Source organism: Rhipicephalus sanguineus, chromosome 5 (genome assembly GCF_013339695.2).
Source record: "Rhipicephalus sanguineus isolate Rsan-2018 chromosome 5, BIME_Rsan_1.4, whole genome shotgun sequence".
In the NCBI taxonomy this organism is placed as follows: Eukaryota; Metazoa; Arthropoda; class Arachnida; order Ixodida; family Ixodidae; genus Rhipicephalus; species Rhipicephalus sanguineus.
Genome location: NC_051180.1, coordinates 51,295,078 through 51,439,256, shown reverse-complemented (window position 1 = coordinate 51,439,256; position 144,179 = coordinate 51,295,078). Strand labels below are relative to the sequence as shown.

Below are 144,179 nucleotides of genomic sequence, written 5' to 3'. Positions count from 1 at the left end.
AAAGAAAAAAAGCTTGAGTTCTTCCTCAGAGAAAAACAAGACATGCCGTTCCTTCTCTTTGATCTGCAAGCTCAATTGCTACCACTGTACCGGTTCAAATAAGTCAGTTAACAATCAATTAAATGTGAGAAAGCTGGAGCATTGAAGGCTACGTTGTGAACCTCTGATAGATGATAATTAAGGCATGTCTTATATGCAGTATTGTATTTTTATTTAGTGTATATCACCTTCCAATAACTCTGAGAACATTGCTGCCCCGTATGGTTAGACCACCAATATGGTTAAATGAGAACAAAAATGTTCTCGTCTCGTCGTAACTTCGTGCAATCAGTTTTCACCACTACTAGCCAGGTTCCACAGACATTCAGTCCGCACCTGAGCCCTGCAGAATCGTTAATGACAGTGACGAGCAAGCTTGTTCTTTGTTCTTGGTGTCATCACCGCAATATAAATAGTGGACAAAACGCTGACAACTCAAACGTGAGCATGAACGTTTCTTTTTTTTTTTTAAGACGAAAGCCTTAGATGCCTCATCAAACGCGAAAATTGACCATCGGCGTCGACGTGGACATGAGTGATGAAAAAAGTCATAATTGGGTGATGACGCTACCATAAGACATCGTCCTGACGTCACATAACAAGCGACATGATGACGTCATTACATGACACCGTTTCTTGGTCAAAGATGGTCCGACCACGGAGGCGTTGCAAAACCAGGGGAGGGGCAGAAAGCTTTCAATGCCTCCGATCCTGGAGGCATTGCAAAGCCGCGTCAGGCGCTGGGCGCTTTCGCAGGGGGCCGGTTGAGGGTCAATAAATACATCGACTGAGGAGAAAAAGAAGACGAAGATGACTTTCGCCTTCGAGTAGTCTTGGGAGAATGCATAAGGGACCCTATGAGTTTCTGTTACACTTTGTCTTTGTCTTTGTTGCACATACGCGAACGAAGTATGTGGGCAGAAACGAATCCTGTGTTTCGTTAAGCTCATGAAGACTAAATTTTTAAGTGGGAGAGCAGTCTTAGTGACACCAGCAGTAGCTGCAAGCTTTTCTATACAACAGCTCGACAGTCTCGCACCTGACATATGTCTCTCAGATAATAATAATAATAATAATAATAACTGTTGAAGTTTTACGTCCCAAAACCCCGATATGATTATGAGGGACACCGTAGTGGAGGGCTCCGGAAATTTCGACCACATCGGATTATTTAACCTGCATCTAAGCACGCGGGCCTCAAGCACTTTCGCCTCTACTGAAAATGCTGCCGGCGTGGCCAGGATTCAATCCCGCGACGTTCGGGTGAGCAGTCGAGTACCATAACCACTAGACCACCGTGGCGGGTAATGTGTCTCTCAGAATCTGAAATTTTAACACGAAAGTGTTTTATGCCGGGATCCACCACGGCTCCACTGACGTATTTCCGTCACTCATATGACGTTGTAAAATATAAGGACTAAGAGATGGCAAAGAAAGAAAACTAGAAGAGAGAGTTCCGTCAACGGGAGTCGAACTTACGACCCCTCGCTCCGCAGCGTGCGGCGCGAAGCGATTAGGCCGCTTCGCATGCTAACGGCGAGCTATTTATATACACCATTTTCGGGTGGCGGTACTCAGAGATAGGTGGTACATCAGGGTGTCTTAGTTATCACTAGCGAGGGGGCGTGAAGGGCTCGAATAGCGCGCTTTAAAAATCGACGCCCCACGCGTCGCGATGAGTGCGCGCCTCTACAGGGCGTGGTCGCTCGTGCGCACGCTTATCTCTTGATGGCGGTGGTTTGTACGTGTTGTGCTTTCACCGCAAATTTGCGTTGTGAGCACGAAGGTCACTTCGCTCACTGCAGCGACTGCTTTTGCAAAAAGAGCGCTCTGCTCATACAAAAATAAGTTACAACTGTGACAGTTCGCGCTCATCCTGTGTATGTTCATTCCGTGCGTCCTTTCTGCTTAAGCAGCGCGTTGCATGTTTCAAGCCGCTTGCCGTTCTTCGCGTGATATTACAATTTGTTGCTATAACAGTCGTTCCTTTGCCGTTGGGGTGAAAGAATGCCGAACAAACGCTCAACTATGTCTGTGAAGACACGTTTCACTATCGTGTTATACCGATTCCTATGACAGAGGTAACAGCCATGTTTTTTTAAAGATTACGCACACTATCGACCATAGGATTATATTTTATGTTCATTAACCCTTTACATTGCGGCAGTTTCGCTTGCGACTGAGCGCTAAAAGTCCAGTAAGGCCATCCCTTTCCATTAAAAGAAATCTCCGCCAGGGATACTGTGATTGGCAGATAAAGTTTTAATATTGCAGCTAAAAAAATACTTTATGATGTTTTTTTTAATAAAGGAAGAATACTGTGCAGGTTACTACATCGTAGCACATGAGAAAGGAAACATAGTGGTGAATCGAACAAAATGTCTCCTATGTTGCCATTTCATATTGAAAGCCGGAAACTGCAGTGTAAGCTACTGCAATATATTGCAGGAGAGCCAAGCTATAGTTTGCGAGTTGGACAGTGGTTTTTTTTTCCATCACTTACTTTCGTGACTATTACTTAGCTCCAAGCGCGGTGCAACAGTAGAAGAGGATATAAACGAAACAATGTCTAAATCACGAAACTTCAAAGTGATTCATTTCGGTTTCTCCTGCATGATGCATCGCTTTAATTTTAGGTCCACATTTTACGCGCCACTGCCTTTCAGCATTGACGTTGGTATCGTCAAACTGCTGGCGCAGTATATATTTTTCTCGCTGAAACGGCAAACGCAGCCGCATTGCGGCTATGAAGGAATATTTTATCATTGACTTCATAATAATGAATTCTGTTCCTTTTCTACCAAGCCAATTTTTCTGAGTCAGCAACGTGCGAGATATACCGTAGTGCGTCCCTGTTGCCAAAGTTAAAAGAAATGAAAAGTAGAAGCAAGGAAGAGCGAAATTTCCTCGAACCCTTAAGACGCTGGAAAGTTTGATCCGTTCCACCACTTCTTTTCGATTTTCCGGTGCAGGGTTTCGCGAATACCCAAGCCTACTCTTTGCAAAGGCAATGCATAACCATTGATGCTTGCGAAGAGTGCGAGTCTTATAAGTTTCAGTCATGCCTGTGTAAAGTATTAAAGGAGTAAAGTTGAGGCGCCTAGATTGCAATAACTAGATAACATAAAATATTACGGGGTTGAGTGGTCTATCGGTGTTGAGCATTTTTCACTCGCAAACATTGAAATAATACGTTGCTAGTAGATTTTTTTATAAACTACTTTATATTTTCCGACATTGAAACATTTGAATGGGTCATATAAAGAAAGACCTAATCCATCCCGCAGTGAAAATCTGCCTTACGTAGCAGCTTTCAGGCGCGAAATTAAAGGCGCTCTGTGCTTTGTACGCGTGCCTACTTTGGAAAATCGCGGGAAGTTCAATATTTGAGGGCATGTCAATAACTTAGGTGACGGCGGCTTCGCAGGAGAAGAACACGTAGCCTAAGCAATAATGCAAGTGGGTGGGAATTGTCCTTTCTGTAAGACAGTATAATGAATGGCAGATTGTAACCGTTGGTAATATGGCGGTGCATTTGGTTGCGACGACATGCTTCGTCTTCAAGTATCTGCAACATTAAATAGCTGGACGATGTCCTGTAGATCTGTTTCAATACAGTAGAAAAAAAAGCATGAAAAAAAAGCACCTAAACTAAAACACCAGGTTAGAGGCATGCAAATTACTTCATGACGCTCGCAGCGGACGCCCCAAGTTCGACATCTCCAATGCGCTGTTTGCTATAAGAAATTTACCTTACATGAATCTCGCTCAGTGAAATGAGTGGGCTGGATAAGCAAAAATTGGAGGACCCTTAAGCTTCACCTTTAAGAGTTGAACGCGATAGCGAAATCCAGCCCCTAGTGCGCACTTCAACCACTAAGTGCATACTTATTAATCTGTATTGTTACACACACACGCACACAGATACACATGTGCGCGCGCGCGCAAATGGTAGAGGTTTTCGATCTAAAACAAGAATCGCATGGCCTCCAAGATGCACGCCGCGCGCTTGCCATCTCGGAGGCCATAAAGAGTCGAGACATATTTCTCACAATGCCTCACAGATGGCAGTACATTATCTAGCGTTTGCTGTTTGCTTGATCAACGCCTCCTCTGAAAGCCAGCGTTGGCTTGATATCTTTTCCGCTAGATGGACATAGTTGTCCATTTTTAGAGCTGTTTGAAAGTTCGTGTGTGTTTTTAGCGGCGATGGCTGCACTATCCCGGCCTTTTTCGACGTACTTTGATGGTCTCGCCAATGCGCCTACAAATCGCCGAGTGGGCTCGTTTTTGTCGTGACACCTGCCGAACAAAATGCGTAAGGAGACACCTTCACTACATGACATTTATGTAGTGTTTTTTTCTGAAGCAGCTGCAAGTAACATCGTGGCTTTGTGGTGGACACCTGCTTGCCACGCGAACGGCCCGGGTTCGATCCTCAATGGGACCGAAGATTTTATTCTTTCTTTTATTTGCTTTCTCGATTTTTCGCTCACGGACGATTTTTCGCTCACAACCAACGGTGCCGACACCGACACCGGAATTTCTGCGACACGAGCTCTCTAACGCTATCGCGTTAAAATCATTTGCGGCATGCGAATTTGTTACTAGTGAGTGTGATTGTATAGCCGCATTTACATTCCCAAATATTGTGTTACACTCTAAGAAAACAAGGTGCCATTTCACTCTTCTTTTATACATGTGAGAGTCACATGTGCAGCACTTTCTTTAGAGAGGCACGTTGGCCCTTTTTAGGAGAGTCGTGTGATGTATTACTCTCTTTAGAGAGTCACATTGACTCTCTTTACGAGAGTCGGGGGACGAACAACTTTCCAAAAGAGAGTCGAAGGACAATTTTTTTCTTAAAGTGTACCATTACGCTGTGTTACAAGTCAAGTTATCGCTCTTCGTGAATAGTTAATATTTTAATGAAAATATTTAAAGGGCACACGGATATCAGCTTGCGCAACCTTTGCTTACTAAGTTATGTCATTCTATTAGCGGCGTTTGTTTCGATGAAGACTGCCATGCTAGGGGAGAGACGTAGCCGTGGCCGCACCTGTATATGTGTCAGTCTCTCCTAGGAACACATTTTCTGTATAAAATGTAAGTGCCCAAATACTTCGATTAGGCCTTCGCCTGTGTTACCTAACTACACTCTCAGGGCGGTACATTACCAGGTACAAAATGGGGCGCGGTAGCCCAATAACTGTGGAGCTACTCTAGCTATGCTGCATTTTTTGGCTTTGCGCCAAGCGTTACGAGGTGGATCGAAGTGGTTTTGTAAGCGTAGTAGTGTGCACATCTTGGCTGTACCAGGCCCGTCAACTACACTGGCGTTTAAAGGTAGCTTATGGTCTGACGTAACATGAGCACTCACTTTAGAGCACAGCTAGATGTCAGTATTATCGAAACAAAGGTCACATTACGGCGCGATTACGTGAATAGCATACGTAACTTTCGTTAGCCTATTCCTCCGGGGTCAAGTAACGCTTGACTAAAGTAACTAATGCGTGCTGAATCATAGGAATACAAAGGTAATGTTTATTTGACTTCTATGAAAGCGAAGCCAACACTGGAAACACAATTGACGTGAACCCGTCATGACACCTGTATCATAAGAATATATAAGTAATTTTATTGCTTTGTTATAAAATAAAATAACCAGCACTGCAACCACAAGTGACATTGCACCGACATTACACCTGCATAGAGTCTTTTTCCAAAGCAGTTTCAAGACGTGGCGTGGCTCTGTGGTAGAATACCTGACTGCCACGCAAAATGCTTGGATTCGATTCCTTCTGGGATCCTGATTTTTAAATGCGAAGCACTTCTTAGCAAACCTTTGGCACTTCGAGAGTTTTTATCTACGTATCTATCTATCTAGCCGCCTACGTCTGGGTGCTCTCGTGATCACCTCCTTAACCTAATGTAGACCGAAAATGGCATGGGAGGGGAGGAGTTTTGACGAATATGACTGTCGAGTCATGACATGAATAACGTGAAAGTTCTGTCGTGTAAAAACCCATTCCTCTAGACATGTGTGGCACATACCCGTTTACCACGGCCCGTGGTGTACGGTATGCACTACAAGTTATTGACAGTTTATATCTATCCAGGAACGGTGAGCCCAGACACTGGTAATTTAAGTGCGAGAACGTTAAGAGAAACCGACATTGGCAGCGTTGACCCGACGAGTTCAAAGAAAAAAAAAAAACTAGGATCCCAGCAGGAATCGATTCCAGCAGGAATCAAGGCAGCTATGCTACCACAGAGCCACGCCAGGTCTAGAAACTGCTTTGGAAAAACAGCCTATGCAGGCGCAATGTCAGTGCGAAGTCAATTTTGGTTGTGGCGCTGGCTATCTAATTTTATAAGGAAACAATAAGCACTACATATGTACTCCTACAATGTAGGCGTCATATCAGCTTAACGTCTGTGGTTCCAGTGTTGGATCCGCTTTTACAGCAGTGTAAGAAACATTAGATTTGCATTCTTATGATTCAGCAAGTTATATTGAAGCAGTGCTCGACACCGGAAGCATGAATTAACGAAGGTTACTTATGATATTCACATTATTTCACTATAAAGTGCGCTTAGTTTCGATAATACTGACGTATGTACTCTACCGTGAGGGCTGACGTTACTTCAAACGATGAGCTACCCTTTAAACGCCAGTGATGTCGACGTGCGTGGTAAGCCCACGTTGTGCACACAACTACTACAATTACACAATACACGTCGGTCCACATCGTAATGCTTGGCTCAAAGCCATAAAATACAGCATAAAAGTACTTGCTGTGCCCCGCCACGGTGGTCTAGTGGTTATGGCGCTCGACTGCTGACCTGAAGATCACGGGATCGAATCACGGCCGCGGCGGCTGCATTTTCGATGGAGGCGAAAATATTTCAGGCCCTTGTACTTAGATTTAGGTGCACCTGAAAGAACCCCAGGTGGTCGAAATTTCCGGAGCCCTCCACTACGACGTCTCCCATAATCATATCGTGAATTTAGAGCGTTAAACCCAGATACTATTATATTAAAAGTACTTGCTGTCTGCTTCGCATGAAGCCGATCCCCACAAGGCGTAGGATCTGCCTAAATTTTATTCTTTGTAGTCGTCGGGTGAGCGCTGCCGATGTCGGTTTTGCTTTACGCTCTCGCATTTAAATTACCACTATCTGTTCTCGCCGTTCCTGGGAAGATATGAAATGTCAATCACATGTGGCGTGCGCCCGCTCACCGTGGCCCGTGGTTTACTGGTATTTGCTACATCTGTCTGGAGGAAAGGGTTTGACGACGTACGCGACAGGACTTTCACGCTATTCATGTCGTGACCAGGTAGTCATATTCTTCAAACCCTCTTACCCTCTGATGCCACTTTTGGTCTACAACATGCTAAAGAGGCGATTACCAGAGCACCTAGACGCTGGCGGCGAGATAGATAGATAGATAGATAGATAGATAGATAGATAGATAGATAGATAGATAGATAGATAGATAGATAGATAGATAGATAGATAGATAGATAGATAGATAGATAGATAGATAGATAGATAGATAGATAGATAGAAAGAAACGCTCAAAGTGCCTTGCATTTGCTAAGCATTTAGTAAATAAATAAATAAATAAATAAATAAATTAATAAATAAATAAATAAATAAATAAACATGGTTGACCCTTCCGTCATAGGAATCGGTATAACACTATTGTGAAACGTGGCTTTACAAAAGTAGGTCAATGGCCGTTGTGCGTTGATATATGAGAGCCTTCGCAATGTCTGTTGGTGTTTGGTGGCTATAGCACCGTTGGTTGTGGACGCATCTACGTTGATCCTAGCGGCACATTTCCATCCCGATGACAAACGTCAATGATTATGACTAAACCTTTGTGGTAGCTGGAGTAGTTAACGTAAACCCATACACAGCGTATATTGAATCCCGCGCAGAAATAACATCAACAAGCCCATCGTCACTCGTACTTTATATGCGGTCATTAAAACTGTCGTCATTTGAGGAGAGAAACGGCATCGTGTGCGCTCTCCAGCAACTGGGTGACCTACACTTCTGCTCACGCACACACTACCACACAGCGCTTCAGGAACGTGAGAGGCAGAGCTCGTAGCTTGAGCTATGAACGAGCTAAGGCGTTCCGCTGCCCGCTGGCGTGCCCGCCCTCACTGCAACAAAGCACCCACGCAAGCTGTACTGAAACGAAATGGAGTGGAAATCGGGGAGCCAGCCTGAAACTACCGAAGCGCGTCCTGTCGGCGCACGTTAGTGCCATGATACAGTACTTCCCTTCACCTCTCTAAGACGCCGCCACACGTCAACCAAGGTCACTGTGGAAGCGAGATGTGCAAGGATATAAGGCGCGTTTTTAGAGGGTCATGCATAAGCGCCTGTAGTGCAGTGGGTAAAGCGACCGGCTCCTATTGTCTTGGACAGAGTGTTCGTGTGTTTGACTCCTAGGTCATCGAAATGAACGAAACTTTTTCTTCTTGTTTTTCTTTCTCATCTGTTCGTGTGCATTTTACTGACGGCACATCCGAGATGGAAATGATGCCAGTGAAGTCTTGGTGGACCCCGGCGCAAAACACTTTCGTGTTAAAACTCACAGGTTCCTTACACATTCGCCCAAGATGACTCGAAGGTTAAAGCAGTCTTCTGCCTTTTCTTCTCAGTCGATATATTGATCATCCGCCTCCCTCCTCCGAAAACTTTCTGCGCTAACGTGGTTTTGCACTGCCTCCAGGATTGGAGCCACGTGCCGCCTGTCTTTTAAAAATGCACGTCGAACGCCACCAATGACTGGTGTATGCTTTCAGAAAACATCCAGTATGCTATCTTCTTTTTGTAAATAGGAACCAGGATGTTCAGTTTTCGTCTGCTCTAATGGCGTCAACACCAACAGTAGGACATGCTGTTATTTGAAGCACCGAAAAAAAATTCATATTCTAGAGACCTCCGATAAAAATGTACATACAAGAAAGACACTTCTGATATGCATTTCCAGGGAAACTCTGCCGAGGGCGTGTAGCACAGCAAACATCGGGATTGCATGTTTGTGTCTACATCTTGCGTATGAAAAGCGGTTTCGATCAGGCTGTAGCAATTTGCCATTACGCAGCACATTGTGTGGCCATATAATCCTGTCCTTGCGAAAGCGCAGCTGTCACTGTTCTGCACGTGGTAAACAAAGTTCGCGATGCGGGCGGTCTGTTGTAGACATCGGCGCAAAATTATAAAAAGCTCAAATAACGCCGACCCAGTGCTGGCTCGTAATCCGTCGCAGATTGCTCATGCTTCCCACGGCAGCCGTGGGTGTGTGTCTGTGTGTAAGTGCGCGCGCGTGTGTGTGCGTGTGTGCGTGTGTGTGTGTGTGTGTGTGTGTGTGTGTGTGCGTGCGTGCGTGCGTGCGTGCGTGCGTGCGTGCGTGCGCGAGAAAGAGGCAAGCTAAATACGAAGGGAACGAATCATGATGCGATTGCCGCCGTGCAATAGAAAAAAAAAAGTTTCGAAGGGGAGATAAAGTACGAAGGAGTGGCGAAAGATTGAAAAAAAAAATGGTTGATCCCTCCGTCATAGGAATCGGAATGACACGAAAGTAAAGCGTGCCCTTGCAAAAATAACTGAATTGATATAAAGAGAGTTTGCACAATGTATATTGATGTCTGTCAGCTATGCCACCGTTTAATGTGGATGCACCCACTTTGATGATTGGTGGTACATCTCCATGCCGACGACTAACGTCCACGTTAAATGAATAAACGAACCCTTGTGGTAGCTGTAGTAGTTTACGGTGAAAGCGTAATCAGAGAACTAGGTGTGATAGCCAGAAGAGCGTCGCATATTGGACGCAGAACTTGGTCACCATACCGCGGCTTGTGAAGATGTGATGAACACCATGGCCGGACTAAAGGGAAACGCAAAGCGCGTCGTGCCGCCCCGGTAGGCCGTCCGCGATTTTCCTCGGGGCGAGCGCGTGAGCGGGGAACGCGGCGTTACAGCCAGGTGAGGCAGGCGCACGTCGCAGAGCTATTTTTGGTTTGGATTAGCGTGACGCTATGAGCGAGGCCGACGCTTTTACGATGCTTTAGGGAGCCTACATGACCGTACTACGCTTGCGCTAAGGTCGCCACCTCACGGTGTGTTAAGGCACTGACAAAATTGAACTATTGAAAACGCGCCCAATGGGACGGACATGTAACGCGTTGCAGGTGCTTTTCGCGGAGGCCACAGTAATGACGAATTTTTTTTTTTTATTGAAATAGAAAATAAATGAAGGAGTTGTTGTCACCATTGCTTGGTGACGGCTACCCCTTTCCACATAGTTGTTAAGATAACAGAATAAATGAATATATATATATATATATATATATATATATATATATATATATATATATATATATATATATATATATATATATATATACAGTCGTACAAGTTCAAGAACTCAGTAGCCATCGCAAATATTAGTGTCTTCAAAATAACGCTGGAGCACTTTCATTGCTTTACGGTTTATCCTAGTCGGCCATGGGCCTAGTATTTTCGCTAAGGAAAACGTTCGCTCAGAGTCCAGCGTATGAAGTTCTTGTTCGAGTCGCTGTCTATGCGTGTCGTACTTCGGACAGTCGAGCAACAGATGATGCACATCCTCGTCGTCGTGGCCGCATGAACATGTTGACGATGATGCACGATGAATCCGAAATAAGAAGTGCTTTGTGTAAGCGGTTCCGAGTCTTAGGCGATGAAAGAGTGTGTCGATACGTCTTGGGAGCTGGGGGTCTAATTGGCACTCAAGGTTAGGGTCAACAGCGTACAGAATCGATTCCTTTGTGCTGTCTGGGAACCAGGTGGATAAACATAATTCACGTTTTGTTCTTCGTAAAATTCGGTTTATATCACATTGGGATGCAGGAATGAGGTGGGTTTGTGTGTAATTATGAGCGGCTTTTGCCAACTCATCTGCCATTTCATTTCCCTTGATTCCGCAGTGACTGGGAACCCACTGAAATGCCACGTGATGACCTGACTCCGTAGCTTCTGAAAGCTCTTTCAAGATCGCGTATACTATACGTATATCTATTTTTCCTGAAGTGGCATTTTCCACACACGCAAGAGCCGCCAGGGAATCCGTGATTACGACCCACCTTCTGGGCCTCGTTGACAGTTTAATAAAGCCGATGGCTAGCAAAATAGCTACAAGCTCCGATGTTGTTGAAGAGGAAAGGTGACTCAGCCGACATGCATGTTCCTCATGTAACTCCGGAATGATGAATGCTGATGTCGCAGTCTCTTTGTTGACGGAGCCATCAGTGTACACGTGAGTGTAGCCTTGGTATCTGTCAAACAGGTGATGTGAGGCCAACTGTACAGCGGCAATGGCTGGTACGTCATGTTTACTACGCAGTCCTTCTATTGACGTTTCAATAGTTGGTAGCTCTAGCAACCAGGGCGGATAGTTCAAGTCCGGCGGCCAATGTGTCGACGCAGGAAGCCGTGAAATGTACTGTTGGTACACACGGTGTATTTGCGTGCCGGGACGGTTCTCAATTTGTGATATGAGTGGATGTGAAGGGTGTTGTGTGACTGGGCGAAAGAGGTGCCTACAGGTCTCCACATTTCGAATCACTATAAAGTTGGGTTCCCGTGCCTCTGCTAATGTCAAAGAACTTGATGTTGCCTGTGGAACCCCCAGACATACGCGCAGGCTTCGTGCTTGTAGCAGTTGAAGTCGCTGTAGAGACGTCTGGGATATGTTGTGGAGAATTGGCGCGGAGTAGGCAATCTTCTGTCGGATAAGAGCGCAATGGACGTGGAGTAGTGACGCCGATGTTCCGCCCCATTTTGTCCCCGCAATGCGACGAAGAACATTTATGGTGCCGTTCACTTGGTTTTCGAGATCTGCTATATGTTGACTCCATCTGAGTTGGCTGTCTAAAGTAACACCAAGGAATCGATGCTTTCGTGCGATTTCGATTCTCTGGCCGTCCACAAAAAGTTTCAAGTTCTTCACTTTCTTTCTCGTGAACGGTAGAACTACTGATTTGGCGTGAGAAATCTGCATGCCTCGCTCCTTGAGGTAATCGCTTGTTAGATTCAGTGCTTGTTGAAGTCGATGCTGGATGATTTCCAGGGATTTGTGAGACGTCCATATGCATATGTCGTCTGCGTACATGGATATGTTCAAGGCTTCTGGCAGCACTTTTGGAAGACCTAATGACGAATTACTTTACCCCTCCCAGAGAGCAACGCCACCCCGCCGACCGGGAGCGTGGTAGATATAAAAGGCGCGTTTGTAAAGGCTCCAGAGTTTGTGACCGTGGCGCAGTGGATAGCGTGCCCCGCATGTGTTCTTGCGGACCGAGCGGTCGTGGGTTCGACGCCCGTTGGCGGAACTTTTTTTCTTTGTCAACTGATCGTGTAAATTTTACGATGCCACTTCCGTGACGGAAATACGTCACTGAAGTCTTAGTGGACCCCGGCATAAAACACTCTCGTGTTAAAAAAAAAAAAAACAAGCAGTGGACTACCGACAGGATTAAATGGTCACGAAGATCCAAACATATACACAAGCTGACAGAGTTGTGAAACATTATCGTAGATGCTAGTGAAGGAGTAGGTGAATAAATCGGCAGTTAATTACAAGAATTGATGTATTGCAAGATATTTTTACCTATAGGTAAAAGCCAGGCAAGATTAGGATTGGAAGCGCTCTTGTTTCGGCTTATTTTCCTTATCCTTCGTAATCACGTTCTTTTTCTTCCGCACTTTAGTGTGTTGCGCTGCAGAAGTCGCACCATGAACTGAGACCAAGTTGCCCACACCACTATTCGTATAAATGCATAGTGGTTATCCAAGGACATCCCTGATTATCTATCTTACACTTGTGAAGGGGAAATGGGAAATTAATATATATAAAATCAGTAAGTAAAAAGCGCGAGTAATGTATCAAAATGGCCGTGAAAAAAAACATATAAAACTCCCGCTAGGACTTTGCAAGTGTTTGTTTAATCTAGCCAACATGAACAAACACAAAAGAGATTTTTCGGCCCTGTGCATCTAGGGACGCGCAAGCCTTAGGAACAGCGATTTCGCGTTGACTCCAGGTTCTGAGTAACACAATTTGCTCTCCTGCATTCAGAGTCTATAGTGAATACCCCTTTTGTTCGATCGCGTTCCGATGTGGGGTACAAACAACTGACTGTTAGTGGCGCACTGCGGCCAAACTGCCTTTTGTTCTGTTTATGACGCGAGACCTCGCTACTAATTGGACCCACACAGGGCCGACCGTATGATCGAGAACCCGAGAGTTCCCGGTAGTAAGCGATCAATCCTTTCGCATCACTCACTGTTGTCTCTGTTCCTCTCAGAATCGGGTGAAAGAAATCTTGGAAGTGATATGGAAACCACGACAGGTTTGGCGTGAAAGTTGTGCGTATTTGGGCACCTTTGTAGGATCTTGCCTCTTCGTGTTTATTTCAAGTATCATTTTCTAATTTTATTTCGCATACTTGATCTTTTGTGAGAGTAGTGAAACTTGGGTTAGTTCTGTTCCGAAATAACATGACATAAGGACCAGCTGTTGCGACAGCTTCACAGCATTGTCATCGGACGTCTTTCATTTTAACGCAATAGCGTTAAAGAGCTCGTTTCGCAGAAATTCCAGTGTCGGCGTCTTTGGCTTTGAGCGGAAGATCATCATCCTGCCCGTGACCGAAAAATCGAGATAGATGAAAATAAAATAAATAATAAAAAACTTCGGGTTCAAGTGAGTAACGAACCGAGTCCGTCTTTATTCCGGGTAAAGGTACATGAGAAGCATCGTGCGGGCACGTTAGTCTTTCATCGCGTCTGTAGTGTCGTAATCTTGGAGTCGTCTGGTCGTACTCACGAATACATCGCTCTAAGCACACTTGTAATAATGAAGATAAATGGTTAAAATGGTTAAGATGAAGTAAGAGAATGCCGACGATGCAGCCGCATGTGCAGACGTGGTGCAGTCTTTCTGGAGGCATAGTCAAAAGCTCGGTGTGGCGAAGGCGGATACCCAGGCGGATACTTCCGCAAATGTGTCATGGTTTTAAATATAATTACGGAGCGTATTTATATTCATAGTAGACGGAGATAGCCGGCAGCCAAGCGACGCTGTCGCTGATTCTTCTTCTCAGTCGCCGACATTCTCTTCTTTCCTTGACAACAATATTATTTCCCTTCTATATTACATTCTCCTCAACATTACATTTATCTCTCTCTCTCTCCCTCTCTCCCTTCTATATACAAACACGGCCATTCCCGTAAACATATAAAAATATGGCCAGTAGTATCTTAGAGAATCAGCCGCTTACTCTAAGAAATGAATATATCGAATATGAAAACATTAGGAGCACTTCATGTTCGCATGCAAAGCTTTGATTCCTAAGAACGGCTCATGTGTCTTAGAAAAATACCTAAGTAAAAAGAGATACATGACAGCCATTTCATCAGTATAAACACACTGCTAACCTCTCAAGTTTCGCTCGAGTTTCGGAGATTACACCTTTGGGGAACTACGTAGAGGCGCCTTGAAATTATGACTATCTTTATTGAATCCTTGACACTAACTTAACGTTGATGGCCCCTGACACACCAAATCAGTAACTGCTCAGTTAACCACCTTGCCTTTTACTTTCCGTTTATTATTTTTTTTTCAGGTTCTCTCTCTGGACACAGTGCTCTTAACTTTGCTTGTCATAAGTGTTTCGTGGAAGACCATATTATTTCTTGCTCTATTGAAGTGGTTACCGACAACGTTCAAGTGGCGTACAAAACTTTTTCAACTTCAGTTCAAAATTGCTTGTGTACGATATGCACAAGCCACTTTCCTTCGTAGTATCGGAGAAGATAGATAGATAGATAGATAGATAGATAGATAGATAGATAGATAGATAGATAGATAGATAGATAGATAGATAGATAGATAGATAGATAGATAGATAGATAGATAGATAGATAGATAGATAGATAGATAGATAGATAGATAGATAGATAGATAGATAGATAGATAGATAGATAGATAGATAGATAGATAGATAGATAGATAGATAGATAGATAGATAGATAGATAGATAGAAACGCTCCAAGTGCCTTAAGTTTGCTAAGAAATGCTTTGCATTTAAAAAAAAAGTTGTCAGTATACTTGCAGCTGAGAATTGATTATGCGGCAATCTGTCGCACTCAGTATTTAACCAATGATAAAGCTGCTTATTGGGTGTTGTCACACGCGACATATGCTGCAGAAGAGATCGCATGCACATCCCACATCCCACACAGAAACTACACGATAGGTGACATAAATTGCGTAAATAATGCTTGTAATCGCTGGCAAAGGTAAACGACAGCTTCTAAGGCGTAAAGAGAACAAAGTGGCTGGCACATGGTCAGCAATATGACTGCGTTAGTTAACGTATTAATCAACAGCTATTCGTATGATTACTCTTGCACATGATCTCCCATACGAGATATCTACACCATACTAGAAATGTATTTAAGGAATCATACTATGTCGAAGTTTTAAGCATTGTTTGAAAGGTTAGGTCCATCTAATGATTCGGGTGCTTTTGACTCCGGTTGTGTGTTTGTTCAGTGTAGAGCGTTTTGACGAAGCAACATGGAATTGTGTATTACCATTAGTCATTCTTGAAGTTTTCATTTTGTCACGCTCACTGTAGCATTTGTTCTGGCGGATACGTGCTCTGCAGGCAACGTGAAAGTAACACAGATAGCTTTAGCAATCATTAATTGGTAGTTATTACTTTCCTAACTATATTGGTAGTTAGAAATTCAACCACCGCGAGGTAATCCGGTTACTATCGTTACAAGCGCACCATAAATTAACCAAACTTAGGATCATGCTATTTTCAGAACAAGCCGCAGTGAATATAGTTATCGCGATAACCTAATGTGCTAAGCAATTTATTACCGGGCTGGTACAAAGAACGTAGTATATGCAGATAAGGCGACGAGTTGAAAGCCCTTCAATGTAAGGATATTAGACTGGTAAATATCGTTCGCATAAGAAAAGAGAGATTAAATAAATATGCTACCCATCACGCCGAGGAGCTTGGGTGCAGGCATAGAAGCCCAATTAGGCACCTCGAATAGTTAATTTGATTATGGTGGGGCCTATCTCTTTAACGATTGAGAATTGCGGAGGCAAGGAATTTATGGGATCCCGCAAGTGTAATTTCTTATTACGAAGCTGGCCTGTTGAACAGCCAATACGTTGTCGCGCCTCGAAAGACCACGAAATGCAAAGCTCGTTCCCAATCGCCTTGCCAGTTCCTCGGGGGAAATTTGCGAAAGCCGAGGCTTAATGACGTGCACACCACACCGCGGATCGTCGACAACCCACGGATGCTGCTCACGCTAGATTTATTGCTTGTATCTATGCAATGCTTTTCTTTTTCATATGTGGGGGATTTTCGTGATCTCATTGTTACCTCGAGCAATTCTCGAATGGGAAAGACAGCCACACCTCATTGCGTTTTTCCTGCTATGCAAGGTTATCAACGCCACGCCGAAAGTTTAGATAAAACAGTTCTAATGTATATAGAAACGATCTCTTTATTGATGTTACAGCCATTCAGCGTGCCTTCGACAAGATACCTGAAACACTCATGATGCGTCACCTACATGACCTGCAGAATCCTTCCAACAGAAGCATTTTCAATCGTTCAGTTTCTTTCACATGGCAACGACGCGTTTGTAATGCTGTTACTCAAGGCCTCTCACATATATATGTTTGTTTTGTTATGATTATTTATGCATACGGTAAAAGTGAAACGATCAGACAATGAAAGCCCAAACAATGCATAGGAAAAAGAAATTCTTACTCATTTGAATAAGGAGAATATAAGGAAAGACAAATCAAAGTCTGCCAAAAAAAAAACAAAACAACTGGGCATAGATAAAATCGAACACACTTTTTTTACAAACATGCATTACATAGAATATAAGCAACACGCGAGGGTTCATTGGGCAGTCGCTTGAACAAAAGAATTTCACCCACTACTTGACGCATGCAGTAGACAATTAGGATTTACCGCATTCGTCGCTGCGGCCGTGTGTGGTGGCGCTGGATAACACTCCCGTTGTAAGCTCTAGCACGAATGAGTACCCAGGAAATGTCTCTGGAAAAGGGCGCCACGGTAGCTCAAGGGTAAGAGCATCGCGCATGAAATGCAGTGAGGTGGGTCTGTCTACCACCTGTGGCCAGTTAACGAGATTATTTTCAAATCCAAACACGGCAATAACAATACAACCTGAAGCCTAGGCGTGCATTTGGTATTTAAAGAATGGCTATACGTCAGTTCTTTCCATCGCTCTCTGTTTCTGTATAGCTCTTTAAATTGCCCCGTCCCTTTGCCAGTGCATGGCAGCACACCAGTTAGTATTGACTGGTTAACATACCTGCCTGTCCTCTCTCCCTCTCTCCTGTTCCTTCCTCCTTTCTATGCTGCAAAGACAAAAAAAATACAGCATATTCACGGGTGAATGATGAAGAACTTGGGCGAAGCTCCTGAAGCAATCATTGTTACACCGTGAAATGTTCAGTGGTTTCGCCCAGCAGTAATCAAAGCGATGCGCCGCTTTCATTACTGCACGCCATCTAGCGTGCAGGGTGCCGCTGCTTTTCTTTTTTCTTTTTTTACTTTCTTTCTTTTTTGCACACATATTGCACACATCTCTACGGGACAGCGCCATCCAGTATATCGCCACCCAACTGCAGTTTGCATGCATCTCTATGGGACAGCGCCATCTATTGAATGATACGGGAGACGCGACGGCGGGGACACACCCCATGGAGCGACGACCGACCAGGTGATGCTATAAGGAGCTTCGCCTCTAAAAGAACAACCACTGTTTCTCTTGCTACGTCGCACATTATAACGGCCTGAGTATTATGGTGCTAATAAGAATGAAATATTTCGCTCTCTCCTTCAACAAGGTCCCCCGCCACGGTGGTCTTGTGGTTATGGCGCTCGACTGCTGACCCGAAGGTCGCGGGATCGAATCCCGGCCGCGGCGGCTGCATTTTCGATGGAGGCGAGAATGTTTGAGGCCCGTGTACTTAGATTTAGGTGCACGTTAAAGAACCCCAGGTGGTCGAAATTTCCGGAGCCCTCCACTACGGCGTCTCTCATAATCACATCGTGGTTTTGGGACGTTAAACCCCAGATAATATTATTCAACAAGGCCACGTTACACACCTGCAAGATCTGTAACCAGCTGGAGCAGCGAGCGTGCAATGGCGTGGATATTAATCTTGACGCTTGTATACATGCTTATTCCTGTGTCACGAACATCTGCTACAACGTAGGTAAAATTTGATCCTTCCGACCTCGCTGTTCTTGTCAGTCGCTCTGTAGTCCTTTCAAATATTCCTTTGTTTACAGAGCCGTTGGCAGCAAAAGCGAAACAAAGAAGTGCACGCAATCTTGCCGAGCGCAGAGAAGAATGAAACGACAAACAAAAGAAATAAAAAGAAACAAAAACAAGGAATACAATGTTGTTGTTTTTTCGTTTCAGAGTGCGGGAAAGATGTTTCCTCGTAGCATCAGCATAAAGAGAACGCCCACGGGGGTTTAGAATGAAAAAAGCAGCAGCATATAGAAGGTACAAGCGGCCTGCTAAGATTGCCCACGCACGTTTTTCTGCAGCACTGCAGTAAGAGGCACATCGGCGTGTCAAGCATGGTACTTCGTTGGTGTGTCACCAAGAGGAAGAACCAAGGATATTGATTGAGCCCGATTTCTTTCTTTCTTTCTTTCTTTCTTTCTTTCTTTCTTTCTTTCTTTCTTTCTTTCTTTCTTTCTTTCTTTCTTTCTTTCTTTCTTTCTTTCTTTCTTTCTTTCTTTCTTTCTTTCTTTCTTTCTTCTGATGATGATGATGATGATAACTTTCTAATCCCGGCAAGGTTGCATGACGTTTAAAAGAAGTCTTCTTTCTTTCTTAATTGGGTGAGTTGTCTGATTTCGAGCGCTTGAAACACTTGTCGACGATGTGTCGCGTTCTTAAAGCATAAATACGTGGTGACGACTGTTCGGATATAGATTTAGCAGTCGGTGTTTACATGGCAGGCAAGACCACACATACGGCGCCATGGAATTGCACGCATGATGACACCATATTAAGCACTAGACTCGATTGCAGCAAGTTATTTCACCAAATATATAGGACAATATATTTCTATCGCTCGGCTACAGTGAGGATTCCCAATCGTTTGTCAGCTTATTATCGAAGCGGAGAATAAATTCTGCTTACATTTCACCGTACGAGTGCTTTAGTGCCATTGAAGGCGTGACCATTGCTTGAGCTGCTATTGTGTATGCACAAGAAGTATGCGTTTCTTTGCAAATTGCAATGCACCTCAAGAAAGTAGTAACTGCATATAAGATTTTATTGTTCTGCTAAGCTTTCTGGCTTAACTAATGTGTGACAAGTAATCCTTTTTTTTTCGGCTGTTCTAGCTACTCAACATCTTTTACAATAATTAAAGCTTGGGCGCAACAAACCACAAGAGATCTCATGCTTATAAATTACTTTGCAAGGTAACGACCCATTCTTTTTGTCTGATTGCTTGCGCTGTAGAGGGAGCTCTAAATGGCCTTGTGTACCGCTGTCCAAGTTACAACGGAAAACAGCCGCCGATAATGTACTGAGCTGTTGTGAGCTGTGAACACCAGGCGGCCACAAATGGGCTAGGTGTCCTTGACTACAAAAGCCATTTGTCCCGTGGGGCCACTAATCAGGAGGCAGCCATTTGTCTCATCAGATCGGTTTTGTTGACTGCATAGGTGCGAGTCGCTATCGATTGCAGTTGCTTGTTTTTGTCATAAAAATCACAGTTTTCCCACAAGGGCAAATCGGTGAATACGATAGCAACAAACTGGAACGTGATACGAAATAAGGCTCGTAGCTAACTTTTTTTATCCGATCTCGCGTACACCCTTCCTGCGACGTGAACCCTTGCTTCATGCACTCTTCCTGCGACGAAGACGACCGGCTCGCTTCATCTCTGCTTCAGCCGCGTTCGTCCGCAGAGCTTGCAGGCTTTTGTTGGCACGTAACATACGATGCGCGTGGCGATGTTATCGATTTGGACTTTATAGGGAGCATGACGGCGACGTCGACACACGACCACACCGATATTGACCATATAATTGCTATAGCAATTGTAAAATATGGCTTCATAAGAGCAAAATGACTTTTTTTAACGAGGACAACAGGAGTGAAGAGCCGCCTGAATTTATCAATGTTCGCAGTCTCCAGAAGAATTCATTGTCAATGGCACTGACTTCACGGAAAAGAATGCGACGGAGAACTACTCCATCGATTTTTACTTGCTGCTTGTACCCTCGGATATCATAAGGTCACACAGGAAGAAAAAAAAATGATTAGTGTGGGATCCGTCACTCTACACAAAGAAATTCCACAAATTTTTAATGCGCCCTCCATGGGCAATGTGCGGCTTAGCGATACCCGTCTTCACTGCCCCAGGTTGAGGTCTGTAGAGTGGGCGTCAGCAGAGAGATCGAATATGTTCAACGCACCGGAAGGTTAACGCTGAATTTTCTATTTGCATTTTTGTAAAACGTGTGGTGTGGACGGAAATGTGGTAAAAGGGCTACAGTGAGAACAGTTTCTTCTGGTGCATTGTCTATCTATCTATCTATCTATCTATCTATCTATCTATCTATCTATCTATCTATCTATCTATCTATCTATCTATCTATCTATCTATCTATCTATCTATCTATCTATCTATCTATCTATCTATCTATCTATCTATCTATCTATCTATCTATCTATCTATCTATCTATCTATCTATCTATCTATCTATCTATCTATCTATCTATATGGCCGCCTACGTTTGGGTGATCACGTGATCGCCTCCTTAATTTGGTGTGGACCAAAATTGGTATGGGAGGGTAAAAGGGTTTCACGAATATGACTACCTGGTCATGACATGAATGAAGTGAAAATAACCTGTCGTGTATGTCGTCAAACCTTTTCCTCCAGACACGTGTGGCACATACCCGTATTCTACAGGCCGCGGCATGCGGGTATGCGCCACAGGTGATTGACAGTTTATAACTATTTATTATTTATTTGGTTTGATTACATAGAAAACACGAAGACACAGAGGGAATAGGGAGGGAACAGGCTGACAACTGACACCTAAAGGGGCACAACGCCTACCTGCTCATTCGGGAACGAGAGAGAGATAAACGTTTTAATGACGCTGGAGATTTGGGAAAGGGGAACATACAGGAAAGGAAAATAGGGGGAAAGGAAAAAAAAGAGGAAAGAAAATAGGAAAAAAATAAATAACACAGACGTAAACACGAATAGGTGGTCACATGGAAAAATGACTATAAGCGCCAGGCCAAATCGGTATTTTTTAAGAAAGTAAGTAGGGCTCGATGGATCTGGTCACGCCGAGCAGCACAACTTCCCGGGAACAGGCAATCATTAAGGTTCGTACACTTAAGACCAATAAGTCCATATTCCTTGATGAGCAGTGCTCGCTGCATAACGAATGCGGGACACTAAAACATTATGTGTTCTAGTGTCTCACAAGAGCCACACGACGTGCATGACGGACTGTCTACACGACGGTGACAGTATAAGCGCTCACGCACTAATACAAGCCAACTCTTAGCTGTTATAAGAGTGCTCTGTCACGATGAGCCAGTCCACGACCATGAATACGGGGAGGGAACAATACCCTTGCTACACGCTGGTCAGGGTGCTGCTTTAAAAGATACCGGTGGATAAACAGACAAGCGTTGTCAAACAGGCATGAAATTTCTTGGCAGTCACACTCGTTCTGCGCACAACTTGAAACTAGATGATCAATCTCTTCATTCCCAGCAATACCCACCTGCGAAGGTATCCACTGGCAAATGAGACCCCACGAGAAATAATGTTTGTGGCAGATTTTACAATACTTCTTGTAATTGGACCGTCGTAGTCTTTTCTCAACAGTCTGCTAAGGGCAGCACAAGAGTCTGTGAGTATGACCACCTTTGGTGTTCCTAGTTCTTGAACGTATTTCAGAGAAACATCAATCGCTGATACACTCTAAATAAGGTCCCGGATAAAGTGCTAGCTATAGACAGGAAACTAGATGAAAAAGGTCTATAGTTTTCGGGCACTTCACCCAGGACATAATTAAGAGTGTAGTTGAAGATGGATGCGGTACACAAAACACCCGTTTGATGTTAGTCAAAGGGCAACAGAAAGCTGCAGAGCCACCTTGGCCGTCGCTGCGTACAGATGCGTCTGTAAATACATGAAGATAATCGTCAAATTGTTCGAATAGGCGTGACTGGGCCAACTGAAATAATGCCGAAACAGGCTGGTCAGACTTTTTTATGTATTCCGGGAATGGAAATATAAATGGGGAAGGTGCACGAGTTGTGCTCTTTCGGGATTGTGAAGCAAGTGGAATCTGCTGAACTGCCGTCAGTCGTAGTAAACAATGCTGTCATTTTCCCCATGCGAGATCTCGGGTGTTGAGTGAGACGATTAATAAGTGCTTTACCGTCTGTTGCTCGGTGCAAAAGCTCGATATGGTGCAGCGCTCTCTGGTCTGCCTGTAGCCTCAGGGGCAACTGTTGCGCTTCCGTGAGTACAGTTGCGCCTCGTGTGGAAAACCAAGTATGATTCGCAGGGCAACACGGTGGTCCCGTTCCAACTGAGCCCTCAAACTACCCAGGAAATGCGAGAACAGACATTGGTAATATAAATGCGAGAGCGTTAAGAAAAACCGACATCGGCAGCGTTGACCCGACGAATGCAAAAAATAAAAGTCAGGATTCCCAGCAAGAATCGTACCCAAGCATTCTGCGCGGCAATCAGGTATTCTACCACAGAGCCACGCCAGGTCTAGAAATTGCTTTGGAAAAGTAGCCTATGCAGGCGTAATATTGTGGAACGTCAAGTGTGATTGCAGTGCTGGCTCTCTAAGTTTATAAACATTACATATGTACTATGATAAAGGTGTCATGTCGTGTTAACATCAATGGTGGTTCCAGTGTTGGCTCCGCGTTTATAGCAGTATAGCAAACATTACATGTGTATTCCTATGATTCAGCAAGCTATATTCAAGCGCTGCTCGACCCCGGAGGAATACGCTAACGAAAATTACGTGTGATCACCGTAAAGTGCACTTTGTTTCGATAATACTGACGTCTCTGCTCCAAAGCGAGTGCCGACGTTACGTCAGACCATGAGTTACCCTTTAAACACCACTATAGCCGTCGTTCCTGGCATGCCCACGATGTGCACACAACTACTACACTTACAAAAACACGTCAGTCGACCTTGTAACGCTAGGCTCAAAGGAGAAACTGCAGCATACACAATTATTCACCGACTGCTTCGCATGAGACCGATTTCCGCTAGGCGTGGGATCTGCCGCATTTTTTTCAATATGGAATCGTCCTCTGTCGTCTATTCCTCCGTTCTAATTTTTTCCCTTCACGCTTGCTCTGTGGAAGACTAATAGGCTAAAGATGTGTTCTTACGACACGCATATCCTGATGACCATCGATGAAACCTATTCATTCACAACCTGGATAGAATATACGGGGCCTGCACTTAGGGATTCCATTCGCGCTGTCTATAAGGCTATCAACAACCCGTGTGTTTCCTGGCATTTCTTGTCTATTGTGTTGCACCAAAATACGTGCGATATAGAGCTTGTAGAGCGCTACTTATTCCCGCCTTCTAGCTGCGCACACTCGCTTGGCAGGTCATTCTTCATAGGCGTGAGAAAATTGCCAGACAACCATTATCCCCTTTCTTATTTGTACATCAGGTTCATTTCATTATTTGTCTACCAGGTTCATATAATTCTGGAGAATTTTCTCGATACCATTAGGACAAGCACGAGCCGTTTGCAGCAACATCAGTGTTATCGCTGAGAACCTTCTTTATTACGAAAGAACTTACGATATCTACCAACGAGCGGGGGGAGTGGGGGGGAGGGGGCACTTGAGGTAGGGGGGAGGGAATGCTGTGTGCAAGCACTTAGATGCGCACTTACCTCCTAATCGTCTATCAGAACTACAACTATGTTCGTTTGTTCGTATACTAACAACAAACGATGTTGTGGCATCTGGAAACGGACATTTATCTTCAGGACATGCAGCAACGCACTTCCAAGAATAATGATGAAGGAAGAGCTGTTGTCCGCAGAAAAAGAAAGTGAAGTGTGTGAAACTTGGTGTTATGTAATGTTAGTTCGTCCTAAGTAAGTATGGCCTTACAGTCAGACTTATGTTATTTATTATGCTAAATCCTTGGTGGCTTGAACGTCGTCGGTCTGGCTTGTGCGCAAGAGCACTGCAAGTAAGCGTCCATATCGGTCGCATTTACAATTTCAAATGTAAAGCATTTCTTGGGGAACGAAATCTGCATCTACTTATCTATCTATACATCTAGCCGCCTACGTCTAGCTCATCCAGACGTCGGTCCATTACATTGGTACATCCCAGAGTGGCATGGCATGGCATGGCATGATTGCATGATGAACATAAATGACCGGTCGTGGCATGAATCGCAAGCATGCATGTTATGTACGTAATGACATAAATGAGGACATGCTAATGTGATGCCATGTTGGTCATTTAATTACCAAGGTATTAATTTTATTAGCATGTGCATGGTATGACATTAGTGCATCACACTTATGCATGAAGTGCCATGACATGAACAGCACTACGAGTGTGTCGTGTATGACATGACATGAATGGCAGAAATCACAAGATGCAACAGAAGTACAGGGGAAGACGAATGATTGTAGCGATGAACAATTGTAAGATAGGAAATGTCGGTGGAGACATCGGGTCGACAAGATGACTTGGCTTCAGTGGGACAGCAACTGCCTTCCTTAGCAGCATGTTTATTTACGCTTTGCACAGTCTCCCCCAACTTGAAAGGTGGACGAGAAGAAGAGCAAGCTTGGGTGCGAAGAAGGGAAAGAAAAAAGAAAGGGGGTGGGGGGAGGGGTTCTGAGGTAGAATAACAGTTTTAATTTTTGGTTCTTTGGTTGTTTCTTTTCTTTTTTTTATGTGACATGATTGTTGTACCTTCATTTGTCAAATACGTACACTTCGTTTTGTACTTGTTACTTCCACTCCTGCGTACACCCTCATCTAGAGGCTAGCAGTATTGTATAAATAAATAAATAAATAAATAAATAAATAAATAAATAAATAAATAAATAAATAAATAAATAAATAAATAAATAAATAAATAAATCGTCGGGAAAGTAGCGGTTGCAAAATGTAGTTTTGTTGTTTTTTTATGAGCCCCATCGCAGAGTTGGCTGCAACAGAAAATTGAAATTTCATGGTAAACTAGGTTAAAAAGAAAGGAATCAAGAAAGCCATGGTATTTGAGAAATAGCTAAATGTCGTATTTGTGTATCGTATATGGTATTGTTGTCGTATTTGTGTATGTGCTATATCGAATAGACTGAACAGCTTCCTCGGAAACGTTTATACCAATTGGTTTGAGTGTATATAACTTGGGGATGAGATATACTACGATATCTATCAGGGGCGTAGCCAGGGGGGGGGGCTCATGGGGCTTCAGCCCACCCCGAAATTTTTCGTGCTCTCATACACCACCAACCAGCGGCGTCACCCGGGTGGTGGGATTTATTGGGCTTCAGCCTGATTATCATTTATTTAATTATTTATCTTTTTATGACCCTCAAAATGTTAGCAGAAGCAAGTTTGATATCGGGCTCTACACAGATGGCTCAAAAGTGGATGATGACACAAAACATCAACTGCTAGCTTCTCCTTGGATTTAAGTCTATGAACGATTTTAAGCAGAAACGAATGTTTACGTGGCTTGGCTGGACAGGTACCGATGGCTTAGCTTCTCAGCGCTTCAAGAGGGTGCGTTTTGCCGAGTGTGTTTCCTTTTTAGCAGAAGTGAGATTGGCAAGGCTATATGTTTAAGTCTATGAACGATTTTAAGCAGAAACGAATGTTTACGTGGCTTGGCTGGACAGGTACCGATGGCTTAGCTTCTCAGCGCTTCAAGAGGGTGCGTTTTGCCGAGTGTGTTTCCTTTTTAGCAGAAGTGAGATTGGCAAGGGCCAACATGCGCGCACTAAGGCCCTCGTATCCAATCCATTTCAAAAGTGGAAGCACGCCCTCGAAGTCTTCGGTGCACATGAAGTCACTAAATATCACACTGACGCTCATCTGGTAGCCGATAGTTTTCTTCAAACCTTCTCAGGATGTGTGCCCAGTGTTGTTGATCAGCTGGACCATGGCAGGCAAATTCAAATAAGAGAGATCCGAAGGAAGTTACAGCCTATTGTTGAGACAGTTCTCTTTTGCGGGTGGCAAGGTGTGGCTCTCCGTGGACATAGAGACAGTGGTCCCATGGATTCAAGCATAGCCTCCTCTACAAATACAGGCAACTTCAAAGAGCTGCTTCGCATGCGCGCGGATTGTGGCGACACAGATAAAAAAAAAGCATTTGGAAAGTTGCCCAAATAAGGCCTCATATTTTAGTTTATATGTACAAAACCACATTATAGAAATCTCTGCTGCAATCATCAAGGAAAGCCTAGTCGCAAAAGTAAACGCTACAGGCTGCTTCTCCGTACTTGCTGATGAAACGACGGATGTTGCGGGTATCGAGCAGCTTACTGTTTGTGCAAGGTACCTTAATAAGGATGCGAACGGAATCGAAGAAGTGTTCTTAGGCTTTGTGCCAATTCACGACCAAATGGCCGGGCCCTGGCCGACACCATCATAAGGCTCCTTATAGAAATGGGAATTAACATGCAGCATCTCCGTGGTCAAGGCTACGGTGGTGCAAGTTCGATGGCCGACAAAACGAATGGTGTTCAAGCTGCTGTCCGTGAGAAATATCCAGCCGCACTCTATGTATTCACTGCGCGTGTCACTCCCTTTATCTAGTTGTGTGTGCAGCATGCTCCATCACAGACATTCGAAACTGTTTTGGGACTCTGAAGGCGACGTCAGCCTTTTTCCGTAAATCTTCTAGCCGCTCACACGTTTTGCGAAAAGTGATAAGTTTGAGCTGTCCTGAGCCTACAAGGCAGCGCCTTTTGGGACTATGCGAAACGCGCTGGGCCGAGAAGCACGATGCAGTGCTTTCATTTGTGAGCCTCTTTCAGCCGTTGATCGCAGCACTAGAGGAGACTAAGTTTAACGGAAATGGCGAAAGTCCAGTGCAGGCAAACAGTCTAATGTTGGCACTCTTTTCACCAGCGTTCCTTGTAAGCCTGCATGTGACGGAACACGTGTTAGCACTGACTTTGCCTGTCAAATAAGCTGCAGACGAGGAGTATCGACATGAGCGCTGCCATTGACGACATAGAAGTGATACAGCAGACAATTGAAAGTGACCGCAAGAACACGAATGTTTCTTTCTCAAAAATATTTGCACAAATGCAGGCATTGGCAGAAAAACTGAATGTGGAGATCACCAGCCGTCGAGCCGGTGTCCGGAAGCAAAACCTTGGGAGCAATGCATTCGAAAGTGCGGAAGAATATTTTCGCGGAACCCTGTTCATTCCGTTCATGAACCACGTACTAGCCCAGTTAAACCAACGGTTCGAACAGCACAGGACACTTCTAAAGGACTTTTCATTAATTGTATCATCCGCAATACCACCAATGCAAGATGATCGGGAGAAAGGAGCAGAAAATCTCCTGACCGTTTTTGCGCATGACGTCGAAACGAGGGCTGGTTTTGGAGAATTGCGACTATGGTGGACAAAGTGGGCGAACAAAGCAGCAAACCAGAGCCCCGGTACAGGAACCGATGCCCTCTCTCATTGCGACAGCAGGTTCTGTGCGAATGTGTACAAGCTACTCCGGATTCTAGTCACCCTTCCAGTGACCACTGCCAGCGCAGAGGGAACGTTTTCAAGCATGAGGTTACTTAAGAACTACTTACGCTCCACGATGTCTGAGGAACGCATGGTTGGCCAGGCACTTCTGTACGCCCACAGAAATGTCGACATCAGCGTGTCGGAAGTCATTGACCGCTTCGCTAAGCTTCCTCGCCGGGTCAACGTTGTCCTTTGATACCGAGCAGGACAAAAATCAGCGCAAACGAAAGGAAAAGACACTACTGTTGCAGAGTTCAGGTCAATCAGCCCGTAATTCTGACGCAATATTATTGTTCACCACCTTTTAAAGCCGTGAGGATTTTGTACCTTTCAGCAGTTAACACTGTGACCTAATATAAACATAAGAATACGGGCATCAGGTGGACATTACCAGCCAATCGACAGCTTCACCTTGTTCACTGAGAGGTCGGCATACGCGGCGTTACCAAACAAATTCAACTATTGAGAAGCCGTACTAACAGCATTGTTTGTTACTTTCATTTGTCGTTTTTGTTCTTCATTGCTTTTTGAACTAGAAGCGGCAACCTTCCTTTAAATTGAGTGCACAATAGTGGTTCGCACTTTTAAAACAGTTTTGAAGTAGTTTCTTTCGTTATTTCTGCGCTCTTCCTTTATAGTTCTGTTTACATGGTGCGTCCGAGACAGCAGCTTGGCCCAATGACATATCAGTTGGCCATTATGTATAGTGATCATTGCTTAGTTCCGTTTATTGATTGTATATTTAAATGTACATTTGTGAAGTTTTGCGTAAGCATACTGCGCACTGTTTCCGGTGACTTATATTTTGCCCGTATTCGAGGTGTACTTTCCCATTCTTGCTTTTCCCTGGCCGCATCATTTGTGCAAAAAGATTAACATTTTGCGTAAACAATCTGCATTAAAATCCTGGTTATTTCGTGGACTTCATTTTTTTGTTATCGGGCACCTCTTCAGTTCAAAGCTGATGCAGTTCCGAAGTTTACGTGATATTTGCCGTACCTGTTACACACACACACAAACACAAATATTGAAAAGATTGAAGACAGTTATTCCTGGAAAGATTTTGCGGGCATGCCAACATAATATTTTTATGAAAAAACACATTTCTTACTCGTTCTTAACAGAGGGCAGCATTCAAGAAGTGATTTGCAGCATCTAATACAAATTGTCACTGGTAATACATATTAATGGTAATACCAGTGACAATGTATGTACATGGTAATACATGTACATACCCACGCCGCTTTTGGAAAATTATGAAACCGGACGACAAAACCACATTCTCTCTTTGTGACACTTCTGGATCGCCCGTTGCCGACTGCGACGTTCCATCCGTCAACTCTGCATTTTGTTCAGTCTTTACTAACGAACCTAACAACGAACTTCCTGATTTTCCGCATTTTGCTTTTCCGCCAATGCCAAAGATTACATTCAATTCAGAGGGAATTGTAAAAGTTATTAACCAATTAAAGAACTCTTCGTCATGCGGTATAGATGGCATAAACGCCAAAATTCTGAAAAATACTAAACATGTATGTAGTTCCATATTGTCAATCATTTTTCAGCAGTCACCCGACACAGGTGAAGTCCCATTAGACTGGAGAGTTGGGAAGGTCTTTCCGTTCTTCAAGAAAGGTGACCGCTCATTTGCACGTTACTACCGACCAATCTCGCTCACTAGTGTTTGTTCAAAGATCATGGAACACGTCATCTTTTCTCATGTTGCTACATTTTTATCATCCGTAAACTTCTTTCACCCAAACCAACATGGCTTTCGTAAAGATCACTCATGCGAGGCCCAACTAACATTATTCCTGCACGACATTCACCTTCATATGGACCGTAACATCCCAATTGACACACTGTTCTTAGATTTTGAAAAAAGCCTTCGATATGGTACCTCACTCCCGTCTCCTTCAAAAAACCTCGCGTCTAAACCTTCATCGGCATGTTTTTAACTGGATTAAAGCATTCCTAACAAACCGTAAACAATTCGTGCATGTTAATGATCACTCCTCCGACCTCTCGCATGTCTTGTCCAGCGTGCCCCAGGGTATCGTCCTAGGGCCTCTTTTATTCCTAATATACATTAACGATATTCCGCTTTCCGTTAAATCTAATATCCGTCTTTTTGCTGATGATTGTGTCCTCTACCGCCCTATAAATAACCCCACTGATGTCTCCTCTATATACAGCATGACCTCTCACGCATTCAGCAGTGGTGTACCACCTGGTTGATGTCCCTTAATGCGAAAAAAACATTACTAATTTCTTTCCATCGTCGCCGAAACCACACGCCGGCTACTTACACAATCAGCAACTGTCATATAGCTGCTACTGACTCGATTAAATACCTGCGTGTCCATCTTTCGAGTAACCTATCTTGGGGCGACCATATAAATCACATAAATCACTCCGATAACCGCGCTCTCGGGTACACACGCCGTAACATTTCCATGACACCACCTTCCGTTAAACTACTCGCATATAACACCATTGTCAGACCAAAACTTGAGTATGCAGCTGCTGTCTTTGACCCCCACCAAACTAATCATATCGAAATACTTGAGTCAGTACAGAACCGAGCAACCAGATTCATTGTTTCAGATTATTCCCGCTACTCGAGCGTCTCCGCCCTCAAATCCCAGTTAAATCTTTCTACCCTCGCTCTTCGTCGTCGTATTGCACGTCTCTGCCTTTTTCACAGATTCTTTTATTCAACCCCGCGTGACAACCACCTCATCCAGCCGGTCCATCGAGGTCATCGCACAAGTCATCCAAATGCTGTGATTCCGCCATGTGCCCACACCACCTCATTTCAGCAGCCCTTCTTTTGCGCACCACCCGAGACTGGAATGACATTCCGAACGAAGCAGCAGTCATCCGCGATTTTGCGCGCTTCAAAAATGCCATCCAGGAAGCAGACTCAACCACATCCTAACATACACCTTCATCGATACCGCCATTTTATGACGCCCACCCCTCATGTAAAGTCCCATATGGGACCTTTGAGGATATAATAAATAAATAATAAATAATAAATAAATAAATAAATAAATAAATAAATAAATAAATAAATAAATAAATAAATAAAGAAATAAATAAATAAATAAATAAATAAATAAATAAATAAATAAATAAATAAATAAATAAATAATAATAATAATAAATAAATAAATAAATAAATAAATATAAATATAAATAATAAATAAATAAATAAATAAATAAATGTTATTCATATACTTAGTCGTTCTAAAAATTCAATGAGGAGGTCGCGCTGCAACGTGAGCCCCCCCCCGAACAAAATTCCTGGCTACGCCACTGATATCTATATACTTTTATACAGTGCTGGGCAGTATCGAAGATACATGTATCTTAGATACTATCTTGGATACTCTATGGGTATCTTGTATCAGTATCGCGATACGTCTCGAAAGACGAGTATCTGTATCTGTATTTTCTATACATTCGAAAATGTATCATGTATCTCAAAATACAAGATACTTCTATCGCAACACAACCGTGTGACACAATAATCACTGGCCAAGCTCCGCTTCTCAAGCTGGTACTGGTGCCACTAAGCCATCTGAATAAGTCTAAGGGCAGTGATGTTATTTTATATTTACGCCAGAGTCACTCAGTGAGGGTAGAAGATCAGAAGACAAGCGCGCGGACGCCTACGCCCAGCCCACGTACCTTTTCTTTTCTCGATTTCGTTTCTTTTTAGTTGCGCCACTGCCGCGACACTTGCTCTTAGCCACTGTCCTGCGCCGCGTACTCCACTGCGTGCGGCGTCTATCGCGCAAATTCTGATGTTGTTACAGTGTCGTTATTGAAGATTCTCTTGAGTCTTTCTATGTAACGAGATGTGATGCGTGCAAGAATGGGGTTGCTTCGCGTCACGTGGATTTTACATATCAGTGATTAGAAGGATCTCGTGCGTGTAAGTTTGACTTGCATGCAATGAATTAACATATATGCACATAAGATTCCAACAACTTTAGCACCACTGGTACTGATGCTAGATCTAATAGAGCAAGCGTTTACCTAACAGAAAATAACTTGGCGTACCATATTTTCCACTTCCATCTACATTTATTCAAAGAATTTATGACATCATAATTTGATTATTAGCACAAATGCTTCCTTAGCTGTCATTTTGCATCACATACATTACCTAGGTCTCCGCACCGTTTTTCCGGTCTGGTCCCTGCAGTATAGGTCTTTTGTAACGCGCTCCCAAAATAAGATTTCTGCTTTATTCTTCTGTCTGCTTTATTTCTACTACTCTTTACACATTTACACGTTGCCAAGGCGATCTTGAAAGCAATTATATAATTACGTAGGCGTGCCTTTAGTATAGAGTACAAAATATTCTGCTTACAGCTTAAGAAAATAGCGAAATTGAGTTTGCATTATAATAACGGAAATCATTAGGAACCATCTTAAAGATGTTAGGAAGGGGATTCGAGAAACGTTGTTTTACTGAATGCTCCGTTTTACTCATCAGCGTCCCAGCGAGCCGTTTCAGGCAATTTTCCATAGGCACTGAATTTTCTATTGTCTGAACAGGTAAGTTGACGATACTTCATGCTCATAGCTATTAAGGGCGCCGTCTGTATTGTGTTTTTGTACTCATTCAATGTGAATGTTTGATGCACAACCACCTCTATATTTGACTTATATTTACTTTCCTGTTTTAGGCCTTAAATATTTTTGTATTACTAATCGCCACGTAATGCAATAAGTGGCAATAGCGCGAAAAGCGGCGGTGTCCTGCGACGCTTTGTGCAACTATACAATACGTCTGAGACATTTCTGTGTTGCACATGTTCTCTCGTTGAAGACAAAGTGCTAAAAGATTGCACGTTAGCGAATGAATCAACAAAGAATCCCTTACGCCAGCAGCTAACTAGAACATGGAAATTCACTGCTGTTTTACGTAATCTACGTGTACACCAGGGGTCTCAAACTCAGCTTATAGCCGGCGGGCCGCAGTCGCGAAATTTAGCTTCAAGGGCCGGGACAGTGAAGATAGTGGGGTCGGAGAGAGTTTGAACAAAATGACGTTGCCATTTGAAAGGAAGCCTCTCAGATATCTCATATACAGGTCATTTTAGGAGCTAGCTCGCCAGGTTCTTAAGCTGGGGCAATGTCCCGCGTCGTAAGCGTAACCTTAGTTCCATAGGCGACCGCTACAGGCGCAGCTCGCGCGAAAGAGGTCTTCTTCCTCTTCTTCTTCGAGCGCCTTGATGACGATATTAACGCAGGCAAAACCACAAATAGCATAGCCAACTGTAGCATGCGCACGCTCGCGCGAAAGAAAAGTCTTCCTCTTGTTCTTCGAGTGCCTTGATGATGACATTAACGCAGGCAAAACCACATTTCCTCGATTTCCTCGACCACACGTTCGGCCACAGCTGCAAGGTTTGTGGCTCGACAACAACCTGACCACAATCGCTACTATAAAAACGTGTGACGTCTTTATATGACAGTAGAGGAATTGTATGGAGCATTCACGGTTTACCCGATTATCTCCGAGCCAGCTCCTCAATCATCATTCACTTCGTGGATATGGCGTGATTTTTTTCTGAAGGGGATTTTGGAGTCAGGATTCGAGAAACATCGATGCCGATGTATACAACTAGTGAAATCTGGACGCGGATTGTAATATAGAGCTTTTGTTCCATGGTTATGTTTCAGCACATGGTGACCACATATTCCTTACGAAAGAAATGCTTGAGACCAGTCATGTCTGTGTAGCTCACGAACATACTTATTTGGAAAATAAAAACAAATGGGATGTAGACGGTCATGTGTGCCGTCCGAGCCCCTAGAGAACGGTCTCAAACCCCGTATACGCCATGCCCCCCCCCCCTCCCCCCCCAAAAAAAAAGTCTACCAGCGTTGTTGCTGCTGTACACCTGTCCGGATATACGGTATTGTGCAAACAAGGTAAAAGTCCACACCGGTTTTTGCGCCGTCGTGCGAAGGCTTCTTATTGATGTTATTGTGATTATATGGCAACCCGCTAGCTGGTCGGCAAGTTGAGCAGCGACTCCCATCAATTGCAAAAATGACAAGCAAGAACTGCTATCGGCGAAGTGTCTAAAGAGTTCTCCTGTCAAGAAGCTAAAACAAGACCCAATAACTTGTTTTGGAAGGCAACTAATGTACTTCGAGCAAGAAGGACAAAAGTTTTGAGATACTAACAGACATTTCATTTATGTGAAACAAGATATGTCACTGTTAAGAAATTTTCAACAAGACATTTTCGTGTATACGCGTTTGCTGCTACATTATATGGATCTATAATAACAAATTTGAGAATGTATCGAAGTATCTTAAGATACATTTGCCAAGTATCGCATCGGATACAATTATTGTGGCAGTATCTTGTATCTGCATCTCCAATACTTCTTGCCTGAGTATCTTGTATCGTATCGCGATACAATTTCAAAGTATCTTTGCCCAGCCCTGCTGTTATACTTCGGTCGAACTTCCGCTCTTCGCTTTTTCTATAATACCAGCAATCTTACTTATTTCCACTACGGCACCACGAAAGCGTACCTATCAGTGTGAGCCACAGCGAAAGGATGTCAGGACAGTCGGGCAGTATATGAGGAGAAAATCAGCGTTTCACCGCTGGTTCTTCTGACATCATGAGACACCAGTCAAACTTAGCCGCCTTAATGTTTTGTAGTTAAAAACAGCGCTAAGTAGACACAGAAAAGAATGTGCACAGGACTAGCGCTAGTCCTGTGTATATTCTTGTGCGTGTCTACTTCGCGCTGTTTTTAACTGGATACGTACCAACTGACTGGTATTCCCTCGCTCTTAGTCTTTTATTTCTTCATTTTTTTGGTGGTGTTTACGCGCTGCATTCAGGGAATGAGAGGATATTGAGATACGTACGCCGCTATTGCCCAGGAACAGTTCTATGCCAACAAAGACGTTCTGCTATTTTTTTTTATTAGCAGAACGCAGCAGTTAAATGAGTGTCATAATGGACTTGAATTTATGCCAACGAGCCCGTGATTTGAAGTTAAACTCACACAGCTCACACACTTTTTAAAGCCTGTTTTTTCTTGAAAGCACAGCCATGTCCTTTCACACTCAATTTTAACTCTCTTTTAACTGTCAGACCAATGATAACGTCAATGTAAAGATAGGAACGGACCGATGAACGCATGGTGGCATAAAAGTTTGATGAACAAGGGGACCTATTTTTGTTAAAAACTACCTTGTTCTCCTTCGTATGCCCGATACCCACCAGCAACGCAGTTTCAGCATAGAGAAAGAAAGAAGTTAAGAGAGGACACTCTGCGAAATCTGGCCTCAGGAAGTACGTCAGGACTACGTAACGAACTATTGCTCTCACCAAACGCCAGAGGACGCAAGCGCGAAAAAAGAAAAAGTTGTCATTAATCCAACACAATTGTTTTTACAAAATAATAATTATGCGCCCAAAGTTGACAGGTTCTTTATACATAAAAACAATTTACTCAGCACACCTTACCTGGTTATTTTTATTCAGCCGTACTGTCATAAACACCATCTCAAAGCGACAAACCCATGCATGACAGCACAGCGGGAAGGTTTCGTCCACGTCGGCTGCGTCGGTGTTTTCGTGTGTGAGACAACAGGTGAGGCACGTTTGCAAGCAAAGCTTGTAGAATGACGTTGTTGTTGGGTTAGTTGGGTCATTTATTCAGAAAGAGGTGACAACTGTGCAAATAAGACACCATGTAACATAGAAACCCCCCCCCCCCCACACACACACACGTTGCTCTTCGTGTGTGTGCGTGTTTCTGTTTCTTGCCTGGTGTCTCATTCGCGCAGTTTTAACCTTTTTCTGAAGGTTGTAAGGACGGCGAGGTTCGCTAAAAATCAGTTTGCGGCTCTATGCGGCAGCTAGACGTGAACATTGTGCAACGTATGCGTCAAGCCGAGGCGACGCGTGCTGCGTCTGCCACCGATGCGAGCGTCTGTGCGCTGAGCTCGGTGCGAAATATTGAGGAGCGTTCGCTGGTCCTCGCATGCTTCACGGTGCCTTTCCCGAAGCCTCGGACCACGAATAAATCCTGGCTTTTCTGGTATATTGTGTCGTGTGGTTTCTGTACGCTCTTTTTTTCTTCAGTGCATTACTTCGGTGAAACGCAGTCGCGACTCGCGACTTCATTGTTATGTGTATTTCACTTCTTCCTTTCTTCAACTTTGTGCGCTGTGTTTTTGCCAGAGATCTTTACGGCCCAGTGTGTCTTACTTCACCAGCTTCTGCCAACTCTAGCGATGTGTGCGTTGTCTGTGTTCTCGCTGTATTTGTTACAATTTATTTGTAAGCCGAGAGGCATTTGTTGTCTACCTTGCATTTCTGTGCGGTGCTGTTCTTATTGTGTGCTTTCATATGCTCAGCCTCTACCTTGCCTTGTAATAAAAACATTGTGGATACTCTGTGTCTTTGATTGATATGTAGATTGAGCGCGTGTTCTAATAGAAAACACGAGCGCGATAAGTGAAGCCGTAGTGAATTATGATTTCCTGCATCTCTTTTATTATAACTTAATCAAAAAAATTACGTCACGACATCAATTCGCACGAATCAGTGAACTATACAAAATAGGGAATCGTAAATTGAAAACGACAAACAATAGCTTTGCCATTTGGGCGAAGAAATAAGTAACTTTCGACATAGCGAAACGTCGGTTACGCACAGTAATTCAAAATTCGCGCCAGTGAAACCGAAACAGGAAGCGCAGGCCACTTGCTCTCACCAACCACCAGGTGCGCTAGGGTCGATTGGGCCGCTGGGGTCTATGGGAGTGTCCACTCTTCAGCACGTAACATCGTTCTACTAACTTGTTAAAACTAACACGCCGAGCATGACAAGGTCGCTGTTCACAAAGATAGGTCCCCTTTCAAAAGGTCGGCGACACGTCCGAGGACCTTCGACGTAGTTCATGAAACTTTTATCCGGCGCTGTCAAACTTTTATCAAGCTTATATCCAGATACATACGATTTTCACTGTCCCTCTGATTCGATAGCGCTCGGCGTAATATTGCGCATCATTCACCGTTAATCGCTTAATCCTTTCTAGTGTCGAAGTCATGCCATATGAGAAAATGTACAGTGAAGGCTAAGTCCCATTTCTAGAAATTCGTTGTTGAATTGTTGTGGCTGTCATCGTGCCGTCCTGGCTGCTGTCGACGCCACGATGCAGACGTCGTCGTTGTCATGTATAAAAAAATCGTCTTCATGTTCTCGCATTCGTGCCCAGCGTTAAAGTAGCGCCAAGTGCCCTCGTGCTTGCTCTACTGCCGTAGCATATCGTGAGATTTTTGTCATTGCACAAGGTTTGGGGAACTTTTGAAAACGTTTCGCGCATGGAGGTGCACTATACGGACTACTATTGCGTAAGGTGAGCGCACATCTTTTGGAAGGCCTGCTTTCAAAACTCGGCCGATTTCCTTTTTCTTCTATAGTAAATATTACTGATGTACTGCTATAAATTCTGGAGTTTTACGTGTCAAAACCACGATGATTACGAGGCACACCGTAGTACAGGGCCCCAGATATTTTGAACACCTGGGGTTCTTGAATGTGCTCCTAAATCTAAATACATGGGCCTCTAGCATCTCGCCTCACTCGAAATGCGACCGCCGCGGCCGCGATCGAACACGCAACCTTCGAATCAGCAGCCGAACACCGTAATCACTGAACCACCGCGGCGGCTCCTACTGCGACATTCCAAAGTTGTTTCTTGGGAAACCTTCATGGGATACGAAAAACAAGTGTACTCGAATTTGTGTTATTCTTGTATTGCTCCTTGCTGACCTTCATTGGGCTATCGGGGAAGAAACAGCGCAGAACTACTGGCCCGGAAAAGGTCATTACCTTCTGTAATTAAGCTCCCCAAACAAGTATTAGTTTTCGTTTAATTAGCTTTCACTGCTGGAAGCTATAGCATCAAGTGTCGCGTCCCAGTAGCTCGCTAACGATCTTACCACTTGAGCTGTTGTGCGCTTTCATCGTGGTACAGCGCGTGATTGCACGCATACCTTTGTTCTATTGCCCTAGTAAAGCTATTCATTTTGTTACTAGTTGTTGCGTTTTCGGGTAAAAGGTAACTATCGATCGCACGTGCCTTAAGGTGCCGGTAGGTGTTTCAGACGAGAGGGGAGGGTTGCGTAAGCTTAAAGGATCCAGCGTCTAGTTTAAAAAAGAAAAGCGTGCCAGAATTTGCTTCGTCTGCGTAGCTTCTTGTTCCACGTGAAACGGTGGTGATTAGTGGTGGAAGCGTGCCAAAGCACGAACTAAACCAATTACTTTCGCCAGCCTTGGTCAATGGCGTCCCTCGACAAATGATACCAGGAGGAAAGCCATGAGCCTTAATGGTGGAAGCATAGCGTCCTTTCCTCCGCAAGAGCTGAAAAAGGTGTGGCGTCATCGTTCGCATGCGAAAATGCGTGTGGCAAGGCTGCAGACTGCGTTTCTTTTCTTCGTCTTCTTCTTTTGCTAACTGAGCATTTACATAAGTGATTAAGCCTAACATTATTTCTTAGCACATCGTTTGCCTCCCAGTAACGGCCTTCCGCCTTCATTTCCAGCAGAAGGAGAACCAGTTACTGCTGCTACTACTACTACTACTACGACTACTACTACTACTACTATTATTATTATTATTATTATTATTATTATTATTATTATTATTATTATTATTATTATTATTATTATTATTTATCAGTACCTTATAGGGCCCTCGTGGGGCCGTGTCTAAGGGAGGCAATACAGCAAAATACATAACAGAGATAAATATACATAGTTGAAACATCGATAAGTACAGCAGATACAACTCAACTCATAAACATAAAAAATCCGGCAGATCCCACGCACTGTGGGAATCGATGTAATGCGAAGCAGCCAGCAAAGAGCTGCATACATCGCCTTGTTTGTCTTTGAGCCAAATGAAATCATTCATGCCATGGCATCTAGTCCACCATATATCGCATGTTTGCCATGCACGCATGCATGCACAATCTGGTATACATTATGCCAATGAAACGCATATTCTGGTATATACAATGCATGACCTGTTGTTTATGTTCATCACGCACTCGTGTCATGCCATACCAATTTTGCTATATATCCAGTTAACAAAACGGCCGGAAGCGCACCATAACAGTGGCATGTAAATCATGCCGTACATGACATGCATAATATGATTCGCATGTTAAGACCTCTCATTAATGTTCGTCATGCAGTCACATCGCGCAATACCAGTTTTGGTGTATATCAAGCTAGCGAAACGGCCGCGAATGCACCATGAGCGTAGCATGTAAATCATGACATACATGGCATTCATGTCATGGTTTTCATGTTACCACCTGTTATTCATGTTCTTCATACAGTAACATCGCGCAATACCAGTTTTGGTGCATACCAATCTTGCGAAACGGCCACGAATGCGCCATGAGCATGGCATGTAAATCATGTCGTACACGTCATGCATATCACGATTTTCATGTTACCGCCTTTCCTTTACGTTCGTCATAAAGTCGCGTCGCGCAATACCAATTTTGGTGTACATCAAGCTAGCGAAACGGCCGCGAATGGACCATGAGTGCGGCAGGTAAATCATGACATACATGACATTATGTCACGGCTTTCATGTTACGTTACCACCTGTTATTCATGTTCGTCATAGAGTTGCGTCGCGCAATACCAGTTTTGGTATAGATCAATCTAGGAAAATGGCCGCGAATGTATCATAAATGTGGTTTGTAAATCATGTCGTACATGACCTGCACGTCATGATTTCCATGTTACCACCTCTCACTTACGTTCGTCATGCAGTCGCGTCGCGCAATACCAATTTTGGCGTATATCAAGCAAGCGAAACGGGCACAAGTGCGTCATGAGCATGGCATGTAAATCATGTCGTGCATGTCATGCATGTCATGATTTTCATGTTACCACGTCTCATTTACGTTCGTCATACAGTCGCTTCGCGCAATACCAATTTTGGTGTACATCAAGCTAGCGAAGTGGCCGCGAACGCACCATGAGCGTGGCATGTAAATCATGACATACATGACATGCATGTCATGGTTTACATCTTACCAACTGTTGTTCATGTTCTTCATACAGTCACATCGCGCAATACCAACTTTGGTGTATATCAACCTACTGAAACTGTCGCTAGCGCACAATGAGCGTGGCATATAAATCAGGTCGTACATGACTTGCATGTCATAACTTTCATGTTACCACCTCTCACTTACGTTCGTCATACGGTCCATACCAATTTTGGTATATATGAAATTAACGAAACGGCCGCAAGAGCCCAAAGGCCGTGGAATGTTAATCATGCTGTTCATGACATGCGTGTCATGTTTTTCATGATATGACCTGTCATTTATGTTCGTAATAAGGCCATGTTATGACACACCAATTTTGGTATACATCCGATTAACGAAACGGCCAGGAGAGCACAAAGTCGTAGGCGGCTAGATAGATAGATAGATAGATAGATAGATAGATAGATAGATAGATAGATAGATAGATAGATAGATAGATAGATAGATAGATAGATAGATAGATAGATAGATAGATAGATAGATACGCTCAAAGTCGCAGAAGTTCGCTAAGAAATGCTTCGCATTTAAAACGTATAATATGCAAGAATTGCTAGTTGATTGAAAATAATCAAGAGAGAGAGAACCAATTGTAAGAATAGCATACGCCTTTTCCCGCAATATCTGCTACAAGAAAATCGCCCACTGAAACGCCCGATTCAATTGGTGCTTATGCAACTGCTTAAGCACCCCGGACCGGTCGCTTAAGCGCCAAATGTCCAACTCTTTATCGCCGGCGTGTTACCGCTAGTATAGCTTTAACGCGCCGGCGGTAAAGTGTAACCAGGTTCTTCTTTCTCTGTGTGTTACCGCCAATATAGCGGTTACGCGCTTAAATTATATAGCGGTAACACGTGTTACCATACAATATAGCGGTAACACATGTTACCACTACGATAGCGATAACACGCAGGAAAAGAAAAAAAAAGCAGCATTGAAGCACACACGCAAAAAAAATTAAGGCAGCTTCGCAATAGGGGTGCCAAGCCTGAAGGAAGTGCGGAGCTGGGCGGCCTTCTTTGTTTCTCCTTATTTTCCTCTTTCTTCCTTCCTCTGTTTCTTTTTCTGCCGCCTCTCTGTTTTTCTACGTCTTATTTGTCTCTTTAATAAATGCGAAGCATTTCTTAGCGAACCCAAGGCACTTTGAGCGTTTCTATCTATCTATCTATCTATCTATCTATCTATCTATCTATCTATCTATCTATCTATCTATCTATCTATCTATCTATCTATCTATCTATCTATCTATCTATCTATCTATCTATCTATCTATCTATCTATCTATCTATCTATCTATCTATCTATCTATCTATCTATCTATCTATCTATCTATCTATCTATCTATCTATCTATCTATCTATCTATCTATCTATCTATCTATCTATCCGCCTACGTCTGGATGCTTTCGTGATCGCCTCCTTAACTTGGTGTGGATCAAAACTGGTATGGGAGGGTAAAAGGATTCGGTGATTATGACTGTCTGGTCGTGACAAGAATAACATGAAAATCCTTTCGCGTAGTTCGTCAGACCTTCTCCTCCAGACACGTGTGCCACATACCTGTTTACCACGGGCCGCGTTGCACGTGTATGCGCCACATGTGATTGACAGTTTATATCTACCCAGGAACGGCGAGAACAGACATTTGTACTTTAATTGCGAGAGCGTAGACAAAAACCGATGCCGGCAGCGTTGAACCGACGAATGCAAAGAATAAAAATTAGGATCGCAGCTGGAATGGAACCCAATCATTCTGCGTGGCAGTCAGGTAGTCTACCACAGAGCCACGCCAGGTGTGGTAGAAAGTCGTGGGAGAGCAAAATGTCCGTGCAACGTCAATTGTGGTTGTAGTGCTGGCTATCAAATTTTATAACGAAGCAATAAACACTGCATATTTACTAGTACATTTGAGCACATGATGTGGGACTGCCCCCACATACCCAAGGAACTCAAGGCGCAAATCATCCCAAGACAAGGGTTTTATTCCGCCATCAAAAGTACGGATTTTCACCGTCAGCTTCGGGCAATCCAAGGGGCCCACGATGCAGCGAGCAGGTACTCCCTGCCTGTTCCAACGTGGGAGCGGCCCACAGGGGGGTCGGGGTAAAACCCGGCTCTCCTCCCTCGGTGTACAATAAAGTTATCTATCTACTCCTACGATACAGGCCTTATGCCAGGTTAACATCTGAGGTTCCAGTGTTGGCTCCGCTGTTATAGCAGTTTAATAAACATTACATTTCTGTTCCTATGATTCGGCAAGCTATATTCAAGGGCTGCTCGACCCCGGAGAAATGCACAAAAGTTACGTATGATATTCTCATCATGGCCCCGCAAAGTGCACTTCGTTTCAATAATACTGACGTATTTGCTCTAACATGAGTGCTGACGTTACCATAAGTTACCGTTTCAGCGCCGGGAGAAAATTCTGGGGAGCTCGTTTCTTTGTTTGACACAACGGTAATGAAAACCAGCAGATAATGAAGCCAGTGTTGTCGACATGCCTGGTAAATCCACGAAGTGCACGCAACTACTACACTTACAAAAACACGTCGATCGACCTCGTAATGCTTGGCTCAAAGCGAGAAAAATACTGCGTAGAACTACGCGCTGACTGCTTCGCCTGAAACCGATTCGCACGAAACGTGGGATCTGCCGAACTTTTACAGCGAAAGCTGTTATGAGATCATTTCACCGGCCGTTTTTGGCGCCGTAGTTGTCCGCCGCCACCGCCGCCGCCGCCGCCGCCGCCGGTGTCCGTAACCACTATCGCTAGAAATAATAAAAAGATTCCAGGATGGAACGATGCTCGAACCTGGGCCCTCTGCGTGGGAGCCCAGTATTCAACCTCTGAGCCATGCCGGTGCTTGAAACTGCTTTGCAAAAAGGTCCTATACAGGCTTCGTCTCGGGAAGGAACCACATTAACATATGGATTATAGCTTGGTAGAAGAGTAAAATAAACACCAAGCGTCGCACAACGCGAATTCTGTAATCAGGCGTCACACAATGCGAATTGCGCAACGAGAAGGTTGTTGAATGCTTCCAACCCATTACAAAGGGCTCCGCCATAATTCTTCATCTTCATCAAGCACAGCATCAACAAAGTGCGCATGATGCCTTACATGCGTTTAGCAAGTACCACGGCTCTCCGTAGAATGACGAAAAATGGCATAATGCCGGCTTTCCTTTCTCAAAAATTACAATGATTTATAGCATAGTGGGTTCCTCGCAAGTGCACTTGTATTAGTTGCCGAGGAAGCCCATAAGCGCATGATCCATTTCCTCGGGGTCTCAGTAAAGTTCTTCGCCACCGCCCCCCCCCCCACCACACACACCTCTCTCCCACGTCAACGTATGTTATACAGCATGGCGGGAGAGGGACATAGCGACCGGGCGTCACCTAATGCAAATTACATAACTGGTGGGCCGTTTAAAGCTTCCAACCCATTACAAAGGGCTGAGCCATAATTCTTCATCGTCATCAGTCGTCGCGTCAACAAAGTGCACATAATGCTTACAGACGTATAGCTGGTTCCTCGCTTCTCCGCAGGATGACAGATAATGGCTTAATAGGTGCTTCAGAACTTCACAAAAATTGTGATTGCTGGCGTAGTGGGTACCCTGCTAGTGTACTTGTATTAGCAGCCCCAAGAAATCTTACAACGGTGCTTTAGAAATGCCGCTCTTCCAGCTTTCGTTGTGACTGTGCTGCGGTTTCAGCGCAGGCCTGGCGTTTTTTCTACTTCTTGCTTTCTCTCTCTATGTATTACCTTGCTTTTGTCGCTCTTTCTATGGTTCTGTTTCTTGCCCTTCCCTCTCTCTCTATTTTTTGCTTTCTATTTCTTTCTATCTCGTTCTATCTCTCTTAATTTCTTTCTCTGTCTTACTTTCTCTTTCTCTCTTTCTCTTTCTTTCTGTGCTATGTTTTACTCTCTCCCCTCCTTTATTCTGTCCTCTTCATCCTCACCCCCCCCCCCTTCACCTTCCTATACTATACAATACGAGGCTATGTTATGCTATGCTAGCGTTTCCGGATATACGAGTGCTTCGGAGGATCGCATTCGGATCGTGGTTACGCGGGTCGAATGCCGCCTCGCCAGGAATTTTTTTCGCCAACATTTTATCTTTCCCTTCATTTCTCTTTCTCTCAGTGTTTGGTTCTCTTCTTTTATCTTCCTCTGCACTCGTTCTGTCACCCATTAGAGTTATACCATCCCATTCCGGAGAAATCTGCGCACGTGTTTTGGGAAGAGGACTGAGGGGAAGAAGAGGACGAAGAGAGCAACTGCCGATTCATGATGATGATAGTTTCTGTTCACACTACCCGCCGAAAATGAAAAGCCTAAAAAGCTGCGCTCTTAAAAGAAAGCCTAACAATGTATACCATAGTTCTTTTTGTGAGTGTATAGAATTCTAAAGTGAGACAGTGTACTTATCATGACCGCTACTTGCACGTTTATGTTACAGCGGTGTTTACGGTTGAGCATATGAGCTTCACATATCTTTATTTTGTGTTGTCACCCCCTAGAGTGTTTAAGCGTAATGCCTGAGTGCATGTGTTTCCTTAAGAAATCTGGCACCGGCTCATTGTTTAGGGTTGTATACATACCATTCTATGCTTGCCGAAAAATGTCAGTGTGAAACTTTTTGATGAAGTGATGGAACGTCGTATCCACTTCGTTTAATTAAAAATGAAGGATCGCCTACAAAAAGAAATCAGTAGGATCCCTTAGCTTACGTCTTACACAACGCGCGCAAAGGTTACCCGTGTTCAAAACAGAGCTTTGTGAACCTTGAGTATCTAAAAAGTAAATGTCTAGAGCGGCAGTCCAACGTGAAACGAGATAACTGGGCTCTACTTTTTACGTCGTTTTAATGGGCAGTTGTCTCCAAAGATTACTTACCATAAGGAAACTATCCTCCTGCCTCTCCTTACTTGGTAATTATACGCAGATATATGCTGTCAATTTTAGAGAAACTTCCTTCACAGATGTGCTGCAGTAAAGTTGCATTGTTCGTCGACTATGAAATGCTCATGTATGCGCTGGGATAGGAGTACTTGCGTCAATGCGAAGGCGCACCATGTATATTAATTATCATTCGGAGAAGCCCAAACATTTCTTCAACTTTTTTTCTTTTCACCAGGCTTGATGATGTTTCATTAGTTTCTTCGTAGGTTCATTTATCTTCTCATCTTGCGTTCTATTGCCGCTAGCGGCCTGCTAACTTCGTTTTACTAAGCAACAAGAGCCGCTTGCTTCAACAAAATTTTCTACTTTACGCTGGCATCGCATCAGAATCAGATTCCACGGTTCAGGCACGGTAACCATTTGGTGACGGCTAGAACTGTACGAATGTCGATTTTCGGGTGCTTTCCGGTCTTTGGCAAATTTCCTTCTTGAATGGCGTCATCTAGTTTACTCTGGGCAAGTTCGAAGCGCGTTCCAAATCATCAATACCGGCGTTCCACAGGGATCAATTCTCAGCCCATCATTACTGAATTATATTGTGATAGAAATTATACGGGCACTCCAGGCGCATTCTTTGCCGTCACAGTCGGCGTTGGCACCGGCTTGAGGTTTCCTATGATGTCCGAAGTCGATAACGTCGCCCTGCACGTCGTATGTTCTAACTTATATGTGCGACTGAAAGCACGCGAGGGCCGCCGACCATCGAGGCTCAGGCGGAGTTCAAACGCAACGGCCGTCCTCCGCCGTCACGGTAAAGGCCCATGGGGGGGAGGGGGGGGGGGGGGGTAATGGGGTGCTGGAGGAAAAAAGAAAATGCACATTGTATTGTGTACGGAATTCTTTTCATATTTGGAAAGGAACACATCGGCCAAACGGGTCGTTGCCACGCCTTCGCGAACATGAGAGTTCGCTGAAGGGGGCCCCGTACTCGCACTTAGCGACGCACTGCAAGGAGCGCACTTGCCAGCCAAAACTTTGTGACACATAAATAATCGACAGGCACAAGAAGCGAACGACCAGAGAAATAATTGAAGCCTTTCGCATTAAGAAATGAGATAGGTGTGCCAGCCAGGCGTCTGTTCGGCTAACAGATTCTGAACTTGCTTTTTTGGACGTAACGTCAGTTAGTGAATTTATTTTCTTGTTATTCAGTGGTTCAACGCGTGCTTCCCTGCTGTATGTAGTCGTTTATCATTGCGTATTTTCGTCGATTCACACTGTTTGTGATGATAAGGATAGTCTGTGGTGACGGACGGGCATTCGTGTGATGCATATATAAGAACGTTCTTTCCGAAATTAAAAAAAAAAAAATCATTTGCTAGTGAACTCTCCGTCTTGTGTTCTTTCTAATTCTTCGCGCATACTGCGATTCTTTCATCATGAACCTTTACCAACATGCCCAACTGGCACTTATCCTAAATACTTAATGAAAAGACCCTTAGGGCGCGTTGGTCTACGAAGGCGTATTACTTCATTTGGCGCATATGTAAACCCCCTGATAGTTTGTTGATGTTCGTTAATCTAGCGTGGTCATTGCCATTTTATTGACACACATTGGCGTATTTCTGCTTGACTGAATTACATTTGTTTTCATGGATATTTTGTAATTTTATTATTACAATTTCTGTATTTTGCTCAATTCCGCTTCTAATGTACCGTTTACGTTTTTTGCTCTGCCGTTAGAGCCGCCAGCGGCCTTGAGAAGTCTGACGCCATGTACTTTTTTATTAAAAGAATTAAAAGAAGTAGTATTTTGGTTTAGTGTCTAGATGAACTGTCTTAGCGAAGCCTCATTCGCACTCGCCCACCTCGAAGCCCGAAGCATTGGCAATAGTTCCGCGTCAGTGTAGACAGTGCGCAAAGAATCAGGCTTCCAGGTTGATCCGACGAAAAGACAGGGCAACTGCAAAGAAGAAAAACTACGTTCTTTATGACTTAATGTAGTACGGCCAGTACACGAGGTTGAAGAGGAGAAAAAGAGCGGGAAAGGCGACTCGGCTGAGTTGATCAATCTGCTTGGCCTTCACTTTTCCGACGCTGCGTGGCATCGCTTGGACCAACGTGCGAACTTCGGTGTGTCCATTCTTGTCGAGTACGAGCTGTGCCTGAAACAACAGACGCAGGAAAAGAAACTTCAATAAATGAACAAACTGCTGCCTGCTGCTTCATTTTCCCTAGCGCATTCATTCTGCGCGAACAGTTGGAAGCTCTAGGGCTTACCGATTGAATCTAAGAAATGAAGTTTAGTGTATTATAAAATGATTTGAGATGCTAGTCTGAGTTGTTCTTTCTTGGCCTGCTGGTCATCTTCTCGTCCATGCATATTTATTTGTGCGTACCAGGCTGTGTTCTTCTTGTCTTTTCTAGCTTTCTTTCAGCAGTGCTCACTGGCACGGCGAGAGATATTCGGCTTAAATAGGTTAGCTAAAGGCAAAGCGAGCGTTCTAGGAATCGAGGATCAGCGAGCTTTCGGAATTTTCTTTTCCGTTTCCTCCTTCGCCTCGGTCAGTAAAGGCGACGTGCGTGTGCAGTCCTAGCTGTATGCTTTGCTTTTATTATTTATAAGCAAGTTTCTGGTGCTTTCTATGTGCTCAGAACAAGGGTTACATTCTGATTGTTTTTGTTACCTTTTGTTTCTGAACGGATTAGCGGCACTGAGCTTCGCCCGGGTTGGCTGAAATATTGTGCTTGATAACTCTTTTTTTCTACACAACCCTTCTGCGCGTAACAGCCATTAGTCACCAATGTCAGCACAGACACCCTCTGCCTTTCTATAGATTTGTCAAAGACAGATGGTAATAATTTTTCTTCTCGATAATTCATAGTCTTGCGAGATTAGTAACTTTCGCCGGATTTGTCTTCCGCCTCCGATTTTGTCCTAGCTAACAACTAAAAAAACATTTCTGTTGACATCGAAAGCTTATAATTTATAGGCAATGCAACGAAAATGCTAAAAACTATCCGTAACCAATGTTTTGGCTAGGGACTATAATGCGCGTCATTTTACGGAAAGCATCTTGAGTAGAGAAAAAAAAACGCCCGGTATACAAGAAGTTAGCCGCAAACTGGAAATTTATTTTTAAAATGCTACTGTAGTTGATCACGCTTCAAAATGCGGTATTTGTTGCACAAATGAAACTTTCCATGAACCCTTATTTTTTCGTCGGTGCTAAATTTGCCTGATGCTGACTGAAACGCCAAGTCCGGCTTCCTGAGTGCAGCGTTATAATCCACTTCAAAATACTGATATGCCACAAACACCCACCGCAATGTCATGCTTTGAGCCATCGCTTGGTATATCCGTCACCGGTACCTGTAATTGCAAAACTGTTGTTACATTGGATGGTCAATATTTTTCGTACGTTTCAGCCGTGCTTTTGGGCACATATAGCATGATCATTCACATGAAATGAACAGTGCTGAGTAATTAAAATGTGATAATAAGACTTCAAGGGGCTGCTGCGTATTGCGCTGCTGGGGAAGAAATCGTTCAAAGCCGAAGTGTGGGCGCCATGTGTATCAAATGATTAGTTTTAGCAGCGAAGCTGTCCTAGCTAGACGTTGAGTGTCGTGATAAAAAATTATCATCATCATTAACCGGCACGCTCTCTCTTCATCCTCGTCTTCCTCTTCGTTTTCTTCTTCTTCTCCTGCTTCGCTCCCAGAACATGTGCACCGATTTGTCCGGCGTATAGCGAGGGTGAGAAAGCGAAGGAGAGATGTGGGGGTGACGAGGAGGGCGAGGAAAGAAAGAGAAAAAGAAATGGAGAAACAGAAAGAAAGAGATATATGTATAGAAAGACAGAATCTTGGTGAAAGAAATTCCTCATGAGGCAGCGGGATTCAAACCCGCGTACCCACGATCCGGAGGCGAGCGTCTTAATCACTCAGCTATACAGGCATTTTCTTTTTTTTTTTGCCTGTTTTTGACATGTAAACAAAAGAGCAAACGCTGTCTACAGTACAAAAATTGGTTGCCTAAAATAGAGATATAGAGATAAACGAAGACAAGACCAAACTGGGACTAATGAGGACACTCTAAAACGCCTTCATTTGTAAAAGGAGCTCTACACGATCTAACCAATTGGGAACATCTTCAAGAAGCTTTTGTTCTTCAACAAAACGGGTTATGCTTTCATTGAAGAATTGACGCGCCATCGGGCGTCCACGTTGGCGTGCCGTATGGCCATCCTGCACTTCCATATGCCATGGAATCAACAATATTAGATCAAACGATGTCCCGTCATCGCTTTCAATAGAGAGACACCGGATGCCAGGGAGTCTAAGGGGAAACCTTTTTTGGTGGTACGCGGCAGGATGTCTTATAAAAAGAAGGCGTCCCAGCACAGAGTCCATCGAGAAATGTACTAAAAAGGGGCAAGAGAACGAAGGTACCTGCAGGAATGAAAACTTTTCGTCTTTCAACAACGTACAAGAACGCTTCCTGTCAAACCCTGGTTGGAGGAAAAGGGCACGTTTGGGCCATGGGAAACAAACTAATATGCAGAACTCGGCTATCTAGGCACGCTGGCAGAACATAACACAGCCTTGTATGGTATCGCATAGCAAGCGGATAGAAAAGGGAAGTGAGGATGCGGAGGAGGGAAAGGCAGTGGGTACAGAGCAAAGCATAGCATATAGAGAACAAGGAAGAGAGAGAATCAAAGAAAGGGAAAGAAGGAAAATGAGAACGAGAAAAAAATTACACATCATCTCCCCCTACAGGCAACCATGGTGGGATGCGAAAGCATCGCAGGGGGTGCGCATCGAGTTTCCGTTCCTCTTAAGTGACTTTTGAGACGGTGGTTGTCGAGGCGCTTAAATTGCCGCTTGCCAACGCTGACGTTTACGTTCGGCTTCCCAAGCCTTCCTCTGCTCCGCGGCGGTGACACTGCACTGCAACTAGCGCCTACGTTGACGTTGTTCATGGCGTTTCGCACACCGTCGCACAGAGAGAGAATGACGGAAGCACAGCGAACGCGTGCTTTCGCATCCTCGCAGTTTCGAGATCCGCTTGCCAGCGTTGCCGTTTACGTTCAGCTTCGCGAGCGTCCATAGCGCCGTTGCGAAGGAGAGTGCAACGGGAGCGAGCGCGCGCCGCATTGTATACGAGCGCACAGCTGTGGCGGAGAGAGAGAAACGGGACAGGAGAAACGAAGTGGAGGCAGCGCTCACGTCACTTCCCCTCCTTGCGCTCACGCGAGGAGAGGGGGGGGGGAGTTGGCGCATGCGCAGTATGGGTGCGGACGCCGCAGAACGGGCATTGCTCCGAACATAAGACGCTTTCTTATCTAAAAGACAGAAAAGGAAGCAAGCCAGAAGTAGAGAGAGAGTGAGACAAAGATGAAAAGAAAGAGAAAGAAAGTAATAGAAATAAACAGAGATAAAAAAAAAACAAAAAAAGAGAGAGAAAAGGGAAAAAAATGGACGGAGAAAGAAAAAGAAAACTAAAGAAAAACAAAGAAGGCCGCCCATATGTATCGAGAAATATAGATAAATAGAGAAATAGATTGCCTATTTCTCTAGATTCCTAGAGAAATAGATTGCCTAGCACGGGCCCGTCGCCGCTATTGCTAGCGGCGACGGGCCCGTGCTTCGCTGAGCCAAGCTTTGTGCGACTTATTGCAATCTTGCTTCATTTTTTTACTGGTTACCACGATATCTCTTGATGGCACAGTCTGCTCGATGTTGATTATTGTTGAACGTTGGCCTTGTTGGTGATTCATCATAACTCAAAATGATACGGCGCATCCAGCATGGCAGCACGAAAAGAGAACTGCTGTGAGTGCGTTCTTGTTTTGCTCGTTTGCTCCCATTATGGATGCGGTATACCATTTGCAATTGTACTCAATGTTCAGTCTATTAAGCCGTAGTACGAAAATCGGCTACATCTATGCGGGCTGATTATCGCGTCCTAATCGTCCAGCACTGCTCTACATATTCCGCTAGAGCCCAAAACGTTTCTTAACAAATATTAATGGTCAAATAAACAAAGCCTGCTGGTAATGAATACTACAGGTGATAATTGGTTGCTAAGCGATAATAAAAGAGGGGAAGTCGACGTGACAAAAAGAAAGAAATGGTTGCTGGAAAGTAATCGAAAGGCGAACCAATAGAATGGTTCACTCAAACTTGGCGAGTCTAACGCCGCTGTCTATTTCGGAGTGCTGCCAACCGCTCCGTCTCATTTGCGCCGCAAATGATAGATAATCGCGTATCGCGCTCGTCAAGCATCATTTCCGTCTATGTTCTACGTACTCCCTTCAAGTATTATGAGATAGTCATTGGATGTCGAAGCGCATAGCTGAAGTATAGTGTAAGAAGCGTCTCAGCGATAGGAACTCTGAAGAAAACAATTTCCGTAGAAAAGTAGATGCGGAAGTAATCTAGCACGCTACACTGCTCAGAGAATAGGGAAGAACAGAGGAAAGATCATACGAACAATTGAAAGCGGTTTCCTTATACTTTTTGTTTGTGTAGTCATCGTTCTAAATTGCATGCTGAAGACGAATCAAACGGGCATAGTTCACGTGACTGCGCGAAATGGGTTCCAGGAAATCGCTTCGGCGATTGCTGGCTCAGCACGAAGAAGTTCACAGTCTTTCGTTTAAGTGGTTTGAAGCTCAAAGCTTAACTCACCCGTTTAGGTGTAGCTTCACTCAACACCATTTCCAAACAAACGAAAAAAAAAAAACAACTAGCCCACACACACAGAATACAACCGCAGTAGAGCTGTATGTACAGGGTGATCCCATTTACTCTTTCTCAACCCAACCACTTCCGGCACGCTTTGTCAGCCCCCAAACAATGTTCTAGGAACATTGCTTGAGTAATGAACTGAAAGCGAATGATGGACGAGATATTCCACCCGAAACGATAAAACTGCAACCTTAATGCCTGAGTGCCGTGACACGTGATACGATTTAGTTTTTTTCGATATCGAAGAATAAGAAGAAAATCAACAATACGCTGTAAGAAACTGCATTCGAGAAACGCACTTGGTAGGAATGTGGATGCACTATGATGCAGGTATATTTGGGGTTGCCAGGAAAGGGCATTCCTTTCCGATTTGGTTGCCGGGTGATAAACAAAAGACGCATGGTAAAATGGCAGCGTCGGCTGCCTGCGTCGTTTATCCTCAATGACGTAACATCGGTATAGGAACAGGATGAGAAGAAAAACGTCAATCGGCCCAATTTCATCTTGTCAATAAAAGCAAAAGGGCAGCGTGTAGTTTAGTTCTTTCCTTATTCTGTGTCGTGTTTCTAGCGCTGTTACTCCATTGAAAAAGATGACGTGACAAGAATAAGTGTCAACGTACCGCGCACAGCCGTCAATGTAAAGAGAGATGAGTGGAGAAAGAGTGTGAACTTGCTTTACCTTGACATAGAATTAAAATAAGCGAAACGATCGAGAGAAATATTGCGCATGCGTTAAAAGGAAGCGAAGAAAAACATAAAAGGACAGGAAAATGCAGTGCGAGAGCTGGCAAATAATTATTAAATATAAAAATGACTGCACTTTGCGCCCTACTTGCAATTCCGATGTCTCTTCTCTTCGTCTTATAATAAATTACTGAACGCATGGTCTGTGGACGCAGTATATAAGAGCAATTCAGGCGATTCCGTCGCGAGAGTCATTCACGGCGGCACTTGTCGTAAATATCGATTCCGGGTGTCTTCGCGATGGCCCTGCTCAGCGATGCGCATTTGTGAACAGATAGGCCATAGTGTCGAGCCACAACACAAGCGATTCGGGTGAAAAAGTACAACGAACTGCAGTACAGTAATCTGCTGTTCGTGCAACGCAGTGGCACATGCTGCGGATTTGTAGCCTACTTCCGCGCAGAAAAAAAAAGAAAAGTTGAATTAATGATGCTGACAAGTTCGTATGAGCGTGCGTGTTTCCTTGGGAAAGAAAATTTTGGGCTACATGAATAGATAACAAATTCTTGAACACGGGGTGTCCCTGGAGGCGCCGTTTCGACAAGTGGCCTTGTCGTCTTCAAGGCAGCTGCTCGCTTGACGAAGAGAAGGCTACTTGTGCAAACGTCGGCTCCAGTGGCACCATGTGTTCAAGAATTTGTCATCTATTAAAGCTTCCATAGTCTCCTGAACTCCTGCCTTATTTGAGCTACAAGCATGGAACGCAAGCCGTAGAGAAAGTAGCCTTATCTTTGTAAGTATATAACGCCGTACGTGGAAAAAGTAGCCTTATCTGCGTAACTATATAACGCCTTACGTAGAGGAAGTAATCTTATCTTCCTACAAATATAATGCCTTACGTAAAGTAAGTAGCCTTATCTTCGTAAATATATAACGCCTTACGTAGAGAAAGTTGGTTTATCTTCGTGAATATATAACGCCTTACGTCAGAAGATGGGCGCTTATTGGGCAGCCGCCTCCAGAGATAGTTGACGAATGTGAACTCGAGGAGGGCCGCAAAGACAAACGAAGTGCAGGATCCTATCCAGACGTCCATGGCCTTGATGTACGAGACGGGAGGCAGGTTTCCCTGGATACCGGCACCCTTGGATGAGATGGTGAGCAGCGTGGTCACGCCCAGGGTTACACGGGCGGGTATGGCGTCTACGTCGAGCCAGAAGGACACCCATGAGATGACCACGATAAGCGTGGTCGGAAGATAGGTCTGCACCATGTGATAACCGAGGGAACGCTGCAGATAGAAGTCGGCTTTCAGGCAACTGTATTCCCCTGAAAAGCAGGAAAAAGAAACGACGCAATGTGACTGCACTCACTGCGGTCAACTGCTGCAATGGCGGGCACAACGTGTCAAATGGCGTAATACTTTTCGCATAGGCTTTTTTTTTCCTTCATGTAAGGCGTGACAGGTGCTCTCAGTTTTAAAGATGCGCTCCAGCATATTCACTCACAGTACTACAGCGATCACACAACTAAAATGCATGCCTTGCCTATCTTTTATGAGTGCGTACAAGTTAGAACTTATTAAGGTAGCATTATTTTTAACTTATACAGATAAAACTGTTATCTACAATTCACGATTATGCCACATTAAATAGGGAACATAATGACAGCAGCGACATTAGCTCCCACGGCAATTGAAGCAGTTTGTCGGTGCAGCCCCGCCACGGTGGTCTAGTGGTTATGGCGCTCGACTGCTGACCCGAAGGTCACGGGATCGAATCCCGGCTGCGGCGGCTGCATTTTCGATGGAGGCGAAAATGTTTGAGGTCCGCGTACTTAGATTTAGGTGCACGTTAAAGAACCCCAGGTGGTCGAAATTTCCGAAGCCCTCCACTACGGCGTCTCTCATAAACATATCGTGGTTTTGGGACGTTAAACCCCAGATATTATTATTTGATGGGTTGGGGCTCATTCGGCAAGCATTATCAAATCATGAATGGTAATCTACCACCATCCCTCAAGAGGAAGGTATATAACAGCTGCATCTTACCGGTACTTACCTACGGAGCAGAAACCTGGAGACTTACAAAGAGGGTTCAACTTCAATTGAGGACGACGCAGCGAGCGATGGAAATGAAAATGATAGGTGTAACCTTAAGAGACAGGAAGAGAGCAGAGTGGGTCAGGGAACAAACAGGAGTTAAGGACATCATAGTTGAAATCAAGAAGAAGAAATGGATATGGGCCGGGCACGTAGCACGTCGGCAGGATAACCGGTGGTCATTAAGGGTAACTGACTGGATTCCAAGAGATGGCAAACGCGTGAGGGGGAGACAGAAAATTAGGTGGGTAGATGAGATTAAGAAGTTTGCAGGTATTACGTGGCAGCAGAAAGCACAGGACCGGGTTGATTGGCGGAACATGGGAGAGGTCTTTGCCCTGCAGTGGGCGTAGACAGGCTGATGATGATGATGACGATGATTATTATTTGTTGATGCACATTTTTTTCATATCTTGGTGTTACTGTGAGAATGTTGTTAGATATGTAAATGGAAACGACGTATGTTGTAAGTTGGACCCTTTCATGAGCTAAGGAGTAGCCGGCGTCTTATTTGTGCACCAACATCTCCTTATATTGTATCGATAAAAATAGCTGATCCCGTTGTCGATTTGTAGATCGATTAAAAAGACGCATGAAAACATGTCCCCGCTCCTATTCTTCCACCACGGCGCTGACTTAAAGATAAGCTGGGCACTATTTCGTTCGTTGTCTTCATTAAACCTACTTGTATCGGTCGATTCGATGCTTTTTTTATTATAAATTTACTCGAGAGAGCAGCCAAAGCAATGTCATGTTTCAGTAGCCTTTGCGGCATTGTTGTTGCACCAAAGATCGACAATCTTCGACTGGCAGTCAACGCCTTAGGAGCACCAATTCCAGCCAGCACTGCGGCCATTTCAGGTGTCATGCTTGTGAATCCCTTATTGCAGAGCAACGGCTATGAAAAGAAGCTTATGGTGTGATGAAATGTTGTCTGGTCGGGCTGAAACATTGGTGAAATATTTGAAAGACGCCTCCCTGGTAAGCAAAAAAAAAAAATCAGCTTTGTCGGTGCCTTTTCAAGTTTTCACCAATGAAAAGAAGTACAGGACTGCGTGAATAACACATATGTAGTCATATAACTAATGTATTTAGCCTATAGTACCGTATTTCACACATAATGAAGGTATGGAATGCTTCGTCCCTTAACTTTGGACAGATGCTGTCGTGTTAGCAGAGCGTGCGTATATATGTTATTTTCATTGCCACTTTTCCCCCTTCATGAAACTTTAGATTTTTCTATATCTCTATAGATAGATGCCACGTTTATGTAAGCGTTAGACTTACGCAATCAAAATATCGTTCGTTGTCGAAATATCTGATTAGGGCACACGGCAGTTGATATGTATAAATTATTGCTTTTCCGGTATCATATCATGGATATCTGAATCTGCTAGAATATACAGCGATGAGATATAAGTAGTGTAGCATTTTTTGTTCCTTACTCTCATGGTATTTATGATTCGATACAATCGTTACCTTCCTTGATGCAGCATTGGGACACGAAAGTTAGTACTTTTTTGTCGACAATTATTCTTCTACCGCTAAATATCGTCCAGGTATGAAAGTACGATAAGGCCAAGCACCGAGAAGACGTTGAAGAAAAAAAGGAGTTGTAAAGTACCATAAAAGATCAGGCACCACGGAAAAATAAACGGGTTGGCTATAACTCTGCGAATTGAGGCAACTTATGAGAGCGTGCAGCCGACAAGGAATGGGCACGCGTGGCTTCAGCTTCCCAAAGGTTATTTATCATATGACAATAGATAGCACAGTAATATATGGGCTGTCTGAGCTACCATGCCTCTGGCGTTAAAGAAGATGGATCACTCTACTTGATTCACACCAAGTGCATGTTCTTCGAAATCTACTTCGGAGCTTAATAGCGCGGAAAGAGAACAAAGGACATGAAGGGTCACGGACAAGCGTTAACTTTCAACAAAGCTTTATTGTGAAAAGAAGCAATATATATACAGGCAGTGTTTACGGTGACTAACAGAAAAATTGAAACTGGCACTAAGCACTAAGCCGCGCAAGCCTTGAAAGAGCGAAACTGGGCGATTCTGAAGACTAATCTGGTTGCTTCTAGGTTCTTTCTAGGCCTTAGCTTTAGGTGATAAGTTTTGTTTCTAGGTGGCTTCTAGGTTGTTGCCACACTTTAGCTAGGTGATGCTAGGTTGTTTCTACGTTGATTCTCAGCGCAGAGGTGTTCGAGTTGAACCACAGACAGTAATAGACCGGACAGGGATGTCCAAACTCCAGACAAAAAAAAAAAAACGCCATATCCACGAAGTGAATGATGATTGAGGAGCTGGCCCGGAGATAATCAGGTAAACCGTGAATCCTCCGTACAATTCCTCTACTGTCATTTAAAGACGTCACACGTTGTTATAGTAGCGGTTGTGATGAGGTTGTTGTCGAACCACAAGCCATCGGAGACCTTGCAGCTGTGGCCGAACGTGTGATCGAGGAAATCGCGCTCGAAGCGCGCGTCGGCGCCACCAACTTCAGGTAGCGACCGTTTTCGGCGCTTGGCCGCTGCATCCCGCGCCCGTACCTCTTCGAGGTTCCCTTGCCGCCGCTTCCGCGCTGCTTCGGCTTCGCGGGCTTGTATCTCGGGGTCCACACGACGCTGAGGTCTCTCTGCCGCCTCACGAGCTCTGACCGCAGGGTCTTGGCAGCGAGCCCGCGCTGCTACTGCCTTGCGAGCCCTCCGCTCCGCCGCTTTGTCTTCTTCGTTCATGCTATTAGTATCGAAGCGCACTGCCGAAGTGGAGCGAGCATCGCATGCTACAGTTGGCTATGCTATATGTGCTTTTTGCCTACGTTATTATCACCATGAAGGCGCTCGAAGAACAAGAGGAAGAAGACCTCTTTCGCGCGAGCTGCGCCTGTAGCGGTCGCCTCTGGAACTAGGTTTACGCTTACGGCGCGGGACTTTGCCCCAGCTTAAGAACCTGGCGAGCGAGCTCCTAAAAACTCGCGCTGAATCCAAGCGTTCGCACCTCATAGGTCTACGGGCACGTCGTCGTTGGCGTAGGCCTTCCATCACTTCGGCGTTTTCTCGCAGCCGCCGTTGCATTGCCCGTTCCCTAGTGTTGGGCTAACTGTTGCCTTCTTCTTTTTTTAGTGGACCAGTGGTGAGTAGTGGGATTTACCAATTTCCGTGGCACATACCCGCTTATGATAACACTTTTCTGATAGGCTGCACAAATTTTTGTGGCACATATTCGTTTGTTGGGCTAACCGTTGCCTTCTTCATTTTTAGTGGACACATGTTGAGCAGTGGGAGTTATCCAATTTCTGTTGTGCATACCTGATAAGCCGCACAGTATAGGCGACACAGGATGGGCTACACAAATTACCGCTGCTTTAGACAGATCCGCTGTTAAAAGCAGGCGCGTGTCCAAACAAGCGAAAACAATAAAGAAGCACGTGTTGAACATGGCAAGTGAAAAGAGAGGAGTGGTCACCGCATGCGCGTAACCGCACCTTCCAAAAACGCAAACTCTTTATCACACAGCGATATGGACGCCTTGCTCGCGCAGGAGCATCGCTCCCGCTTCATCTGAGCCTCTTCTACAACTATCAGGTTGCGGTCATCTTTGTGCCGGTAAAAAACTGATGGGTTATCGAACTCAGGACGACAGCCGCAGTGATCGCAATGAAGTGCAAGAAAACCATCTTTTTTGTTTCGGACATTATTAGCATGCTCAGGAAGCCAGTCCTTGAGGCACCTGCCAGTTTGACCGACGTAGCAAGCTTCAAAGAATTCCTTTACAGAATTCCTCTGCGTGAGCAAGACGTCCATACCACTGTGTGATAAAGAGTTTGGATGGTGCAGTGAAGATTTTCGGATGGTGCGGGTTCGCGCATGCGGTAACCGCTCCTGTCTTTGCACTTTCCATGTTCAACACGTGCGTGTCTATTCTGTTTCCGCTTGTTAGGACACGTGCCTGCTTTTTCTGTTAGTCACTTTAAATACCGCTTGTATATATCTTGTTTCCTTTCACAATAAAGTTCAAGTGTATGTTAGCGCTTGTCTGTGTCCCTTATTGTCCTTTGTTGTCTTCCCGCTCTATTACGCTATAGATCATGCAGTACCAACTAGCTTGATTTGCCATTCTTCCACTTTAGAGACTGAGAATAATTTGTTTTTCTCGACGTCCAGTTAGGTATTAAAAGTAAACATCTGATGTTTGCGTTCTCTCATCGTATCAGCTAGGGAGTTCTAGATAATCGAAATTAAGACGTATCGACATATGCAAAAAACAGGCTATGTAGTACCGGGCGTTTAAATTTTCACGTGATGAAGTACGCTTGACGAATATGAAAATTGTCGTGTGAATACATAACAAAAGAGCAGCACCATCATAAATACAGAGTATGAGAGCAAGCTATTCATGAGTTATCGGGTGAAGCGTTGAAGGCAACAGCACCTTTTACTCTTTCCATAAAAACTCGAGGGAACCCGGTGATTATCGCGACTTGCACCAAGGATCACCGGCGCAGTGAGTTTAAGACAGGCTGCTCGCTTTTCCAAGACAATTTGTTGATGATGCTTCAGTCGCATGCACTTGGCTCCGTAGTCACAAAATATTTTCTGTATTGCTCTCCCCTTGTGTAGGGTAGCAAACTGGACGTAGTCTAGTTAACCTACGTACCTTTTCTATATTCCCTCTCACTCTTTCTCTCTCTCTCTCTCTCTCTCTCTCTCTCGTTTTCTCGGCTTTCTCCTTTTGCCTGCAAACAACAAGACGCTGTGCGCGCTTTGCTGGATAAGCATTTCATTTTGACATCGATTGCGATTACCTACAGTTTTCATGAAAATGTCTCCATAAAGTCCTTTGCGTTTCGAACTGCACTGGTCACTGTCTCCCTAAAAGAAGCTTCTCGAGCTGGAAAGCGAAAAACCTCTTTGTTCTTACCTATGTGAAACTTTTCTTTGCATAAGGACGTGTTCACCTTCTCTATTTCAAACTGGGGCAACTTGAGGTTATCGAAGAGAACGACAGGCTGACTCTCGGACCATTTCAGCAGCAGCTCTTCGGTGGTTTTGGAAACTGCGTAAATGGCAATGCGAACCGCTGAGTTATATGCAAATAAATAAATTTCTAGCTAGACAGAATGAGGAGAACGAACTTTAGTTGACGTGTTCGAAAAACTGCTTACAAGAGGCAATTTCGATGCTGCAGACTTGGGAATCCATGGGGTACCGGTACAGGTCCATCATGCAGGAGAACCTCAGTTTTAACCTGTTGAGGAGATGCGAAAGGAAACGTATTGAGTTCTGCGTAAGTAGGTGTATGCTGGTATGCGTGCATCTTCTCTCAAGAAGAAATTGACACTGCTGAACTGTCAAAAAAGGATCTGCGCAATTGTTTTGTAATGAAATAATGATATCAAAGTCCTAATAGCAAAATAACTTGACCTTACTTAAAAAGGGGAATTTGGAGGGCTCGTTTTTCTTTTTTAGACACGTCACGTGCAACGTAACACGAGCAGGCAGAAGAAGAACGTTCCACACTCGTGGTAATGGCTTCGAACGGCGCTGATTAATACTCCCAGGTTTAAATGCACAGATATACCAGGTAAAGTGAATGGGGGCATGACCGCCGCCGTAGCTCAATTGGCGGAGCATCGGACGCGCTATTCGCTTTGTTCGAAGGTTGCAGATTCGGTCCCTGCCAGCGGCAAGTTTAATTTCTTCTAATTTATGCGAGAAATGTTACAAATCCCGAATCCTCAATTGTTAGCTACCACTTTTTGTTCGGTTCTTCCTCCAGTTTTATGGAAAAAATAATTGAACTTGAAAACGGAAAGAAAAAAAAAACAAACAGGATTCAGGCAGGTAGATTAACCAGACAAGCGTCTGCTAGGCTATTCTACAAAGGAAGAGTGGGAAGGGGTAACAGAAAGTGAAGAGATACAGATGGAGAGAGAGAGAAATGAAGAAGGAGTTTTGCAGCGGAGTCTAAAGGAAGGAACATACAACGAATCGCAAAGAAAGCCTTACAAAGTTTGAATGTTGCAAGCAAACCTCCGTGGCACTTCAACCACGCATTTAAAATTGTGTGTGAAAAGCGTCAGATAGTTGCGCTGCGATAGAATAGCTGCTATTTAAAACTCGAGCGAGCACGCTTTCTCTCTCTACGAAGCCCCACAGAGTGAAGTTCATACGCGCAAATACCTCTTCATAAAATTCACTGGCTGCCACGTAAACGAACGTAAATTTTCTTCCGGTGACTTCGGCAATTTATGCAATGGAGAACGCGGAGTAACGCTTTTGAAAGTACGGAGCACAGAGATATATAATGAGTAAAGATAGACTAAATGAAAGAAAGAGAGATGCAGGTTCCCGACATAAACGTGACCACTGTGTATCGATACCCCCCCGCCCCTTGTTGGAGAACACGCAGTTAAGGAATGTCGCTTGCGCACGGATGCTATAGTCGAGGCACATGTGTCTGCATTCAGACGACGCTCGCCTCCTGGAAGCACCGCAGAGGAACACGTTAGTTTGTTCTATCTCCTTTTTTGGTTCACCCAATGGGTGAATCCCTTTCGAAAGCGTGGTGTACATAGCATCCTGTAAGGCTCCGTGTAGAGGGAGAAAGAGAGATAATAAAATGAGCGAAAGGCAGGGGCATCAACCAGAATTACAGCATCCGGTTTTCTACCCTAGACGTGTGGAGGGGAAAGGGATAGAAAAATGGAAAGGAAAAGTGGAGAGAAGAGGGTGGTCATGACGAAAGTAATTATGCGGCCTCCTGAGTGGCTCATTAAGTAAACTATGGCGACAACATTGGGGTTTGATTGAGTACAAGCTTAAGACGACCAGGAGCTCATCGAGACGTGACTTCCTGCTATTTTAGGGGCGAAGCTCCTTAAGGCGGCACCCGTTCGTTCCTCGTAGTCGTAGTAGTAGTAGCGCGTAACCAGTCGTAACGCTAGTACCAGATATTGACCTCCAAGGTGATGCCGGTGGGAGATTTTTCCTGTGCGTTGTTGAACAATAAAAAATTCGCAGCGTGCGCGTTAACTAAAAGCCGAATTCTTCTGTCTCTCATTCCCCATTAGCAGCCATTGGCATGTTCCAGTAGGGAACGTTAGTAGAAGTAGAAGTGTAAGTGTTAGCTAAAAGCCGACTTCTTCTGTCTCTCATTCCCATTAGCAGCCAATGTTTACCTCCAAGGTAGTGCCTCACTGTAAAAAGAGACCGTTATTTTTACGCCCAATATTGCGTAAAAAAGGCGGTGTCGCCATCGTAAACGTAAACTACGGTATTCTCACCGTATACCATGCCGCGCGCATGCGCATTGACTTTTAGGAGAGAAGAAAGGAAAGAGTAAAGAGGAGGAGCGGCGTCATGCGCTCGCCTTTCGTTCCCCGCCGCTCATGCACGCGCGTGGACGCTGCGACGACTGCTTGGCGCGCCGGCGCACCTTGTGTTACGGTACTCGCGAGAAACCGGGCATGCGCAGAGCGGCGCAGATACGGCAAGGAACAGCCGGCGGGGCGCCCGATGCGTCACCAGTCTCGCCATTTTCGAAGGCTCTGCTATCGGCGCTGCTTTGGAATCCGTTGGGCCACGTATTGTACTGCCGCTGCAGGTACGTCGCAATCTTTTCTCAAAACTTAATCGCGCAGTGATGCATGCGAATGATGTGTGTGCTCTGGAAGTATCAGAAAGCCATTTGACTTCACTGGCTGGATTTTGTGCACTTGCTCTCATGACTTTCTTGAATAGACGTCTTGCTTTGTGTTTGCACCGCATGCACTGCTGTATACTTCGCCTTGCATGGGTACGCGCCGACTTAGTGCGCGATTATTTTCCTTGTATGTGCCAGTGCAAGAAAGCATGAATATGAACCTTCGAGAGTTAAGGGGCTGATATACTCCAGCGTAACGTCGACGCGCGCGCACGCTCGGCACACCGACGCTACGCTAACAAACGCGCAGCACTTTGTAGTCCGACGCGCGGCGCTACCGACGCGTCCGGCGTCCGTCAGCGCGCCCCGGCTGCAGCCGGCGCGAGATGCGACATGCGGCATTCCGCGCCGGCGACGTTACCCAGACTGCACTCCGTCTGCGTCTCTTCGTGAAGAAGGGACGCCGAGTGCACTCAAATGCGCATGCGTCAAGGCGACGTATTGCGTCGCGGAAGTGGGAGTACAGAGTGCTCTGTTTTCGCGTCAACGTAACGTGACGAACCTGACGTCGCCAACTCCCGCAGCCGCGGGCTGACGCGAACGCACGTCGGAGTATAACAGAGCCTTTACAGTTATAAGGTGGCCACACAAAGCACGCCGTCAATATTCGCTACATTCAACAGGTATGTAGTTATTGTGAACGGCGTGTTGCGTGCCAGCAATGTAAGGTGTTTTGAAGTTCCCACATATGCGCACTTTTGGTAGGCTGCAGTTTCGTCGAGTTCGCGCTCTTTCCATCACGAAAAGCAGAATGAAACGGTGATAGTTGCGGAAGAATTTTTTTTCTTCGTTGAAGTGCTGTAATATTTGTTGCCTCATGCTGTATAGTTATGTTTAATAGCTTTTTCTGGAGCAGCAGCTGAAGGAGGTTTGAGTTTCCACGTGTGCGCGTTTTGCTGCACTACGGCTTCGAGTTCTGAACTGTCTTGGTTCGCGTTGACTTTCCGAGGCTGCCGTGAAAGAGAGGTCAAATGGTATCTTTCGCTTAGTACATATTCTTTTAACTGCGACATTAGCGTCGTTTTTTTTTACATGTATTGCGCCTTGAATGTACGCTTTTTAATGTGACAGCTCGCAGGGCGATTTTTCCGAACTGCATGCCCGTATGCCTAACTGTTGGATGCTTGTCGATTGGATGAGATGTTTGTTGAAGTCATGCAGAGCAAATAAAATGGTTGCAACTGTAAGCTGTGACTTGAATAATTCATTTATTTTGTACTTAACCTAGATTATCAAAATACATTTGTATTTCAGCACTGGATGGTTGTATAATTGCAAAATGTGACCTCCTCTGTTAGCACACTAAGCAGAGAAATACACGTTGCGTTTCTTCAAAGTTCCAAAATGTGACGAAAATTCTTGAAATAAAAACTAATCATACTTGAAGCCACTTAGCATCATTTTGTTGCAGTTGCATCAGCATATGATACAGGAGCTGTGTCAGTACGCCCAATTCATTAGCACTAGTCTCATTTTTTTCTGACATTTAGTTGCGCAATACATACTGAAATGAAAACTGGAACTACTTGAACTATTAAGAATGCCATTTCATTGTCAGTGCTCTTAACCCTAGGTGGTGACCTGTGGAAACCAGAGGAGTACCTTCTTGCTGATCGCCACGTGTTGGGAGCGGCTAGAGAACGTCACTACAGTATTCTGCATGTTATTCACCAGTTATTTTTCCTTTCACGTCTGTTATGCTGAAAGATTGTAGTCTACTTTGGAATTCGTTCAAAGGTGTCTATTTAAATCATTCTGGAGAGCATTTTCATCTCCTTTTTGTAGAAAAAAAGCTGCTAACATAAGCGTTGTTTCTTTAATGTGGTGTCAAGAGATCTGCAAAGATGGTGTCTCGTCCTTGCTGTTGTATCTGCAAGCATCGTACAGATTTTCTCTTGAAAACACCTCCCAATAGTAGCCTGCTGTACCTATGGTGATGGAACTTTAACGCCGCTCTAAGGACACATGGTCATTGTCAGTGAAAATCACCTATGTCTCTTTCTGACTTTGACGACGTTTGTCTGAACGCAAAATACGTGTTTACTGTGAGAATTGTTCAAAAACATTGTCCTGCTATTTGATTTAAACTCTCCGATTTGATTCAAACACATTACTTATATGAGGGGATGGTTCCCGTGTCTTTTGTTTTGAAATAAGTGGCAGTAAAAGCCTGGCAACCGTCTGTGATTCACATTCACATTTATTGCAGTCCACCTGTGAAATGGCCGGTAATAGTGACGTTTCGACTAAACGTTTGTCTTTTATAGCTTACAAAAACTCAATTTTTAGTAACAGAACAATCTCAGGGCGCATTAATTTGCCATTGAACGCCAACTGTCTGCCCTGAGTGCCTTTTTTAAGCTCCCAGATATAATCAGTGTTCCATAGTTAAAGCACCCAACTTCGGTACTTTCTCGTTCATCCTCGATGCTAATTCTCAGCGTGGGCTGAAACAAAAATGAGGTCTTTACAATAGTCGCATAATCCACATACTCAGGGTTTTATAGTGTATAAATATGTACTACGTGCCCTGAATGCTATCTCATAGGCTGTTGCAGTAAAGAGACGACTTTTTTTAAAATATTAATGATTATGCCTTTATTAAGGGGTGTCGGAGGTTTAACGTCCAAATGTGACGTCCTACCATCCTGTACCACTTCTTCTGAAGGTCTTTTCATCCTCAAATTCAAGTTGGCAGATGGTGCGAGTGAGCGTGCGTGCAACAAGTCAGCGACGTGGCAAGAGTATAATGCTGCCGCGGATGACGAAGAATTTATTGGTGCAAAGGCAACCTTGACCAAAGAGGACCATGGCTCATGATATGTTTCTGAACTCAATGTGACATATAAGACCTATTTTCCAAGTGTTCCCAAATATACCGCAGATATGCCGAGCAGCAGGCCAATGGAAGCTTGTACCCATTGCATCACTGGCGGACGCCCAGCCGCATTGGGGATCAAACCTCGCACCATCCGCATGTGAGGCAGATGCTTAAATCACTAAGTCAGTGCTGCAGCATAAAATCAATACTAGTACAGTGAAACTTTGCTGCGGATCAGTGGTTAACATTTATGTTAGATTGGGTGATTTCTAAGGAGGAGAAATATCTGTATAAACAACATTTATGGATAGCCTTGAGACACCGAATTTCAACATTTAGGACCTGCATAACTTTTTAATATATTTTGGAAATTACTACAAATCTGGCTACAAGCTCATGAGTAGCTTCATTACTGCAATATTTAGCATTGTTTTTTTCCTGCTTTTGCACAGGGCACTTTTGGTATTAACCCAGACCATGGAAGCAAGGCTGAAAAAAAGCAAGGAAAGAGAACCCAAAAATATTCAGTTTGACGAAAAAATCATGGATTCTGAATGGAATGTTTACGTGAGTAGCCTAATTCCTGACTGCATTTTCTTGAGGTTGAAGTATTGAATACAACGGACCATAGCAGTTGTCCATCCTACTACTACAGCAAATGAACTTCAGATGTTCAAACTTCTGGCTAAAGTCTAGCTTTATAAGTGCACAAAAATAAAGCCAACAATCTAAACACAATTTTTGGGCAGCTTGGTTCGCTCTATGCCCGAGTAGCTTCCGCTGGAGATGCCACTTGTGCATTTTCAAGGAGTTCTGTATGGATGCACAATGTTGCAAATGCAACCTTGCCTAAAACTATTTTGCTCGTCAATGTTGCTATGAAGACACCTCCAGTCAAAGCGAGGGAAATGCTGGCTTAGAGGAACATAGAAACCGTGAGGGATAAACTGAGTAAGCCTGTGCCATTTTGTTCTCGGATATTCTTATGGCTTTTATACTGTCAGATTACTGATGGGCGCATCGATTACTTTGTCATCTGGGTAGCTTCCCTAGCTTCATTAGTTTTTTACCTCTTATTGATAAATTTAATTTCACACAGTCTTGTTAGCGTCAGTCCACCTACTTCCATTTCATTACACGCATCAGAAGTTGACAGTAGTTGATGCGGAGTGACCTGAGAGCAGCTGCGCTACCTGTTTAGGAGGTAAAATGCTTTGTGGTCCATGCAATGTAAATAGGGGGTCATCGTTTTGCTACCAGACTGCAGATGAAGCGTATGTCAAATATCTATTCTGACTGTGCCGCAAGCTAAGTTCTCCTTGAAAAAGTGTCTAGTATAGAGCGACTACCTATGCAATGGTATTCATTGTGTGCTTACAGGAGGCATCAGAGAAATGGAATTGGAGAGTTTTTTAAGTAAAAATTTGTAGTGAAATATTTAGCGATTTGAAATTTTGTGATGGTAACGTTTTATTTTCTGAATCACGAGACAACTTCAGAGGATGATGGTGAAACAAAAAAAGTGAAGCACTAGGGGGGACCTAACAAGGAGTTGGAAGAAAACGTAATGTTCAACTGGTAAGGAACAGAACATCAGTTAACCATAAGTCGTGAAAGAATATAACTAATAAATAAGTTCATTTGCTTGGCCATGGAGTTACCATTAACTCAAGCAATAAGAGGGAAACAATTGAGAAGCTAAGAATCGCGTGAAATACACTTCGCTGGTACTCATAGTCGCGGCTTTCCAGTATCTGTCAGGACGAAAGCTTGCCACTACTCACATACATAGGACAGGATAATAGATGAGGTTGAGATTAAATGAAAGATTAACATGAAAGGGCCGGAAGAGAACAGAATAAACTATGAAATAAATACTAGTAATGATGTTGTTGCTGAAACTAAATAGAATGTATGAATGGGCAGTGCATCAAGGGTAAAAAAAGAAACAGATCGTCACTTTGGATGAAGCTGTGGATTTGAAGCAATAGCAAGTGCTGTAGTGGTGACAAAAAGGACATGGGAGGCTGAAATTAATAAATCTAGGGCGCTGAGGCTGGTGCAACTACTAGGTAAGGGTTAATAGAAGGAAAGTTCGAGATGCCTTGTTCAGAGTAGACATGTTTAAGCTGGTGATAGAAGTAAAGCAAGGACTGAGGCACTAAGACAACTGTCTCTTCATAACCGATTTCTTCTTTCATATAAAGGTGCCGTGAGAAGATCTATGTCTGAAATCACTCCACTATTTCAATGCTGCATTCTGCTGTGGCCGCTCATTATATGCTAACAGCCTGAGTACTCTAACTTAAACCTCCATAGCCTAAAAGTCACATCGTAGGTAGTGTTATATAGTCTCTCCACGAAGAGCAGTATATTGTATTGTCTTACGCTCTTTTCTTTTTTGCAGATTTTTGAACACCTAAAAAAGTACAAGATGAATCAAACTGCTACAAAGAGATTATGATAAAGTTATTTATTGTGCCTGGAATGGACATATGCCAAATGCAGAATCCAGGTGTGTGGAGAACTTTAATAAATAGCAGTATTGCCCATTTCCACTGCATTGTCTTCCTGCACAGCATAGTTACACTTCCCATATTACAGCAGTGTCCCAATCCAAGCATGCAGTTTTTAGGCTTAGAGTGCCATACGTGGCTGCATAGTAGAAAAACAGCAGCGCTGCAACTGTGTTAATCAGGTCGAATGACTTTCACACCATGAAATAGCGTGGGCATGGAAGATCGAGAATATCTTTTGTGTACATTACAAATCACCTAAGTTGACAAATCTGCATGAGCTACGTTCCAGTAGTATGGGTAGACAGTTGCCTATACGCAAAAGGGACGTTAGTCTTCATTTTGCACTGAAAACCTAGAAAACCAGCAAAATGTCGTTGTGCTCATTGCACAGGGCACGTCATATATTACGGCCTAGAGGTTAGAAAGTCAGAAAATGTTGGTATGCATGTTTCACAGTGCATTCCATATTTTACAGTCTGCTACAACACGAGAAAATGTTGCTGCTGGGGTTTCACACAGCATTGTCTAACGATGAATTTACACACCACCGTGTTTTACACGCCACCGTGTAACGATGAATATACCGTGTAACCACCGTACATTTAACGGCTTAAACACTAGATAACACGAAATTGGTGCAACGTAGATTTTACGGGCTGTGGTTATTTTTACTGGAAAAGTATTGTGGAGTGAAAAAACAGTGGCCAGATTTTTTCTACACGATATCATATTATATACACGGCATGCATGCCGTAAACTTGAAATACCGGTCGCAGTTTTTTTTACGGTAAAAGTCTGGCAGCATCAGCTGCCAGCGCTTTCACCGTAAAAACTACGGTGAACTTTTTACAGTGTGCCTGGTGAGATTTCTCCTGTGTGTGATTAAACAATAATAATTTTGTTCAAAACGCCGTTGATTGATGAAATAAACCAACGAAAGACGCCAGCTGCTTAACGAAAGACGCCAGATGTTTTCTAAAGGAATGGTTTTCTAAACAATGAAAATTCACAGCGTACATGTAAAATTAAAGTGAGTTGCAAGTCGTCAAAACTCATCGAACCATTAGTATAAACGCGCCCGATCTCATGTCGGTGATGATGTACTGGGCAGAATTCACGGAAGATTCACGGTTTACCGATGAACCTCCGCAGCTTCGCCCATTCATCATCATTCACTCCGTGGATATGCTGTGATTTTTTTTTATTTTGCTGCGCACCGTTTGAACTTATTCAAGAAGTGCATTCGAGTGAAGTTTGAATTCAGGGTGACTTCCTCGCACAGTGAATACTGATGTGGTAAACGAAGCCTCAGGCGCTTGTAAATAATTAAAAGTGGTACCGATTCTGCGGAAACGAGTTTACCAGACCACGGTTTAGTAAACTACAGTATCACTTGCTTTTAAAAAAGAGGCACGTTGTTGTCGTTTTTTTTTTTGTTATCTAGAAATTCAAGGTAACATTCTGGTACATTGTTTATCCAAGAAACTTTGTTTATGCTCCGAGCAGCTCATTTCCTTTTAAAGCAGCGAGTGTCATCCAGCTGGCGCACACTTTCTTGTTTACTGCTCTGTGTTCATTAAATGTCTTTCATGAACACCATCTGTTACGTCGATGTTGCACTGAAAATAATGGGTGCACTTAGCGAAAACAAAAGGCACGAAAAAATGATGATTTGAAGGAAAATACGCGTGAAGTGTTTTGATGACGCGCTATCTGCACAATTCTTGAGCTCTTCCTACATGCTACATCCTTGTTTGTGGCGTGCCCCCTTATCATATTGTCGTTACGATATGTAAAATTAGACCGTGAAATTGAATTACCAAGTGCGCAGCGGCGTTTAGGCTTCAGGTGTTACAGAGAGTTTAACATGCCACCGAATTGTTTTATCGTGCAGCACCGAAAGCCGATAAAATGCTCGCAGCCTTGTCACTACCGCTAAAAAGTACACTTGATTTGTCATGTAGGCTTCGACACATTAAAGTAGTGCCTAACAGGCAAAGCACGCTCTACAGGAAGAAAATGCAAGCGGTTGTCTGCATACGCGTGTTATTCACCTGCCGGTGTCCCGCCATCATGATACATACATACATACATACATACATACATACATACATACATACATACATACATACATACATACATACATACATACATACATACATACATACATACATACATACATACATACATACATACATATCTAAAATCACATTACACGTGCTTGTGTTCCCTTACCGCAACATGTACAAGATTATTCCAGTCGGGTTGATCCTAACCAGGACGTTAGGTACAGTCACGTATTGGAACTCGGCGTGTTTCGCGTTCGCAAAGAAAACTTCTGGCTTCCATATCATTTGTACCAGCTTTGGGTCATTAAGGTCGAGCGGACGAGATAGCGTGGATTTGCGTAGCCGCTCGTCGAGCCACGACTGCCGGAAGTAGAGGTCGACTTCGTAGTCCTGCGGAAAGAAGAAACAGTAAGAGAAATGGATGTTTAGTTACTAGAGATAAGTGAAAAGTTAATTTTGTAAGCCGATAAGCAAAAAGTTGAAAGGCAAGAAGAAATATAAAACGAGAACGAATATACCCATATGAGACTACGCCTGGCGCAAAGATACAGAGGACAACAATATTATAATCGTGAATATAAATGTTCGACTGCAATAAATGTTGCCTTTTAAGTTATGATGTAGGAACATGAATAGATATTGGATCCTGCTTGCATTGGAAACTCAAAGGGTCGCTCAGAAATGTGCTCAAAACAATTTTTTCTAGCATCGGTCTTAGATTAGCTTGTGGTGACATTTCTCTAAAAAAAGTCTGACAAAAGCGTTTAACAAGTATTTGTTGATTTTATTCTTTCAAACGTGTAGCCTACGGTGAATGATTACGCATTTTAACGTAATAAAGTATTCCTCAAATATTTTCAACTTGCTGACACAAGGAATTACATATCTATAACAGCTCTGCCTATAGAGCCCCGCCAAAATACATCTAAATCTATTTGTCGAGTTTTGTTTACTTCCGTATAATATGATAAGGCAATTCGGTGAAGTGATGGCTCAACATTAATAGTAACCGAACAGCTGCCCCTGCCTCTATATTTAGCGGTTGATGCGCCGGTCACGGCTTGAAGAGAAGCATGTGTGCGAAGATACCTAGGCCCTTGAGAACCGAGCTAAGAATAAAGATATATTTCGTAGTGCGTAATAGCAGAATATTGATTGACTGACCAGCATACAATGAGGGTGCCGCTAATGGTGCACCTCCTAAGGCAAAGGCATGGATATATTGTTTAAAAATCTAGCTATAGAGACCAAATTCCTCGTCTTAATGCGTTTATGCAGGCTTTGTCCGTCTCAGACATTCTCACATCCTCCATGAGGCGTGCTCCATCTTACTGTAGCAGTGAAAGGGTCAATAATGAACCTCGAGGCCGGATCGATAGGTTACTAGCATGTACTTGCGGGCATTCCATCAAAGGGCGAACCCTTCAGCTACCCAATTACTTCGGAAGAACTACTCGAAGAAAAAAAAAAAAAAGATATGGCGAAGCACTTTAGGTGGACAGGAACACGTGTGTTTCGTTGGCTATTGAATAGCGCTACTCATGTTATTTTTTACCTATATGATAATAGTAAGACTCATCCATCGTTTGTAGATGGGTGGCGACGTTAATTCATTTAGTGATATTTGTTATGGTAGTGGCAAGGGCGCGGGAAGGGAGGAAATTTTGTTAGGATGTGTTCCGTATGTTATAGTGATTATTTTGCAGTGGCTTCATCTGTGTTAGCGCATGCTCCCAAACTAAAAAAAAAAAAAAGGTTAAGGCAGCTTGGCACTACTGGTACCAAGACCGAATGAAGTGCAGAGCTGGGCAGTATTCTTTGTTTCTCTTGGGTTTTCTCTTTCTTTTCTCCTCTCTTTCTTTATTTTACTCTTTTTCCTGTTTTTTGTGTCTCTCTTTTTCTCTCTATGTCTCGCTTGCTTCTCCCTTTTGTCCCATTTTTATTAGTGGTTCTGCCTGCGTTACACCAAGCTACGACAGCATACGACAACATACGGTAGCCCGGGCCCCTAAAGTGCTCCGCACACGATATCATGAAGGCGCTCGATGAACAAGAGAAAGATGACTTCTCCTTGGCGCGAGCGCGCGCTCAATATGCCACAGATGGCTATGCTATACGCGGGTTTGTTAGCGTTACGCCAAGCTACATGAGACGAGAAAGCATACGACAGCTCGGACCCCTAAAGCGCCCCGCACTTAATAACGTCGGTTGGAGTATCTGCCATTTTCTTCCAACCCTTCGCGGTAATGCCACTTATCGGACGTGCAGGAACCAAACTTGGCCAATGCCTGAAGCGCACCTTAATTAATTCACGTCATAGCGTTACCGGGGTGAATTGCGCACGAAACGGTGAAAGCGTGCGATCTCGGACGGTGTTTCACAAATAGAGCATTGCGTTCGACAATAGACGCGGATAGAGCGCGTCCTACAATAAAACAATGAAATGCTGGGAAATGTATCATAGCAGTTTCCTTAAGGCACTCTCTTTTTGAAACTATGGTGCATGCCGTTTCTTGCAGAGTACAACAAACAAACAAAGAAACAACAATACTTCCAGTGACAAATCTGCATGCTCGATTGAACAGTTTCAGAACATTAGCTGAGCGACCATGCTGGTTGATAATAATCTGCGGCTTCACGTTGTTCGGAATCGCATAGTGTTGTGTCTCCTGTTATACGACCTTCAGATATCACAAGCAGTTAAGCCATCCTTTGAGGTTGACAGAGCAGTGACGCTGTTTTCACAGAAAACAGATACAATGTGTCTCTTATAACTCGGCGGTCTTTATCGACAATTAGCAATCCATGTCTTTTTTTTGCCTACAAGATGCACACGTCAGCACACATTTTAGCAGCTGAATAAACTGACGCTGTTCACGTTCATTGTGGTGCATCAACTCGAGGTTGCGCAGACAATCGTTACAATCTTCAAATAACTGGAATAATAGCCAGTGCTACAATTATAGCTACCAAACCTGCTGAAGAACTTACCATGTTCGATGGATTTATTGATCCAAAACTTCGTATGTAAATTTCGCACGACACAATAGTTGCATTTCCTGCGAAAACGAAACGTGTTAATAATAAAAAAATAAGAAAGCTCGTGATTGAATAATCGAAGGCGTCATATGGGCTTTCTTCGGGCTCAGATAGGCACACTCACCGAGGTGACTGCTCGGCAGGGCCCTTCGATCGTAGTTTTTGAGGAGCTCGTCCAGAATGTCCAGATCGTTCGCTCTGGAGGAAACTCCCCTGAAACAAGTAAAAAAAAAGCATTTCCTCAATAACCCGTCTTCTTCTCTGTCATATTGTTGAGAACGTTGTGATATGTTTGCATGATCGATTCTTTTCCGCGGAACCACGGAGACAGCCCAGCCAGATAATGTTAGAAAGAATCGATTCTTTCGTTTTATTTCTTCCCAACTGCCAGCATTTTCTTTTCAAGTATGGCATGTATAGTAGCTCTGAACTATGGGAATCGTTAATAACGCTCTTTATTATGCGTATAAACTCGATAACGACGTACCAGTTAAATTCATAGCTTCACGCCGCTGTGCCGTAGGCGCCGTACAAATCCCCGTGGAATGCAATCAATCAGTTTTTTTTCTTGCAAATGTAAACGTTTAGTTTATTTATGGCTGGTTTGCCACTATTGAGTGCCCCACAATTTACTGTATGCCTTTTTTTTGTTTCTTTGAGTCTTTTTTCATAAGGGCTCAAGCAATATTTGGAGCATACAGGAGTATAGCGCAAGCGCACATCTAAGAAAATATTTTTCCAGCGGAAGCTTTTATTATATCACAAAGGAAGTGGCGTAGTTGTCCGCCACCGCCGGTGTCCGTAACCACTATCGCGCGAAATAAGAAAAGTGAAAAAGCCGGCAGATCCCACGCATTGTGGGAATCGATGTAATGCGAAGCAGCCAGCAAAGAGCTGCATACATCGTCTTGTATGCCAATGAGGAAAATGCGTGTCATGGTTTTCATGTTAACTCCTATTATTTATGTTCGTCACACAGTAACGTCGCGCAATACCAACTTCGGGGTCGATGAAGCTAGAGAAATGGCCGCCAGCGCCCCATGAGCGTGGCACGCAAGTCATGCTGTACATGACATACGTGTCATGACTTTCATGTTAACTCGTGTTATTTATGTTCCTCACACGGTCACGTCGCAAGATACCGATTTTGGTGTATATCAAGCTAGTGAAACGGCCGCCAGCACCCCATGAGCGTGGCACGTAAGTCATGCTGTACATGACATGCGTGTCATGATTTTCATGTTAACTCGTGTTTTTATGTTCGTCGCACAGTCACATCGCGCAAAACTAATTCCGGGGTAGATCAAGCTAGCGAAACAGCCGCCAGCGCCCTATGAGCGTGGCACGTAAGTCATGCTGTACGTGACATGCGTGTCATGATTTTCATGGTAACTCGTGTTTTTATGTTCGCCACACAGTGACGTCGCGCAATACCAATTTCGGGGTAGAGCAAGCTAGCGAAACCGCCGCCAGCGCCCCATGAGCGTGGCACGTAAGTCATGCTGTACATGACATGCGTGTCATGCTTTTCATGTTAACTCGTGTTATTTATGTTCGTTACACAGTCACGTCACGCAGTACCAATTTCGGGGTAGATCAAGCTAGCGAAGCCGCCGCCAGCGCCCCATGAACGTGGCACGTAAGTCATGCTGTACATGACATGCGAGTCATGAGTGTCATGTTAACTCGTGTTTTTATGTTCGCCACACAGTCACGTCACAAGATACCAATTTTGGTGTATATAAATCTAGCGAAACCGCCGCCAGCGCCCCATTAGCGTGGCACGTAAGTCATGCTGTACGTGACATGCGTGTCATGATTTTCATGGTAACTCGTGTTTTTATGTTCGCCACACAGTGACGTCGCGCAATACCAATTTCGGGGTAGATCAAGCTAGCAAAATGGCCTCCAGCGCTCCATGGGCGTGGCACGTAAGTCATGCTGTACATGACATGCGTGTCTTGACTTTCATGTTAACTCGTCTTGTTTATGTTCGTTACACAGTCACGTCACAAGATACCAATTTTGGTGTATATAAATCTAGCGAAACCGCCGCCAGCGCCCCATGAGCGTGGCACGTAAGTCATGCTGTACATGACATGCGTGTCATGATTTTCATGTTAACTCGTTTTATTTATGTTCATTACACAGTCACGTCGCGCAATACCAATTTCGGGGTAGATCAAGCTAGCGAAACTGCCGCCAGCGCTCCATGAGCGTGACACGTAAGTCATGCTGTACATGACATGCGCGTCATGATTTTCATGTTAACTCGTGTTATTTATGTTCATTACACAGTCACATCACAAGGTACCAATTTTGGTGTATATCAAGCTAGCGAAACTGCCGCCAGCGCTCCATGAGCGTGGCACGTAAGTCATGCTGTACATGACACGCGTGTCATGATTTTCATGTTAACTCGAATTTTTATGTTCGTCATACAGTCACGTCGCGCAATACCAATTTCGGGGTAGATCAAGCTAGCGAAACTGCCGCCAGCGCCCCATGAGCGTGCCACGTAAGTCATGTTGTACATGACATGCGTGTCATGATTTTCATGTTATCTCGTGTTATTTATGTTCGTTACACGGTCACGTCGCAAGATACCAATTTTGGTGTATATAAAGCTAGCGAAACGGCCGCCAGCGCACCATGAGCGTGGCACGTAAGTCATGCTGTGCATGACATGCGTGTCATGATTTTCATGTTAACTCGTGTTATTTATGTTCGCCACACAGTCACGTTGGAAGATACCAATTTTGGTTTATATCAAACTAGCGAAACGGCCGCCAGCGCACTATGAGCGTAGCATGTAAATCATGCTGTACAGTGGCGGTCAAAATTTTGCGGACCACGGGAGCGCATGGCAGACAGCACCGAGGCGCCTTCTCACGGCTGCTTGCGAAGCTCTAGAGCGCGCACTGCGCACGCGCATCCTTGTTTACCTGCCGGCCTGCTCGTTCGCTCGCTTCAAGTGCGCGCGCGCCGGAAAGCCAGAGAAATCGGAAGGTGCCGCTTCTGCAGTCGCCGCGGAAGCACCGAGCGGTGATATCGCGACCAAAATATGTAAGTTGTACTGGCAGTGCTCGGTGCGCGCTGCACTCTGCGCTTTGTTCCCAGACGCTTCGCAGCGTGGAAAATACGCTTTGCGTCAGTTTGTCTCAAATCGACATGTGTGATAAGACATATAAGCAGCTTCCATTCGCGGAACTCATGCATGCTGATTTTTTTTTTTTGTGTGTGTGTGGTGCTCGGTGCAGCTATCATGCGCCCGTTGATATGCGCTATAAAAGAAAAAAAACTTGGCATCGACCGGTTTGTAGCTCAAACCTACAAGAAAAACCCACATGGGTTAAAAAAATGAAGAAGAAAAATCTTGAAAGCGGACGAAAAATTTGTCCAGACCAGGGCGAAGTTTTCGCGAAGTAGAAAAGTTTTCTTTTAGGCAAATCGCTCGGGGCTTCCGCGGTGACTACAGTCGCGGCACCTTGCACTTTCTCTGGCATTCCGGTGCGCGCGCACTTGAAGCGAGCGAATGATCAGGCCGGCAGGTGAACAAGGATGCGCGTGCGCAGTGCGCGCTCTAGAGCTTCGCAAGCAGCCGTGAGAAGGCGCCTCGGTGCTGTCTGCCATGCGCTCCCGTGGTCCGCAAAATTTTGACCGCCACTGTACATGACATGCGTGTCATTATTTTCATGTTATGACTTGTCATTTATGTTTGTCATACAGTCATGTTACGCCATACCAATTTTGGTGCACATTCGATGAACCAAGCGACCAGGAGAGCACCAAGTCCTAGGCGGCTAGATAGATAGATAGATAGATAGATAGATAGATAGATAGATAGATAGATAGATAGATAGATAGATAGATAGATAGATAGATAGATAGATAGATAGATAGATAGATAGATAGATAGATAGATAGATAGATAGATAGATAGATAGATAGATAGATAGATAGATAGATAGATAGATAGATAGATAGATAGATACGCTCAAAATCGCAGAAGTTCGCTAACAAATGCTTCGCATTTAATAAATATTAAAAAATCTAGGATCGCATGGGATTGCAACCCAGGTCCTCTGCCTCGGCAGTCGAGCCACGCCGGTGTCTGAAACTCCTTTGCAAAAAGAACCTATACAGGCATCATGTGGGGCAAGTAATCGCGTTACCATGCGTAATATAGCGTAGCAGAAGAGTAAAATAACAACCAGGCAACACACACACACTCTCGTCGCGCAATGCTAAATGCGCGACGAGTGTGTGGTTTAAGGCTTCCTACCCACTACAAAGTGGTCAACCGTAATTATTCATCGTCATAACCCACATGAAGCATCAACAAAGTGCACATAATGCCTAGCAGATGTCTAGCGGCCACCGCGCTTATCCGCAGAAAGACGAACAATGGCATAGTGGGTGCGTCCCTGCTTGACAAAAATTATGGTTTGTGCCGTAGTGGATATCTTGCATGTGTACTAGTGTTGGCTTCCTCAAGAGAGTTTAGAACAGGCTCTAGAAAAGCCGCTGTTCCAGCTTTCTCTGCGTGCTCCGCGCAGGCCCTGGCGTTTTTTTATTCTTTCTTGTACTATACGAACGCAGACAAAGATATTCAATTACTTAAAATATGACGTTATATTTCGACAGCGCTTCACATTTGTTACTTTGGCGTCCAAGCTGGTGAGCTTGAAGACTTTTCAAGCAAGAAGCTATGACAGCTGGTTTGGATGACTTGGTGTCTTGGTAGCGCTTATAAACGAACGCAACACAAGACTACAGGGGTACTATGCAGGATGGCCCAAGTTTGGCGAAACTCAGAATCTTTCAAAGCTCTGGCGACGCCCCCTTTTGAATGAGCTAACAGTACCAAAAGGCGAAATCTATCCCTCAGCGCACGCTGTGTTTCATTGGTTACGACGGAACGCGGCGCCATGTCAAGGGCGGTCGACAAAGTTGGGTGGTGTCTTTAATCCAGAAGCATCTTCTTCCATTTGTTTGTCGTTTCAGTGAGTGTGAAAGTGCACCCATGCAAGAAACATTTACTAACGACATTTTTTAGAGGTTTAAATTCGCTTTCAAGCGTTTAACCCTTTCAGACGCCGCCTATGAAAAACTGTCTGTAAATGCGTCAAATTAATACAACGTTATTTCAAGGCACTCGATATTATAGTGCAACAAAAATAATGTCTGAACACGTTAATTTATATGCGTTATAGTAATCATTCCTAATCACTTTGTAATTAAATATCTATTCTGAAGTCATTCATGCTGTGTTTTTGCATAAATAGAATGAAATCTCAGGCTAGAAATATCATGCAAATTCGTTTTCGATTACGTCCATGTTGAGCAAAGAAAAATACTTTTGATGTGCATAAGTCGCGGGAAGCGGAACGTCGAACGACTCGTCGAATATGGTAGTGCCGTCAGTAAAGTGATAATATGGAACAGTACACTGCAAAATGTAGTTAAATAAGAGAAATCTATTATGCAAGAGGTTCAATTCATCCAAAGCTCAATGTATCTTGCTCTTTCTTAGCCCCTAGTCGATACAAATAGCAAAAACAAGTGTTGTACACAATTGTGTACATAGCGTCAAAAAGGGTTAATGTCTGCACTAAATATCCTTTAGAATAATCAGCACCGTTGCCTCTGAGATTAGCTCCAGCCTAGCGCCTTACATCACCGCGGCCGGAGCTAATGGCGGAGGCCACGTGTGTAAACACCATGATCAGCCTCTACCTCGGCCCGCGCGCGCCATCTTCGTCCTCTTATTCATCGTCTGATCGCTCGCCAAGCACGTGCGCATTGCTGATTAGCTAACTGGTTGGGTGGTATACCTGGGTAATTAAGTCCGGACATGCTATGACCAAGCTAATTAAGCAACGTCATGCTAAGACCCAGCTAATTAAGTCACGTCTTGATAAGATCATGCTAATGAAGCCGTGTAAAGCTAAGACCATTCTTATTAACCCGACACTAATTAGGCATGCGTTAATTAAGATCAAGCTAATCAGGGCCTTACTCGCTAAGGCCATGCTAGTTAGGTCAATTTTAATTAATGGCTTGTTAATTAAACATGAGTGATTAATGTCATGTTAATTAAATCAATACCAATTAAGACATAACAATTCTAAATCACGTTCATTAAGACTTAGCTAATTAATACAATCAAAATTGAGACCGACCTGACGTGGTCTCTACTCCGAAGTAGACCGAGCAGACTGAGTACACAAGCCGCGTCGAAACCTAGAAGAAGCTAGGTGACCACAAGCTCCTCCGACGGCTCCAGCCTTGCACAAGTAGTGAAAGCTGATAATTGTATACGCAAAGAAGCGGCTGCTTAGCCTCCATCGCATGAAACGCTTGACAGGTACACCGGCACCATGACAGTCACGAGTTGAACTGGGGCATTTTCAGAATGAACGAGTTTGCACCAGAATTCGCGCATCAATAAATTTGATTGACAGACGCTCGCGGCGCAGATAGGGTCGGCCCACCGCGTTTTCTCTTGCCGAAGAGCAGTGCTCACGCCGCAACGCCAGCGAGCCAGCGCGATTCATCTATGAGCTTAATCGCACAGATTATGCACACACGCACGAACAACTAAACATTATGTCACCACGTGGCTACGATGTCGCTCATTCAGTTTCACCGCGCTCGCGACGTACCACTCGAAGCCATGAAGCAGGCGACCTTGGTGGAATTTGCGACGAAAAATTTAATTATTTGTGCAGACATTGCTTCTACCGCTTTTTTAGAGCAGAAAAATCTTCAGACGCCTAACGTAAGCAACAGTAACCTGTCCATCTATTAATCTGTAGTATTCGAGAGAAGCCAAGCGAGCTGCACGCGAGTGCTGCGTGTGTGCTCTTGTTGCCTTCGAGAATGGAAACTTCTATGCTGCAGATGGAACGAGAGAACTTGCCCGAAAGATGACAAACGCCGACGAACGCACCTGTGGGAGGCGCGATGTTCGATTGACAAAAAGATAGCGCGACAATCACGCTAACGTCGCTGCACTGTTGCAATGTTCACTGAGCAGCGGCGCTGACGCGTTCGCACGCGGTGTTCCTTTGAAAACCGCCGTAAATGCCGCACTTGCGTTTGTGACACCGTGCTTGTTCTTGTAGCCGTTTTTATCAACGCTGCTATCGCGCGCTCCGCGCTATCTTCATATTATGACCGCCGTAGTGCGAGCTCGGAGCGAACTGGTGTTCCCGAGAAGCTCGGGCCATCCTGCATAGCACCCCAGGAAGGAATACTTTAAATGTAGAGTGCATGTTAAATAACCTTAAATCTTATCAATATTATTATCATGCGCACCTTATACATAGCGTTAAATCTTTCTTACGAAAAATAAAGTGGCGATGTGTACAAAATCTATCGTGATACTGCCTCGCTTGGCAAAAAAAAAAGTTCTCGTACTCGTACAGGAACTATTTGCGCACACATAAAAAAATTCGGCAGATCCCACGCGTTGTGCGAATCGGTTTTATGCGAAGCAGTCAGCGTATACTTCTATGCTGTATATTATGGCTTCAAAATCAAGCGTTACGAGGTGCATTGATGTGTTTCTGTAAGTGTAGTGCCTGTGTGCACATCCTAGGCTTACCAGGCACGTTGCGAACACTGGCGCCTAAAGGGTGACTTATGGTGCGACGTAACATGAGCCTCACGTTAGGGTACATACGTCAATATTACCGAAAATAAGTGAACTTTATGGTGCAATCATGTGAATATGATACGTAACTTTCATTCACGTATTTCACCAGGGTCGAGCAATACTTCAATATAGCTTCCTGAATCATAGGAATACAAATGTGATGTTTTTAAAGACGATAGTCTTTCTTGGGGAACCTAAACGCAGAAATTTTGGTCTGTCTTTCTGTTTGTCGGCACGTCATTCGATTCAGCCACCCGGCCAAAGTTCAACCACTTGCTTACCGCCCACCCATCTTGAACTGGTACGGCTGTTCCTACTTGTGAATGTTATCGATCAAAAAGTAAATATTACGCATATCTGAGGCGCAACATCATTAGGTAAGTATTAGGTGGTGTGTTCCTTTAATAGAAAATACACAGATACGCAATTTTAAAGACTAGTTTCTTAAGCTGCGCTGAAAATGCGACTGCGCTGAAACTTGTCTTCCTCCGTGCCCTCTGCACAAGCTCATGTTGTGTTTCGGTTTCGGTTCACTATTGCATTGTACGAATGACAGGGGGCGCCGCTCTGGCTTTCCTGCTTTACCCAGGCGACGTGTAAATAAGAGCGTTTGTGGAGAGTACTCGTTGAGTGCGGACGTTTCTGCTCCTTCGGCGCATCGCGCCAAACCGCGTGTTCGGGCTGGCCGGCGTCCCCGCCGGTCGCGTTGGTCACCGCCGGTCTTCACCTGCCGCTGCGCCGGGACTACCAGCCCGCAACACAGCACTCATGTTTCCCGGCGTATTGCCAGATGGCGTCCATATCTCACGCAGCGCCTCTTCTATCGTCTTTAGACGACATTTACAGCGAAGCACGCTGATACGCGGGCAATTTTTAGACTGCTATAAAGGGGAGCCAGCACTGGAACCACAAACTTTAATCTGATATGACGCCTGTATCGTAGGAGTACATATGTAGTGTTTATTGCTTTCTTGTAAAAGTTAGATAGCCAACACCACAAGCAAAACTGACGTTGCAGGGACATTACCCCTGCATTGGCTGTTCTTCTAAACCAGTTTATAAACCTGCCGTAGCGATGTGGTAGACTACTTGATTGCCACACAGAATGCTTGGGTTGTATACTTGCTGGGATCCTAATTTTTATTCTTTGCATTTGTCGGGCCAATGCTGCCGACGTCGGTTTTTCTTGATGCCCTTGCATTTAAATGACCAATGTCTCTTCTCGCAGTTCCTGGGTAGATATAAATTGCCAGTCACCTGTGGCGCATACCCGTACACCGCGGCCTGTGATAAACGGGTAGGTGCCACACGTGTCAGGAGCAAAGGGTTTGACGACGTACGCGACAGGATGTTCATGTTATTAATGTCATGACCAGACAGTCATATTCGTCAAATCCTCTTACCCTCCTATGCATGTTTTGGCCTACACCAAGTTGAGGAGGCGATCTTGAGAGTACGCAGACGTAGGCGGCTAGATGATGATGATGAAGATAATAATAATAATAATAATAATAATAATAATAATAATAATAATAATAATAATAATAATAATAATAATAATAATAATAATAATAATCATAAAAAGTCACAGTTTCGCCGTAACGGCGTAGTAATGAATGCGATAGCAATAAATTGGAATGTAATGCGAAGAACGGAAAGCAGCTCGAACTTGCCAGCGCGTCCCTCGAGCCCAAGGGACGCACGAAACGAACGAACAGGTACACACAGAACGAGCGCGAACGAACTGTCCCAGTTGTTACTTATTTCTGTTTGAACAGCGCGCTCCTTTCGCAAACGCGGCCGCTGCAGCGAGCGAAGTGACCTTCGTACGCTCTGTGACTTCAGCGCGGACATCGCGGGGAAAGCTCAAGACATATAACCAAGACATACAAAGTTTTTCTGAATTAAGTTTCTTTGTGGCTTTGATATATATAATATATATATATATATATATATATATATATATATATATATATATATATATATATATATATATATATATATATATATATATATATATATATGTGTGTGTGTGTGTGTGTGTGTGTGTGTGTGTGTATAGACATATACATAAACGGTGCATGACGGCGGCGACGGCAAAAATCAACCGAGACTGTCCACATAATTGCTATCGCAATAATAATACTATTTATATCTGAGGTTTAACGTCCCGAAACCACGATATGATTATGAGGGACGCCGTAGTGGAGGGCTCCGGAAATTTCGACCACCTGGCCCTATTGAAAATCGTGGGTTGGTGGATGCTGGAATTCTTGGTGGACAAGGTGGAAACAATAGTGGATGTGGTGGAAACTGTGGTGGTCATAATGGCTGATGATGGCGAGAGTGGAAAAAATGGTGGCAGATGGTGGTGGTGGTGGCGAGCTTCTTTTGGTGTTAAGTGGAAAATGCTGGCTGATGGTGGCGAGAGTGGAAAAATGGTGGCAGATTGTGGTGGTGGTGGCAAGCTTCTTTTGGTGTTAAGTGGAGAATGCTGGCTCATGATGGCGAGAGTGGAAAAATGGTGGCAGATGGTGGTGGTGGTGGCGAGCTTTTTTTGGTGTTAAGTGGAAAATGCTGGCTGATGGTGGCGAGCAAAACGTGTTTCGGTGGATGGCTTGGTGAACAAGCTGGATGACGGTGGCATGATGGAAGTGCACGTGACATTATGTGAAATCACTGTCACTTCTAATGTTTTGCTGTTCAATGTGTAGAAAAATATGTTTACAGTTCAAAGAAGCCAACGCCGATCATTAAGCTTTTCAGCACGCTTCTTTTTTTTATTCATGCGGCGTAACCGCCTCAAGATTTGTGCAGCACAGCAGCCGTGAATGTTTACATTTTACGCACGTACTTATCAGGTTTACATCCGCGATGTGCTGCTCCATTGTGATGTTTACAAGTCTAGAAGTGTCGGTGTGAACAGCGACAGTATCTGTGTTACATCGGCGCGCAGTTGCCGAGAAGTAAATGAGCCCTTCCAGCGGGTAGACCAGAAAACAGCCGCCGCTTGATACCGTCACGCTAGAAACGCAACTCTGGCAATTCTTGCACACTCACTTACCTCAGCGGCACTTTAAGGTAACAGTGGAAATGCGTGCGAAGCTAAAATGCACAAACTTTTACCTTCGGCCTGCGTCGAGATAAGCCCGACCAAGTATCACTTCCACCATCATATTTACAACCATGATTGCCACCAAAGGTTAGGCATAGCTTAACCGACCGAGTCCGTATACGTGTTATCGGCACTTCTGGGTTTCAGGATACACGATTCCGATGAGTACGAATGACTTTACAGCACAGCTGTGGCATCGGCTAACCTAAATGAAGCGTTTTTTCTTGTGTACGGTGTCCGCACAAGAAGCGATCAGCATAGATGCGACGCGCTTCCAGCAAACGCCTCCGCTCACCAACCTCCGCCGGTCGCACTCGCCGGCGCTTCTCTGACACGTATGCGAGAACATAGACTTGTCAATTCGAACGCCTTACTGAACCAATATGATGGCATATTTTTCCCGCGCACTGCACTTGCGTTTGGCCGAGCTGTTCTGCAGTTGTAGCTAATGATACAGCGTCAGATCAGTGCGCTGGCACGGCTGCGCTGTAGGTTGCGCGAAAAAAGCATCACAATACACAATCAACTGTACGCGCGTATTTATCGAATGAGATTTGAGTCGACATAAAGCCTCTGCACATGTCGCCCTTTGGAAAAAGCGAGAAACGGCAATTAAACATAGCTGTAACATTCGGTTTACTATACCCGCTGCTCGGTCCACTTGACACTTTTTTTTGGAGTTACGTTGTGAATTCTACAAGAAAGTTAGCGCTGTTGCCATTATCGACGTGCCATTCGTTACCGGCAGCAGTTTGTTCGCGTTTAATAACTATGCAAATTTTAGTACGATGTAAAGATCGCGTCTGTGTCCAGTATGAGACATACAAAGCTGAAGCCAAACGGTGTATTCGTATGTTGACTAGTCATTTTGCAAAACTCAACCCAACTGTCAGCGTGGCGTAGTGGTAAAGTACTCGGCTCGGAATCGGAAGGTCGGCCGTTCGACTCCCGGTGGCGGCAGCTTTTTTTTTTTGCATACGGCTTTTTTTTTTCTTTTTTTGTACTAATGCTTTCTACATCGCCTTCTATACAATTATTTATGTGTAACAGCTAATCACGATGGTCCCGACGCTGTAGAGCCGTTTTACGCTCCGCTATTCCCAGCATCCATCATACGCCAGCATCCAGCATACACCATGTACCACCATCTTCCAGCACCATAATCCACCATAATGGTGGATGGTGGAATCCACCATCCCACATGGTGGATAAATTTTCAATAGGGGGGGTTCTTTAACGTGCACCTAAATCTAAGTTCACGGGCCTCAAACATTTTCACCTCCATCGAAAATGCAGCCACCGCGGCCGGGATTCGATCCCGCCACCTTCGGGTCAGCAGTCGAGCGCCATAACCACTGGACCACCGTGACGGGGCATAGATAGATAGATAGAAACGCTCAAAGTGTCAAAGGTTCGCTAAGCAAGGCTTCGCATTTAATGCACATTGCTATTGGTTTTGGCATCTTCAAATGAATTTATATAGTTTTCTAGGTTTGTGCACTGTTACAGCTTACGGTTTTTACAGCATTATATTGAAGCGCAATAGCGAATAACAAATGAATCCTAAAATCACGTTCTCTCAACTGAAACAATAGGCAAAATGACAGAAAATGGTGACAATGCACCGTAAGTCATGCTCTCAAACTCTGTTCGAAAAAATGCATGCACTCAAGCTCCGTTTATAGATGACAGCGTCAGGACATTGTACTACATTTACAGAAAGGCATGCTAATTGTCAGCATTAAAATATCTTTGGTAGTAACTCCCTCCATTCGACTATGCTCGGAAATTGTTGGCACTGTTGGGAGTACGCAAGCCATGGTTATAGAAATACAAAAATGATTCGTTTCGCAATGAAAGACAGCGTAATATACTTTATCCGAAATACTCGGAGTGCATATATTTCTGCTATCTATTCACAGTAATGTGTTTCCTCATCCTTGCTCAGCAACGTAGGTGCTACGTCAGTTGGTTAGCAAGAAAGTGGCAGCGTATAACGAAAAAATGCACAGAGAAAACATACACGTGCCGCCGTCATGTGATGGAACTTCTATCGTAAATCTGAAAGAAAAAAAAGTACCCTTTCTTTCTTGGCCAAAAAAAAATTGCGCAGCTTGCGCTAAGTCGCGCAAGGCTGGGTAACAGCAGAGCTTGTCGGTACCTAGCTGGTCTTGGCTTGGCTAGGCTTTTACCTTCTCACACTTCTCTGTCCGACCTCTTGCTATACTATACTACACATGGCTATGCTTGCTCTCACCACAAAACTTTTTTCGCCAAGATTTTCTCTCTTCATCTATATTTATTTCTCTTTCCTTCTGTCTCTATTCCTCCCTTTCTTCCTCTCTCTGTGTACTCGTTCTCTCGCCCATCAGATTTATTACATCCCTCGCCGGAGAAATCGGCGCGCGTGTTTTGGGAGCGAAGCTGAAGACGACAATGAAGAAGACAGCGCGTGCCGATTCATACTGATATTAGTTTTCTATCTACGACGCACGACCAACCTCGAGCATAAGAGCTCCGGTGTAATAATTGATGCATCAATTGACTCTCATAAGCACTGTGAAAAGTGAAGCATTGATACACGAGATATGTGTCACCAAAATACTTCTGGGCAGGTAGAACTTCAAGGATTCGTGTTTATCACAAGTTCTTGAGAACTGAAGATATGAACACACCGTGTTACATGGTCATGTGAAGAGGCTGGAGAAGGCACAGAGCAACTTCTTCTGCATTGCCAAAACTACGCTGTTCCTCGCAAGGAACTTCAGCAAAAGCTTCGTGGTCTAGATAGACGACCACTATCAATGACGATCATTTTTAGCCTATGGGCAACAAAACAACTTCAAAACAATGTTACGCGTGTCATTGAAATTTTTGGAGGAATCAGAAATATCACGATAATACTAAATCACGGGAAAATATTCCTCGTTTCTTTATTATTAAACGTTATTCTTAGCTACATGTTTCCGGCATTTTCGTGTTTGTGCAGCATGTGTTTCTGCAATCTTGTTTGTTGCAGTTAGAGTGCGGCTATTAAGCGACAATTTGCAAGAGCCTTGTGATCTGCTGTGAGAACATCTTCGCGAGCTTTTATGTTACATGCGGACACTTCCTTTGTGCGAACGTTTCCGTTTTGTCAATATTTGTTTGTTGAGTGAACAATTGCTTATATTGAAGTGCTGGGACCAAGTACGTGAGCATTCGTCAATATTCCTCATTTTATAGCCCCGCCACGGTGGTCTAGTGGTTATGGCGCTCGACTGCTGACCCGCAGGTCGCGGGATCGAATACCGGCCGCGGCCGCTGCATTTTCGATGGAGGCGAAAATGTTTGAGGCCCGTGTATTTAGATTTAGGTGCACGTTAAAGATCCCCAGGTCGTCGAAACTTCCGGAGCCCTCCACTACGGCGTCTCTCATAATCATATCTTGGTTCTGGGACGTTAAACCCCAGATATTATTATTATTATCCTCATTTTATAGTTTTGCCCACTACTTCACGACGACAACTATTATGCAAGAATAGAGGTAGCCGGCGCCACACGTAGGCCCCAAACCACCAAACTTCCCTCAGATACATTTAGTAAAAAAAAAAAACAACACACTTTCTGGTAAGATCACGTAGCTTCATTACCTCACGGCCTGCGTTCTGGAATCAATACATGTAGACTAAGGTACGGAATAGAGAACGTTCTTACTATTTTTGAGCAAGTTCTTTAAGGATGTTTAAAAAAAACACTTTATATATAAAGTCTGAATGGGCCTGCTCCATGTGAATTGCTCCATGTGAATGGCTATACAGATGAATTAAATTACCTTAACTGTATTGCCAAAGAACGTGGCTTTTATTCTGTCGATGCTCTAATTCACGGAGCAACTAGACGCACGTGGGTTTCTTTGATTGCCTACGTGGCTTTGTGAGCTTAACGATCTCATCTACGTGGTAATCTCATTCGAGTGATTGTGCTTCGGCCACAGATTCATTTTACCTGGGTCGCCAGCTGCTATACTGTCGTTTTAATCTTCTTAACAGTTCTTTCAGAACGCAAGCTCGTTTCACTCGAAAATGACGGCAAGAAAGATTCGCTATTTTGTTCATTTCTTGCAGCGGCGCTTTCGTTGTGTTTATGTAAGAGCAATCACGAATCGGAGAAGTCATTTGTCGAAACCGCCTCTTTGATAATGGAATTTTTTATTCTTCAGTCTGCCATAATTGATTAGACGGTCCATGGGGGCCTTGATGTTACATGGTGATTTCCAACAACAAAAAAAAAAGCAGAAAGAAAACGAAAAAGATGTTTATCTGTATGCATATCAGGCTACCTTTTCTGCAAAAGCTGCAGCGCAATTGCTGGCTTTGTTCACTCCTAATTTCCCCCTTGTAACGAGTTCGCGGTGCGTAATGATATAGCGGTAGGTGGTAAGCGTACCCTTGTAGGAACACATTTGAGATTCTTGAAAAACCAATAATAATGCTTATGTCACTGTCCTTATTGGGAAATATGGGCCGCAGTACGAGAACGTGCAGACTATCGCATCGTTCATAATGAATATTGCCACGTGCACTCCTTTTTGTATTCCTATGTGACCGATCCTACACGTGTAGTCACTGCCTTTCGCAAACCACGCCCGAATGTCTGGGAAGCTTCCGGATTATTTTAGAATCTGCTGATAGGCCTGAGCATGCAAACACGGGCAGTTGAGCTTGTTTTGGAACTAGCGCAGCCACCAGCGATGAGACTCGAATGTTCGATGTCACATGTATAAATGGCGGCGCACCTAGCCGCAGATCAGTTTATCGACGGCCGACGCTGTTCGTCGCTATCAGTGCACAGCGTGTCTTGCTGTAGCTTGAGTTTTCATTTCCCGCGCACAGGTTCACCCAAATAAAGAGTTTCATCTAGAACACGCCGACTAATGCCTTCGTCAACGTCACAACCACGTGATCATATTAGTGAATTTCTAAAAAAAAGTATTTTGGCTGTATGCGTCGGATGTTGCGTCACTGCTATATATCTAGCACTGCCGCGCGCGTGAGGCAAAGCAGATAAACATGACATCACGCACGCTCGTTAGCGCGTTTAACACAATCGCAATAATGGGGATTTGGAAGGAAATAACCTTTGTCTGCAATGAGAGCGGATGTATTGAGGCTACATGGAAATCTACGCGACTGTGTTCATTAGGAACTCAGTAAGTTTTCGGCACGTTAATAGGGTGAATACCTTTGCGAATGGCAGAATGCGTCAAATTAATACATGCTTTTCGCATATGTTTGTTCCCTTGATGTTTGAGGCTACGAGAGCAAAACCTGCAAGGTTCTCTACGAACTGTCGTGAGATCGAGAGCTGATATAGAGGAAATTGTTCACATGGACGTGAAACGGACCGAGCATTGCAGTGAAGAAAACTGTCTGGCGTGTTTGTAAACTTGACGCTTATACACGGATGACTTTTGAAAGTGAGAGCCCTGCAGAGAATAGGCAAAGTACTATCGGAGAACGCGCTGCTGCGTGGCGTTTCGGAAGTGAGCAGGAATATTACATTAGCAAGTAGAATGTGCGGGGCTTCAAAAGTTCAAATTAAAAAAAAAACATAAGATCGATCGGCTCTTTTTTTTTCTGAGTAGAAAACCAAATCCCGAGAATTTCTCAGCCGTGCGATTATTTTGAACAAAAAAGCGTAAAATTGTGACTAGAGAAACTCAATTACGGCACTGCAAGGCAGCTGCCCAAAGTTTCACATCGTCTACTTATCATATAAACTAGGAAAAATTCTGTCATGCATGAACGTTCAAATGAAACCCTTTCCATTATTCCAGACATTCCCTACAAAACATGTAAATGCTTTGAAAATATCTTAGAATCTGTAGACACTAAACTGCAATACCTTGCATTGAACCTCTCTAATAGCGGTTCCATGTATTCGCTGCACAGTTTCCCGGTTGGCTACCAACTGGCTGACCTGAAATGTAAAAGGGAAGTGGCTACAAAAAAAGGCATTAGGAATGCTCGACGCGTTATCACATTCTTGTGCATTATGCCTTCTCTCGGCTTATTCGAATTTTCGAATACTTCGTGGTCGTGAAGTGGGAAAAAGCAAAGCGAGCAAGCTCTGCACTTACTCGTACTGGCGATGAGAAATGAGCGTTGAAAGTCAAATCATCGCTCACAAGATAAAGAATCAAAGAGAGTCGAAGTCAGGCGACAACGCCCGATACTCTGCATCATAAAGTGATGGAATGCCTGTGGTTTCAAGGCACCATTGTTTCTATAAGAAAATCTCTCCGAAAGCTCAAGTCCGAGCGGTCGCGAAAGTAGTATGCCATGCCCGAAAGCGAAAACAAATTGCTATAAAAGTACGCTTCCTCAAAATCCGCGTACATTACACAGACTTCCATCTCTTCGCTGCTGATTTGGTTCGCCGAAAAACAGAAAATAGCGCCATCGTGAAACGGGTAGGCAACACGTCTACAGTGGCCCTATCGTTATGATGTATCGCCTCGAAGAAGGTCGTCAAAGAGACCGCAAGCTTCGCAGAAATTGAGACGTTCTGACGCAGCCCAAAAGTCACAAGAACGCATGAAATAACATCGCTAATGTTCCGTGAAATCCCAGGAGTGCGCTATGAAAGAAATGCCGTGTTGCCAGAAACACGATTGCGACAGCATCCATAGATAATTCTCCGATGTACGCACTCCCCACATTACGGTGCCTAATTTCTTCGTGTTTTCTCAGCACTTGTATTTGTGAGCCGATCATACTTAGAAACTGACATAAAATTACGTGGCATGACGTTAGCTGTCATTGTAGCGCTGAAGTTGAGACCAAAACTAAATAACACTGCAGTGTGTTTCTGTGTTTCCATAGCACTTGCTTTCTTATCTCCAACTCTATACGCATCAGTTCTTGGCCACGCTGGGGCTAAAGCACTATTTTGATGTCTTTAAATTACAACCGGAGCTCTCCACAATTATGAGAAAAAAGAATAATACGTGGATCTGAACCCGGTAAAAAATCGCTACAGGCCACAGAGACGCAGGTGCCGTAATTCTTCCTACCGGCTTTCTATTTGCCTTCACCGCAGGAAATACGCTCAGTTCGCCAGGATACATAATAACGCCAGTGACATTTGCAACATTTGAAACACACACACACACACACACACACACACACACACACACACACACACACACACACACACACACACACACACACACACACACACACACACACACACACACACACACACACACACACACACACACATATACATATATATATATATATATATATATATATATATATATATACGCAATATTAATGATAACTAACAGACAATAACAGACATTTTCTTTATTGGTTTCAATTTGCGATGTGTTTTTTTTGCTTGTTCAGTTTTATTTAGAGCAAACTTTCGTTTCTTCTTTTTGTATTTTTTGTGCTGAAGAACGTAGAAGAAACAAGAGGGAGCTATATATATATATTGTAATGAACAGAGACGGACACAGCACCCGATCCTGGGCCAGCTGTTCTATTCTCTGCTTCTTCTTTCTCTACCTCCCACATGCTGCCCGCACGCCCGAAGCCCAGCGTCGTTCTTGGTCATCACACTCGGCCATGACTGCTGGTGCGGTTGGCTGACGACAGTGTCTCTGGTGGGCGGCACTGACTATTTCGGAGTGGCCGGACTCGGCCACGCTGGAACTTCGTCTGGAAATTTGTTAAATATAATTCCGCTGGCCGAAACAGGCTATGTCTCCGTGGTCGTTCGCTATGTTGTTCTAGACGCTTGGGCTTGGCTTGAACTTTTGCCGATGACGACTCTGGGGGACGACATTGACTGTGGTCGTGGTGGTCTACGACCTCGGCCACGCTGCGACTTGCAGAGAAAGCTGTCTCATTTTCCTCTCGTGGACGGAGTTGGCAGTTTCGCGGCAAGTCGAAGTTTTGTGACATGATGCGGCTTGGCGAAGAGTTCTCTCGGCGACAATTCTGGCGGGCGGCTCTGACTGTACAGGCATGGTCGCAGGTGCATCGCGCAAGGCTGTCCTTTGCGCCACATTTTCGACAACAGGGTAGGAATGATGGATCTGTAACGCAACATGCAGCACCAAGCGCGACCGTCGCGCATTTTGCAGCGGGTCGAGGGGCGTCTGAGTGTCCTTCTAGACGTCTGCGTCAACGTGGAGTTAGGTTTCTGCGCTGACCTGCGACGTGGCTTCTGCTTTTGCAGCGTTTTCACTTGATGGCTCTCTGACGTTCTCAAGCCAGCAATTCGTGAAGCCGCGCTGCGTGCTGCCGGAACATCCTCGTCACAAGCCGTTCCAAAAGCAACAGGCTTGTGCTGCGCGGGCAGGTCATCAATGAGGACGATCTCAGACGTGTCAAATGCCTTGGTGTTTCCTGGAGAGACGTCTTCTAGCGAATTGGTAGCGCTCTCTCGTTCAGCCAGTGAATGCTTCAAAGCGTGCAGATCCGCCTCCGTCTGGTCAGGGAGGATCTTGGTGAAATGCGCGGGCATGTGCGTTTCATTACGTTCTAAAACGTCCAGCACGACGCGGGCCGGTGCCTCCAAGTGCTCAGGCGATGGCGAGCAAGGGGGCAGCTTTTCCGACAGATAGGGATTCGAAATGCTTTCGGCCATTGGCAGGGATGTTATGGCGTCGGATACCGAGGCAGCGTTACAGCGTGCGTCAGTCCGGCGTTAGTACCAGGCCAGGCTGCGTAGCTGTCTACCGGTGAGCTGCAGGTTCGCAGTTGCCAGGACTCGAGGTGGTACCCCTCCTGAGCTCCGTCCTCGGTGGATGTCGAGTTGGGCTCACTAGAGCCGCAGGGAACCCGGCCGAAAGCGGCAATCAGAGCTGCACACCATCCTGCCCAGGAACGCTGCCTCATGCCTTCGTACCTGTGCCACGCCGCGGCACCGTCCCGAAGGCGCTCTACCCGCCACGGCCCATTTCTGCGGTTCCGTCCAGGCCTCGTGAGCCCCGATATCGTTGACGGTCGCCACCCAATTGTCGGCATCGTCCTGCAAGCCATTGAACTCTGGTAGTTCGCAAAACTGCCGCTGCCGGTGGTGGTGGGATGGGAGGCGCAAATCCCGAGTGAGCCGACGCCAAGGGGCCCAGTTGGTGTGAGAGCTGTGCGAGGACACAACTGAGCTCTCTTGCGGTTCTCGGCTGAGCTAGATTCAATGTCTTGCGACGCGGCCGCAGCCAATAGAGCATTCATGGCGCAGAATGGTGGTACAGCGGCAGGACATAGCTCGGAGCTCCGCGCTATCAAGACGTCGATCTCGAGGCGGAGTCGCGCGATGGTACGCCGCAGATGCTCGGCGATATCCGATGATCCGCATGCGGAGCCAGTGGCAATGTTTGACAAGTCGGAGGTGGTGGTTGTGCTCACTGTGGCGGGATCCGGATCAGAGGGAGCTTGAACAGCATCCCTAAGCAGCTCAGGTGCCGACGGAGTCCTGAGCAAGAGGATGTCACCCCGGGAAGCGTGAACAAGCGTTCCCGGGCAACAGGAAGCCGCGCTCTGTCTTCGCGGCGCCGGGGTAAGCCTGCCCTTTGGCCACCGAGGAGGCCTGGACGCCGTCCTCGAATGGTCGCACAGGTGCTTCCGGCAGTAGTAAGGACACGGAATCCATGATCGTGGGCGGTGCTTCGATGTAAGGTCTGCAGCGCCGATGAGCGACGAGGCCGCACTCACGGTTCGTTGTTCGTAGGCTGCGCCATTGTAATGAACAGAGACGGACACAGCACCCGATCCTGGGCCAGCTGTTCTATTCTCTGCTTCTTCTTTCTCTACCTCCCACATGCTGCCCGCACGCCCGAAGCCCAGCGTCGTTCTTGGTCATCACAATATATATATATATATATATATATATATATATATATATATATATATATATATATATATATATATACACAATACGTTTCACCTTTCTTTTGTTTATTTACCTCTGGTATGTCAGCCAATACGACGATCCTCAATAACCTTGTTTCTGGGCTGTTTGCTTCGGAATATTGTACATATATAAGCGTGTAGAAACTAGCGCAAGTTACGTGTGCCTAACGTCTCATTGCTGTATATTTTGCGTAGTACTTCTCTAAGCATCCAAGATAAACATGAGACCTGTACATCACATGGTGAAGTGTGCTTACTGTAAACTCACTACACACGTGAAATATTTACTTTAAAAAGAGGTACTGACGAGATTTTTTGTGTATGATTCATACTTCAATATATGGGCTGTCGGCCTGTATAGAAACTAACGTGTGCACGAGGACGCCTTGGTGGGCTGGTTGGCATTTCATCTTAGAATACAGTGCACACAGGCGGGGACAGAGGGAAAAAGAAACAGCATCACTGTCTCTTGTTTCTTCTTCACTCTGTGCCTGTATGTATACATGCACTGTAAACTTTATAAGAAACTAATCTGACTCATAGCTAACACCATCACGGCTAACAATCTGTAGATGTTCTATGCAAGTGGTGTTGTCCTGCTACTGCCTTTTTCTTGCTGAATATACCAGTCAACGGTGGTATCGATACGACTCTAAGCACTCGCGTATAGACAGACTCGAGAGACGGCTAAGAACGAAGCACTTTCAAGAGGAAACCAAACACGAAAAAAGTTCAGGAAAATATGGAGGCTTGGAGTGATGGAAAATCGTTGAACAGGGAATAACACTGGGGACAACGTTTCGACAAGTAGACTTGTCTTCGTGAGGTGAGCAAGTGCCTTGCTAAGCAGCGTGTTTATGTTGGCCTTACTCCTTGTCTTAAAACAACAAAAGTGGCAAATAAGAGGAGGCATGTGCGCTTAGGAGGGAAAGAAAAAAAAAACAAGAGGGAGCTATCCAGTTTCCAGGGCAAACTGTCCATTGCCAGGTCATTTTCTTTATTGGTTTCAATTTGCTATGTGTTTTTTTTTTTGCTTCTTCAGTTTTATTTAGAGCAAACTTTCGTTTCTTCTTTTTGTCCTTTTTGTGCTGAAGAACGTAGAAAAAACATGGTTGATCTCTTCTTCACAGGAATCGGTATAACAAGAAAGTGAAACGAATCTTTCCAAAAGTAGCTCAATGTTCACTGTACATTGATGAACGGGAGCATGCACAATGTCTGCTGGTGGTTCGCGGCTATAGCATCGTTTGATGTGGACGCAACTACGTTGACACCCGGTGGCACATCATCATCCCGACGACTAACGTCAATGATCAAGATTTCATCTTTGCAGTAGCTTAAGTTGTTAACATAAACCCGGACACAGCGTATGGTGAATCGAGCGCAGAGATTGCATAAACAAGCTCATAATCGCTAGTACTCGATGTGCGCTCGCGCAGAGCGTCGAAATTTGAGGAGAGAAACGGCAAGGCGCGCGCTCACCAGTAATTGGGCAACCTGCCCTTCTAATCACGCGTACACTACCCCACAGCGCTTCAGGAACGCGTGGGGCAGAGGTCGTAGCTTGAGCCACGAACGCACGAAGGCGTCCCTATGCCGGCTGGCGTGTCTGACTGCAACAAACAAGATAAAGGGGTGGCAGGTACCAAGGTTGCATACCTGTTTTTGTCCAAGTTGACAGGGTCGGAGGCATTGCGATGAGTCATGATTGCACGGGCGTTAAAGGAAATGGCGCAGTTATACTTTTCGAAGAGAGATGTGACATAGTGGACAGCAACTGAGAATGAGTGTTCCGCGGTAAAAGGGGTCTTCGGTATTGTATAGTAAGGAAGGAACGAAAAAGAACAACGGGGAGGAGGGGGCAAGAAAAACAAGAAAAAGTGGTGGCAGGCATAGAGTTTCCTACAATACTTACTATACGAAACTCTGGCGCTAGTGTCTATGGGTGTGGCAACGCATGACGCTTCAGCCAGCATGGGAATGATGGGTAAAGCATGTATTTGTCTAAACTTTGTTCTGTCGGCTCCGTTTGGCTCCGCGTCGTTTGCATCCGCTTTGTCGCAAAACGAAGTTCAGCGAAAGTGAGCAGTTCCACTTCACCACTTTAACCTCTTTAGGCTCACCAATTCAAATATGGTCACGAAGATCACAACGGTCTATTGTTTCATCTGAAACAAACGCCAAAACACAGCAATAACCAAAGCCACAAGTGCGTCAGAAGCCGTAAGCACAAATATTAGGCAAATCCGTGTACTACCCATCATTCCCATGGTGGCTGAATGATCGAAGCGCAAGAGTTACCTTTAGGTAATTGTAGCAAACTCTATCGGTGCAGGTACCCCGGGTGCATATCTCCTTTTGTCCAGGTTGGCAGGGAAGAAGTCGGCGGCATTGCGTTGGGCCATGATTGCATGTGCGTTAAAGAAAATGGCACCGTTATACTTTTAGAAGAGATTATGTCCATGGTGGACAGCAACTGACGATGAGAGTTGCACGGTAAGAATGGTTAAAAGCTTTGACAGACAAAAGGCCCAAGTGTGACCGTCCTTACCACGAAATTCTTATTTTCAGTTACCTGTTTCGCGAGAGGTTCAACGAATTAAAATCGCTGAATGGAAACGACTGCAAAGAACGTGTAATTTATTCTTTAGTGATTTACATGTCGGCTTATTGAAGCTATGCTCCGTTTAGAAATAAAACAAAGAAACTAATTAGAAACTAGTAGGGACCTCGTGCAAATTTCTACCGTGTTAGTGCTGGCCGAAATGGCCTGCTCGTTCTCGCCACCTGCCACATCAGTATGCCTGTTCATTTTCCTCCTGACCCCTGACCGGTTCTCATTACCCTAAGATGTCTCATTGCTCTTTATAGACGTGACCTATAGTCACTCGATGTTTGCGCTGCTTTTCGTGCAGCCTTTGTGCTGTTTTCATACAGAGCAGTGAGCAATACTCTGGCATGGATTTCTCAAACCAACATACATGGAATTTCCCAACCAACATACAAGCACTCACTGGAGCTCAAGCAAAACCCTTGGCCTACCAAGAAATACATCAACTATCGGAACCCTCGCCGAAAGCAGACGCTTATCAGCTCCAGTGCTCCTGCAGCAGGAGTTTCTTCGAGTCCACTTGCGCTATGCTACCAGAGTGCCAGGTCATCCGCTTGCGTGAGACAGCGGTCCTGTGGTACGGAGCTTACTCCCGCTGCATTATCAAAGCGCATCAATGCCTGCGGAGCCATCGTGGAAAATTCCTTCCTGGTCAATAGTCACTTTCGTGCCTGGGTTCAGTAACAAGAGGCGCTCACACGGACCAGCACTAACATATTTCACTCTACAGCACATGGAAAACAGCTACAAGGCTCACTGTCATATTTACACTGACGGCTCTGTCACGCCTACGTCATCTGCCATTGGGGTATAGATTCCGTCTGCCAATGTCACAATTTCTGCCACTCTCATTCACCGTACTTCATCTACAGCCACCGAATTGGCCGCAATACGGGCTGCTTTTAATTTCATCGTAGACCAGACAGCCGAGTCTTGGGTCATCCTCACCGACTCAAGAACGGCGCTGCAGTCTCTGAAGTCCCCAAGCACGCAGGAACAGCTCGTAATGGACATCAAACGCCAATGCAATAAAGCCTGCGAATTGAATCACCGTATTGTTCTACAGTGGATACCTGCCCACTGCGGAATACCAGGCAACGTCCAGGCTGATGACGCTGCCAAAGCTGGACATGACGCCCCGAGAGAAATGGTTGAAATACCTTTCTCGAGAAAAGACGTGGCGACACTTGTATCGGCACATGCTTGGCGCTTCCAGCGATCTCTCTGGACAGATGCCAGTCACCAGTATGGGCCTCTTTACAAAATTGATCCATCGTGTGCCTTCGATATGCCGCGAGACCTCATCAGACAAGAGGAAACATGCTTGCACCGCATCAGACTAAACGTCGCCTACACTCATTACTTCAAGAACAAAATCAAGTTGTCGGACTCACCGATGTGCGTTCAATGTAACGTCCTAGAAGACCTGAAACACGTTCTCTGCGAATGCAGGCGATACGCAACAGAAAGACTATCTCTGAAGGCGGCTTTGCACCTTCAACAGGACTCGTGTTTAGAACTGCGGCACATTCTGGGACCATGGCAAAACAGCACCTGTGCGTTACGCGCAACGAAAGCGCTGCTGACTTTCATGCGGTCCACAAGCCTGACCGAAACCTTGTAAACAGTGTAGTCTATGTATGTGTGTGTGGTTATCAGTGTATATATCATAATAATCACCCTGGAGCACCTGGAGTAGCGTGTCAGGCGAATAGCCAGGCAAACATCTCCAGCTTTTCATTAAAACATTTCTCTCTCTCTCTGGCATGGATTGTAACGGAAAACCACGTGACGCTTCAACACGTAAAGAGGTATTATTTTACCTGCTTTAAACATTTGCCTCGAAGGTATCCTCTTATGTTTACAAAGCGAACTCCTGCAGCTGGTAAATAAATTTTAACGACAGCGCTATGGACTGTCAATGGCGCCTCACGAGTGACCCAGTTTTTCAAGACAATGCTATCGTAAAATATTGTGGAGACGCCTTACTAGCGCTTTGTTTGCTCTAGCAAGGAATCGAAAGCGTGACATGGGGTCCCAGAACAAGATTAGTGTTTAAATGTACTTATCAGAGCTGCCGGGGCTTGCGTTACTACAGTCTGCGTACAAAATAGAGCATTCTGTTCGAAGTCGAGAGCTTGTACTACAGGAGAGTATGAGCATGGTCGTAAAGATGTCATAATGAGACAGATAAATTTTTGGTGCTATCACACACACAAAGAATAAACAGAACGAAGCTGATTAACAGTAAGGTGATTGGGCCTGTTACTAAGAGTGGGGGTACTCCTTGAAAAACTAGGCGGCGAATTTCTAATTGCAGCAGTTTCCATTCAACCATTGCAATCTTGGAGGCTCAACAGCACATGAATTTCGCGTCTGTTATGTACTTGTCAAAATCCATGTACCTTACTCACAGAAATTGAGGAAAAAAGCGCTACTCCAGGAATGACTCTAACAATAGTATTGTGGAAGTTCTGCCTCGTCACACCAACATAACGGAGGGAGCAGTTCGTTATTAAGGAACGCCACTAATCCTTGAACGCCTACAGTTAACAAGAAACGAACAAAGACTCTGCGATATTATCTCGCTGGCACTGTATGCTTCCCGAGTGCACTGTTTTCATTGACAACTCTCACTGATCCTTCTTTCAAAACATTCGATCGCCGACTCCTAACACTGAACGAAAAGTGAGAAGGTAAATATGAAAACTGTATCCAATATCCTTTAGTGAAATCCACATTGTCTGCTGTCAACACTCCTGTTTATTGCGGGGTAATATAAAAGCTACCAAATCTTTGTCAACGTATAGCTTCTATATAGCTACAGCTTCCACTAATTACACTTCTCTATACCAACTTATCGTCGGTCAATACCAGCAGCTTTGTGCGGCTGAACGGTCCTTTTCAACATTACTCGTTGGTTGTCACACTGACCTGCACGTGAAACTGACACAAGATGAATGCAAGCAATTCATTGTCATAGATAAGCGCGCCATGGCCTGGAACGGACAGGTTTCCAATTATTTTAGCACCGAAACCCAGTGACCGACTGTTTTTGCGGAGAGAGGTGTTTTTAAGACTGAGAGGAAAGAGGTTTAAAGTGCGGCGTGGTGCTAGCGGAAGTAATTTAACTTTCCAGCAAACTAGCCATGCATGCACGCAGCTAACATTTTAATACAATGCAAAGCGAAAAGCGTTTACAGGCAGCTACGTTGCTTCCTAAATATTTTTTTTTTGAATTTTTGAGTCCTAGAAAAGCGAAGTACAGTTTACCCTAAACCATGTGATCGGTTAAAATTTGGACTCCCACCAATCCATGCCATGTAGAAAGGTTTATCGGGGGTATGTTAGGGCCTCTGGAAAACGGTTTAAGAAAGAAGGTGCGTTATGCAAAACTTACATTCGCGTTAGGCACCAAGGGGATTTAAGACAAAGTCTGAGAATTACCTATAGGACAAAAGGGCCTGTCTCCGTTCGGGTAGCTGCTGCCCTCGCGAACATTGGTCTTCTTGTCGAACTGTTGCATTCATGCCCTGTTCAACGATTTCCGGTCACTGCAAGGATTCATCTTCCCCTGAACTTCGGCAGGGTTCTGATTTGTAGGTCAAGAGCGAGACGAATAAGTCAGACAAATGAGCGTTAGAGCAGATGTTTGTTACAACGGCTAGAAGAGAACAATTATTGAATTGAAAGCAGACAAAGGTTTAATTGTAGCTTTGGTAAATGTAAGAGGCCAAAATGACAACTTGTCACGGGTGACAGGCAGATCTGTGTCAGTACTATATAGTCAGCAGCACTCACAGAGATGGTGTCATATGAGGAATAAATTTCACACCGTAGGAATGGGGTAGCCCCTAAACTTCCGTGTTTTAACTAATGGCGCTAAGGCTGTCATGTATGGTTCTCTGGCTATGGCGACGAGGGAGAAGCTCAGTTTGAACTGAGGGGAACAAGTACGTCAATGTAATAAATCTAAATCGGCGTTAATGACTTGTTACACTTGTGAACAAACAGAAATAAGCGTGAGCACAGTTAATTGCTCGTGCTGTAGCCTCTCGAAAAGATCTGGACGCAAAAGGATCTCTTGAAGGAGCAAATCGAAGACACACTTTAACTCGCTGTAGGGACAAACTGTTTTCTTATGAAGTCTCTGGATGCATTTAGAGCGCACTCCACGAATAACGACCCATTACACGGAGCTACTGACCGAATGACCTTGTTGCTGACCTTGTGTTTACACCACCAGAAAGTAAAAACCACACAGAGTAAATGACCTGATCCTTGCCAAACTTCCAGCCCATCGCGGCAGTTATTCGATCCCTTTGTTCCCGCACTGCATGAGCCTTTTGTTTACGTAGTGTCAAGAGGATCGTCTGAGCAGCTGGCACTAATTGATTAGCTCGAGCGGCATGGAGATGCCGTGAAGAATATTGTGCAACGTCCGTGGCTGAACACGAAAATATACCGTGCTATAGAAAACGCGTTGTCTGGCATCAACACGAATTGGGACAGCTACGCAGTGGTTCGAAGAGCGAGGGAACTGCGAAGCTGGGGGCGTTCCCTCCTTCTTTGCTCCTCCTCACCCTCACTTCCCTTTCCCGCCCCTTTTCTGTGCTATACTGTTTTTGTAGAAGAATTTAAAGCTGGGCCAGTTGGCGAGCGCTCAGCCACCGCTGTGGTTTGTCCCTCTCTTCTCTTGGTCCGCATCGTGGTTGCGCTGTGTTTCAATATATGCTATACATGGCTATGATGTGCTTCACCCTCTCCCGTTCTCCTTTCTCCCCTCCTCTCCCTCACTTCCGTTTCCCACAAGCAACGCAATCATATGGTTCTCATAAATGCTTGCACTTGGTAGTGGGGCTTGCCCAACAGCTGAGGAGCATACCCACCCGACTTTTCTGTAAGATCCACGCGGACAAGCGCGAAGCTTCACAGCTCCACTGCAAAAAGAAATTTAGGATAAAATGGTAATTATTTGAACTACATGCGTTCCTTATAGCGCTCGTGAATTGCACGATCATTAGAACAAGTGTAACGAAAGAACGCATGGAGAGAGAGATAGAGAATAAGAATAAAAGAAAGGCGAGGAGGTTAACCAGGGCTGAGCCCGGTAGGCTACCCTGCACTGGGGAAGGGGGAACGGGGAAGGAAAGTTAGAGAGGAGGAGAGAAAAGTCACTCCCGACGTAACAGTTCCGCGTCTGACATTACGAACGGCGAATCAGTCCGGTATCCTTGAGAAAACGCAACAGGGATTTAGTTGCCTTTCGGAACTGTGATGGGCAGCCCCATAGTCTCAATATTTTTGCGACAGTGAAAGCGCTTCCGTCCATTTGATTTAGTGCAATGCTGAGGCGAAGCCTCTTGTTTGGTTATGTCGGGCAGTAACACAAAAGGTGCTCAATAGTTTCATCAACGGCGCAGTCGTTGCACTCGGCGTTGTCAGCCATCTCTATCTTAAATGAGTAGGCGTTGGTGATTGCTACAGCCAGACGCAGACGGCACAACACTGTATCTTCCTCCCGGGCAAGACCAGGTAGTAGCCGCAGTGGTAGAGATGGGTCGAGAGAATACAGTCGATGAACGCATAGAGCATCTCTTTGTGTAGTCAGGATTTTCGCATCCTGATCTGTCGGAAGCGGCACGCCTGGCTCAGTTTGTTGAAGCCAAGCTTAGCACGAATTACTGGTTCCGTTGCCTGGGAGTTACTATTGTGCACACGTGCGTGTCTTCAGCGGGTAGATCGGTAAATGAGAATCCTCTATGAGACTAGAGCACACTTGCCATCGTCGTAGTCGAGTCGCTGCAAAGGAATCGGCTTCCTGTACACCGACGACTGCTTATCCCAGTGCTTTATGTTAATGAAGAATCTGACTCGCGCCAAAAGTAATCTAGCTCTTAAAATATTCGTTAATACCTTTAATAATTTCACCTTTATAGATAGGCATGCCGGCTTGAGCTCTTCAAGTAACCTCCAACCTATTCGTTGAAAGATTTAAGCCTATGTCACGTCACGCTGCTCTTTAATTTTAAAGATATCGACTTGCGGAAGACACCTTCGAAGTAAAGCGACGTTGCATTGGTGTAAGTTTAAGAGATAGAAAAAAACGCAGCTTTTTTACTTTTCTTGTTTTTTCTGGCTTTGTTCGAAATTGGCCAGAGCATGGTGTCGGCCATCGTGTGTTTGAAGAAATTTATATATTGACACGTTTCGAGATGGATGAAAAACAACGTAACAATAAGACCGCAAATAGGAGCAACTCCTAAGCGTTTGTACAGTATTAGATTATGAACGGTGGTATGCAGATGAGCTACAGTGACAAAGTGTGCTGGTTTTCAAATCTCATGGTCGCGCACACCTGAAATTTAGATATGTGTGAATGCGAAAGTTGTAGGTTCGGACCCCACCAGCGGCACGTTGCTCTCTCGTCCGGATTTCTTTCGCTTTATCTGATATTACTACTCTTCAATTCAAAACCACAAATAACGCTTCCTGTGATTTCCTTGATTTCACTGCCTGTTGGCATCATATGGTTGTGTCTAACAAGAACGGGTCCCTGAATTAATTCCTGTGTTTTCACTCACTGCCACGTAGTATATAAGTCTCGAGGGTTCCGTAAAGCAATAACCAGAAGTTTAAATAAAACTATATGTCTGCACGTTGGGTCTAGAGTTTCATCTCTCAGAATGATCGTTAAATCTAAGCATAACAATCCAAAATTGTTGAAGCAGAAAGTCAGTCTCTAAAAGCAGATAATAGCGGCGACAGGGCCATAGCCACATATTACCTCATCTTCAGATATGTCTGGCGTATTGCATTATTTTTTCGCAATAGAGAAGGCGCGTGAAGGTTTGGACGCCCTTTCACGCGAGCGACTTTCATTATTCCCAAGGTCATGTAGTGGCAATGATTTGCTGTTTTTATCTATCTGCGTTTGCTATCTGTTTACGCCTGTGCCTTTGTCTAGAATCACTGTCATAACAGCGCAATTAGCCCAGAATCAAGAAAAAAGCAACTTCAGCGATGCGATGTAATTACTGTAGTGTCCCGTGCGCTCGGGTATGTTCTCTAATGCACTCAGATCTTGCCTTCGCGGACGGCCCCTCCAGTGATGTTGCTCTCCTTGCTTATGATCTTTTTCTTATTATCATCAGGTGCTAAGCGTGTATATTTGGGCTCGTTCTTGCTTTAATACCAGAGTGAGCTAGCAGCACGGTAGTACTTAATTAGTGGGACACACGCAGCGACAGCGCATGCTCCACTACACATCCTTTGATCAGATTTTTTTTATCAGCATGATTCTCGGTGTGATTAGAGGAACGCGTCATAAAGGCGTCGTATTTGATTTACCGAGTCCACCAGTGACGTGTTGCAAGTTATTTGAAGTCTTCATTAATCGCCGTATAGTTCATACGCACGAGGTCTTTTCTAGTGTCTTTGGAAAGGGCAGGAGAAAAGGTTAGCATTTTTACGCTTGCATAACATGTCTATGGCGAGGCATAAGTTCGGCTCGTGTCTGCATCGCCATTGTACTTACAGCAAACGCGAAAAATGTTCTGCTGCTGTAGTTGACGACGTGGAAAGCTTAGATGTTCAGACTCGGTTCGGTGGTACAGCAGCCGCAGTCTACTGAGGACGCTTTGCGCTCGTTTTAAATGTGATGCTGCAAGTGTGATTTCATTGTTTTGTTGCTCGTACCTGTTACGTTCAGTATGTCTCACGCAATACTTATCTCTATAGTGATAAAGAAGTTGCTCTTGCCACTTCTTTATTCAACTTTCAACTTCTTTATGATTTCGATCAACTTTATGATTTAAGAGCTTTGCCGCTGCGGTGGTACAGTGGTTATGGTGCTCGGCTGCTGACGCAAAATTCACGGGTGCGATCCCCGCCGCGGGAGTCGTATTTAGATGAAGGCGAAATCTGACTCCCGCGGCCTTAGATTTAGGCGGACGTTAAAGAACCACAGGTGGCCGAAATTTCTGGAGTCCCTCACTGCAGCGTGCCTCATAGTCATATCGTGGTTTTGGCACGTGAAATTCCAGATATCATTAGATTTGAGAGGTAATCTCCGCAATTGCGGCAACAAAAATTGGTCGTAAAGCTGTCTACTACAAACAGGCGTTTACTATTATCTTTTAAGCACCCTAAAAACGCTTCAATATTTTTTGTGCGTTCTCTGAGACATCAAAGCTGATCATGGGTTCAAGAACGTGTAGCAAATGTGAATTTTAAGACAGAAACAATTAGTCTTGCTCTAATTGCGAGCTGCGTTCTGAATTTAGGAATTCTGTGTTTATTTGGGTTTTGGTAGGTTTTTTTTTTTTTATTGCCTGGTCGCGAAGTCACGACCTTGTGCTATTGAGCACAAACGCTATCTCCGTCAATCATCTGTACAAATCGACTTCCCTGAACTCACGCACACACGTACACACGCACACCAACGAACACATGGAAGAGCACTGCTACAGAAAGGGAGCCGGCATTCGGTAATGGCTGCACCGAGATACCAGGCAGCCGGTCATCTGGAACAAAGAAAGCTGGTCAGTTCCTACAGCGAGGACCCAAGGTTTGGGAACTGGCCGTTTTTCCCATCTGTGGGGGGGCCATTATTCTCCGACAGAGGATGCAGTACGCTGTAATAGGGGGAAGCGCCGTGCAAGACGCACGAAGGGGACGCGAAAGCGAGCGGTCACGCTTGGTCTGTCTTCATCGCAGAGAGATTACCGCGCCGTTCAACCGGAATTCGCGCTCTAGGCGCTCATTCGCGCCCACCTCGGTGTAATGCGCGCTGAAGGCCCCTGTTCGCCACTGAGCCCGATATCTGCGCAGATGATGCGCTCCCGTTCACGACCGAGTTTGAGGGTCGATGAAAGACTGAGTTGAAAAGTATGGAGATAAGATTAAGTTTTTCAATTTAGCTGACGCAACGCAATCGTAGGGTGTAAAGCTATCGTTATGTGCGTGCACGAACGCAAGCCTGGATTCCTTTTCTGCGTGAATGTAGGTAAGAATTCGGAAGGGTCATGTCATACTAATCTTTGGGGTCTCCTGAACAGCTGACGTTAGCGCAGTTTGCACTAAGTCGCGCAAGAATGGGTCACAGCAGAGCTGTTGGGCACCTAACTGGTCCTGGCTCGCCTAGGATCTCTCATATCTCTCTTTCCCACCCTTTGCTATTCTATACTATACATCAACTGGCCTATATATATATATATATATATATATATATATATATATATATATATATATATATATATATATATATATATATATATATATGTAATAGTTCTCTAGCCCATCAGATTTATTGCCTCCCGCGCCGGAGAAATCGGCGCACGTGTTCTGGGAACGAAGAAGAAGATGACGAAAAAGACGATGATGAAGAGAACGCGTGCCGGTTCACGATGATGATAATTTAAAATTTTATTGATAAGTTAAAAGCATATTAGCAAAAGTGCGAAGTAATTAAAAATGTCTCCATGTAGTGAAGGTTGCTCTGGCCACAGGATCCATACTAACCTTCAGCTAGACGTACTCTTATGTCACCTTGTAAGGACGTCCACTGACCTGCCTTGCTAATGCAACACTGGTATAATAAACGTTGTTTCTATCTTAATTTACTATATTCTCTTTCCTTAAAGTGACCATATAATGACTGTGACGAGATACAAAGCAGAAATAACTCAAATAAGGAATAAAAAAAAAGCCCGATTAGATTATGTGTCAACCAGGGCTAGATCGGCAGGAAGAAGAAAAAAGCCGGCAGATCCCACGCATTGTGGGAATCGATGTAATGCGAAGCAGCCAGCAAAGAGCTGCATACATCGTCTTGTATGTCATTCAGGAAAATGCGTGTCATGGTTTTCATGTTAACTCCTATTATTTATGTTCGTCACACAGTAACGTCGCGCAATACCAACTTCGGGGTCGATGAAGCTAGAGAAACGGCCGCCAGCGCCCCATGAGCACGGCACGCAAGTCATGCTGTACATGATATACGTGTCGTGACTTTCATGTTAACTCGTGTTATTTATGTTCCTCACACGGTCACGTCGCAAGATACCAATTTTGGTGTATATCAAGCTAGCGAAACGGCCGCCAGCACCCCATGAGCGTGGCACGTAAGTCATGCTGTACATGACATGCGTGTCATGATTTTCATGCTAACTCGTTTTTTTATGTTCGTCACGTAGTCACGTCGCGCAATACCAATTTCGGGGTAGATCAAGCTAGCGAAACGGCCGCCAGCGCCCCATGAGCGTGGCACGTAAGTCACGCTGTACGTGACATGTGTGTCATGATTTTCATGTTAACTCGTGTTTTTATGTTCGCCACACGGTCACGTCGCAAGATACCGATTTTGGTGTATATCAAGCTAGCGAAACGGCCGCCAGCACCCCATGAGCGTGGCACGTAAGTCATGCTGTACATGACATGCGTGTCATGATTTTCATGTTAACTCGTGTTATTTATGTTCGTTACACAGTCACGTCACAAGATACGAATTTTGGTGTATATAAATCTAGCGAAACCGCCGCCAGCGCCCCATGAGCGTGGCGCGTAAGTCATGCTGTACATGACATGCGTGTCATGATTTTCATGTTAACTCATGTTATTTATGTTAGTTACACAGTCACGTCGCGCAATACCAATTTCGGGGTAGATCAAGCTAGCGAAGCCGCCGCCAGCGCCCCATGAGCGTGGCACGTAAGTCATGCTGTGTATGACATGCGAGTCATGATTGTCATGTTAACTCGTGTTTTTATGTTCGTCACACAGTCACGTCACAAGATACCAATTTTGGTGTATATCAAGCTAGCGAAACGGCCGCCAGCGCCCCATGAGCGTGGCACGTAAGTCATGCTGTACTCATGATTTTCATGTTAACTCGTGTTATTTATGTTCATTACACAGTCACGTCACAAGACACCAATTTTGGTGTATATCAAGCTAGCGAAACTGCCGCCAGCGCTCCATGAGCGTGGCACGTAAGTCATGCTGTACATGACATGCGTGTCATGATTTTCATGTTAACTCGAGTTTTTATGTTCGTCATACAGTCACGTCGCGCAATACCAATTTCGGGGTAGATCAAGCTAGCGAAACTGCCGCCAGCGCCCCATGAGCGTGGCACGTAAATCATGCTGTGCATGACATGCGTGTCATGATTTTCACGTTAACTCGTGTTATTTATGTTCGTCACACAGTCACGTCGCAAGATATGAATTTTGGTGTATATAAAACTAGCGAAACGGCCGCCAGCGCACCATGAGCGTAGCATGTAAATCATGCTTTACATGACATGCGTGTCAGAATTTTCATGTTATGACTTGTCATTTATGTTCGTCATACAGTCATGTTACGCCATACCAATTTTGGTGCACATTCGATGAACCAAGCGACCAGGAGAGCGCAAAGTCGTAGGCGGCTAGATAGATAGATAGATAGATAGATAGATAGATAGATAGATAGATAGATAGATAGATAGATAGATAGATAGATAGATAGATAGATAGATAGATAGATAGATAGATAGATAGATAGATAGATAGATAGATAGATAGATAGATAGATAGATAGATAGATAGATAGATAGATAGATAGATAGATAGATAGATACGCTCAAAGTCGCAGAAGTTCGCTAAGAAATGCTTCGCATTTAAAAGTAAAAGAAATTGTTAGACATCTGCGAGAAAGTTTCAGTGTACCCAACAATTTTTGAAGCATTTCGAAAGAAGCATAGGAGAAGCCTAAATTTTTGAAAAACTCATTTATAACGATCGAAAGTCAACCATATGTGTTGCAGCCTTGCTCTATCGCTGTTCTTGAAGATCCTGAAAGAAATGTGACGCTCATACATTTCCGTTAAATGGCCGAAATATACAATTCTGGGTGACAGCCTCAAGTCCGCTTTCTTTCGTCAAAGTTTCGTGGTTTTGAAAATTTGAACACCAAAACTTTTGATCCTTTAGATTATGAAATGGTTTATAACTTCTTGGCTCTGATCGCTTCTATGACAGACGGATGCAGACAAGTCATTCATCTTGCACATCCGTTCGTAACCTGATGGGATAAATCACATACCTAACGCAGCCCTTGAAATATGTCCAAGAATTCAAGGAATAATCTATTCGAAAGGTCACTCATAACTATAGAATGTCTGACACATATGGTTGTTGCTGCCTTACTGTGCAGGGCGTGTGAGATTTGTTGATGTTCTTGTCGTTTCCTGCGCTGCAAGCTATTAGAAGGTGAATAAAGACCAACTAGCCCGAATTTCAGTTCTGTTAACCGCAATATCGGGTACAGCGGGTACTTTTAAATTTAAGGAATACTGACTTCAAAGCCCCTGCATGAAATACTAAGAAATCTTGACAAACTTAGTCGATAAAACTTGCGATAGAAATTTACATTACGTAGAGTACAGAAATTTTTATTTATTTATTTTTCAAATGATGGTATATAAACGGGCCTTTGGAGCGACATATTTTTCCAGCAGGAACATTTCGGTCATTATTGATTAGATACTTTCTTAATAGTACGGGTGTTCATCGGTTATGAGAGGATACGCCTGAAACAAAAGAACGTCACCGTTGTGGCTGCCTGATCAAGCTTTTACTTGAATTATGATTGCTTGTTTTACATAGGTCCATACATTAAGCCACGAAATTTCACTTTTACAGCGATGTACAAAACTGAGGTACAAGAGATTATTTTGGGGATAGCACACAAGGACTGGGTCGCTTTTTTTTTTTTGCAGGCTCAATTTATAACACAATAGTTCCGCTTATGAGTGCATCTGAAAAAAAAAATACCATTTAGGTGCTTTTTTCGCACTTTGCGCATCTACGTAGTACTGGTCACGTCACTAGCAAAAGTGGGGAAAAGTGGCTCTAGCGAAGCATTGATTAGCGTACAAGCCCTAATTTCGTAGTCTGTCTTTTCTCATTACTATAACAAGATGTGGCGTTCATAAGGGTGATTAGGAATTTTTTTCTTTCTTTATTTTCTCTAGAAGAAAACTATTAGTGGATTATTAGAAACGTTGCACTTATTTTCCCCCTTGATTTACCACGTTTAAAAGCGACACATGTATATAAATATAGGCATATAGCGCCATGTTACAGTGGTATCCGCCACAGTGGTCTAGTACTTATGGTGCTCGAATGCTGACCTGAAGGTAGCGGGATCAAATGGGGCCGCATTTTCGATGGAGGCGAAAATGCTTGAAAACTGTGCGCTTAGATTTAGCTTAGATTTGTATGCATATTAAGAACCCCAGGTGGTCGAAATTTTAGGAGCCCATGACGCTTCACAACCGCACATAGATGAAACTCAGGGAGGCACCCTCAATCTATGTGCGGTTGTGGAGCGTCATCGGGACCAGATTACACGTGAAATACTGAAGTCCTTGGAAATAGCTAGGCTGGGTGACGCATGCGTGAGCAGACCTTCAGTTGCCTTGTCAGAAAATGAGGATGTTTTTCTATTAGAATGACTGCGCGCGCAATGTGCATGCTTTTCGGTGATGATTCTGATAGCTTATTTATCTTCGACTTGTAATGTTTTGGTTGTTTTCATTTTCAACTGCGCAGGTATATAATGCGGAGGTTGACGAATAAACTTTTGTTGCAAGTCAGCGCTGTTGTTTATGTGTCTTTCTCTGCCTGGTCTTTCGTCCTTCGCACTGTTTCCTCTCCAGTTCTGCGTATCATACACACTGTTTCAAATTACTGCAATCTGTAAGCACCTAGTAAATGAGGCAGGTTGTAGCCTGCATATATACACCTGACGCACATGGAACAAACACATCGAACATAATAATAATTTCCGGGGTTTTACGCGCCAAAACGACTACATGATCATGAGGCACGCCGTAATTGAGGGCTCCGGAAATTTCGACCACCTGAGGGTCTTTGACGTACAAGAATTATCTAAGTACACAGCATTTTCGCCACAATCAAAAATTTGACCACCGCTTTCGGGATCGAACCCGCAACCTGCGGATCAGCAGCCGAGCACCGCAACCACCGTACCACCGCGGCGGCTAAACAAATCGAACAGCACAAGGTGTAAACAGACGTTTTGTACATAAAGAGCTTCGTTAAGGCGTGATATCAGCTCATCTAATGTGTGCAGAAAGAAAAGGGTTAGTAAGGTTTCTTTACGGATACTCGAGCCCCGCGCATCCAGGTATCAATAAACTTTCTCAAATTCACGGAGCTTAAAAGTTTCGAGCGCTGATGGGCAAGAAGATCGAGGATAGACGTCTCTGAGTATGCGAAAACGGAAGCTCCTTTCCGTAAGCAACCCCTCCCCCCGTTATGCTCAATCACGCCTCGTCATCGAGGTGTTCTTTTACCGGGATATCAATGCACGTGCGAGGAGCGTTTTTATGTATAAACCTCGTTTCTGCCTCCAGTGTTCTTATCAAGAATTTTCGAAAAAGTAGTGTGAGGAGCTTTTTAAAGTTGATTTCTGGCCAAGATTTATCACTGTTGTAGGCCCTCTAAGGCGATATTAAAAAAAAAAAAACGCCATATCTTATCTCGGCGAAGTTAATGTCGCCTTTGTCATGAATTTTGTTATTTTGCGAAAACATAGGAGGAGTGATGACGTTCTACAGATCCACATATTATGATGGCCTCCAAAAAAACTCGTGGTCCTTCTGTACGTATCCTACTACGTGATACTGATGTTGCCACGTTCCGTTCGAAGCTATGCAGCTGTGATTCTCGAATGGCAGTGTTGTTCACTCCTATACTTGTACAAAGCTTCTGTGCTAATAGCTCCACACATTCAACAGCGCCATCGTATCAGACAGCAAGAAGGCGCATGTCTCTATGGTCTCTTGGCAGTACTTAAATACTATCAGCCCGTAGTTCATTTTGGTCAACGGCGGACATGTTAGTTATGCATGTTGCTGCGGTTAGGAGTTGTGTCGTCGTGTTCGTGAACAACCCAAGCTCGCATAAAGAAGCGTTTATTTCCCGTAAGCTCCTCTGTGTGTGTGTGTGTGTGTGTGTGTGTGTGTGTGTGTGTGTGTGTGTGTGTGTGTGTGCGTGTGCGTGTGCGTGTGCGTGTGTGTGTGTGTGTGTGTGTGCGTGTGCGTGTGCGTGTGCGTGCGTGTGTGTGTGTGTGTGTGTGTGTGTGTGTGTGTGTGTGTGTGTGTGTGTGTGTGTGTGTGTGTGTGTGTGTGTGTGTGTGTGTGTGTGTGTGTAGCAATATAATTTAGCGTCAGGCGACAACAAAGCGTATTCAGCTGATAGAGCAAGAACATGTCGAGTGGTTTTGCAAAGGTGCAAGAGAACGCGAAAGTTGTTGGGAAGAAAAGATAGGGCAGAAAAGACGCTCACTTGCAACTAAACATGTGAATGTTTTTTTTTTTTTGTCCTATCTTACTTTCCTACGAACCATATTTGAGCTCCCCTTCTCGAGATGGCGAAAAAGGTAGCCGAGCAACCCACTATTTCGATGTCGAGTGGATTGACACAAATCCAGCAGGTAGGTGCTTACGCGAGAATAAGGTTACCAGACATAAAATTGTTGATTTTATTCATAATCCCAACGATACGTGGTTACAGGCTGAATTCCCTGTGGATATACTGCTTCTTTCGTATAAAATAAAGCAGGAAAGTATGCTACAACAGTTGGAAGGAATTAGATTCGCGTCCAGAATAATGCTAGTTGCAACGGTGTCATTATCCCAAATTATTTGTGTCGTGCGTTAGCGTATAATTGGTAGCAGGGTGTCGGAACGGAACGAAAACCAAAAACGAAAAACGAAAAAAACGATATTTTTCATCGGAACCAAAACGTAACCGAAACTTTATCTATTATTTCGTTCCGGAGTGAAACCGAAATTTTTTAAATCGTTTTTCGGTTCACGAGAAAACTTTGCAATCCGGAACAACTGAGGTCATGCAAGGTTAGCAATTATGCACATCTTCGAGTACAGTATTAGCGCGTAGCTCAGGCAGTAATTCCAAAGCAAAGATATGTTGAAATTGTGCGGAAAACGAGAGCAGTGGCAACCAGAGATGTTTATATTAACGCAAGGGGACTTTTGCGCGCCTGTCACGAAGGGCAGCGTGGAGAGGGCATGGTCGGCACCGAAGTTTGTTACAGCGAAAGCTGTTATGAGATCACAGCAGCCGATTTTGGCGCCATAGTTGTCCGCCGCCGCCGGTGTCCGTAACCGCTATCGCGTGAAATAAAAAAAAAAGCAAAGAGAAACAAACTTCTAGGATCGGATGGGATTTTGACCCGCGCGCTGTGCGTGGCAGTCGAGTATTCCACCACAGTGTCACGCTGGTGCTTGTAACTTTTCCACAAAATGCTCTATACAAGCGTCATGTCAGCCAAGGAATCCTGTTAACATATGTTATATAGCGTGGCAGAAGAGTAAAATAGCAACCTGGCGTCACACAAATTGCTCAAGGAGTCAGTCGTTGAAGGCTTTCAACCCGTTACAAAGGGCTCAGCCCTAATTCTTCATCGTCATTAGCCACAGCACAAAGTGCACATAATGCCTCACAGATGTGTAGCAGGTGCCACGATTTTCCGAAGAATCAGGAAAAATGGCATAGTGGGTGCTTCGCTACTACAAAAAATTATGATGATTTATGGCGTAGTGGGTATCTTGCATGTGTACTTGTATTATTTTCCCCAAGAGAGTATATAACGGGCTCTACAAAGGCTGCTGCTCCAGATTACGCTGTTACTGTGCTGCGTGTGCCGCCCAGGCCTGGCGAATTTTTTTATCAGATAAGCGGTCTCGCATAGAGAGTGCACTCAGTGACGTGCTGCTTTTGAGATCGTGCTCACTCTCTTGACACAAAGCATTGAGCCCGCTAAAAAAGTCGTAATTGACTTTTGAGAAAAGAAATACTATGACTTTGAAGGGTGTAGTACTGGTTTGTGCTAGTTGGTACAAATTCGTGGTACAGTTTCTTCAGTTCCTCTGAAGAACGTAGAAAGGACGTGTTTTACCCCTGTCCCACTTTCTTAATTAAGAGGAGGGCAAGTAACTATATCACAAATTCAATGTTTTTATGATTACCTTAACTTCAAATTATTGCATAAAAAAACGTTACGAACCGTTACGGAACATTTTTTTCGTGTCAGAACAGAAACGGAACGGAACTTTTTGCGGTGGAACGAAACTAAAACCGAAACGAAAAACATTTCGTTCCGACACCCTGGTTGGTAGTCATCAGCGGCCAGTGATATAAGCAGCACAACGAAGAACGACAAAAACCAGCAGTAAAATACGGCATGCCGAGTTAGCAATTCCTTCATACCTGTAGACTGGGAAGCCATCGATATTTCTTGGTCGAATCGATTATCTTATTTATTCGCTACCTTTTAAGATGAGCAGACTGAATGCCGCCATTGTCGTTGCTTTCGAGTGGCTTGAATCGATTTTTGTTTTGCTGTCGGTAACTGCATTTCCTGTAATCAAACTTTACTAAACAGTCGCATTTATGCAATTATTTTACAAACGATAAATATTAGCCAGTAACGTGAACGATGAACACTAAATGTAACTTTGTGTATTGTACCGTAGACGAAACACTAAACTTGATACTGAAAAGAAATGGAGGGGGGGGGGGGTCATAAACAGCAATACGTTTTTTTATAAAAAAGAAGAAAACCAGAGAAGCTGGTATGCTTTTGTGGAAGCAGTACGTTTGGATAATCAATAATGAGCTAAAATCTTATCGTGCAGCTTTCAATGAGTATCATTAATTTTAACAGGTTCTCGCGAGCTGAACATTCAAGAATAATAAGAACTGAATTGTAATCGTTTATGGGTATGCGCAGCCTTCGTACTTGGGAATTGGAGATGGTAGGAAACTCGAAGATGAGGGAATAATCTACGAAGAATTTCGTGTTTAGCATGCATCGCGAATAAGTAAACGTTTAGACAAGATGAACACCGTTATCTGACAACGAAGTCTGTTGGGATTCCGCTGAAAAGAAAAGCCTGAACGTAGGATGCAACCCTTGCATGTATACCCATAGCAGTAGATTCTCGGCAGCGAGTCTGCAACGGCTCTCGGCTTTTGTTCACAATGATGTCCTCACATATGTTCCAACTTGCATATGCGCAAGAGGAAGGAGTGAAAACGAAAATGTGTTTCAAAAGGCTGTATTCATGAAGTATGGTCCCAAGCAGAAAACTTGGCTATCATCCTTTTGATGAATTTTACGCAATCCTTTTTGTAGCGAGAGCAGTCAACAATTTAAGCCATAATCTCGGTAAAAGGCGTGGAGAACGAAGAATAACGGGGTAAAGGAAGCTTTGTGGTGCGTTGTAATCATCCTTGATGGACAAGCAAGTTAACTGGCGGACTTGAATCAGGCACTCTCTTGTGGCGTAAATAATTAACTTCGTCTGATGGCCAACGTGTCCACTTTGGCACTAAGGCACCATGCGAGATCGCCTTCCGGGCTTATCTCTAATGGCACATTTCAGTGTGCCATCATGTAGGGTGATCATTCGCCCTCGGTAATATTTTAACGTGTGGCCGTGTTTCGTGAAGCTGTGTTTTACGAAATGGCATTTTCGTGTACTTTGTAGTATGGTAGAAGATTTACTTTGATGAAATGTGTAAAAGGGCATTGTCCCTGAAGTCAATCTAGAAATGTTTTCGCGTCAGTCCATATCAATGACGTGGAAGGAGGCACTAGACGACAGCGTAGGTTATAATTTTTAATTACGGCGTCGTTATATATACGTATTTATTTGCCTTAATCAATAAAGATAAACAACAAAGCCAGAGTACTCCTCCTTTTCGTACCCAGAGTATCTCGAACAGTAATTTGCACACTTTGCATGACTTAAGGGTTATTAAGAAACAGATTTTAAAAAAATGATACGGTCCTTACGGCCTTTGGTAAATTTCACTGATTTCTCATAGAGAACCACCAATTTTCTCCGTTTTAGCGCAACACCTTAAATAAATAGCGAGCATAATTTCTCTCACATAAAACCAAGCCGTTTTGCCAGCTTACGTTTACCGCCTATCTGCTGAAAATACATTTATGTGTGTATGATTTATATTTAGGAGCATGTCGGTTCATGCAGATTTTAATCGCCTGGAAGCATTTTATTCCACAGTGCAGCAGCCGGCAGCATCGTTTTTCGATATCCATGCTAAATGTTTATGGAACGCAACTCTTATTCGCCTGTTGGTGTTAGCTATCTCATGACTTGATTGATGTATATCATCGAATATTGCACAACTCTTACTGCATTTTCATTGCACATTGAGGTAACAAATAATTAAAACATTTGTTAATTGGCTTCCCCCTTCCCACGTTCTCAATAATTGGTTTCTGTACGTGTCTGTTTATCGGTACAATTCTAGCTTATCACTTATTTAAAAGATAGCTGGGCCACGCAAACCGACTTGCCTTATGAAGAGCTGATGGTAAGTTTTTTTCTATTTAACGTCATTCATTGAACATTGTTTTGCAATAAGCGAAGAATCGAAAAGAGGAAAAATCAGTCATTTGCAAGAAAAAGACATTCTACGAGAAGGGTGCCTTTTTCAATTCTAAGGAAATTTTAAGTCAGCGGGAAAGATTACATTTGTATAGTATAGCGAGTTACTCCTTAGTTTGAGCCGCTTTTTTGATACATACATTAAAGTGAAATATTCTTTGATGAACTGTATGCAAGCGGCCATAGTGTGTTCTACTTGTAAAGCCAGCAGACGAGGGCTTTACGGTGTAGCTTTCTGGTTGACAGAATTCTAGTTATCTTTGCAGGCTGAAGTTTTATGTCAGTGCACCGTACAGGGGTGTACACTTGTGCAGGTGCCATTATCTGTTGGTCATCTGCTGAAAAGCTGCGCGGCTGTACCTTTGCCACATGAGAATGTTCACAACCGTCCCTGAAACTCATATGCTCTGTTTAACGACGCCTAATAACTACATTAATATACTGCTAATTGAAGAGCTCATGGTTAATCATGACTTCAACGTGTGCAAATCAGTCGCGTGAACTAAGTTCGTAGTTAATTTTGCTGTAGGTCAGTTATGATGACTATAATAACTGTTGGAGTTTAACGTCCCGAAAGCACGTTATGATTAGGAGAGACGCCGTGGTGTGGGGCTCCGGAAATTTCAACCACGTGGAGTATCTTAACGTGCACCTACATCTAAGTACACCGGCCCCTATCATGTCGCCTTCATGAAAAGGCGGCCGCCGCGGCCAGGATTCAATCGCGCGACCACAGGATTAGTTGTCGAGCACCATAGCCAGTTATGATCTTGCCGCTGAGTAAGTGAGAGAGAGCAACTTTGCACTCTCTAGCCATAAAAGCTGCTGAAGTGCCGTCTAGTCGTTGTACAACAGCTATTAGGAGAAATGGATTCTGTGCGGACAACCCATGGGATTCTTAACTGTCTTGTACTGCGTATAACAGTCTGCGGCATTAAATCCTTCGCAAAACAGAGCCGGTTGGGCCGAAGACTGCCTATGTTCCTTTGGAGAGCGAATAGCCGTACGTTGAAGGAGAATCATGAGGGTCTGAACGAGACCCACTAGCGGCCAGAGGCAATTCATAGCCAATGGTTCTTTTGTGTCTCATTCGGACAATGTTCTTAATGTGGCGGCGTTGCTTCAGCGTTATATTCGATCAGATGGCTTGCCTGATCAGATTGTTTGCTTGTTTTCTAACATCGTCGGTACATGCTGTGACAGAGAGGACTGAAGTACAGTGTTACGTAAGCACTTCCACGTTGTATAATTACTGCAGTCTTGCTGATCTACCTTCTTCCTAGCGACACGTATTAGTGCTGCAGTTGCCTTCTCCGAGAACGCGGCGATTTCGCAACCATTCGTGATTAAAACGGGTGTTTACTAAGTTGGTAACGCCTCTCAAACAGCCTTTAAATGATATTATGTTTGCATGGGACAGGTCAATGCTTTTATTTTCGTTGTTTTCTTCGCGTCAAGGTAATAATAATATCTGCGGTATTACGTGCCAACACCACGATATGATTATGAGGGTCGCCGTACTTGAGGGCTCCTGAAATACCGACCATCTGGTGTTTTTTTAAAGGGAATCTGAAGCACTTAAAAAATGACTTTGGAATGTGTAATCATAGCTTGATCCCTGCTGAATTCAAAAACCAATCTAAGGGTTCACAGAAGTGAACGCAAATAACATTTCTTGGCGAAAAACAGCCGCTGCAGCCGCAGGGCTTCTTGAGATGCTGAGCGAACGCGCTGACGTCATCTTCGATGGCGCGTCATCGGCAACATCAAAGCATGGCCTTCGCGATCGGTTTCACCAACGCGCGCAGCCGGAACTAGTCACGGATGCCACGCTTGGTGATACGACAGTGCTGCGCGGCTCCCCTACGATGACGTAGTTCCGGTTAGTTCGTTTCCACGCCCACGCTTCCGGCGCGTTCGCGTGGGTGGAGCAAGACGAACTTTTCTTTCGCGTATTTTAAAGCTCCTCTTGCCAGAACAGCGGAAAAAATTACGCCATTGTAGACAATATTGTTGGCCCTTGTTAAGAACAAAGTTTTACCCATAGAGTTTCGTACAATAACCTAGAGAGGAAACTGGCGCTGCGATCGTTCAACCACCATGGGCATGATGGGAAGTACAGGCTTCGGATTGGATTTCGTTAGCTAGCGAGCTGTCTACGGATCTTTTTCTACAGTTTCAGTTTCGTTCTTTGCGAGACGTGGGCAGTGGGGTGCGTTGCAAAGCACTGAAACAGTGCCTTTGTTGTTCAAGGAGGCTGAAGACCGCTAGAACTATTGGTTTGTTGTGACGTTTCAGCTTTACAAGTTGTATTTGACAGTTTTAGCAAAGCGTCGTGCACTCACCGCTGCGCGTAGATGCAGCGTCCCATGCCAGTGCAGGAAATTGCATAGAGTTCACTTTTTGTGATAAGCGCTACTTGTCAAAACTCTTTCAAATCGACTGCAAAACGACGGCGACGCTAAGTAGACGCACCGTCACGCTCCTCTGACTTCACTTCACAACAAAAGGAGAGATGCGTTTGGGGCAGACCACTCGGACAGACGCAACTGGCATCGCAGCAGATGATACGTTAAGTGTTTCTCACTCAATACGCTACTGTTATTTCCATAAATAGATAATGCGTACTTTCGAGGGAAAGACAAGCGCGTTTGTTTTAAATGTTGTAAAGAAAATAATTCATTATATTGTGAGGCCAAATCTTGAACACAATTGCAGAGTGATGCATACCCTGGTGGTTGATTTGTTCAGGTTTCAGTTCCATCTCACGGTCGCGCAAACTTTTTGCAAGAAGTTTTACGTACAAAAAAATGAAGCAAGTTTTATTTGAAAATAACTTCATATCGCTTTGTTTTACACTCGGCAAATAGGCGTCGCGAATCTCAAGAACCTAATTCATCCGAAGCAAATCCGAAGCCTGTACTTCCCATCATTCCCATGGTGGTTGAAGCGCCGCTCAAGGAGCCCGCGTAGACACTAGCGCCAGATTCCCCTCTAGGTATTATTGTAAGAAACTCTATGGTTTTACCTAATTCTAAAACCACTTCAGCTTCCCTTTAACGTGCGCTGACATTGCACATTCGCTTCAAGGTAATCAACATCTTTCAGCCACCGAGAGTCAAACCTATCGGCGTTATGAAGAAAACGATTATTAGATGCGAAGTATCTTATGGCGGAGTTCAATCCGGTGATGGTGGTGTGCGGCGTGACCACCCTTACTGCGCATGCGCATACCCGCTCCACTTCCCCCTCCCCCTCTCCTCTTTCGCCTCTCCCCTTTCCCCTCTCCACTTCCCCCTCCCCCTCTCCACGTTCCCTCTCCCCTCTCCCTCTCCACTGTTTCTCTGAAACACGGGCTAGACATGCCGGAATTCTCTCCTGCGCAACGCCGCGATGAGCACCAGCGCATGCGCGTCCCCTCCCCCTCTCTCTCCTCTCCTACGCTGCCCCCCTCTCGCATGCCTGCCGACTGCGTTCCCCGCTCGCCCTGTGAGAATTAACGGCCAGGCTAGAGGAAAGACAAGACGCGCGTAGCGTTCCTCTTCGCGTTGCACGAAGCGAGGTCGGTAGCATGCCCAAAGAACGCCAACGGAACGCGATCGTGCAAGTGCACCGGCTTCTGTGCGTAACCGCTGTCTTCCCAAGTATTCATGGGGCGCAAGTATTGAGTGAGACAACGAAATTTCTGTCTAAAGCCAAAGCTGCCGCGTGTTTTAGTGCGCGTATTTTCTTTCGCTCATGTTTGTACATGAATCAGAACGAGCGCCTTAAATCTTTGTCGCTTCGTTTATGGTTATCGGTTTATTTAGGGCTGTTGGTAGATACACCGTGAGTAGCGCCATGTTCAGAGTACTGCGATTTTCTTCCTTCCTCAATATCGTTCCCGTCTTAAGAGGAAAGACGTAGTCTAGGTAATATTGGACGTTGCGTAACTTGAAGCACACTTCTTTAGTAACCGAAAACCTAAATAAAATTCCGACTATGAAGTGCACTATATAACGTATAGGCACCAATACATCTGGTTAACACTGGCACGTTACCGTAAATTTCATATAGTTAAGCTTTCCTTTTCATTTCGGTTTTCGTTCGCTGTAATATTTGATTCCGTATATTGCTCGCCAAACCTAGGCTTGACAGTTGAAAAGCGTCGCCGAGTACAAGGAGGTAACACTATGTTACTTCTAAGTTGACAAAATGTTTAGTATGCATTAATACGAGAACTCTTGCGTACCCTCCTTCTACACCCCACTCGCAGTGTATTACAGGCATGATTTTTGAAACTTTTAAAGCGAATGTATTCTGTGCGAAGTACGGCAAACTTACCAGGCTCACCGTCATAGACAGTAATGACTCAGCATGTTTTCCCACTGCTCCTATACATCCTAATTCAGAAACATGAATGCAAATACCTCAAGAAGGAAGCCTCTTGTTCCAGCATCTCCAGCAAGCCTTGTCAATCTGCTCATTCGAGCTCCGTGATACGGAAGCCCTGGCTGATGTCCCAGGGAACGCGTTATCGTCGAAAACATATTTGATCTCTTGAAGCCCTTCTTGCTGCGTGGAATATCGGACGAGATTTCTTGAGCAACGCGTGCTGGAGGATCTTATTAAAGCTTAGTCATTAACGGAACTACGCCACGTTGTTGTTTTTTACCATATTCATTAGCGATACCGGTCGCATATTTCACCAAGACCTTGCCTGCTTCGCTTAGGTTATAGTACCAGCGTTACGTTAGCACAAAACCGGTAATCGTTATCTTGGGTTTTTATACAATGAAACGCTTGTAATTTTTCGGCCATATCATTTCTGTTACCTGGGTTTAAGCTATAATATTCCACTCAGGTCACTTCACAGATGTCTGAGAATCTTCGTTACTTAAGATTTTACCTTAGCAGTTATAAATAATTATGGCCGTATAATCTGTTTCTCGGGACAGTTCCAAATGTTCATTAAAACCGTTAGGAGCGGATATCTCTCTCTCTTGGTAGGAAGCGCAAAACTCTTACAAGACACGATCGACGAGCGAGGACACGAAAGACACAAGCGCTTATCACCGAAAACCTATTTGATCTCTTGAAGCCTTTCTTGCTGCGTGGAATATCGGACGCGATTTCTTGAGCAATGCGTGCTGGAGGAGCTAATTAAAGCTTAGTCATTAACGGAACTACGCCACGTTGTTTTTTTTGCCATATTCATTAGCGATACCGGTCCCATATTTCACGAATATCTTGCCTGCTTCGCTTAAGTTATAGTGCCAGCGTTACGTTACCACAAAACCGGTAATCGTTATCTTGGATTTTTATACAATGAAACGCTTGTAATTTTTCGGCCATATCGTTTCAGTTGCCTGGGTTTAAGCTTTACTATTCCGCTCAGGTCACTTCACAGATGTATGAGAATCTTCGTTACTTAAAAGTTTACCTCAGCACTTATAAATAGTTATGGCCGTGCTGAAAGAAAAGAAGGGTTACAAGATTAAGCATCCTAATGACTATGTTGAGTGTGCTCAGACCATTGTGTATAGAGTTCCCCTGTCTTGTGGTCGCGCATAAGTCGGTCAGACTGAAAGATGTATTAATGAGAGGGTAAAAGAACATCACAATAAAGTGCGAAAAGCCACAGATGGTCACTTGGCTATCCATTGTAAAGAGCGTGGTTGCGTGCCGTATTTTGACAACGCATGCATTTTATATCGTGACAGAGATTTGTTAACCCGTTTGATTGTTGAAGCAGCTGAAATGACACGTGATGACTTTGAGTGTGTAAGCGCACCATCTATCTCGCTCACGCGGAAAGAACTTTGTTTTTTGGATGGTATGGTTGATAATAATCGATAACTATTGTATGGCACGACACGTGGGTTTTGGTAGGTTGTTCTTCGTTCCTGTTTCTTTTCTTCCAGCCCCCTCATATATATATTGACGTTTTGCAATAAACGCTTAGTTGAAGTTAAGGCCTTGTGTCTTTCGTGTCTTCGCTCGTCGTTCGTGTCCTGTAAGAGTTGTGCGCTTCCTACCAAGATGGATCCATACCAACTTGCCCGATATAATTGTTTATTAGGGACAGCTCTCAATTTGTAGTTCACCATTCTATTTGCAAATTCAGCTTCTGTTGAGCGAATAGTATTCAAGTAGTTACCAAACATAATCACACGCTATTTCGAACAATTGATGTCAAGAGCCTACAGTTACAGCTCGGAAAGTATGAAACAACTCGTGCGGTGTTGCTTTGGTAATTTGTTCTAAAGAAATATTTCATCTACAGACACTTTCCCCGAATAAAATCGTTTTCCAACCTCTCTGTGACAAAACGGTGAGAGAAAATTTTGTGTATATAATATTTTAAAATTTTCATATGAAAAGTATAATAAAAATGAGCGAGTTCACCGCGAGAACCTTCCACATCTACAAACGCGGAGCGCAAAACAACTTTCTTGGTGATCTGCGAGAAATTTAATTAAACCTGAGGGCTATTAAGATCTCGTAAGGCTGTAATGAAATGCAAGTTCAAGGAACCGGTAAAGAAACGGCTCGACAAGCTAAGGGTGTGGCACTCGTCTCCACGAGTAAATGAGTTGGGTGTCCAACCGTGGCATTTTATAAAATTATGCCTCGCGCAAATGGAGCTCGCCGCAAGGGTTTTCGGAGCCAGCGGATCCTCAAACTTTAGAAGGCCGCAGCGATTTTGGTCGGCGACGCCGCTGAACGTGACATGTTTTGGCAGAGGACGGCACCACCCACACGAGCGCTCGTATTTGTTCGTTTGTTTTTACGGTGAAAGCTTTCCGAGTCGGGAGGCAAGTCACGTTCGTTTCTTCTACGCGTCACATCACACTTCCCTGCGACGCCGCCGCTTGGCGGCCTGTATACTCAATGGAATCGGCGTCCCTGTTTGTATTTTGACGACACATGCCCTTCCTGGCATCAGCGCGAAGGACAGTTCACTTGTATATACCGAGAAGCCGAACAAACAGATATTCAAGTGTTCACACATTAGGAAAAATACATATGAGAACTTCGACTAGACATTAGGCTTTCTATATACAAGTTTTAAAATGTGAACCGGTCAGACTGTAAAACGCATGTCAATTATTTCTCGAGAAAAATATGAGTGCCTGGGATACTCACGTTGAAGTCATAAGTCATTCCTTAACAGGAGCGACGGGAACCTGATTGAGCTTTTTTGTGGTAGAACCGTTTCATAGTCGCGAGCAAGCTGATCAATAGTAAGATAAAAGTGCGTGGCAACGTCAAAACATTTTTTCACTCCCAATATAAGGCTAAGTAGTGGTTTCTTGTTCGCGTTAACCTAACGTTGATTTATCGAGACAGAGGGATGAATCGATGTTGGGTGTTGCATTCATTCATAGGATTAACGTTTAAGGGTGCTTGAGTGAAAAAAATCACAGCATATCCACGAAGTGAATGATGATGAGTGGGCGAAGCTGCGGAGGTTCATCGGTAAACCGTGAATCTTCCGTGAATTCTGCCCAGTACATCATCACCGACGTGAGATCGGCCGCGTTTATACTAAAGGTTCGATGGGTTATGACGACTTGCAGCTCACTTTAATTTTACATGTACGCTGTGAATTTTCATTGTTTAGAAAACTATTGCTTTAGAAAACATCTGGCGTCTTTCGTTAAGCAGCTGGCGTCTTTTCGTTTTGCTTTAGAAACATCTGGCGTTCTTTCGTTTTGCTTTTACAAAACATCTGGCGCCTTTCGTTGGTTTATTTCATCAATCAACGGCGTTTTGAACAAAATTTTTATTGTTTATTCACGCACAGGAGAAATCTCACCAGGCACTACCTTGGAGGTAAACAATGGCTGCTAATGGGAATGAGAGACAGAAGAAGTCGGCTTTTAGCTAACACTTACACTTCTACTTCTACTAACGTTTCCTACTGGAACATGCCAATGGCTGCTAATGGTGAATGAGAGACAGAAGAATTCGGCTTTTAGTTAAAGCGCACGCTGCGAATTTTTTATTGTTCAACAACGCACAGGAAAAATCTCCCACTGGCACCACCTTGGAGGTCAAGATCTGGTACTAGCGTTAGGACTGGTTACGCACTACTACGAGGGACGAACGGGTGCCGCATTAAGGAGCTTCGCCCCTAAAAAACATTGCCGTCTACTGATATATGCAGAAATATGTAGCAATCACTTTTAATAAACAGCAAATTAGAGATGTGCTGTAACCTTCATCAGATGTTATGCGGCTGTAGGCGCGTTACCAGCTGTATTTAGCTTTTGACATGGTCTTAATAGCACAGATTGTTAATGCGTGCTTGTTGGTACACACTGAACTACGTCCCGTTGTAGCGCTGTTTACCCGCAGTCCTGAATAGTACTTCGCAAACGCTTCCTCGTTTTTAATTACTTTGCATCTGATATGTGATGAAATAATTAAGTGCTCTCAAATTGATGAGGGGATTACGCTCTACGCATTAAACAAATTTGTGAAACAGAAGAAGCTATTGATTGGCTCTTTAAACTTGCGGTGGTGCTTTATAAACTTTTTTTCATCCAAGGACTTAAAAAAATACCTCGACAGCTCTTGGTATTGTCATAATATTCTCACCGCAAATTTTTCGACAGAAAGTTTCTTTGGACGTAGGTACTACGTTCAATTTCTTCTATATAATATTTAATCCTAACGCCATCAAAAAGAAACGTGGCAGTTATCAGTGGAACTGCATGGACAAATTCTTTAAACGTTGATGTCACGTTGGAGACAAATTGCTTAAGCTTGAAGGAACTATCGCATCAAGTGAATGTCATCCTGCGTGAGAACAAAAGCTGCATATTTTTAAACATGACTCGGCATATCAAGAAAATCAGAGTTCGCTGACTACTACCACAAATCACTCCCCCCCCCCCTCCTTCGAAAAAAATTGTTATCATACATTTCTGACTCAAAATACGGCAAACAAGCATTGCAAACGGCAGTCGAAAGGTGGCCGTTGAAGCTTGACTAATGAATTTTTGTGCTAGAACAAGTCATTTTTTCTAGGTTTCAGTTCATATGTAGAAAACAGTAAAAAAAAACTGAGATATGATAATGATGTAGTATATCTTTCAATAATACACTTTTGTCAAGCAAGGAAGCGACAAATTATTCCGTTGCTCCCATGATTGTTTTGTCACTCAGGTGTGATTATAGGCGTGCGCACAAGGGGGGGGGGGGTGAGGTGGCCGCCTCACCTAGTCACCTAGGAGGGGGGAGCGCAAAATCTGCCCCATACATTGACCCCCTTAGTCACCTAAGAGGGGGGGGGGGGCGGAAAATCTGCCTCGTGCATTGACTTAATGGGAGGGGGGGGCTACTGCGATGCACCTTCGCCCCCCGCCCCCTGATGGGGAACCCTGCGCACGCCTATGGGCGTGATTAATAACGCTTCGACTAAAAGTGTATCTATCGCAATCACGCTTAGAGATATCACGGAAAGGAAAATAGAAACTTTGATACTTATATTAGAGAAATATTCGCAGCAAAAATAATTCAAAGGTAAGCACCAGCAACAACCGTGTTGGCGGCATACCATTTACCTAGCTTTCTTTTCGTTTAATATGAATTTATTTGGAATTTTGGCACTCGTCCTGTTCTTTGTTAAAATTATCTGCGTAAGCGAAACGGAAGTAATATAATAAAACTAATATTTGGCTTAAATATAATTGCCTTCATTCGCTTTTCAGGCAATTAAAGCAATAGTCATGAGAATATGAAGCATTTCTGATTTTCCCATCTCAAAAGATATAGAGCGACTAGCGATGATTAACAGTACCGCAGCACGGTGATTTTTCGCAGAAAGCGGTAACGCACGTGTTAAAATGAGCTAAAATATTCCCGAGAAACGTGAACGCAGAGAAAATATTTCAAAACAACGAACTGGACAGCGTTGACATATCGCTACAATGACTCTTGTGCACCAGTGATCGCGCAACATACGTCAGTAATCAGAAAAAGGAAATTCGGCATGATAATACGAACAATTTTCATAGATAACGGGACCCTACGCGCTGTCTGAAACGAAAAACGCCAGAAAGCTAGAGGTTCGGCTGATAAAGAAATATGGTGCTGCATAGTGTCAATACATTCGAAGTGAACTTGACACGATTTCGTTTTAGTGATGAATAATTGAAAAAGATATGTCAAGTAAAGTTTCAAAATGCGTTTTTCTGTCAAGGGGTATTTGCAAGAAGAGAACAAAAACTGTGTTGTTAGATATTGGTTGGAATATAAAGAAGTCCACAACTTTTTTGAACAGTTATACATGAATTTTTACCCTCAAAAAAAAAAAAAAAATCAACGGTGTAATAGGCGTACCACTGTCTCCTAATTCCTAGACATTCAAATACCCATGACGAGATCGCGAAAGAATAATACTGCGCAGTGCTTGAACGACATGCCTACAGGTAATTTTTACACTATCTGTCAAGATGGCGCAGAAAAAAAAAGGGCGAGCATTGCGTTATAATGTCCCCACGATCTTATGTCCGTATATGATGTAAGCGCATGTTCAGGTTCGCAGCAGCTCAAATATTACTACTGAAAAAAAACTTTCGAGTGTCAGCTCTAACGTTCGTAGATCTTTTTTGAACTATGCGAAAAAGCGAGAAGCGCTTCCTGTCAAAATACCGTACATATTTGCTTCATCATTGGCTGACATTCAAACCTTCATTGTTGCTAACAGCGTGAAACAACCCACTAGAGCATAGCCTAAATTAAATCGTGCCTGAAAACTACCACATAACAAAAAAAAGTGACAAGAAAAACACGAAAACGAAATGGCGTTTAGAAGCTGTCCCCATTTCACTGTACCTAAAAGCACACTAAAATGTGTATATAAAAGAGCTTGAGCTAATATACAGAAAAAAGCACCCTAGAAGATAATACACAAAGCTCTTCGCATTTTTTTGTGGTATACGCAATTAAATCCCCAAATTTCAGTCGCTGGGCACACATACCTTTACGTCCACATTTTCCGGCTGCCTAGCTATTGCCACGATGAGAAGCGACACGGTTCACGTAAGAACAAACTTTGACTACAACCGCGCTTTCTTTCACGCAACTGCTTCGTCGGCGTCTCCAAAACTTTCGCATCCCTCCAGTGCAATTTGCTGAACTCATTTCTAAGGGGAAGGCGTGTCCCTTCATCCTGCTCTAGGCAGAACAAACTAATCTGATCAACTCACCCGGGTACGAGCGGCAGAGCGGGCGGCCAGCAGAATGCAGCTATCACCACCACAAGGCGGCAGGCGCGGGAGCATGGCACACCCAACATCGCGTGGCGACGTTCGTTACAGCGCGCGTGCAGGACCGCCAGGCGAAGCGGCCAGCCACCACGGGGACGAGCGAGCTGTGGTCCAAGCCCCTCCGGGAACGACGAGTCCTTAGCCCGCGATTGAGCGGCGGCGTGGCTCTACTACAAGCGCGGCCGCGAGCCCTGCAACGCCGCCGCCGTCGCAAGCGCACCCCCACGCCGCCCGCGTTCGCGCGCCCGTTGACGACCAACGCTGTGGCGAGGAGCACGCGGTTCCTGCTCCCTCACTTACGAAGAAGAGAGAGTTCTGACCCGCAGAGCGGGTCAGAACTCTCTCTTATTCGAAAGTGAGCGCGCCTTCGCGCTTTCCCTTTCGTCTTTTCTGCCACCGTACTCCCACTTCCTATGCAGCCACCCCTCCCCCTGTTTCCACTCATGACAACTCTCAGACTCCCCTTTCCGTTAGCACACTTTTTTTTTTACTTTGCGTTGACTAAGACATCATTTTTGCTTGGCTCCCACGCACAACTCAAAAGTGGAACCAACTTCCGTATTCATGTCTCTGCTTGGAAACTTTAGAATCAGCGCTGTAGTGCTTACTTTGTTCCTGTGTGGATCTTTTTCGTTCACATTTCGCTCTCTCCACACAACCTGAGCTGTGCTTTCTCCACGGGTAGCAGAAAACAATGTCACTTTTTATACATTCCTCACCCCTCTCTCACAAGAACATTTTTCTTCACAGTTTTATTACGCAGTTTACACTTTGAGCTTTCTGTTGTGTAACAACCCTGTTGTGTAGATGTCGCTATTCAATTATATTTTTATTTTGTTGCTGGACTAAATAAATAAATAAATAAATAAATAAATAAATAAATAAATGAATAAATAAATAAATAAATAAATAAATAAATAAATAAATAAATAAATAAATAAATAAATAAATAAATGTTTCAAATCCACGCTGCTAATATTGCGTTGTGATCCTTCCTCATTTGGAACCCTCCCGTCCTTGTTACCCCATCTCCGAAATATTTCTTCGTGCGATATTTTGCTATCCGAAATATTCGCCTCTTATTCTTTTTTTTTCTGCTGTATGGCATTGCCTATTCGACTGTCGCTTTTATACGTCAGCAGACTTTTTTTCCCATCGCGTCCTAGCAAATGTATCCTCCATTTTCCAGCGAGCAGAGTTTTATCTCGCTGTTGCAAAGAGGTGCCAAAATGGCCTCATTTTGTGGTTGTCTTATACGTGTGTTCCGCCTGTACGAAGTAGCGATTTCCGTGGTGCATTTGCTCTGGTGAGTAGTGAAAGGAGCTGATGGGACACGAAGATTGATGGTCGGACCAATCTGGGCGTCACAATTGTCTGGAAAGCCGAGTAGTGGAAAAAAGTATAACAAGAGTAATCTGCTGATTTTTTGCGTCTCGATACTGAAACCGAGACCAAAAAGCCAACATAGTCCTCTTGTCTCACTTTTTCTTCACTTTCTATTCAATTCTAGTATCTTCAGTAGCTGCGCATATAAATAGACCTACTTGTTTTTCTCAAATGCGAAGCATTTCTTAGCGAACCTTTGGCACTTTGAACGTTTCTTTCTATCTATCTATCTATCTATCTATCTATCTATCTATCTATCTATCTATCTATCTATCTATCTATCTATCTATCTATCTATCTATCTATCTATCTATCTATCTATCTATCTATCTATCTATCTATCTATCTATCTATCTATCTATCTATCTATCTATCTATCTATCTATCTATCTATCTATCTATCTATCTATCTATCTATCTATCTATCTATCTATCTATCTATCTATCTATCTATCTATCTATCTATCTATCTATCTATCTATCTAGCCGCCTACGTCTGGCTGTTCTCATGATCACCTCCTTAACTCGGTTAAGGAGGTCTCGATCATGAGAGCAGCCAGATGAGAACACGCGTTCGGGCAGTCAGACTAATATAAATAAATAAATAAATAAATAAATAAATAAATAAATAAATAAACCAAGGCAAAAGACGCAAAAAAATGAAGCCAATATGATCGACGTGGCGTCAAGATAAAACAATGCTGAGGCGTGCTGGAAGGAAGCAGGCTGTTGGCGAAGGTAGGTGAACATGTGGTGCTTATAGATTTAACTGCTCTTCTATTATAGTAATATAATTGGCAATGGCTGTAAAATAAGCTGATTTTAAAGCCGGAAACGATCAGGACGAAAAGATAATATTCTAAAGTTTGAGAGGCATATAACGCTGTAAGGTGAGACATGAGAGTGCACATTCAGTGATTCCCAGCAGGGCACTTCATGCATCAATTTCCTACACTCGACTTACGGTGCTTCCCAACGGCATGGTTTCTCCCTAAAGTGGATTTTACCAAAGACATAGTAGAAAAAAAAATGTACTTTTGTTTTCATATAACGGCTCACCTGCAACCCATATAAGAGCCCACCTGCAATATAACACCTCACCCGTCTCTGAAAGAAGGAAAACTATTTTTGGACCTGAATCAGAAGGGCGGTTGCTTGAGCTAGTTGGTACATCAATAAAAAGAGTAAACGCAGCGGGGAACATATTTAGACAGCTTTATACAAACAAACCTCAATGGCCTTCAGAATTTAGAACAAAGCTTGTTTATTAGAAGAGAATGATCGCTGTATTACTCTCCTGTTTTTCCTTTTAGGTGGTGCTTAACTATGTTGCGGTAACAGAAAAAATTGCAGGCAACCAGTGCTCGACAAACAGCTGTGCCGAAGTTCGGCAAATGTAATATGAGATTAAATTTGATCTGTGCATAAGCAGAAGGATGGCGTTATTTTATATGAGCCTCGTGACTTCCACCGTGTTGCCCTTGCTTAAGCACCGACATGACCAGAAGAGACCTACGTGTCTGCACTCATGTAATGCTTCTACGATGTCATAAGTGTGGGACAAGTCCATAGCAAACACGCAAATAATGCGCCGGGAAAGCTTCCCAAAACAAAGCAAATAAATGTTTTGTTTTTCTCTTGCATCACTTCCTTGATCATATGTCCCGATAGTGGTCACGCTAACCTTAATTAACGTCGGCTTGTAATTTGCTAAGGACATTTGTTGTTATTTATCAATCTTGGGACAGGCCTGAAACGGCGTGGTTACTCCTGACTTGTGGTGGCAAATAAGCTTAACTCGCAGAAACCTGCTTACTATTGATCACCGCTACTCTCATAGACCTCAGCGCCTTAGGCATGCGAGACATTTAAAGGTAACTCTTTGTTAGTCTTGCCTGCCGTGTAGTGGCACTTGGCCGGTGGGGGGCACATTTTGTATGCTGCCGTCAGTATTGTTTCTCTAACCTCGTTAAGGAGACCGCTTGTTCCGATTCTGTTTCTGCGTACAACCGCGCTACACAGAAGACGAGAAATCGTCTTAGCATATGTCACCGCTAGCAGAGACATAGTCTTGTTCAGATAAACTCTAAGACGCCCAAAAATATTCGTAATAGAATGGCGGCAAAAAAACAACTGTGGTGTAGATTTGCGGCAGTATAGAGCAGTGTTGTAGCTTCTCGTTCGTGCATACTATTGTTCGTGAAGTTAATCTACACGCGTTGTTGAGTGTAAGACAGTTGGTTTCACAACTGGGATTTTAGTCAAACTAAATATGCCATACTGTATGTGTACCTACGAACTTTCAATAACTAGTTCGCCTTTTAATTAACTAGAAGCACTACAACCACACATATGTGGCACATAGATCACGTGATCTTGATTCCATGTTTGCTATTTTACAGTGGATCATTTCGTTGACAAATTGGATATTTTTTGTAATAGTGTAGACTTTCTTTTACGTTTATGCATAAAAGAAACAATCCACTGCAGCAAACTCGCATAGAAGTGGCAACAAAAAATTACACCATCTCCCGCTAAAGGGGACCATGAGGCGATGCGAAGCCGGAGCACTTGCACGATCGCCTTCCGTTGGCGTTCGTTGGGCATGCTACCGACCTCGCGTCGTGGAACGCGAAGAGGGACGCTACGCGCGTCGTATCTTCCATCTAGCCTGGCCGTTAATTCTCACAGGGCGAGTGGGGAACGCGGTCGACAGGCGGGCGAGAGGGGGGCAGCGTAGGAGAGGAGAGAGAAGGGGAGGGGACGCGCATGCGCTCGAGCTCATCGCGGCGTTGCGCAGGAGAGAATTTCGGCATGTCTAGCCCGCGTTTCAGAGGAAGAGTGGAAAGGGGGAGGGGAGAGGGAAAGTGGAGAGGGGTATGAGAGAGGGGAAGGGGAGAGGGAATGTGGAGAGGTGAAGGGGAGAGGGAAGGTGGAGAGGGGAAGGGGAAGGGGAGAGGGTGAGTGCTGAGGAGGTGTGTGGAGAGGGTATGCGCATGCGCAGTAAGGGTGGTCACGCCGCACACCACCACCACCACCACCACCACCGGATTGAGCTCCGCCTTAAGATACTTCGCATCTAATATGGCTTCAGTCAAGCATCAGACTGCCTACGATATGACGTAAGCGTATGGTGCCTTACGTCAAAACCATTGCACTTGAGTGACGAATAGCCAGTGGCTGCCTGAATAACGTGAAGATAATCTAAAAACACAGGTTACTTGGTCGGGCGACACACACAAGAAGAAAGGGGGGGGGGGAGAGATGAAAGATAGAAAGAGTGGGGAAATGATGGAGTATAACGGTTGTTGCAAAAATAGAGGTAAGTCCTCGGCAAGAATGGAAGAAGGGAGAGGATGAAAGAGATGAAAGCAAAGGAAACACAAGGAAGTTGCGTAAGCGAGGTGCTTACATCTCTCATGCCTACGCAAGTCGCCTGAGTCTTAAGAAAACCCAAGCAAACTATGGATTCCTGCACATAGTACGTACAAGCCATTTGCGTACGCGCTAAATGTCTGCAATGACACATACGTGCTGTTTCGAAGCAACGTTAGGCAGCCGCGTTGTGGGGACAGATAAGCTAACCTGTGCAGCCGTGTTTACATTATTTATTGTCTTATGTTTAGGCTATTATGAAATTTTTAAAGAATTATTGAAGTAAGAGCCTCCTCGTGAAGCCCTTGACAATTCCTCGTGAGTTTGTAACTTAAGTCTGTCTTACTTACTGTGTAATGAACTAACGTTATATACATGTGTAACAATAGTGTGAACGTTTCTTTGAAAGAATTCGAAGGTACACCCATGTATTGCGTGTAACGGATAACGTGCTACGGCATATTTGTTGCGTAATCTGAATTTAAACAAATACGCGTATCTCACAGCCTGTGAGTGTAGGTCTAAAGGAAGTTTTTATGCAGGGGCATATCGAGAATCTTTTTGCGGGGGGGGGGGGATTTAATCTTTCTGTATGTTCGTACGTGTGTTTGTATGTGTGGGTGTTATGTATCCACGTGCAAAATAAAAAAAATCTGGGGGGAGGGGCGCATCTCCCAACCCTTCCCCCCTCTCCCTGGCTACGTCGATGTTTCCTTTCTAGACTGGTTAACTACCCCAACATTCCTCTCTTGCCTGTTCATTCACGTGATATATGCACTTTGTAGACGGAAACTAAATTAATTTTACCGCCTGGAATTCTTTCGCGTACATATAAGCCTAAGAAAAGAAACCTTTTCTCATTTCCTTTTACCCAAAACGGCGCTGCCACAGCTGCGGTCGAGTCAGCCACTTCCAGCTTAGTGGTGCAATGCCGTGTCACCTTGATATTGGATAAATATAAAACGCGCAGCACTTCTTATTATAGATGAACACACACTCATGTTCTTGCGTTGTACTCAATGCGTCAACACTGGCATGAACACTATCCGTTCTAATGATATCGCATGGGCGTTACATGCAGAAGTTAACCCCACTGGGCTGACTACAAGACCGCGCAAAAACGAAGAGTGCTGGTAGAGGACTAGTGCTTCTGACGTGCAATTAGCGGGAGTGCCGGATACGGCGAAGTCGCGTACCTTTGCCGGTGCGAGGTCCGGTTGATTAAATTCAGTGGCCCCTCCGGCTGCAAGGAAGAAAATTAAATTTGTCCAGCGTCCTTGCTTCGGCAGGTTGGGCGCTGATGGTCGGCGCGAAGGTCGCTTGACTACGAATGGCGAGACGGTGCCGCCACGTGACACCGCCCGCCGTCGAAACTTAATTGTGGTGAGAAATAAATGAAGATGCATACAAGCTCGGACAACCTGGCAAGCGCGAGTAACGAATCCTACCTTATTGAGGACACATATACATACACAGAGAAAGGTAGTTACCTTAAACTTCTGCGAAGGACTGTACCAAGGGAAGTAGTAATAAATGGATGCAAGTAGCATTTTACAGCGGTAGCAATTATATGGACGCTCGAGGCGCATTTCTGCCGTCACTGTCATGTTCCGTATAAAGTCCAAATCGATAACATCACCCTGCGCGTCGTATGTTGTATGTGCGCGCGAAAGCTTGCGAAGGCTGCAGACGGGCGCAACTCAAGCAGATATGAAACGTGCTGGCCGGCTCCGCCGGGCGAAGGAGCGTCAAGGGGTGCCGGTGGGGGGCTGCGTCGCTAGGACACGAACTGTGAACATTGACCAAAATGGCACATTCGTGAGCGCTATCTTGACAGACATCAGTAGGCGGATCCTACCGTTGTACGTGCAGTGCACCGCTTCAGGATTGCAAAGAATACTTCGCACTCAACACTGAATACCTCAAGACGCCAAAACTATCGGCAACACCACCTAAACGAGTTGCGGCAATTTCAAATACCATCTGGACTCCACCGAAGAGAGGCCAATCTGTTATGCCGCTTATGGCTAAGAGTGGCTTCCACGAAGTCATATTCGTTTCGGATAGGGATGGCCAACGACGCCCTTTGCGACGCCTGCGGCACCGAGGAGACCTCGCAGCATATCTTCTGCGACTTTCTTCGATATGCTGCGCAGAGGCGATCACTCTTATTCGCTGTCGCTCGTCTTCACATTAGAACGATGACACTAGAAACAATTCTCCAGCCTGAAAAGTCATCGAGAATTCAAGCAACGAAGGCATTGCTCAACTTTCTAAGGACAAGGCACTTGCACGAGCGGCTGTAGACTCTTAATGATGCCGCATACCGCACGAGACTGCCGCTCTGCGCCGTGAAGTTATGCGTGTGCGTGTGTGTTCCCCACTCTCTCTCTCTTTCTTTACTCTTCTTTCAATCTCCCCCATCCCTTCCCCCTGTACAGGGTAGCATACCGGTTATGCCAAACTGGTTAACATCCCTGTCTTTCCTCTCTCTCGTTTTCCTTCCTTCCTCACCGCTTCCTTCGCGTTGAGGCGACAGAAAGCACCAAAACAGCTTCGCTCCCTGGAGCTGCTGCATTCTCTTACGCCAGCGTTTTGTGGAGCTACGCGAGATTGGATATAAAGGAATTAGCTGCTAGACTTACTTCATATACTATTACAATTTTCTGCTATCACATTTATTGCTTCGGCCTTGCGATAAAACTGACTTTTCTTTTTTTTTTTTGGCTAGCACGACGGTCCAGTTCTGATGTCACCTACGCGTGCACAGACACAGAAAGACAACACAAACGCGCGTACCCGAATGACGTCCTCGCAGTGCATCTTTAAACCGAATAAATATAAAAACCCGCAAATAAAACTGTTCAAGGTGTTCCAGAGGCGGTACCTCAACGGTGGCTCTTCAGTGCTGAAGCCCGACGTCACTATAACAATAACCCCGTGTGCATGTATTTCTTTATCATGCTTCATAAGGTGGACTAGAACGCCCCTAGGCGTGCTCCGCGAGCACGGACGCGCGCTAAGGGAACTCGCGCGTTTTCCGCAGTGCTGATGGTTTCCTCAAAAATTTGAATGTGGTTTCCACAAGACGATCAATTTTGAGGTTAAAGAAATTGGGGCAGCTACGCGCTTGTTGTGCGAAGACTGAGGAAGCAACAGAGCAGGTGGCGTTGCCCTCCTCCTTACTCTAACTGCCCTTTCCTACCCATTGCTCGACTGCTCTTACAAGACTATGCTATGCTTTACACTCTCGCCTCCTCCTTTCCCTCCTTCTCACACTCACTTCCCTTCCCGACTCTTCGGTATACTATATTATAACGGCTAGGCTTGCTCTCTCTTTCTTCTATCTAATTTTTGTGTCTATTTCTTTCCCTTTGTTTCTCTCTCCGTTATTCCATGTTTTCGCGTCTTTCTTTCCTTTCCTTCACTCTACTGATCTCTTTATCTTTTTTTCTATCTCTTTCTCTGTCTGTCTTTAAACCTTTTTATCTCTCTCTTTCCTTTCTTTCACTATATTTCTGTCTTTCTCTTTTTTGCTATCTTTTTTATTCTCTCTGTCTCTTTCTCTACTTGTTCTCTCGGCCATTAGAATTATTTGTATCTTATACGCCGGACAAATCGGCGCACTTGTTCTGCGAGAGAAGCAGAAGATGGAACGAAGATGAAGAAGAGGTCGAAGAGAGCGCGTGCCCGTTCAAGATGATGGTAGTAATTAGGTGACACCACGGGGCACAACGAAAAGTTGCCAGCTCCGTATAGCTCAGGCCATAGGAAGCTCTCGAATATACGAGTGTCGATCATAGCCTAACAATCAAAAGGTTTTTTTTTTCACAGACGGCTCGTGGATTTTTATAGACTTAAAGGAACGAATAACTTCTCTTTGTTGATAAAAGCCCAGTGCCAGCCGCGCATACACGCCTTCGTATTTAAATGAAAACATGCGCCCACTTGCCTGTAATACCTTGGCACAACCATTCTGGGCGTTACCATTGCAGTGTTCAGCAAACATGTCTTTCGGCAATGGGATTTCATAGTAAACATTTATATGTTCATGCCGTTTAGGGAAGAAAGTACCGACCTAAAGGCGAGGCATTATTGCACTGCCGCCTCTTAGCAGTGGCTGACATAACCAGAAATCCCTTGACTACGCGTCCTTGTTAACGTTCACTTCGCGTTTCCCGCCGTAGCACGCGAAGACTGGTCGCGTGTACAAAAGCGTCAACGTCCATGGCGTCGAATGAAATGAGAATGACCGAAGAAAACGCATTGCAGCTGTCACAGCGTCTTATTATACGACGCTGGTTGTCAAGGAGTAAAAAAAAAAAAAAAACCAGAGGAATCGGCGCCATATGTTGGCGAAAGAATGAGAGATGGCTGAGCTCCGCAGGGCATGAAACCTCGGAACCCAAAAAGGATGGTGGACGTTAGGTATTAGCTAAGACAATATTGCCATTTTGACTAAGCATAACCACAACTGTTTCGTGTGCATACGTAGATATACTATTAAATTGATTCTTGAACTATTCAATAGCGAGCTTCTCTACCAATTCTCAGAAGCGGTGCATTTTGGCTTTTGTCATTACTTAGCTCTGTGCTTTACGTCTGAAAGGGATGAAGTCACTGCTAAAGTTTTTACGAGCATCTATCTATCTATCTATCTATCTATCTATCTATCTATCTATCTATCTATCTATCTATCTATCTATCTATCTATCTATCTATCTATCTATCTATCTATCTATCTATCTATCTATCTATCTATCTATCTATCTATCTATCTATCTATCTATCTATCTATCTATCTATCTATCTATCTATCTATCTATCTATCTATCTATCTATCTATCTATCTATCTATCTATCATCTTTGATACCACGAAGCAAAGTGGCATGTGCATATAATAAACAAGCAATCCGCTTTCCAGGCCGACGTCTCCTCCTTGTCACTAAAACATCTTCTTTTTATTTTTTTTTAACTAAAGCTGAAAAAGTTTGTACGCCACTTCAACGTTGTTGGTAACCAATTCAATAGAGCAAGAAATAATATGGTCCTCCACGAAACAATTATGACAAGCAAAGTTAAGAGCGCGGGGTCCAGAGCGAGAGTGTGAAAAAAAGAAACGGAAAGTAAAAGGGAAATGGGTTAACTGAGCAGTTGCTGATTTGGTGCCAGAGGCCATCAGCGTGAAGTTAGTGTCAAGGCTTCAGTAAAGATAGTCATCATTTCAAGGCGCCTTTACGTAGTTCACCAAAGGTGTAATCTCCGAAACTTGAGTCAAACTTGAGAAGTTAGGACTATGTTTATACTGGTGAATTGACTGCCCTGTATCTCTTTTTACTTAAGTATTTTTCTAAGACACATGATCTGTTCTTAGGAATCAAAAGTTTTCATGCGGACATGAAGGGCTCTTAATGTTTTGATATTCGATATATTCCTTTCTTATAGTAAGCGGCTGATTATCTAAGATACTACTGGCCATGCTTTTTTATGTTTACGGGAATGGCCGTGTTCTTATATAGAAGGGAAATAATAGTGTTGCTGTCAAGGAAAGAAGAGAATGTCGGTGACTGAGAAGAAGAATCAGCGACAGCGTCGCTGGGTTGCCGGCTATCTCCGTCAACCATAACTATGAATGCCCTCCGTAATTATGTTTAAAACCATGACACATTTGCGGAAGTATCCGCCTGGGTATCCGCCTTCGCCACACCGAGCTTTTGAATATGCCTACAGAAAGACTGCACCGCGTTTGCACATGCGGCTGCATCGTCGGCATTCTCTTACTTCATCTTAACCATTTTAAACATTTATTTTCATTAATACAGGTGTACCGAGAGCGATGCATTCGTGAGTGCGACCCGACGCCTCCAAGATTACGACACTACAGACGTGACAAAAAATAATGTCCCCACAGGATGCTTCTCATGCACCTCTACCCGGAATAAAGTCGACTTCTCTGGTGAATATAGGAATGAAATATGGTCAGGAAAATATTATTACAAGAGACACAGAATGGTGAGGACTCGGCACGGAGCTCCGACTCAATGATCGCTGGGAGTCTGACACCAGGCAAGTGCAAGTGTTTTCTCATGATACATTCATAGTAAATAAACTGCGGATTCAGCAGCTAAACCACTACCAATCACTGAAAAATAACACGAACTAAGTATATGTCGCATAAGATAAGTACAGTTTGCTGAGGTTGGAAAAAACAGCCTCAATGCACAAACGTGTATTTATTGTCGGCCTGTCAAAACACTAACTAGTTGCTTGAAAATTGAGAAATGCTAGAATCATAGTTTTCGTACAAAAATACGGTAGTTGAGAATAAACACGCACCGAATACCACAATTCATTGCGATGTTCGGGTGTCTAACACAAATCACTCCATAGAGACATGTAAGTACTTGAGTGGGCGATTTCGAAAACGGGCGCACTACAGGGATCATTTTTCACGAGTAAATAATTTGTGCTATAGTAAATGACGGAAAAAAAGGAAATAAGGATAATTTATTTTGTGAATGTTAGAAGGTAACCACACGAAGGCAATTTCGTTAGTGGGTAACCATATGAACGAAACTAGACTAGTCTTAACTCTTTAACAGCCAATCTGTTTAAGGTGTCCGTAACTTTTACTTGATATGATCTGATCATCATCATAAAGCGGCACGCGCTCTCTTCATTCTCCTTACATTGAAGTCGTTTAAGCTATCGGTAGGTTGTGCTCCGTCATGCTAAAATCCTCAGGCAGGTAGGCGCCACATGAATAGCAGGTGTGATATAACAATAACATCCGGGGTTTAACGTCCCAAAACTACGATATGATTATGACAATGGTGGAGGGCTTCGGGAATTTAGACCACCTGTGGTTTTTAACGTGCACCTAAATTAAGTGCACGGGCCTCAAGCATTTTCGCCTCCATCGAAAATTCAGCGTCGAGGCCGGGATTCGATCCCACGACCTACGGGTCAGCAGTCGAGTGCCATAACCACTAGACCACCGTGGCGGGGCACAGCCGGGGTGAGTGTCAAACATTAATTAAGGCAGCTTCGCGCTCGAGATGCCAAGCCTGAAGAAAGTGCGGAGCTGGGCAGCCTTCTTTGTTTCTCTTCGGTTTTCTTTTTGTTTCTTCCTCCCTTTCTTTTCCGCTTTTCCAGTTTCCTTTGTCTTTTTCGTTTTCTATTTATTTCTATTTATTTCTTTTTTCCCCTATATTCTCCGTTTCTTTCTCTCTCTTTCTATTCCTCGCTTGCTTCCTTTTTTTCTATTTTTATACGTGGTTTTGTCCGCGCAACGCCAATGGACGACAGCATACGACAGCTCTTGTCCCTAAAGTGCTCCGCACCTTATATGATCATCATGGCGCTCGAAGAACAAGAGGAAAAAGACTTCCACTCGGCGCGAGCACGCGCTCAATATGCTACAGCTAGCTATGCTACCCGTTGTTTTGCATGCGTTACGCCAAGCGATGACAGTATAAAACAGCCCGGGCCCCTAAAGTGCTCCGCACTTAAAACTGTGTTCGGTGAAGTGGAGCACGGGAAACACGTGACAGAGAAAGAAAAAGAAAGCGATAGAAAGAGAAAGAGAAAACAGAGAGAAGTAAAGGGAATAAAGACGTAAAAAGATAGAAAGACAGGGAAAAACATAGAAAGAGAGATAAAGAGATAGGAAGAAACAGATGCGAAAAAGAGAAAAAAAACAAAGAGCAAGAGAGAAAGAGAAAGAAATAGAGAAATGAATTGAAACGAAGAAAGAGAGAGAGAGTTGGAGAGAGAGAGATAGAGGAAGCGATGGAAGAGAAAGAAAGATAGAAAGATCAAGAAAAGAAAGAAATATATATAGAGAGAAAGAAATAAAAAGAGAGGAACAGATGCAAAATAGAGGAACAAGAAACAGGGAGAAAGAGAAAGGAAAGAGAGAAAGAGAAAAATACAGAGAAACAACGAAGGTCACACAACTTCGCTCTTTCTTCAGGCTTGGCATCACTAGTTCGAAGTTGCCATAATGTTTTTTTGTTTTACATTATGGTGGGAATGAAGAACATATTATCAGAATAATGCGGTTTTTTTGGCAAGAGTAAATTCAAGGAAAAGTAAAAACGAATGCATACTATGATTGCGCGAATGTCGTGGCTTAAGAAATTATGAAGAAATGGGAACATAAGTAACCAAACCACAGACCATCTCAAACAAAAATAGACTCTAGTGATTTGGCAATGTATAGAAAACCAAAAGACGATTATAAGGCATGGAACAAAGAAGTGCTCTGGAATTCAGTAGCGTTCAAGTAGATACAATATAAAGCGTGCAGTATTGTCGGTATAGGAGGATCTAGTCGATGTGCACTTTAAAAAACGTCCAGTTTTAATTTCTGATGGTGTGATTCTAAAACGAAAGCACACTAAAATATACCTGCGTTTCTGAGTATACTAATAAAAACAAAAGCGACAAGCAAAACTGTCAAGTATCGGAACAAGAGAAACAGCGATCAGAAAACCTAGATTTTCTACACCCTCTGTGAGAAATCCTGACTTCGTGAGAGTGTTTTAAGATTCCGCCGAATGCACACAAGAAGCGGCTGATATTCTCTGACACTCTTTTGTGGAACCCTAACAGACCCTTATGTATATAGGTACACGAAGTACTAAGGCATACTTACAGGAGCTCTGAAAAAACTAGTTGGCCAGCGACTTCAGTGCCCCCAAAGTTCTATCGCCTCAGCCTTTAATGGTACGCATAATTCGGGGCCTTCTCGAAGAACTGTAGTAAAATTAGAAACATGCGCAGAGTCAGAGCACGCTGCTGTGACGGAAAGGGAATTCGCTGGCGGAACATGTAAACACACTGTTACTCAAACATGCACCGCGGTTTCCAACTTCGTAAACACACCGAGTTGCTTATCTTGGACGAAGATCCGGGGCGAGCTAAAGAGTGCTCGTTCGCGCACGCCCTCTTCAGACGATAGCGAAACGATTTTATTTAGCTGGGTACTTTTTGATTACGCTGTAATGAGTCTTTGAACAAATTGTACGCTGTCAGTATTGCAGTATGCGAATCGTCTAAGCAGAGTTCTCAAAATCACTACTTAATTTTTAATCGTGTAAACGTTGCCTCCTGCTCGGCGTAACATATCCGCAAGCTTCAATACGGGCGTCTTCTGCTTGTATTTAATTATAGGGAGTGCTAAGTTCAAAGGGAAAATGCACAAAGTGGTCGTGTTGCGTAAATAAACCAGAGAGAGCGCCAACAAAATAAATACGTTCTCGCGCAATTCTTTGCGATACTTGAAAGTGCTTATGCGGCCACAACACTACACGATCTTAATAAATCGCAGCTGAAATGATGAAAGCCGTTCCTTGGAAAACGAAAGTCAGCGCGGTCCCTCTGAGCAGCTTGAAATCAGCTACACTACTATGTAATCGTCGCGGTGTATTTACAGCGCAAATTTTCAAAAGGTAGCCGCACTTGCAATTGCAACAAGGTGACGGAAATTTCACAGCCGCATCTTCCACCCGGGTTAAAATAGCTGTAGCAGACATCGAAAACCATGATTTTTATAGCAGTAATGGAACTCGGGCTACTTGAAGTTAAAGAATTAAGCTTGCTTTGAGGGATACTACAGGTTGTAAATAAAACAGAAATTCAAGGGAAGATGGATGGCTGAATTGATAAAAATAAATTGTTGAAAATGGAATGACCCTAGAGCCAAGGCTTCGATAAGTGCACTTGTCTTGATACAGGCAGCAACTCAGCAATTTTTCGTCGTTACAAGTTCTAGTGAGCCATATAAAAGCGGATATTATTTTGTGACGCGAACCAATGCTCCCTAATCAGGTGGCTATCTTCTGTTTTGCAGTAGTAGCTTTTACCTTCAATGAATAAAAGCCTTGCTTTAGTTTAGGCAGATACCGAGGACTATGTTTTTTAGTATTTTATGAACAAGCATCGGCTAGTTTGCACGGAAGTGATCAATACCAAGATGTTCAAGCAATAAATAAACCTCGTATATCATCCAAATAATAAGCAACAAGCAAATAAGTTGCTTGAAAAGATTTCTCTGACCTACAGCATACAAGTGCCTGCACATTGACTTTAAATTTCTCTATTTCGCACTGACTCGCAAAAAGCAGCGGTAGGAATTGTCCGCGTACTCATAAATAGTGAAGAGCTTTGGAGCGGGGGGAGGGTGGAGTTTGAACAAATTGTCAGCCAACGTTGCCGTTTGAAAGAAGGTATTTCGCATGTCTCATCCATGGGTCATTTCTGAAGAGGATTAGGCAGCAGGATTCGAGGAACATATCCACAGGGGCCTCCAGAAAAACCTAAATCTAGAGGCCGGTACTTAAGTAAAGAGCTTTTGTTACCACGGTTATGCTTTAACACGTGGTGACCAGATGGGGTTCCCGACGAAAAACAAAATAAATAAAGCCAGTTCCAGGCTTGTGCAATACGAGTAAACAGCGGAACCGGCATGTAAGCGCCACCACTTAGTGAACGAAGATTAAGTCCTTTCATCCTTCTTGAACATCTTCTCTGTTTTGTCTCATGTTTCTTTCTTTCTTCATATTTTTCTACGTCGCCTTCTTTCTTGTTCTTTCCTCTTTCTTCTTTCGTTCATCTTTCTTTCTTAACTCTTCCCATACTGCCCTTTCTCCTCCTTTGCCTGCACCGAACCCTTACTCCCCCTCACTCTCACTTCTATTTCCCACGCCTTGCTATGCCCACTGTACGTGGTTATGCTTTGGTTTAACCCCTCACCTCCTCCGTTCGCTCCTACGCACCATCACTTCCTTTTTACACTCTCTTGCTATACTATAAAGTCCATGGATAGCTATGCTAGGTGCTGCTTAGCACATACCCGCTTTTTGTGGCGCATACCCACTTTACCATCTCCCCTCCTTGTTTCCTTCCCCCTTATCCTCGCTTCCTCCCCCCCCCCCGTTTTCCTCCCTTCCCTTCCCCTCCGTTTAGCTATAATATACTATGCACGGCTATGCCATGCTACGAGCTGCTTGGCACACACCCGCTTTCTGCTGGTCACGCGAACCGGCGGAACGAGAAGCTTAAATTAAATAGCTCCGCTGTTAAAAAAAAGGATTCAGACCAGTCAAGTCTATATACATATATATTAGATTAAAAAAAAATATTTATAGAGGACGAAGATTGTCACGTGCGGCCTGGTCCGCTAGGGAGAGGTCCGCGAGCAGCGTGCGGCCCGCGGCCCGCGGGTCGCGTATTTGAGACCCCAGATCTACACTGTCTTCTTCAGAGCAAGAGTTACACTGTATTTTTGAAAGGGCACAAATATCTTATTTCTCCTGCGAATTTTTGTCGAAGAAACACTAGTGTTCCGCAAATGAAAAGACTGTGAACCGTTTACAAGACTGTTTACAAGACTGTTTACAAGCTCAGGTTCAGTGTGATTACTTAAAAGGCCGGCCTAGAAATTTGCACGAAAGAGGTTTGGCTAAAGCCCTACCACACAGGACAATGTGCCGTCCTTTTTCCATTATGCTTAAAGGCCTTAGCGACGACGGTTTCTGTTGGAGTATTATGTTAATTTATACCCTAAACATCAATGAAATGAGATAGCTAAACATTTCTTATAAAAATGCACGTATACCCACTAGATATTCAAAATAGCTAAAAAATGTATAAAATGGGCTTTAGCTTGCACAAATATTTTCAGCTTGCAGATTTCTGTATTTTGCTATTCCAAAGCTCGTAAATGCCACCCCTAGCCACAAGCGATAAAGCAGTGTGGCCTCTCTTCGGCGGAGTCCAGTTGGCATACAGATATGCATCAAAGAGGACAGGTGGCGTTGACGATTACACACTAAACATTTTTACACCCTTAAGGGTGTAAATCGGCTTGTCGCCAGACGGACACCCTTAGGGTGTTATTGACTACACCCTTCAATTAGGGTGTTAATTTAACACCCTAAAGAAAGGGTGTTCAGCAAAAATTTTATGGGGTGTTAGGGTGTTAGCTCGTACTAACACCCTTTTGTATGGGTGTTGGAAGGATGTACACGATTCCTTTCGCGTCATGTGTAATGGCCGAAACAGAAGCTTTAGGTGGTCACAAAGGGCGTCATGCATGTGTTCCTGCGGACGTCATTAATTCGGGGTGTACGACCGAATTTGCACAAATGCGTCTTCATATTAGTTTGGCAAAGGTCGTGTTCACATAAGGAGGGCTTGGTTGGAAAGACACCCCGAATTAGTGAAATCTGCAGTGATCCTTGCGTAAGCCTCGTGTGTTCATCTGAAGCTTCAAATTCGGTCATCACCCACTTGTGCTGCATATTAAGGATCATGAAATGAAATCAGAAGTAGTGCACACATATAAATATGTATATACAACATCATGTACGAGCATAAGTACAAAGCAATGCTTAATATGGCTTCCACATCCAGTCAAACTGGTCTGCAAAACATAACACTTGATTTTCAAAAAATATAAAATATTTATTGTATGCTCTGATAGAGAACGGTATGAAAAATTGGGAAAAAACAGGCATGGGTAATGATCAAACTTTTTTTACGTACAACAAACTTCGTGTTATGTGCACTTTGACAACAAACATAAGCTGATCGAACCTGCCAAT

General features: G+C 44.2%; 1 protein-coding gene and 1 long non-coding RNA gene across 2 annotated transcripts; one reads left to right on the top strand and one right to left on the bottom strand.

Moving 5' to 3' along the window:
- Nucleotides 1-47,001: 47,001 nt before the first annotated feature.
- On the bottom strand, nt 47,002-126,911 carry LOC119393623 (glutamate-gated chloride channel). The gene is made up of 9 exons (XM_037660732.2): nt 126,747-126,911; nt 72,857-72,945; nt 72,685-72,752; nt 69,860-70,083; nt 59,745-59,827; nt 59,501-59,635; nt 53,457-53,800; nt 48,352-48,399; nt 47,002-47,191 (listed from the first exon to the last, which is right to left on the bottom strand). Exons 1-9 carry the CDS (start codon nt 126,833-126,835, stop codon nt 47,015-47,017), a joined length of 1,257 nt encoding a protein of 418 aa, XP_037516660.1. The 5' UTR covers nt 126,836-126,911; the 3' UTR covers nt 47,002-47,014.
- Nucleotides 63,908-67,663, top strand: LOC119393624 (uncharacterized). Its single transcript, XR_005183944.2, has 3 exons — nt 63,908-64,021; nt 65,558-65,672; nt 67,513-67,663. It is a non-coding gene; the product is annotated as an uncharacterized LOC119393624 (long non-coding RNA).
- Nucleotides 126,912-144,179: the final 17,268 nt, after the last annotated feature.

What these genes read in the sequence shown, in the direction of transcription:
- LOC119393623 (XM_037660732.2), bottom strand. Translation starts at nt 126,835, where the DNA reads ATGTTGGGTGTGCCATGCTCCCGCGCCTGCCGCCTTGTGGTGGTGATA. An exon ending in ATAAGCGCCCATCTTCTGAC is followed by an intron (nt 48,400 to 53,456) that starts GTAAGGCGTTAT and finishes TTGCAATTACAG; the next exon opens with GTACCGGTGACGGATATACC. An exon ending in GCTCAAAGCATGACATTGCG is followed by an intron (nt 47,192 to 48,351) that starts GTGGGTGTTTGT and finishes CTGTTGTTTCAG; the next exon opens with GCACAGCTCGTACTCGACAA.